Source organism: Nomascus leucogenys, chromosome 5 (assembly GCF_006542625.1).
Source record: "Nomascus leucogenys isolate Asia chromosome 5, Asia_NLE_v1, whole genome shotgun sequence".
NCBI lineage: Eukaryota > Metazoa > Chordata > Mammalia > Primates > Hylobatidae > Nomascus > Nomascus leucogenys.
Genome location: NC_044385.1, coordinates 28,427,210 through 28,571,388, shown reverse-complemented (window position 1 = coordinate 28,571,388; position 144,179 = coordinate 28,427,210).

Here is a 144,179-nt window from a genome sequence, read left to right as displayed (position 1 = left end):
CTCTACTACCTTGAACAGTGGTTTGTAATTCTCCTTGAAGAGGTCCTTCATATCCCTTGTTAGCTGTATTCCTAGGTATTTTATTCTCTTTGTAGCGACTGTGAGTGGGAGTTCATTTGTGATTTGGCTCTGTGCTTGCCTATTGTTGGTGTAAAGAAATGTTTGTGGTTTTTGCACATTGATTTTGTATCCTGAGACTTTGCTGAAGTTGCTTATCAGTTCAAGAAGTTTTTGGGCTGAGATGATGGGGTTTTCTAAACATAAAATCATGTCATCTGCAAACAGAGACAACTTGACTTCCTTTCTTCCTATGTGAATATCCTTTATTTCTTTCTCTTGCCTGATTGCCGTGGCAGAATTCCAGTACTCTGTTAAATAAGAGTGGTGAGAGAGGGCCTTGTCTTCTACTAGTTTTCAAAGGGAATGCTCCCAGCTTTTGCCCATTCAATATGATATTGGCTGTGGATTTGTCATAAATAACTTATTATTTTGAGATGTTCCATCAATACTTAGTTTATTGAGAGTTTTTAACATGAAGAGATGTTGAATTTTATCAAAGGCCTTTTGTGCATTTATTGAGATAATCATGTGGTTTTTGTCTTTGGTTCTGTTTATGTGATGGATTATGTTTATTGATTTGCATATGTTGGACCAGCCTTGCATCCCAGAGATGAAGCTAACTTGACTGTGGTGGATAAGTTTTTTGATGTGCCGCTGGATTCAGTTTGCCAGTATTGAGGATTTTTGCATCGGTGTTCATCAGGGATATTGATCTGAAGTGTTCTTTTTTGTGTGTGTCTCTTCCTGGTTTTGGTATCAGGATGATGCTGGTTTCATAAAATGAGTTAGGGAGGAGTTCTTCCTTTTCAATTTTTGGAATGGTACCAATTCCTCTTTGTATTTCTGATATAATTCAGCTTTGAATCTGTTTGGCCCTGAGCTTTTTCTGGTTGATAGGCTATTAATTACCACCTCAATTTCAGAGCTTGTTATTGGTCTATTCAGGAATTTAATTTCTTCCTAGTTTAGTCTTGGTAGGGTGTATGCATCCAGGAATTTATCCATTTCTTCTAGATTTTCTAGTTTATTTGCATAGAGGTGTTTATAGTATTCTTTGATGATAGTTTGTATTTCTGTGGGGTCAGTGGTCATATCCCCTTTGTCATTTTTTATTGTGTCTATTTGATTCTTCTCTCTCTTCTTCTTTATTAGTGTAGCTAGCAGTGTATCTATTTTGTCAATCTTTAAAAAAAAACCAGCTCCTGGATTCATTGATTTTTTGGTGGGTTTTTCGTGTCTCTATTGCCTTCATTTATTCTCTGATTTTACTTGTTTCTTGTCTTCTGCTAGCTTTTGGATTTGTTTGCTCTTGCCTCTCTAGCTCTTTTAATTGTGATGTTACATTCAAGAGCTTTCTAGCTTTCTGATGTGGGCATTTAGTGCTACAAATTTTCCTCTTAACACTGCTTTAGCTGTGTCCCAGAGATTCTGTTACATTGTCTCTTTGTTCTCGTTGGTTTCAAATAATTTCTCGATTTCTGCCTTAATTTCATGATTTACCCAGGAGTAATTCAAGAGCAGGTTGTTCAATTTCCATGAAGTTGTGTGGTTTTGAGTGAGTTCCTTAACCCTGAGTTCTGATTTGACTGCACTGTGGTCTGAGAGACTGTTTGTTATGATTTCAGTTTTTTGCATTTGCTGAGGAGTGTTTTAGTTCCAATTATGTGGTCCATTTTAGAATAAGTGCCATGTGGCACTGAGAAGAATGTAGATTCTGTTGCTTGGGGGTAGAGAGTTCTGTAGACATCTATTAGGTCCACTTGGTCCAGAGCTGAGTTCAAGTCCTGAATATCCTTGTTAATTTTCTCTCATTGATCTGTCTAATACTGACAGTGGGGTGTTAAAGTCTCCCACTATTACTGTGTGGGAGTCTAAGTCTCTTTGTAGGTCTCTAAGAACTTGCTTTATGAATCTGGGCGCTTCTTATTGGGTGCAGATATATTCAGAATAGTTAGCTCTTCTTGTTGAATTATTCCCTTTACCATTATGTAATACCCTTCTTTGTCTGTTTTGATCTTTGTTGGTTTAAAGTCTGTTTTGTCAGAGGCTAGGATTGCAACCCTTATTATTTTTGCTTTCCATTTGCTTGGTAAATTTTCCTCCATCCCTTTATTTTGAACCTGTGTATGTCTTTGCACCTAAGATGGGTCTCCTAAATACAGCCCATTGATAGTCTTTACTTCTTATCCGATTTGCCAGTCTGTGTATTTTAATTGGGGCATTTAGCCCATTTAGCCCATTTACATTTAAGGTTAGTATCGTTATGTGTGAATTTGATCATTTCATCATGATGCTATTTGGTTATTTTGCATACTAGTTAATGCAGTTTCTTCATAGTGTCATTGGTCTTTATGTTTTGGTGTATTTTTGCAGTGGCTGGTACCAGTTTTTCCTTTCCATATTTACTGCTTCTTTCAGGAGCTCTTGCAGGGCAGGCCTGGTGGTGATGAAATCTCTCAGCATTTGCTTGTCTGAAAGGATTTTATTTCTCCTTCACTTATGAAGCTTAGATTGGCTGGATATGAAATTCTGGGTTGAAAATTCTTTTCTTTACAAATGTTGAATATTGGCCTCCAATCTCTTCTGGCTTGTAGAGTTTCTGCTGAGAGGGCCGCTGTTAATCTGATAGGCTTCCCTTTGTAGGTCATCTAGCATTTCTCTCTGGCTGCCCTTAATAGTTTTTCCTTTATTTCAACCTTGGAGAATCTGATGATTATGTGTCTTGGGTTGATCCTCTCATGGAGTATCTTAATGGTGTTCTCTGTGTTTCCTGAATTTGCATGTTGGCCTGGCTGGCTTGGTTGGAGAATTTCTCTTGGATAATATCCTGAAGTGTCTTTTCCAGCTTGTTTCCATTCTCCCCATCTCCTTCTGGTACTCCAATCAATCGTAGGTTCGGTCTTTTTATGAAGTCCCTTATTTCTTGGAGGCTTTGATGATTCCTTTTCATTCTTTTTTCTCTATTCTCGTCTGCATGTCTTATTTCAGTAAGGTGGTCTTCGAACTCTGATATTCTTTCTTCCGCTTGGTCGGTTTGGCTGTCGATACTTGTGTATGCTTCATGAAGTTCTCATGCTGTGTTTTTCAGCTCCATCAGGTCATTTCTGCCAATAGGATGGCTCCTGTATAGTGTGTCTGACAACCCTTGCTGGAAGGTCTCACCCAGTTGGGTGGCACGTGGAGAAGCACCCATTTAATAAAGCACTTGGTGCCTTGGTGGAGAGAGTGTGCTTCGCTGGGGGAAACCCACTGGTCTGGGCTGTCTGGATTCCTCAGAGCTACCAAGAGGAGAGGTTAAGTCTGCTGGTCTGCAGAAACTGTGGCCACCCCTCCCCCTAGGAGCTCAGGTCCAGGGAGATCTGAATTCTGTCCTTGAGCCTCTGGCTGGGGCTATTAGAGCTTCTGCAGGGAAGTCCTGCCCATTGAGGAAGGATGGGTCAGGGTTAGACCTGAAGAGGCACTCTGGCTTCAGACTGCCACAGCCAGTGTGTTGGGCTGTGGGGACAAGACCTGGGACTAAGCCATCCAACATCCCTGGCTCCAGCAGGGGAAAAGCACAGCATGGAGCTATAGAAATGGTTTCCGCCCTTCCCCGCCCCAGGAGCTTAGCATGTTAGGCAGTTGCGAATCCCAGTGCTGGCTGCTTCCCCTCCCTGAAGAAACTCAAAAGGCTTAGACAGCAGACAGCTGCAGCCAGTGCTGGTCACCCCTTCCCCCAGGAGTTTGGTTGGCTTAAGCAGATTCCAGCTGAGAGGCTGTAAGAATGTACGTTCTGGGGTGGGGATGTTAGGTCCCAGTGGCATGGGTTCATAAGTGGGATCTTCCCATCTGTGAGTTGCACAGTTCCATGGAAAAAGTGCAGTTTCCCCGACTGAGTAGCACATTCATTCACCGCCTCCCTTGGCTAGGGGGAGGGAGTTCCCCTTTCTTGTGTGGGTCTCAAGTGGGTGGCCACACCACACTGCTCTTCCTTCTCTCCGTGGATCATGCCAGCCTTCTAGTCAATTTTGATGAGAAAATCTGGATACCTTGGTTGCCAGTGAAGGATTCACACGCTTATTATGTTTTTCTTCTATGGGAGCCTCTGAACAGCGCTGCTTCTATTTGGCCACCTTGACCCCATCCCCCCAACTTTTTATATCATGTATTTTTTAATGGTAGTGACAGAGACAGGAGACAGCCAAATGCTGCCTAGGTCACTGCACACAGGTGGTTTGCCTAAACATGCCCACAGTGAAAAATTCTGTCCCTAACACATGCACAGTAAGGGAAATAAATCAATGTGGAGTGGCGCAGAGTAAGGGCCCTCATGAACACTGGAAGAATGGGTGGAGTCACCAGGAATTCGTGCCTCATTCAGGGGCAGGAGCTGAGCCTCAACTCACCTGTGGTGCCCTGGTATTCAATCTGTGAGGTGAGAGCCTGTTGGCAGGACCCTTTCTTTTTTGCTGAGAGCTTTCTTTTAATAAAATCTGCTCTCCTCACATTTCAATGTGTCTGTGTGCCTAATTTTTCCTGGTCATGAGACAAGAACCCAGATTTTAGCTGAGCTAAGGAGCAAAAAATCCTGCATCAGTAGTATGGGCATTGCTATTAAGCAGTGATTGAATATTTAATGATGCACAGAATTATTGTTTATAATTTAAGAAGATATAATATTTTTATGGATATGTTTGAAAAGAAGCATTATTTTTTAGAGAAACATGCTGAGCTATTTACATATAAAATAATATGATGCTTAGATTTGCTTCAAAATAATCCAGGTGCAGGGAAGTAGGTAGGTTGTACTTGAAATAAGACCAAGAGTTAATAATTACTGAATCTGGGTGGTGGGCACGTGAGCTTTATTACTTATTGTCTCTATTTTTGTATATATTTGTCATTTTCAAATTAAAATATTAAAAATTTTAATCAACAAAGGCCTAATACCCAGATTCTATAAGGAACTTAAACAAATAAAAAAGCAAAAAATAAATAATTCCATCAAAAACTGGGCAAAGGACATGAACAGATATTTCTCAAAAAAAGACATACAAGCAGCCACCAAACATATGAACAAATACTCATTATCACAGATCATCAGAGAAATGCAAATCAAAACCATAATGAGATACCACCTCACATGAGTCAGAATGGCTTTTGCTAAACAGTAAAAAAAAAATAACAGATGCTGGCAAGGCTGCAGAGAAAAGGGAATATTTATACACTGTTATGGGAATGAAATTAGTCCAGCCACTGTGGAGAGCAGTTTGAAGATTTCTCAAAGAGCTAAGACTTGAACTACGATTCAACCCAGCAATCTGATTACTAGGTATATACCCAAAGGAAAATAAATTGTTCTACCAAAAGGATGCATGCACCTGTATGTTCATCATGTTCATCACAGCACTATTCACAATAGCAAAAACATGGAAACAACCCAGGTGTCCATCAACAATGGACTGGATAAAGAAAATGTGGTATATATATGCCATGGAATACTATGCAGTCATAAAATGAATGAGATTATGTCCTTTGCAGCAACATGGATGCATTTGGAGGCCATCATCCTAAATGAACTAAAGCAGAAACAGAAAACCAAATACTGCACATTCTCACTTATAAGTGGGAGATAAGCAATGGACATAAAGATGGGAACAATAGACAATAGAGGGGAGAGAGAAGGAGTGGGGCAAGGGCTGAAAAACTGCTTATGGGTACTAGGTTCACTACCTAGGTGGCGATTTCAATCAAACCTCAAACCTCATCATCACGTAATATACCTTTGTAACAAACTTGCATGTGTACCTCTTGATTCTAAAATAAAAATTGACCAAAAAATGTCAGTCAAATCAGACTTGAAAATGTAAAAATGAAAGATATGTTGCTACCTTCAATACCATAGAAGATGTTCTCCTTAGAAATTAATTGTTGGGAAGCCTAGCCTAATTTAAAAAAAATGCAAAAGCAAGTGCTTTTTTTTCTAGTGCTCTCCATCAAGGTTATTTAATTTTTTTCAGACTACAGGAGTATTGGAGTCTAATATAAGATTTTGGAAAACTATTTTCAATTTTAGAAACGTAGGAAAAACAAATTAGTCATTTCAGGGCATGGATGAAATTTAGCTTGAGCTTCTTAGCTAGGATTTATGTGAGAAAACCCAGAGGAACACGTAAGCACAAACTTCCAGCTCCCGTTTGCCTTGTGTGCTGATTAAGTCTTTATCACCATTACTCTGCCAGAGAGGATTGTGACTCTGCCATTAGAAGGTGTGGGCTTCAGTCCTGCCTCTAATCTTTTTAACCTTCATATGTAAGTGTAAAATGAGTAGATTATATCTATTTCCTAAGAAATTGTGAGGTTTAAATGAAAAAAAAGGATAAGTGCTACATATGGTGGCTAGAAATTAATAGATGCTCAATACGTGTTATATATGTTTTCATTTTCTACTCCCTTTCTAAAGGAATAATATCCACGGCAGATGGTCATTGTCACCATCGAGTGAAATAATACTGTGTTTAAAAGTGGTTATTAGTTGTTATTATGCTTGTGTTATCATTAGACCACAAGATAAGATACCATTCAGCAGACTGCTTATCTCACAGAGTTTTTGGGAAATATGGTTCATGGTTTGGTGGACTTCCAGAGACCCAAGTAAATTGACATCATCTCCAGAGCATGTTTACTTGGGTGAGATTGGTATTGATTTGTTGGAGCTCAGAGGCATGTTTACAAGAGTGAGTCTGTCCTTGATTGTCTGACTTTCAGAAGGGAGGTGCTGGCACTGGTTGGTTGGTTTGTGAAAGTGTGTTTTTCATAGAGGTGAGTTATTGATGGATTGAATATGGCAAAACATGGTTCTGATGACTATTTGTTACAAGGCAACAGAACAATGAAGTTCTCTTAAGTTTGTAAGAACTTTTAAATATTTACCTCCCACTTTTTGCATGCCTACTAATTTCTCTAGAATATATCTCATCTAGAAAAATAAATCTTGTACCCTCTGATGCTGAATACCAGGGCACAGCTCACAAGAGAATGGAAAGAAATAATCCCCTATTTATGGTTTCAGGATAAGCCAAGATGTTTTAATTCAATATGAAAGACTTGCCAAAATTTGTCCATTTTGTGAATTTTCATTTTGTTTCATCTACACTTATCAACTGATTGGTTAGACAGTTGAAATTTATTGGCAAATGTAGCAATGCAAATGCTTAGCAAATTTCACTGGCATTACTCTTGGTGAGAGAAATTGATGGTCCTAAGGAGAGGGTGTCACCAATTCAGCTATTTTCAAGTATGTTGAGAGAGTTATTGATGAACAGACATTTTCTCCTAACTGAATTTATTTTTTCCTATCAGTGTAAAGAGGTAACCAAAACGCTTTTGAATAATGATGATGTTCACTAAACTTGTGTTTGTTTTGCTTAATGACTTGTCCACTGTGTTATTTCCAAGCAAGTAGCAAGCTCTCAAGGATAAAATGCACACAGACTCACAAAACTCAATCAAAGCCACCAATCAGCTTGTGACTCCAGTCACAATTGCCTACTTCTGTCTACATCTTCTCCCATCAGCCATTATTCATGATCTGCTTAGCACAGCTCTCCTGAGGTTATTTCCTTTTTCAGAATAAATAGGTTAAGGCTTAAGCCTGGAATAAAGATGTTACCTCAGTCGTCAGTGGCTTTCTGTGGTCCATCTAATTCCAGTCTTCACCCTGGTCTTTCAGTCTCAGATAGGGTTGAGCCAAGATATCCAGGTACAACTGGGGCAGGCGATAATTGGCTCCTCTTAAAGTTGACATTCTTTAAATATTTGTAGCACATTAAAATAGTGAGGGCAGGAATGATGGAAATATCAGCAAGATTTTTTTTGTTTTGTTTGTTGGCTCTTTATTTTTATTCGAAAGGACTGCCAACTTGAGTTGGAGTAGAACCAAATTACATGTCACCAGGTAGAATAGAAGGCTTGTTAATACGCCTCCATTTAACCAACTTGTTATATAAACTGACACCATTTCTCCTCTGGAAAGCATAATGGCTCATGCCAACACTATGCTGAATGTTCACAGCCAGTCAACTACTTGCTAGTACACACCCCACTCCACACTTCCACTCCACTGCTCTCACTCAACAGTCAATATAGTGAACAAAGATAGAGAATTGTTCTGTAAAATACGAATTGAATGTTTCCAAAAGACTTGATAACATCTGGGGGCTAAAATATGTCTATCCAGTTGGTGTGAGTGAAACAAAGCTTGGAAAAGAAATTTTTAAAAATCCTAAAACATTTTTATACTCATGTTATTTTGTAATTGTCTTAAATTCTTGGTTCACTTTGAAAAATGTGAAACTCAAAATTATAGTCCCTACATTATGAATGTGGTGTGTGGTTTATATAGAAAGGATAATCAGGGTAACAGACCATAGTAGATCCGTATGCAAATGAAAGGCCTTGGTCCTACTTCAAAGATGGGTACATTCATGTTTTAGTGAAAATAAAATTTCAACTCATATATGTATAATTTTTACAAATTTGTCACTTTAGCTGATTTTTTTAAATTGAGAAATTTCAATTGCATCTGATAAAGAAGTTCTGTCTACACAGGAGTCACCTATGGAGGGGGCCACATTGTCATCCTGGGCTGATTAATATTCATATTCTTGTCTCCTGGTCTTTACTTTTTGTCCTGTATTTGGACCTCTGCTTTTACTGACACTTTCCTTTAATATATTCATTACCCATATTTATTGGTTCTAACACTTGATCTGCTTGGGTACATGGGCATATTGTAACCTCTACTTACTACCCCTGATTTCTCAGTTCATCTAATTGATGCCAGGAAATGCATCTCTGCTACTTCTGGTCTCTCTGCTGATTCTAGCATAAAATTATGGACCCATGTTTGAAAGCCCCATCTGAATAAGAATGTTCAGGAAGACACTTGTTGCCAGTGAGTAGCTACATACAATACATAGCAGCATTAATTGAACACTATATTTTTTCCCACCACTGTGCCCTCAGCATTGTAAATAGTCAATACAGGTTTGTACAATGAACTGTTAAGCACTTATTACATGTCAAGAATTTTATTGACCATATCTTATTTAATACATCAACTTTATGAAGCAGATGTTGTTATCCTCATTTGAAAGGAGATGAAGCTGAGGCAGAGAAGTTTAGTGGTTTGACAAATATCAGATAGCCAGAAAGTGAAGTAAACAATGAAGAGGATTTGAATCCATACCTTTATGACTACCAACACTGAACTTTTAACCTCCATGTAGGTTTTGCTTTATATTAGCTTTGTTAAGGCAAATGCTAAAAATGTTACAATTTAAATTAAAGAGGAAGACACAAGTTAGTTATTCACTCATTTATTCATTCATGCGTCCAACACATCTATTGAGCACTTATAATTTGCTAGGCACTAGTGCTTGGTAGGCAGACTGGAGTTGGGAGTATAGCCCCACACTACTGTCTGGGAGGCTCTGCCCTCCATGAGTCTCTCACACACTTGCTGGACCTGACATGCTTCTAAAGTTACAGAGATAAATACAAAGTTATTGCCTTCTTAGAGATTGCATTCTAGTAAGGAGAGTTAGAAATAAACAAATAAACATAAAATACATTAATATGACAAAAGGATAAGTTATTGAAGTACTGTGGTAGAGCTCTTTAATTCCTTTGAGGAACTAATAATTTGATTGAGGAGATAAAGCATGACTACGTTAAAAGCTAAACAGTTAAAAGTATCAAGCAACCTAAATGATAATAATAAGAATATAATAATAATAATATAAGAATTGAAACAAAGCACTGAAGATTAATTTCTATTAAGTATTGTAGAAAACAAATGATGGAAGTGTAGAAGAGGGGAAGATTTCTCTGGGCTGCAGTGTCCTGGGTAGGTTTTCTGGGGGAAGAGACTAAATGTAGATAGGGTTTGGCTGGATGGAGGGAGGAAAGTACTCTGGGACAATGAAAACAAGTTAATTGTCTCAACGAGACAATGGAAAGTTCATTTTCCTGCTGACAGTTGCTAAACGTGACAGATTTAAAGAGTGCAAGTTTGGCCCTCATGGCTCTTAACACTAAATCTGAAGTTCCATTCAATTTCATCAACCTGACCTCAGAAACATCAGCATGGTGCCTGGAAGCTTATGCATCAATTTCTGAGCCTCGACAGATGGATACGCTTTTTTAAAAAAAATGCAAACAAAACACTACATTTACCATGCCCTGTAGAGTATGAAAATCTAGCTGACATTCTCATTTACTCATCATCCGTCTCCTTTAATATGTCATCCATCATTTGCTCCTATTTCCCTTAAGAGCTTGTGAAAAGTTGGAGTGCAAATGGCCAAGCAGCCAAACGCCTTCCATTATGTCTCTGATGGGAATACAGGGGGGAAGTGAAGTTCCTCTGACAACAATGGCTGATGCAAGACAGAGTAGGAATTTGAGTCTGAACTAGTAAAACACTCCTCTGATGGGCAGGGCATTGAAATGATGGTTGAAGGTAGGGCATAGTTCTGTATCTACCCAGGGATAGGAGTATTTTGAAATAAGTTGTTGCCAAGTCACCATTCTAGAAAGGAGCCTCTTTGTCCATGCTGCTTGGAATTAGAGTAGATGAGCAGAAGGGTAGGGCCTGGACCTTTCACACATCCCCTGGAGTCCTAAAATGGTAAACTCAAAATGAATCCTGAGGGCCAAGGTGGCTGAAACATATGTGGGGAAGTGTGAGAATATGATTTCAGGCAATGAAAGGAAGTGGTAGATGGCTTTTTCCCCCTATATTGATGAAGAAGTTAAGGAAGGAACAATACCATATTATAAAAACTGAATCAACAATATGTCCTATTATTTAACTGTTATTTGACTGCAGCAATGCCAGTTAAAAAGTGTCAGAGACACTTTTAGAGTGAGGGGAGTTGAATTTAATTTCCAGGGCTCAATAATTACTCATGGGGTCTTGTAATTCAAAGACTCAATTGCTTTCTTACATGGGCTGTTTTTCCACTTGTGATTTTTTTTTTTTGGAGTCTTTTTTGGGAGGTGGGGAGGGGTGGTATGAGGTTGAGATAAAAATAAAATTCACAATTGTTTGTGACATATACCACTTCAATTATTTAGAAATATTTGAGTTCATCTAGTAAGAGGCAAGTTGTTCTAAAATTAAAAACTTTTCAGAATTGAAATGTATTATTATTCCAATCACCAAAGTAAACTTTAAATAAGCTCAATGAATTTATATTAAATTCTGAGTGCTTAATAAAAGTCACTATGCTATGTTCCATGGGGAATATGAATAGAGACATTATATACATCTTTTGAGAAGTGCCAATCTTACTAATCTCCAAAACAAAATCATAAAAAAGAAGTAAAAGACATCATTGTAATAAAACTTCAGTGGCTGTGTTTATACATACATATTGGTTCAAAAATCCTACCAATGTCAAATGCAGATGAATAAGGTTTTCTACAAAGGAGTCCACTTAGCCCTCTAAATCAGAGGAAAAATTAAAAAACTACAATTCTCATTTTGTCTTGATTTGTGCATGTTTCTACTCTCTCATAATATGATCAGCACAGTCAGATTCTCCTTCAGCACTGGAATAAGCTACTGATTCTTGCTGTGCCTCAGGAATCAGAGCTGGTTTGTGTTTAGCGGCTTTTTTCAGTTCTGTGCTTGGACTTAGGAAAGAGGAGCCCCTGGCCTGGGCCCTGTGTTTCAGACAGCCTTCCTGAATATCACACAAAAAAAGTAAATACATGTTTTAAAAACACATGACTACTTCCATCACTTGGAATCTAGAGCTCAGTACTAGAACTGTGTGATACGTAACCAAGGCGGGCTACATAATCTGGATGGCTCGGAGCAAAATAAAAATGTTCCTTTTACAAAAAGCAGACAAAATGCTATGAAATAAACATATGAAATGTTTTTCCTTCTTCCAGGGTCTCTCTCTCCTGTCATGTTGTTTTTTATCTGTTCTTTAATGCTGTTCTAAGTAAGGAAATTAAAAAATTACTAGCATGAATCTTATTCTTCTGCTTTATATTGTGCAACTCCAGTTTCAAATACAAACATTAGAGCATTTAACTTGCATGCAAACTCACTGAAATTACACCATCTACATTTTGTGGCTCAACCCCTGGAGCTAGCCAAATGAGGCAAACACAAGCCAGACCCAGAAAAAAATAGAAGAAGGAAGAGAGGATTCCCCCCAAGGGCATGGAGCCAGGTGAGGGAGTGGTTGGTAGGGAGATTGGAGTTGGGAGTACAGCCCCACACTACTGTCTGGGAGGCTCTGTCCTCCATGAGTCTCTCACACACTTGTTGGACCTAACAGCCACTAGGTATCCCGTTCGCCCAGCCCAGCCACTGAAGGCATGTGCAGAATCCAGGCCAGAGGCGGGATCTGAAGAAGTTGAGCTCTGCCTTTCTCTTTCCTACCCGCCCCACTCCGCAACTCAAGGCAGATTGGCAGCCCCACAAGCATTATTGAAACTTTGCACCTGAAGGTGCCGGTTACCTGGATCCAGGATGGGTAAGAGGCTTACTTTCAGGGAGACATGGTTTCTGTCTGGTTGTAGTCTATTGCAGGGGTGGCTACCTCTGGGCATGCAAGCATGACTGCACCCTCCCTTCCCAGGCCTCCACTCACACCCTTTCCAAGCCAAGTGTGGTCACAAGGCAGGGTTGAGGGAAAGCCGGGTTAGCCCAGAGTGTTAGGGGAGTGGGTGGCTTAGAATAGTCCTAGGGGTCTGGGCGCGGTGGCTCACGCTTGTAATCCCAGCACTTTGGGAGGCCGAGGCGGGTAGATCACGAGGTCAGGAGATCGAGACCAAGGTGAAACCCCGTCTCTACTAAAAATACAAAAAAATTAGCCGGGCGTGGTGGCGGGCGCCTGTAGTCCCAGCTACTCGGAGAGGCTGAGGCAGGAGAATGGCGTGAACCTGGGAGGCGGAGCTTGCAGTGAGCCAAGATTGCGCCACTGCACTCCAGCCTGGGCGACAGAACGAGACTCCCATCTCAAAAAAAAAAAAAAAAAAAAAAAAAAAAGTAAAAGAAAAAAAAGAAAGAAAACACAGACTCAAAGATAAAATTGTTATTTAGAACAATTTCAAAATGGCAACCACAGAACATTAAAGCCCAAGCTTAGGGTCCTTCTGAGTAGGTGCCCTGTGTGATTACATTGCAAGCCCATGGAGCCCACATCCGTAAATACCTGCACTTGCGATGTTTACCCTTCTGGGCCCAAGGACTCGCTTCTCCACCTCTCCCACCTTGTATCTTTGAAACAAAAGGCCACTGTGTGCAAATGCAGTGAACGCTCGAGGGTGCTGCTGCTGACATGGAAAAGACCATTGCTTCAGTGTGTGTGTGTGTGTGTGTGTGTGTGTGTGTGTGTGTGTGTGTGTGTATTGGGAGCTGGGGGTGGGGGTAGTAATGCCCAAGGCAATTATAGAAAGTTTGAATTGATCAGTTTGTCAAATCCTTACTCTCAGATAACATGAATGCAAGGGAATCTTGCATAATAAATACAATACATTTATATTTATAACTAATATAGTATAATACATTTTATTATAAAAATAATAAAGTATTATTTTCCAGTAGTGCCCCTGTTGTGGCTTTTTTGCTCCCGTAGTTCAGTGAGCCAGGGTAAGTGGCACCCTGAGGCAGCTTTTCTCCTGTTGTTTCACGAGTGGGAGGGAATGTTACAGGTTTTACTCCCACTGTCCGCAGTTCGGCAAGCAGGAGTATTACAGCTCTTTTGCTACTTCAGTTTGGTGAGTTCTGGGTTCTTGTCCTGCGACCAAAAGGAATAAGGTATGTGGACACTGGAGAGTGAGTAAGGCAGTGTAGAATTTTATTGAATGACAGAAAGAAAACTCTCAGCAACAAGAAGGGACTAGAAAGCAGGCAGCTGTCTGTGAGTCTGAGTCTGAGTCTGGGGTTTTTGTGGGCTTAGAATGGGGCCTGTGTGCTGATTAGTCCATGGGTGCTCTTGGAAAAAGCACCATTCAATTGGTTAAAAGGCATCATTAAGAAAGAACCAAAGGAGAAAGAGTGGTTAAGATAAGAATGGAAGTTCTCTGGTCGTAGACTGTATCTGGAACTGGCAACTCAGTTTTCAGGCTTCAGACTGTCCTTGGTTTGAAGGTCAGGTTTCACTAGGACCTGTTCTTGTTTGCCTAGGAATTTGTCTGTCTCCTGTCGCTATCCGCCCCCCACGTCCGTGTTCTTGCTTTTCTTGGTGGCTCAATTCATGGTTCTGAAGATTTTTAAGAATTAGCGTGGTATTTACAACAGTTGGACAGAGTAGTTGAGAGACATACTCACACTAGAAGACATTTTACTCTTAAATTTGTAAGATGCAGGTCTAGATATAATGTCTGTCAAATGTAGTATCAATTCTTCACGTAGGCAGCTAGATGAACATTGGATACTAGAATTGTGAGCAGTCTTTTTATTAGAAAAAACTAAAAAGAATTAAAATTTTAAACCATTTTACCTTAATTTAAATATTCTAATTTACATTTTAGGTAAACATGAATTATAATTTATATCTTGCCTCTTAATTATAATTCATTATATATGTGTATTATATAATGCTTCTTAATTATAATGCTTGTATTAATATTTTAGCAAAATAACAAAACATATATAAATAACTAATGCTTTTTTATTTACATTTTTATATACTTTATATGTATTTATATTTCACTTTGTGCTAGAACAATACTATATTAAAACAAATTGTGAAAATCCTGTTTATAACAATGTAGTGATTTTGCTAAAACAAAGGAAGGAAAATAAATATTTATGAGATATATACATAATAATTTATAAATTGTGTATGTCTTTATTACTCATCCAGGCATCACCAGCCCATAAACAGGACACCTCTACATGCATAATAATAATTAAATTCCACTGTCTTTGTTGTTTTGCCAACTTCAGTCATATGAAAACAAAGCCTTACCCATATTTAGTTTTTAACTTTTGTTAATAGTAAGGTATAATCGTCAAGGCTCAGAGGAGAGAAATTTTTACATAACTGTTTGTTAATTCAGGTTTATGGGCCTCCATGTCCAATTGTCAGGTGAAGGCCTATTGCTTTGTGAAAACTTTGTCTCTTGAACCACAAAAATTCCACTTATAGAAAAGGATTGGTCTTTGGGAATGAGAACAACTGAGGGAACTGTACATTCAAATGTCTCAGGCTTACTCTGGGGGCTGGACTTGTTAAGCTTGGAACAGTTAGCAAAATCACTTGCACTATCTAGATTGGCTTTTCTCTTTGACCAAGCCCATATAGTTGAATCTCATAAGTTAAGTGTAAGTATGATGCTACTCCACTGTAACACCATAGCTGAAATGAGTAAATGGCTCATAATTAATTAGTTATTTTATTTAGTTTGATATGTTATGGCAATGTTATCATTTTATGTGGTTTTAGTATTTTACCTCTGGCAGGATGCTGAAATAGATACTCAGACAGGACCTTCTGCTATAAAATAACTAATCATACCTTTTGATAAATTGTTAGAAAATAAGAAGACTTCAAGTGTCCTTTCAACTGTGAAGAACTGTAAAGAATCTTGGATTTTACCATTTCAAGTTAACAAGTCCTGTGCCGTAGTTTCAGGGATGCTAATAGAAGACTTGAGACACCTGGGTCAGAGATGATGCATATTATTACTCACAGCACAGCAGACATCATAAGCTTCATGTTGTTGTAAATTCTTCTTTGTTCCCTAGCCCTATGGGGTATAGAGCAGTCCAGGGGAAATCTGTGCTCACAGTGGGTTTATGTCACATCTGAGGAATGCCCAGATTGGAAAAGCCCAATCTTTTAAAACCGCTGCTATCAAACTTGTTCAACTTTTGCCCTAGAGGGAGAAATTATGGTTTTTATTCTGGATGTCTTCTTCTTATTATTTATTTATTTTTTTGAGACGGAGTGAAGGAAGTCAATGATAGCTTGATGGGAATAGTATTGAATCTATAATTACTTTGGGCAGTATGGCCATTTTCACAATATCGATTCTTCCTATCCATGTCACTCTCATCCAGACTGGAGTGCAGTAGCATGATCTCAGCTCATTGCAACCTCTGCTTCCTGGGTTCATGTGATTCTCATGCTTCAGCCTCCTAAAAAGCTGGGATTACAGGCACATGCCACCACACCTGGCTAATTTTTGTACTTTTAGTAGAGGTGGGGTTTTGCCATGTTGCTCAGGCTGGTCTCAAACTCCTGGCCTCAAGCGATCTGCCCTCCTTGGCCTTTCAAAGTGCTGGGATTACAGGCATAAGCGACCATGCCTGACCCTGGATAAATCTTCTAACTTCCCTAAAGGGAGTTATTATGTTTAGCTTCCAGGACTGTTTGCTATGCAAATATCCTAGAGAAAATAGTTCAGAACAAAAACTGCTAGTGCCTATATTCAGAAGGTGTGTAGAAACGTGAGAGACTCAGGGATAATTTTCTCCCAACACCCACCCAAAGTAACTTAATAAACAAACAGCAAATGCAAAGTGAGCTTATTCTGAGAGCAAATGTCGATGTCAGAATGTTGAACTTTGGACCAGTAGCATGGTCGGAGGGTTGAAACAAAGAACATTAGAAATTAATAGGATTCTAAAAGGAAGTTAACGTGGCCTCAGGTCAGTAATATCCACTGATTCCCAACACAAGCAAATAGTTATGAAGAGAAAAAGTAGTCTCAAAAAGAAATCATTCCATCATTAAGTGTTCCTGATTACCATATAATAAGACCAAATAAATATGAGCTCATAGTTCAGCACCACTAAACACATGAGGAAATAAGCCACTGTAAATGAGAATTACCAGAAACAATAAACAATACATTCAGACCTGAAGATTCCACAGGCAGAATCAAAAATAATTTTGTACATATTGCTTAAAGAAATAAAATTTGAATTTACAAAATAAACATGAAACAAAAGATTGCAAAAAGATTATCAGAAAAATCTGAAAGAGCACCAAATATAATTTTTAAGAAATGAAAAATATTGACACAGTTGAAAACTTCATGGATGGGTTAAGTAGCAAATTAGGCCAGCAGAATAGAAACATAAGTAAATTGGAGAATAGTTGTGAAAAAATATTATTCAGAATTATGGAGATGCACAGATGAAAGCATAAGAAATATTCAAGATATGAAAACTAGAATGAGAACATCTAACAGATCTAATTTGTCTCCGAAGGGGAGAACAGAGGAGAAACAATGACATAATTTTCCTGACTTGATTAAAGCATGAATTTTCAGACAAAATAACCCCAGTGTATAGCAAACAGTATAAGTAGAAAGAAAATTACGAATAGGGACATTGTGATGAAACTGCAGAGCATCAAAGATGAAAAGAATTTTTTTTTATTATTATTATACTTTAAGTTCTGGGATACATGTGCAGAATGTGCAGGTTTGTTACACAGGTATACATGTGCCGTGGTTGTTTGCTGCACCCATCAACCTGTCATCTACATTAGGTATTTCTCCTAATGCTTTGCTTCCCCTAGCCCCTCACCCCCCGACAGGCCCCAGTATGTGATGTTCCCCTCCCTGTGCCCATATGTTCTCATTGTTCAACTCCCACTTATGAGTGAGAACATGCAGTGTTTGGTTTTCTGTTCCTGTGTTAGCTTGCTGAGAATGATGGTTTCCAGCTTCATCCATATCCCTGCAAAAGATAAAACTCATTCTTTTTTATGGTTGCATAGTATTCCATGGTGTATATGTGCCACATTTTCTTCATCCAGTCTAACACTGATGGGCATTTGGGTTGGTTCCAAGTCTTTGCTATTGTGAATAGTGCTGCAATAAATATACATGTGCTTGTGTCTTTACAGTAGAATGATTTATAATCCTTTGGGTATATACCCAGTAATGGGATGGCTGGGTCAAATGGTATTTCTAGTTCTAGATCCTTGAGGAATCGCCACACTGTCTTCCACAATGGTTGAACTAATTTACACTCCCACCAACAGTGTAAAAGCATTCCTATTTCTCCACATCCTCTCCAGCATCTGTTGTTTCCTGACTTTTTAATGATCGCCATTCTAACTGGCATGAGATGGTATCTCATTGTGGTTTTGATTTGTATTTCTCTAATGACCAGTGATGATGAGCTTTTTTTCATATGTTTGTTGGCTGCATAAATGTCTTCTTTTGAGAAGTGTCTGTTGATATCCTTTGCCCACTTTTTGATGGGGTTGTTTCTTTCTTGTAAATTTGTTTAAGCTCATTGTAGATTCCTTTGTCAGATGGAGAGATTGCAAAAATTTTCTCCCATTCTGTAGGTTGCCTGTTCACTCTGATGATAGTTTCCTTTGCTGTGCAGAAGCTCCTTAGTTTACTTAGATCCCATTTGTCATTTTTGACTTTTGTTGCCATTGCTTTTGGTGGTTTAGACATGAAGTCCTTGCCCATGCCTATGTCCTGAATGGTATTGCCTAGGTTTTCTTCTAGGGTTTTTATGGTTTTAGGTCTTACATTTAAATCTTTAATCCATCTTGAGTTGATTTTTGTGTAAGGTGTAAGGAAGGGGTCCACTTTCAATTTTCTGCATATGGCTAGCCAGTTTTCCCAATACCATTTATTAAATAGGAATCCTTTCCCCATTGCTTGTTTTTGTCAGGTTTGTCAAAGATCAGATGGTTGTAGACGTGTGGTGTTATTTTGGAGGCCTCTGTTCTGTTCCCTTGGTCTATATATCTGCTTTGGTACCAGTACCATGCTATATTGGTTACTGTAGCCTTGTAGTATAGTTTGAAATCAGGTAGCATGATGCCTCCAGCTTTGTTCTTTTTGCTTAGGATTGTCTTGGCTATATGGGCTCTTTTTTGGTTCCATATGCAATTTAAAGTAGTTTTTTTTTTAATTCTGTGAAGGAAGTCAATGATAGCTTGATGGGAATAGTACTGAATCTATAAATTACTTTGGGCAGTATGGCCATTTTCACAATATTAATTCTTTGTATCCATGACCATGGAATGTTTTTCCATTTGTTTGTGTCCTCTCTTATTTCCTTCAGCAGTAGTTTATAGTTCTCTTTGAAAGAAGGCCTTCACATTCCTTGTAAGTTGTATTCCTAGGTATTTATTTTCTTTGTAGCAATTGCAAATGGGAGTTCTCTCATGATTTGGCTCTCTCTTTGTCTGTTATTGGTGTATAGGAATGCTTGTGATTTTTGCACATTGATTTTGTATCCTGAGACTTTGCTGAAGTTGCTTATCAGCTTAAGGAGATTTCAGGTTGAGACAATGGGGTTTTCTAAATATACAATCATGTCATCTGCAAGCAGGGACAATTTGACTTCCTCTTTTCCTAATTGAATACCCTTTATTTCTTTCTCTTGCCTGATTGCCCTGGCCAGAACTTCCAACACTATAGAAGTGGTGAGAAAGGGCATCCCTGTCTTGTGCCACTTTTCAAAGGGAATGCTTCCAGCTTTTGCCCATTCAGTATGATATTGGCTGTTGGTTTGTTATAAAAAGCTCTTATTATTTTGAGATATGTTTCATCAATACCTAGTTTATTGGGTGTTTTTTAGTATGAAAGGGTGTTGAATTTTATTGAAGGCCTTTTCTGCATCTATTGAGATAATCATGTGGTTTTTGTCAGTGGTTCTGTTTATGTAATGGATGACGTTTATCGATCTGCGTATGTTCAACCAGCCTTGGATCCCAGGAATGAAGCTGACTTCATCGTGGTGGATAAGCTTTTTGATGTGCTGCTGGTTTTGGTTTGCCAGTATTGTATTGAGAATTTTTGCATCAATGTTCATCAGGGATATTGGCCTGAAATTTTCTTTTTTTGTTGTTTCTCTGCCTGGTTTTGGTATCTTGATGATGCTGGCCTCATAAAATGAGTTAGGGAGGAGTCCCTCTTTTTCTCTTGTTTGCAATAGTTTCAAAGGAGTGGTACCAGCTCCTCTCTGTACCTCTGGTAGAATTCAGCTGTGAATCTGTCTTGTCCTGGGCTATTTTTGGTTGGTAGCCTATTAATTACAGCCTAAATTTCAGAACTTGTTATTGGTCTATTCAGGGATTCGACTTATTCCTGGTTTAGTCTTGGGAGGATTATGTGTCCAGAAATTTATCTGTTTCTTTTAGATTTTCTAGTTTATTCACGTAGAGGTGTTTACAGTATTCTCTGAAGGTAGTTTGTATTTATGTGGGATCAGTGGTGATCTCCCTTTTATCATTTTTTTATTGTGTCTATTTGATTCTTCTCTCTTTCCTTCTTTATTAGTCTAGCTAGTGGTGCATCTATTTTGTTAATCTTTTCAAAAACCAGCTCCTGGATTCATTTATTTTTTGCAGGGTTTTTTCATGTCTCTATCTCCTTCAGTTCTGCTCTAATCTTAGTTATGTCTTGTGTTCTGCTAGCTTTTGAATTTGTTTGCTCTTGCCTCTCTAGTTCTTTTAATTGTGATGTTAGGGTGTCAACTTTAGATCTTTCCTGCTTTGTCCTGTGGGCATTTAGTACTATACATTTCCCTCTAAACACTGCTCTAGCAGTGTCCCAGAGATTCTGGTACATTGTGTCTTTGTTCTTATTGGTTTCAAATAACTTATTTATTTCTGCCTTAATTTTCTTATTTACCCAGTAGTCATCCAGGAGCAGGTTGTTCAGTTTCCATGTGGTTGTGTGGTTTTGGGTGAGTTTCTTAATCCTCAGTTCTAATTTGTTTGCACTGTGATCTGAGAGACTGTTTGTTATGATGTTTGTTCTTTTGCATTTGCTGAGGAGTGTTTTACTTCCAATTATGTGATCAATTTTAGAATAAGTGCTATGTGGTGTTGAGAAGAATGTATATTCTGTTGGCTGGGTGTGGTGGCTCACGCCTGTAATCCTAGCACTTTGGGAGGCTGAGGCGGGCAGATCACAAGGTCAGGAGATCGAGACCATCCTGGCTAACACAGTGAAACCCCGTCTCTACTAAAAATACAAAAAAAAAATTAGCCGGGTGTGGTGGTGGACACCTGTGTTCCCAGCTACTTGGGAGGCTGAGGCAGGAGAATGGCATGAACCCGGGGGGCAGAGTTTTCAGTGAGCGGAGATTGTGCCACTGCACTCCAGCCTGGATGACAGAGCGAGACTCTGTCTCAAAAAAAAAAAAAAAAAAAAAAGAATGTGTATTCTGTTAATTTGGGGTAGAGAGTTCTGTAGATGTCTATTAGGTCCACTTAGTCCAGAGCTGAGTTCACGCCCTGAATATCATTGTTAATTTCCTGTCTCGTTGATCTGTCTAATATTGACAGTGGGGGCATTAAAATCTCCCACTATTATTGTGTGGTAGTCTAAGTCTCTAAGAACTTGCTTTACGAATCTGGATGATCCTGTATTGGGTGCATATATATTTAGGATAGTTAACTCTTCTTGTTGCATTTATCCCTTTACCATCGTGTAATGCCCTTCTTTGTGTTTTTTGATCTTTGTTGGTTTAAAATCTGTTTTATCAGAGACTAGGATTGCAGCCCTGCTTTTTTTTTTGCTTTCCATTTGATTGGTAAATCTTCCTTAATCTTTTTATTTTGAACTTATGTATGTCTTTGCATGTGAGATGGGTCTCCTGAATACAGCACACTGATGGGTCTATACTCTTCATCCAATTTGCCAGTCTGTGCCTTTTAACTGGGGCATTTAGCCCACTTACATTTAAGGTTAATATTGTTATGTGTGAATTTGAATCTGTCATTATGATGCTAGCTAGTTATTTGGCCCATTAGTTGATGCAGTTTCTTCATAGTGTCAATGGTCTTTAAGTTTTGGTTTGTTTTTGCAGTGGCTGGTACTGGTTTTTCCTTTCCATATTTACTGCTTCCTTCAGGAGCTCTTGTAAGGCAGGCCTGGTGGTGACAAAATCCCTCAGCATTTGCTTGTCTGTAAAGGATTTTAATTTTACTTCATTTATGAAGCTTAGTTTGGCTAGATATGAAATTCTGAGTTGAAATTCTTTTATTTAAGAATCTTGAATATTGGCCCCCACTCTCTTATGGCTTGTAAGGTTTCTGCAGAGAGATCTGCTGTTAGTCTGATAGGCTTCCCTTTGTGGGTAACCTGACATTACTCCCTGGCTGCCCTTAACATTTTTTCCTTTATTTCAACCTTGGTGAATCTAACGATTGTGTGTCTTGGGGTTGCTGTTCTTGAGGAGTATCTTTGTGGTGTTCTGTGTATTTTCTGAATTTGCATGTTGGCCTGCCTTGCTAGGTTGGGAAAGTTCTCCTGGATAATATCCTGAAGAGTGTTTTCCAGCTTGTTTCCATTCTCCCCATCTCCTTCTGGTACTCCAATCAAACATAGGTTTGGTCTTTTCTCATAGTCCCATATTTCTTGGAGGCTTTGTTTATTCCTTTTCATTATTTTTTTCTCTAATCTTGTCTTCATGCTTTATTTCATTAAGTTGATCTTCAGTCTCTGATATCCTTTCTTTCAGTTGATCGATTCGGCTATTGATACTTGTGTATGCTTCACAAAGTCCTCATGCTGTGTTTTTCAGCTCTATCAGGTCATTTATGTTCTTCTCTAAACTGGTTATTATAGTTAGCAGTTCCTCTAACCTATTGTCAATGTTCTTAGCCTCCTTGCATTGGGTTAGAACATAGAAACTCAGAGGAGTTTGTTATTATCCACCTTCTGAAGCCTACTTCTGTCAATTTGTCAAACTCATTCTCCCTCCAGTTTTGTTCCCTTGCTGGTGAGGAGTTGTGATCCTTTGGAGAAGAAGAGGTATTCTGGTTTTTGAAATTTTCAGCCTTTTTGCACTGGTTTTTCGTCATCTTCACCAATTTATCTATCTTTGGTTTTCGCTGTTGGTGACCTTTGGATGAGGTTTTTGCATGGTTGTCTTTTTTGTTGATGTTGACGCTATTGCTTTCTGTTTGTTAGTTTTCCTTCTAACAGTCAAGTCCCTCTTCTGCAGGTCTGCTGGAGTTTGCTGGGGGGTCCACTCTAGACCCTGTTTGCCTGGGTATCACCAGTGGAGTCTGCAGAACAGCAAAGATTGCTGCCTGCTCCTTCCTCTGGAAGCTTCATCCCAGAGGGGCACCTGCCAGATGCCAGCCAGAGCTCTCCTGAATAAGGTGTCTATTGACTCCTTGCTGGGAGGTGTCTCCCCATCAGGAGGCATGGGTGTCAGGGACCCACTTGAGGAGGCAGTCTGTCCCTTAGCAGAGCTCGAGTGCTGTGCTGGGAGATCCACTGCTCTCTTCAGAGCTGGCAGGCAGGAACATTTAAGTCTGCTGAAGCTGAGCCCACAGCTGCCCCTTCCCCCAGGTGCTCTGACTCAGGGAGATGGGAGTTTTATCTATAAGCCTCTGACCCAGGCTGCTGCCTTTCTTTCGGAGATATCCTGCCCAGAGAGGAGGAATCTTGAGAGGCAGTCTGGCTACAGCTGCTTTGTGGTGCTGTGGTGGGCTCTGCCCAGTCTAAACTTCCTGGCAGCTTTGTTTACACTGTGAGGGGAAAACCACCCACTCAAGCCTCAGTAATGGTGACACCGCTTCCCAAGCTCATGCATCCCAGGTTGACTTCAGATGGCTGTGCTGGCAGGGAGGATTTCAATCCAGTAGATCTTAGCTTGCGGAGCTCTGTGGGGGGTGGGATCCACTGAGCAAGACCACTTGGCTCCCTGGCTTCAGCCCCCTTTCCAGGGGAGTGAATGGTTCTGTCTTGCTGGCATTCCAGGTGCCACGGGGGTATGAAAAAAATCTCCTGCAGCTAGCTCAGTGTCTGCCCAAACAGCCGCCCACTATTGTGCTTGAAACCCAGGGCCTTTGTGGTATAGGCACCTGAGGGAACCTCCTGGTTTGTGTGTTGCAAAGACTATGGGAAAAACATAGTTTCTGGGCTGGATAGCATGGTCCCTCATGGCATAGTCCATCAAGGCTTCCCTTGGCTAGGGGAGGGAGTTCCCCGACCCTTGCACTTCCCAGGTGAGGCAACACCCCACCCTGCTTCTGCTCGCCCTCCATGGGCTACACCCATTGTCTAACCAGTACCAATGAGATGAACTATGTACCTCAGTTGGAAATGCAGAAATCACTCACCTTCTGTGTTGGTCTTGCTGGGAGCTGCAGACCGGAGTTGTTCCTATTTGGCCATCTTGCCTGGGAATTGATGAAAAGAAAATCTTAAAACAGGTAGAGAGGAAAGTCAGCTGCATACAAAGGGAACATAAGAGTCTCATAGGAGATGTCTGGGTAGCAATGACAGAATCAGGAATATTGTGAAAGAATATCTTCAAATGTGCTGGCACAAAATAACCTCTAACATAGATTTCATTTTTTTACCCAGCAAAACTATCTTTTAATAATGAACATTGGCCTAAACTGTCAGTTTCTTATTACCAGATGCACATCCTGATTTACGTTTTTTTTTTTTTTTGAGACAGAGTCTTGCTCTGTCGCCCAGGCTGGAGTGTGGTGGTGCTATCTCGGCTCACTGCAAGCTCTGCCTCCCAGGTTCACGCCATTCTCCTGCCTCAGCCTCCCAAGTAGTTGGGACTAAAGGCTCCTGCCACTGCGCCTGGCTAATTTTTTTGTATTTTTAGTAGAGATGGGGTTTCACTGTGTTAGCCAGGATGGTCTCGATCTCCTGACCTCGTGATCTGCCCGCCTCGGCCTCCCAAACAGCTGGGATTACAGGTGTGAGCCACTGCGCCGGGCCCTTGATTTATGTTTTTAATAGATCATGTTTATAACCTTATGTTTTAAATCTTCTATAAGATGATGAGTTTCTAAGACTAGGAACTATTGTTATGTTTTTATATCAATAATTAATATATTTATCATCAGAGTGGTTCAATGAAGAACATGATGAGTCATTGATGTACTAATTGGAACAACTCCTGGGATTCTTTGTAAGCATCAGGGACTGTGTGTCTACAGCTTAGGTAAATCATAGTAAGATGATGATTTGGGTTATTTTCATAGCACTGGAATTAAATGGGTGGTTTGAGGATATCTAGACATATTTGCTTCAGGGATGTTTGCATAGGAATCTTCAATGCTATAATGCAATCTGTTTCATGTTATTGAAATTTACCCATATATCTCACAATTTCAATAAAAATAAATTCTTTTATATAAAATGACTGTACCACTTATAAATGGCATGACCTTGAGCAATACTACCTACCTCCCAGAAGGTGAAAACTAAATAATATAACATAAATTATTTATTATGGTGTCTGGCTCATAGAAAGCACTCAATAAGTGAAATTGAATCCCTTGTTTTCTGGGGATTGTGGCTTAAGTTCCAATGTTGAAGACAGTGGGAGATGGGAACACTCACATTGTCAGAAGGTAAAAATAATGGGAGTTATTTATTTTCTCTCTATAAACTCTCATGGCTTATTAGGAATGATAGAACTGCTCTTGTCCCTCCCCATATGTCACCCCAACTTACTGACCTTCCTGGTTTCTCCAACCAATATGAGCAAAAGATGAAGAGTTAAGGAAGTCAACTCAGAGTGTCGTGATTCAACAAAGCAGAGCTAACCCACCAGCTGCAGGAAAACAAAATTATTTCATAGTGAGTTCACACAGTTCAACAAACCAGTTGCAGGTAATGTTCTTGTTAAAATGCAGGCCAAAAGAATGGAAATTCTCTGCTTTCCTATTAATCTTAATTCTATTCATCCTAATATCGGTCATGTTTCCCAATTTATAATGCAACATTTATACTCTAACATTAAGTAACAGTGTTTTCTGAGCATAGTTTGCAATTTTCAAATAGTTATATAGTGCTTTGTAGTTTAGAAATCACTTTAGCCTGTATAATCTTAGTGAATCTGCATAACATTTGATACATTGTGCTGGAGAGAAAAGTGACAGTTTTTCCTATTTTCCATGGAAGAAAGCAAGTTTCTAAGATGTTAAATGACTTGTTGAAGTCATGCAACTAGAACTAGGCTGGACCAGTATCCTCCATCTGACATTTAGCATATGCATTAAATATACTGCTATGCCATTGTACTCTTTAATACAATGGAGGTATAGCAGTCAATATGACATATAAAGCAGTATCTCTCTTGGAGTTTACATTCTAATAGGAGTTGTCTGATAAAAAATAAGTAGTTAAACAAGATCGTCTCGGTTAGTTGTAAGTTCAATGAAGGAAAAATATCAATGTACAGTGTAGAGAGTGACTAGTCAGTAGGGGTGGGAGGTCACTTGGGGCTCAGTGGTTAAGCAGTTACACTTAACCATGGACATTAATGAGAAAGTGCAAGCCATGCACAATATCTAGGAGAATTATATTTCAGGCAGCAGGTACAGCAAAGTATAACAGACTTGACATGAACTTTCACTTTGCAGGCAATGGAATGTGGCTGAGCTTTAGTAAATGAGAAGAAGAGTGTGAGGGAAGATTTAGGAGAGGTAAGCAATGACCAGATCCTGTAGTGCCTTAAAGACCATGGGAAGGAATTTGCATTTTTTTTTTTTTATTAGTAAGATGGGAAGCCACTGGAGGATTTTAAAAAGGAGTGATTTGCATTTTTAAAAGTCCTTCTTGCTGTTGTGTGTAAACTTGTCTCCTTGGAAGGGAACAAGCATGTGGGTCAAGAGAAATATTCCAGAAGATTTCTAGGCAAGGGGTAGCCCTGAGTTCAGGTGGTAGCAGTCAGACTTCCTGAGTGATTGGATGCAGGATGGAGAACTGTGGTGTTGGATTAGAAACCTACTGCACCCTTCATTACGACACATCAAACTTCAAAGGTTCCAAATGTGTCTCCCAGCTCTGGGAGGATCTTGGCAGCACAGCCCTGTCTTCCCTTCGCTCATGTACACCAGTCACTCTCAACCTTCCGTCAACTCTCAGAACCCACCAAGCTCATTCCTTTAAACCAAACACTCCACTTTTCCCTGTTCTCTCTGTTGTCTTCTCATCCTTCAGTTTCAAGGTACACATAACCCCTTCAGAGATCTTCCCTGACTTCCCTAGAGAATTATGTAGCCTCTTCTGCTCTCCTTTATCCCTGCCCATACTTCCCGTCAATTATCATAGGATGTAACTATTTATCTATTTGTTTGTCTGTCTCCACTAGAATGTGAGCTTCTTGACAAAGACTGTGTCTTCCTTGTTCATAGTTATGCTCCCAGGGTACTTAGTTATGTTCCCAGCTCATAGGGTACCCAATACACAGTAATAGCTACACTTTGAAGTATTAAACACATGACAAAGAGTATCCTAAGCACTTTACATACATTAATCTATTTAATCCTTCTAACAGTTATAGGAGGTGGAGTCTATTACAATTCACCTTTAATGGATGAGAAAGTTATAAAGAATTAAAGGCACTTGCCCAAGTTCTAAAACTAGTGAACAGATGAAATGAGGATGTACATCCAGGCAGCCTCTCTCCCAAGTCTGTGTTCTTGACCACTACCTTGTTCTGTCTTCAAAATCATAGATGAACCAATAATGATGGTACTTAATCCTCTGCTTAGCTCTAAATGATGCTTTTAAAGTTTTTTCACTTGACTAAAGTCTGTCATTATGGATGAATAATAACAAAACCTGAACAGTTTCTAGCTTCATCTATCCCTTATTTAAATGACTCAGTAAAGAAGATGCCACTTTCCAGCTTCTACCGGCTAAGGTTAGGTTTCTTTCATTCTTTTTTTTCCCTCCCAAATAATGGAGGAATGATTTTGCTTCTAATGCTTTTCACCCCCTAGTTTCTGTAGATCATGTGATGTTTTGCATTTTATTGAGTTCTGCTACTTCTAAGCTGCTAAATTCACTGCTAAACTCATCTCCTAAATTATTTGACTAGTTCTTGAGCAATTAAATAAGCAACCTTTAAATATATTTACAAGACAGTTTTCTCCATAGCTTGCTGCTTACAGACTGATTTACATGTACAGGCATTACTAGGTGGATCAAAGCCAGGATTTTCTCCTGTCTGTGGTCTCAGCACCCAGCACAGTTCTGAGCACATAGTGGGAACTCAATGCCTATTTGTTCAATGAATAATGAACACAGCATATGAAACATTTCAGATAATTTTGGTCATATGTCTATTTGGTGAAATCATACAAAATGCATTCAGCTGAGGGTCTGCTCAGGCTCTGGCTGGTAGAGAAACAGCAGCACTGAGCACTGGTGGCAGGTGGAGAATGAGGTCCCTAATTTGCTCATGCAGGTCCACCAATACCATGTTTCCTTCCTGACTCTCTGGTCACCCACCTTTGCTCATTCCGTGGCTGATCTCCCGCTCAGCCCCTCCAGCCTGAGTCATGGTATGACCTACTTTCCAGGCTCTGTGCCTTTCTCCTGGTTCCCAGACTCTGACAGGCATTCTCTTTCCTGGCACTGAGCTTCTGTGGACAGATATCTGGTAACAACCTCATCTTGGCATGCCCTGGATAAATTTCATCCTCCATCCCAACTCCACCCCCATGTCTCTCCCCTCCCCCAAATTACTAACTGCCATCCCTGATGGGTCTTGTCCCAGGTTGGAATGACGTATTTTAAATTCATCTTGTACTTAGAACTACTTTCGTTGCTTGAACTTCTTGCTTTTTTATACTTCTTTTGGTAACTTCATTTATCCCCCATTTAAAAAAATCTCTAGTTTCATCGAAAGTCTTGCCTGTTTCAAAATATATTCAGCCATTCTGAGGACAAACACCAATGTCTCTTTGCTCCTTGACAAGCACATCTTACCTGCAATACACTTTCTCTGTGCTAAGAGTTGTACACACTGCTAGGCATAAAACTGTGATAACTGGGTTGTCATCCCTGTATTCCAGTGAGACAATAGATGGTAACAAGTATAAACAATATACAGCAACGAATGTCCTCTAATTTTCACAATAGTCACATTCCAGAGGTGGTTCCTATTTATATTTTCATTTCTTTGTCCTGCCAACTCTCCAGTGTCTCTTTTCTTCAGACAATATTCCAAGAACAGTGGTATACAGTGTGGAAAAATTTGCCTTGTGTGTTTCCAGCATCAGAATAAAAGTCAATGGCATTTTCTACTGAGGAAAATCAGCTTTTAATTATCTTTGTTTGGATTTTTTGCTGTTTGTTTGTTCTGGATTTCCTGCTCCAAAACTCAACATCTCTAAATGCTATCAACTGCTTCAGCCTGGTTAATTTTTATTTCAACAGTGAAAATAAATTCTAATATTAAGCAGGTAGATTACTCTACAGAAAAATAAATTCCAGAGAAACACATGGAAAAGGGAGGAAAAATCTCAGACCCTTCACTTTTATAGTTGTGGTGGTAACAATGATGTGATGATGATAATGATGAGTTGGTCAAATGACATTTCAAGACAGATTCCACTCTTTATTTTTTTTAATAACATCCAGCTGAGTCTGGCACACTTTTGGAACTTTCTTTTGAATTAATTCAGAGATCATAATTTTCTCCTAAAGTCGAACAGTCATTTGGAATAAGGCCATTTCATAACATTGCAAGGTTGAAAGAAATCTTCGTTTATCTCATTCAAGCACCATCAATTGTTCTGGTGTCCTCTCTAACATTCCTGCCAAGAGGAGAGTTTGGCCACTGATGGAATACTTAGAGGAAGGTCTGTTCTCTGAAGCATTAGAAGGTCCTCTCTTTGATCACTAATCATCTTTCTTCTCATTCCTATTGCAATTGTACTTCTACTGTGGTTGGGTGGCTGTACGCTCCAAGGAGGTTGGGGGTAAGAATTCTAAGACAGACCACCCCTGTCCAGTTGCATAAAAGCACTTTGCTATGCTGGAATTAAACCAGCATGGACACCATTCATCTTAATAGGAATCTTTCTGAGTTTGAATCTTATCTATATGAGCCAGTGAGAACATCAATTGCCTCTTGTTGTAAGTTAACAACTTTGCATACTTTAGAAGCGATACACCTAAACAAAAAAGAATTCTCTTCCAGTAGTTTGTGGTAGAGCCAGTAGGAGCAGTAGTGCATACCATGTGCAGAAGGGATTTACTGGATTTCAGAACTGTTGCTTATTGTTTATTGCATTAGTCTGAGCCCCTCTACTGTCCCAGTACTAACCCTGACTAATGTTAACCATTAGGCAAGGTAGAACTTCTTTCCTTTCCTCAGCAATAACTCATGCTTAATAACTGCCTTGACAAATAACTGTTCTAGTGTACTGATCACTAAAAGGAATGGAAAACTTTCTCATATTTTCTTTTACACTCTCTTATTTCTCACATAATTAACTTTTTAAAAGCTGACCTCACCTGTATCAGGACGGTAGTCATTTTGGGAATAATATGTTGCATTTATAAAACATATCTTGATGTGAAATAAATCTTTCTTTCTCTCTTCCTATTTTATTTTTCACCAGCCAGAATTATAAAGAGGTAGGATTGAGCAGTAAGAACACTGATTAATGAACAGCCACTGAATACATCTTTGGAAGAATTGGGTCTGGGAACTCTTAGCAACTCACGGCAGCGTAATTCTGTTTGGTGGTCTTTGAGCAGGACCACAGAACCACAGGCTTTGCAGAACCTTAGACGATGTGAGTGATCAAAAGCCTCATGACTCATTCGGGGGTGAGCTGAGTGGGGTGAGCTGGCAGGAGAGAACTTTTAAAGAGAGGCTAAAATGTGGCTGAATGACTAGCTGACTGGGTGGTGCTAGGAAACTTGTTGCCTTTTGTATATTGACCTGAACAAAAAAATAGGGGTTTGCTTGGTAAAAAGGTCCTAGGCATTAAGTTTAGGTGCAGGATTGGATACATCTGTAAGACGTCTTACTGGGCCTGCAATTAGTAAGAATGATATTAACATACAGGAAGCAAATTCATCATTTATTCCACACCTTCTATGAGAGTCCAAACTTTAAAACTTGGGTCTGAATTTTTCAGCTGGGAAGACTTGAAATGATTCACTTATTCATTGATGTGAATTCTCCTTGGGGTGATAAAATGTGGCTACCGTGGAAATGACTTAATTTGGTCAGACCCATAAGTTTCTGAACCTTCCAAAAAGTGAATTCTATAGACACAAAATGGTCTATGAGTGTGTGCTTTGATTCCATATCACCATAATATGAGGAATTATGGTATAATTATACTTCAAATAATATCAGTCTGTAAGTGAAATGAAATCTATTAAAAAATGTTCCATTATAAGTGACAATTCACTGATAATCTTTCTAGAAGATCAAAAGCAGAATTCAGACATTTATATCTGTATGAATATATGTATCTATATAAATTCCATAAATATGTAAATTATGAGTGCATATATATAATTGTGTAGAATTTATATAAATTTTTGAAAAAAATTCTATATGTGTTTATGTAGATCAAGATCAAGATCACAGTCCAGATACGCTTTATTATTTTTTGACTGCTTGGGCTATAAGGGCTTAAGGAGAGGTAGGAAGAGAGGCTTTTCTATGAAAAAATTACTGTTCTCATGCCATTTTCAGTCTGGGTAGAATTCAAAAGTATTAGAGTTTTCACAAACAGCCTTCTTCTCAAAGGTTTTTTGGCCAAGTTTTGATACCCCAGAGGCTGAGGAAAATAGCTGGCCTTCTGAGCACATACCACACTGTCCAAACCTTTTTAGCCTGACCCGTCACAGGCAATGGCAGCAACAAAATAGGCAGCATCTTAAGCAAACAAGACAGCTAGACTTTAAGACAGGCAGCCTTAAATTTGCGTTCTTGTAAGAAATGGTCAATTCAAAAATGTTTTCTTTTAACAGAGTTAAAAATAGTTGAAACTGAAATAGCTCATCCTATGAGACACTTAAGAGTAAAATGTGTGTTTTACTTTTTTTTCTTTCTTTCCTGAAAAAATGTGTTGCATTAGATGAATCAGGCCACTGCAGCCAGGATGGAATGTTAACCATGCCACTGGATGGCAAATTGGAGGGGCACATGCCTTTCATCTTAATTATAGGCTGGATAGGGGAATGCACTATAGTCTCTGCTACATATAAGTAGGAGAAAACTTTCCCAGGGTATTTTTCTTCTGCATTTCTGACTCTTATTGGATTGGAAGCTAGTCCATGTGACCCAGCAGGGTCCACTTTCCTTAATAAGGTTAAAAATATGCCAGAAATGTTTTCTTTAGCACAGCCTATGAGTGCCACATATGAAGGTGACAGCACTCCCTTTCCTTTTGATTCTATTTCACCTTTTCTTGGATGAAGTCCCACTGTTATCCTACCATTCTTTTCCAATGTTACTCTTCTGATAGGCTCCATAAACTGGAGTGTCATCTGAGACGGAATAATTGTAGACATTCATTTTGTGTCACTGTAAAATACGGATTTTGTTCTTTTTTTATGACTCTAATGACTCACCTTCACTAAATCACAGCCCTTGAGATGCTTTTCCTGTAATGAGAATGCATTGACGCTGAGTCATCCATACTCTTAATCAGGGTCCCTTATGACCAGGAATTGCATTTAGAATTAGGAATAGTCTATGACTGCAACAGAGTCTATCTAATGGGCTTTTAAAAGGGTAATGAAGTGATCAAGAGTATCTACTTTAGTTAAGAAGAATTGGTGTTAAATTTGTGGATTGCCATTGGATCTTTGGTAGACTTTTTATTTTCAAATCTCTGCTTCATCTTGCAAGTTGGTTACATAAAGTTGTTGCAAGGATTAAATGCAATAATGCATCGGATGTATTTAACAGTGCTGAGGTTCTTTTAAGGAGAATGCCTTAACCTTATTTTCATTTCTAATCAATTGAACCAAGTAGCTTTAGAAAGATTACATAATTCCATGGGTAAAATTGCTCTCAGTATGATTAGAAATATTGTCCCAGTTCTCTCCTAATTTCTAGACACTACTATCATCCAAACCTTTGAGACCAGTGGTTCTCAAATAGGGATAAATTTTGCTCCCCCAGCAGACATTTGCCAACATCTAGAAACATTTTTTGCTGTAATTCCTTCAGGGCAGTGGATGTATCTGACACCTAGTGAGTACAGGCCACGGATGTTGCAAAACATTCTGTTATATAGAAGGCAGTCCCCGACAACAAAGCATTATCTGGACTAAAATGCAGATAGTGCAGAGGTTGAGAGACCCTGGTTTAGAATGAAAGCTTTAGGGACTATTGTTTGGTCTGAAAAGCTATCACAGAGGACATTCAAAGAAACAAACCTATTAAAATTTCCTCCATGCCTCATTTATTCTAGGAACAGTTTCTAGTGTCTACTGCATTTGGAACCCAGCATTGTTGGTGGTTCTGATATGCTCTGGACTTGTGAAGCCAATGTGCTTCTGAAGAGGTCATGAAGCCACGTAATGGGTAAAGGACAGACAGAGGAATTAGTTAAATCCTTCTGATGGTAAATGAATGCCTTAAATCCTAGAGATTAAATATAAATTAGAAACAGTTTAGATGATTTAATACCATTGCTATGACTAAAAGAGAATTTTCTGAACTAAATTCATCCCCATAAGAGGTTGACGTTTTCACCGATTGACGAGCTTTCAGTAGCTTGTGGTAAGTGTAGAAACTGGCCTGTCTACAGACTAGCTGCTGCTTTTTCAAATCCAGGGGATGCCCAATGCCAGGTTTGAAGAATGCCAGATTCAAGGCTTACAAAAATAATATTCACTAAAAAAGATAAAATGGCTTTTATTGAATTTAAAATTAAAACTTTCCTAGTAAATTCAGGAAATTTACTGAATTTCCCTGTTAATTCCGTAAAAGTATTTTGTTTTAACCACACATCTTTTAAATACCTAAAATTCACTTTTCTTTTAGGGAAGTATAATCTTCCTCTGTCAAATTGCAAAAATAACTGGTTTCAATATAGAGATCTACATTTACATGTAGTCACATTCATCAGCTAATAACAATTTGTAGTGTATGTTATTTCCCACATGTATGTAGTAAATGTTTTCAGGGTTATTCTACTACTTGTTCCCTTCCCCTACTCTGAATGTATCTGTCATAATTTGCTTTTGATGAATTTTTTTCTGATGTCCCCAGGATCAATAGGCCACTCAATTCACCACAACTACATAAGGCAGTTTCATAATCAGAAAAATAAATGAGTCCAGACCTCTGTCATTTGAAATCTATGTTTATGGTTCATGGCAAACCAAAAAGTTCTCAGCCACATATTATTCTATTCTTGGCAAAGAGAGATTATTTTGCTCATGTTGGCATGTTGCTTTGTTTAGATCCAAATTTTATTGGTACTAAAATTGTTGTGTTGTAATTGACTGATTGATTAAAACTAGAAAAAAATTAGGAAAGCTTAGTGTAAAATACATATAAAGCTACTTTTACTTTTTGTTATTTTAGCAGCTTTATTGAGGCATAATTTACATACTATACAATTCTCTTGTAAATGATCAATTCAGTGATATTTAATACATATACAAAGTTGGGTAAGCATCACTACAATCCAATTTTATAACTTTTCCATCATCCTCATGAAATCCCTGGTGCTCATTGCAGTCACTTCTTCCCACCACAAGTCCCAGGCAACCACTCCTCTACCTTCTGTCTCTATAGATTTGCATTTTCCAGTTCACAGAACTGGAATCATACACTATCATACACTATATAGTTTTTTAAATGTCTGGCTTCTTTCAATTAGTGTATTGATTTTGAGGCTCATCTATGTTGCTGCATGCTGCATGTATCATCACTCCATTCCTTTTTTATTAATGGAAAATATCCATTGTAATACCATATTTTACTTATCCACTCAAGAATGGATGGGCACTGGAGATGAAATTGTTTTGTAAAATGTCTGCAATGGCAGCATGTCCTCATGATATTAAATGCACTGCCCTTTATTGTAACTGATAAGTTAGCTGGAGAGCATGCACGATGGAGAGTGTGCACAAGAAAGGGCATTGTCAAGGGAATCTACAGATTATGGTTTTACTCCCAGATGTGGACTAGATAAGTTCACTTAGTCCTTCAAAGTGTCCAATGACTTATTTATAAAAATGAAAGAACTGAACTTCGTGGTCCCTTTTTAATGCTATAATTCTACAATTTGGTCAAAATAACACTTTATTCCAAGTAACTGACATTACTTAGAAAGGCCTATAATTAAAATTAGAGCCCAGGCAGCCACTTGATTAAATAGTGAAGTAAGCTGTTTCTTAGCAAAAATACCAAGAAGGAACCTGTGATCTGTGAAATCTATCATGCTCAGAGCTCTGTTTTGAGAAACTGTCACTGGGCTCCTTCCACATATGCTGATATTCTTATTGCCCCATGAGTTTACTGTCTTGATCACAGGTAATTAGATGATTGGGCCAAGAATGCACCTGATACAAAGGCAGCAATATATATTTTGGCCAGTAGCCCCCATATTCCATGAAATATATCTTCTATACTATAAAGTAAATGGCTGAGCCAATCCTTCTTGAGAAGTTTGGTAGGAGCAGAAGTCAGCAGGTGGTAGAGTCATGGAGAAACCAAGAGAATCATAGGTCAAAGGCAATAAATAGAAGAGATGAGGCATCAGAAACTACATGAAAACAGAAGCCATGAGGCAACAAAGGCCCAAGGTAACATTTAATTCAAGTAAGCAGAAACCCTGAGGTGCCAGCTAATGCTTAGTACAAAATGTCTGGCCACCAGTCACATATTCAGAAAAAAGCTACCCTAGACAGACACATATATTAACACAAATATCAATTTTTTTAGATTGGAAAGTCATCGTGGTTTTCTGTTCATAGTATTAATAAGAGTTAAAGACTAGGAGAAGACAATAATGAACTTTTCTTAAATGGGATGTATTGTAGACAAATGCTACTTATATACCATGAGCAAGTTTGATCCAGTGTCTCTGATGGTTTCTCTATACTATGCCTTGACTTTGGCTCTGGCCTCAAGGACAGTGAAGTTTGAATTGTGTTAGTTAAAATGTAGTATCATCTCTGGGTGGTAAGTAACAGAACTTCAATATCCCCTCTTGTTTCCCTTCCTTCTTCTTCTGCCCTTCTTCCTCCTCCACCTCCTCCTCTTCCTCTTTCTCCATGTTTGTGCCTTACATATGGCTTTTTAGAATAGGAATATCTGAAAGAGACTAGCCATTACTAACACCATTTGCATTCCTGCCAACAGCCTGGCATGGTGCCTCACACACAGTAGGTACTCAATGAATAATTTGTTCAGGTAGTGAGAATTTCTTTTTCAAATATATATAGTTCTTATTTCAAATATACATATTTCATAAAGTTAAGGCACTTGAAACAGTTAAGGTATTTTCTACATCTTAAAAAAAATGAACAAATGTATGTGGGCTAGACATATTAAACATTCTCTGGAATATCCTGGCTCTATTACCTAAAGTCATCGCTGGTTCATGCATTCATCAGAGGTCAGGGCTTGGAGAATGCTGCTTTGAAGCTTCTCTGAATAAGGGTGTAATTTCAAGTTACTAATAATTCAGAAACACTTGATCTCTTCCCTTATTCTTGCCCAGATTAGTCATTTTCTGGTAGTTTACCTTGAGCTTCTCCTATTTATACACACAGACTAGCTGGCATAGAAAATTGTGTGCATCTGTCTTTCATTTTGAAATATATGTCTATATGTATTTGTTCTTCCTTACTATTTTTTTCTCTCAATTTTTCATTTCTCTAGTCCTACTGTTTTTGCCTAAAATTAGGGAAGTTGCTTCCAGGGTGAGTTAGTTTTGTGTTTATCATGAACATGGGGTCTCTACATTTAACTGAATTATATAAAAGCAAAATAGCGAAAAGACCAACCGGATTGTTTCCCAAAAAATTGCCCAGAATAATTTCTACTTTTGTGAGCCTCATTTGTTTTCTAAATCCCCAAAGAGAGATTTGACTCAGCAAAAATGATCTCTGAGCCTTCTTCAGCAGCAGCAACAGCAGCTGAGCTGTGGATCTTGGCTCTAGGACTGGCCTAGTTATTCAGCAGATACTGTCCCAGCCAAGCCCTGGAACAGCTTTTAGCCACTGCCACAAATGCTGCCTACCAACTGTTGCCTAGGTGAGGAGAGCCTTGGCCACAAATCCTGGCACTCTCTTACCCCCAAATCTGACTGATTCATTTGTTCACACCACACCTTCAGAGTGGAAGGTATGATTGCTTGCTTTTCTCTCTTTCTCTCTTCTTTCTTTCTTTCTTTCTTTCTTTCTTTCTTTCTTTCTTTCTTTCTTTTCTTTTTCTTCTTTCTTCTTTCTTCTTTCTCCCTTTCCTTTCTTTTTTTTCTTCTTCTTTCCCTTCCTTCCTTCCTTCCTTCCTTCCTGCTTTCCTTCCTTCCTTCCTTCCCTCCATCCTTCCTTCCTTTCTTCTTACTTTTCTTGCTTTCTTGCTTTCCTTACTTTCTTATTTTCTTCCTTGTTGGCAAGTGATCAGCCAAAAATGGATTAAAGAAGGCATCTGCACTCATGGATCTCCAACAGACAAAACAAGAAAAGTGACTATTACTTATTTAAAATAGTTTTTGGGTTTTAAAACATTTCCATCACTTTTTTTTTTTTGAGAGCACCTTGTAGTTTGAGCAAGAGTTTGCTTTTTGTAGGTTTGATTTGAGGATTTGTCTTTCTTGATTCTATATAGTTGCAAGAAAGGCAATTGGCAAATGGCTAATAAATGGTGTGCTATTGCTATATATAAAAGTAGCACACCATGCTATAGGGGAACAGCCTCCCACCCTGTTCATATGTTGAAACTTAATCCCCAGTGTGACTGTATTTGGAGGTGGGGCCTTCAGGAGGTGATTAGGTCATGAGGGCAAAGTCCTAATGAATGAGATTAGTGCCCTTAAAAAAGATAACCTAGAAAGCTCCCTTGCCTCCAATGCCATGCGAGGACCCAGGGAGATGATGACCATCAATGAACCAAGAAGCAGATCCTCACCAGACACTGAATCTGCTGAAGCATTGATCTTGGACTTCCCAGCCTCCAGAACTGTGAGAAATAAATATCTCTTCTTTATAAGTCACCTAGTTTGTGATATTTTGTTATAGCAACCAGAGCTGACTAAGGCAGCCGCAAACCTCAGAAGTCATTAGTCAGAAGACATATGAATGAGGGGAAAATGACTAAAACTCATTTCACAGGCAAAGGGCTAATTATTTATTTATTTATTTATTTATTATTATTATTATTTTTTTGACACAGAGTCTTCCTCTTTTACCCAGACTGGAGTGCAGTGGTGTGATCTCAGCTCATTGCAGTCTCTGCCTCCTGATTTCAAGCGATTCTCATATGTCAGCCTCCCGAGTAGCTGGGATTACAGGTCCATGCCACCACTCCAGGCTAATTTTTGTATTTTTAGTAGATATGGGGTTTCACCATGTTGGCCAGGCTGGCCTTGAACTCCTGACCCCAAGTGATCCACTTGCCTTGGCCTCCCAAAGTGCTGAGATTACAGGCGTGAGCCATGTGCCCTACCTAATTTTTTTATATGTTAAATGTTCCAACAAATCAGCAAGAAAAAGATCAGCAACTCAGTGAAAAAATGGCAATATATATAAGTAAACACCACATAGAAATTGAGATGCCATTTTTACTTATCAGCATGGAAAGGACTCAAATGTTTGAGAACATGCTGTGCTGGCAAGATTGTGAGTGGATAGACACTTTCATACAGTGCTGGTAGACACAGAAACTAGTGCCCACTCTAAGAAGACAATCTGGCAAAATCTACCAAGATTATAAATGCACACACCACTTGACCTACAATTCTGCTTCTAAGAACTTACCCTATGCTTCTACTCACCCTTGTCTATAAAATGGCATGTGTATAAGGTCATACCTTGAGTCAGTGGTTATATAGCAAAAGATTTTAAATGACCCAAATGGAATACTATTCATCTGTTTTAAAAGAACAAGGAAGGTTTTTGTCTTGTACTCACATAAAGATCTCCAAGAAATATTGATTAGAAAAGTTAACACGTAGAATTATACGTACAATACATTATCATTTGTAGAAAAAGAAGGAAAAATTACTGTCTGATACAGAATATCAAAACAAGAAATACAGAATTTCTTATATTTGCGTAAAATATCTAGAGGCAGGATGCACACAAATTCCCATAAGAAGGGATTAAAATGCCTGAGGGCATTTAAAAAATATATGTTATGTCTCATTTAATAAAAAAGAGAATCAAAGAGGTTATTTGTAAAGAACATGTTCATAAAATAAGGATCAAATACAGAAGACTGGCAGGAGCAGCCTGAGGCTTCACTCCAAAGTACAGGGGGTGTGTGTGGCAGGTGGTCTATAGCATGTATCACTCGAAGCAATTGGTTGCATCATTATTCCCCTTACACATGCCTTTTCTTATATTTTACATTTCCTTTTCTTGCCGTTTTCCTCTTTCCACCTCTCATCAATTTTCTAAATACATTTCTGCTCCTAAATTTTGTCATCCTATAATTATGTCTTTATAATTCTAATGACTTATACATGCATAATTTAGCCTCCTTAGAGCTTAAACAGCATTAAATCGTATTTGTAAATTTCATTCAGATAGAAGACTGAGTGAGGTTTTAAACCCGGAGGACTTATTCTGAGAATCAGTAGAGACAACAGAATAGTTTTGATTTATGGCATGGACAAAAGATTTAATCAAGCTGCTTCCTTATTGCCCAAGGAAATTTCCTTATAAGTAAATGGGCTTAAGCCAGATATGCTGGCCAGGCTCAAGCAGATTGAGAAAACCTTCCAGTCCATGTCTTTCTTATTCTACTGCAGTTTTGTAGAACTTCCACTGAGTAATAAAAGAAGATTTATGATTGGTCAGTGAGTTCCAAGCCACTGTGACCAAGAAAACCCCAGCAACTAAGAACAACTTACCAGCAACATGACCTTGTTCAAAGTCTTTCAGGCCAGGCGTGGTGGCTCACGCCTGTAATTCCAGCACTTTGGGAGGCCGAGACAGATGGCAGATCATGAGGTCAGGAGATCGAGGCCATCCTGGCTAACATGGTGAAACCCTGTCTCTACTGAAAATACAAAAAAATAGCCGGGCATGGTGGCGGGCGCCTGTAGTCCCAGCTACTTGGGAGGCTGAGGCAGGAGAATGGTGTAAGCCTGGGAGGCAGAGCTTGCAGTGAGTCCAGATCACACCACTGCACTGTAGCCTAGGGGATAGAGCGAGACTCCGTCTTAAAAAAAAAAAAAAAAAAAAAACTTTCAGAATCCCAGTATCTTCATTTCTACAATGTGGATGTTTTTGAGACACCAAAGAAATTATAAATAAAGATAACAGCAATAACCAATGTGGTAGCCAGTCTCTGAGATGGACTCCTACTTCCTGTTACTTATACCCTGGTATTTATATCACACCTCCCTCATTGTACCAATGTTGGCCTGTGACCAACATAATATGGCAAGGGTGATGATAGGTTACTTTAGAGGTTAGGTTATAAAAGATCTGTCTTAGTTATGCTTTTTCTTTCTCTCTCTCTCTCCCTAGGGGAAGCCAGCTGCCATGTTGTGAGCAACCCTACGGAGAGACCCTCGTGGTGGGCACTGAGGCCTCTGCCAGCAATAAGCTGAGGAGCAGATCCTTTATCCCACTCAAGCCTTTGGATGACTTCAGCCTTTGCCAAAACCTTTGAGTGCAACCATGTGAGATAACCCAAGCCAGAAGCACTGGCTAAGCCACTCCTGGATCCCTGATCCTCAAAGATTCTGTGACATAATATATATATTTTTAATTTTAAGTACAACGCTTTGGGGGTGATTTGTTATGCTGCAATAGATAACTAACATGACCATATAACAATAGGAATAATAACCAACAAATCAGGTCCCTTTTCTTCATCAGGAGGACTTCATGGTATTGCTCAGGTCTAGACTTGGGTATGGTGATTCCAATGGAGTGACTTCATCCTTCTGACTCAGCATCTAACTTCTGATGCTACATTGTCCATTTACTGGAAACCTTGTTGCTTATTCCATGTTGCCTTCGTTAATTGCCACTACTGATGCCTAGTACATGAGTCTCAAGAGCAGCTATTCAGAAGGCAAAGGTCTCTGATAGAAACAGATATTCTGTTCTTCTTTTTTGCTGCTTATATTAAACCATTGCAACAGATTTGTTGCCTTGATTCTGATTGTAGATGTTTTGCACAAATTATATCCATTTTTAAGTGGCAACAATCACTCCTAGAATACATACACAGCATGATCAGACCCTCATCATTTACACCTCAGTCCTGAACCACTTGTTTTTTTTTATTTTTTATTTTATTTTATTTTTGAGACGAAGCTTGCTTTGTTGCCCAGGCTGGAGTGCAGTGGCGCAATCTCGGCTCACTGCAAGCTCCACCTCCTGGGTTCACACCATTCTCCTGCGTCAGCCTCCCGAGTAGCTGGGACTACAGGCGTGTGACACCATGCCCAGCTAATTTTTTGTATCTTTAGTAGAGATGGGGTTTCACCATGTTAGCCAGGATGGTCTCGATCTCCTGACCTCATGATCCACCCGCCTCGGCCTCCCAAAGTGCTGGGATTACAGGTGTGAGCCACCGCGCCTGGCTGAGCCACTTCTTCCATCAACCCGATTCCTTACCTTTTTGGCCGTTTTTTCTTACCACTGGGTCCTCGTCTTATCTCTGCTTCCCTAATTGTGGTTTTCTATTCTTCAGTAAATGTCCTACTCCATCTCACTTGGTTCTGAGATCTTTCTCTCCTGGTGCTGTCTCCATTGTAGAGAACTGGCCATATATTCCTTGACACTGTCAGTCAGACTCAGAGAAAGTCTAGCTCTGTTGTTTGCTCTCACCTTTAAGACATTGCCTCTGAGTATCTGGTTCTAAACAATGCCCTGTCTCTCTTTCTTGATTCTTCCAGATGTGCCACGTGGAGTTATTCAGCCATCATTAGTCTGGGCCGGGGTGGCTTCTGCACCTGTCTTCATCCTTAGATTTTTCAGCTTTATCTTGTTGTTTATATCTGAACCCCTTGTTGATGATGATGTCCATTTCTAAATGTAGACTGCAATAGTTCTCAATCATGACTATTATAAAAGAAAAGAGAATGCTTATATACTATTGGGGGGAATGTACATTAGTTCATCCACTGTGGAAAGCAGTTTGGAGATTTCTCTAAGAACTAAAAACAGAACTACCATTTGATCCAGCAATCCCTTTACTGGGTGTATATCCAAAGAAAATAAGTCATTCTATGAAAAAAGCACACGCACTTGTACATTCATTGTAGCACTATTCACCATAGCAAAGACATGAAATCAACCTATGTGTCCATTGATGGGACTGGATAAAAAACATGTGGTACATGTACACCATGGAATACTATGCAGCCATAAAAAAGAATGAAATCATGTCCTTTCCAGCACCATGAATTCAGCTACAGGCCATCATCCTAAGCAAATTAACTCAGGAACAGGAAACCAAATATTGCATCTTCTCACTTATAAGTGGGAGTTTAATATTTGGCACTCATGGACATGAAGATGAGAACAATAAACACTGGGGACTACTAAAAGGGATGGGAGGAGAGTGAGCATAGAAAAACTTGCTGTTGGGTACTATGCTCACTACCTGTGTGATGGGATCATTTGTATCTCAAACCTCCACCTCAAGCAATATAACCATATCACAAACTTTCATGTTTACCCTCTGAATCTAAAATAAAAGGTGAAATGGTTAAAAAAAAATCTCCTGGAAACATTGAAAAATAATCAGATGCCCAGATCCTGTTCCAGATCAGTCATAAATATTTATGAAAAGCTTCCAGTTGATTTTCCTGAGTATCTAGGGGATAGAACCAATTGCATTCAGTGAGGGCCAAGAAAATTCTAATGCTGTACCCACTAAACAAAAACCATCTGGGAGCCAGATTCACACTAGGGTGGCCAGTTTGTGACCTCTGACTAGAGGGTGTGTTGACGGTCTTGCTGGGAAGCCAGGGGCTTTGTTTGTGTACTCCCACAAGATCCTCCAGATGGGTAAAGGAAACAGTGAGCAGAGAATTCAGAAGCAATTAGCTAGTGCATACGCTTCCAGGGCAGCCTTGCTCCAAGAGGACATCTGATAACCTGCAGATAATTATAAGTTTATGGCGAACAAACTATTGCTGAAAGATGGCATCGTGCACAGCTGTTGTTTAGACAAACCCGCTGTAGAGTTTTGGACTTGGCACTAAGAATCCCTAACCATGGCTAAACAGAAAAATTCTGTTCGTGCAGATGGAAATTCAAGATAGAATGAGTGTCAAAGCTTTAAGAACAAAAGAAACAGAAGCTTGTCTGTTTTGAAAAGAATAAAAGTGCTGGTGAATAGTGATATAGTTCTTAATCTACACGTGTGAATGTCCGTATGCTACTGCAGTTGTTAACTCCAAATCCAACATTAAGAAAATGGATTTGATCTTTGCATTAGTGTGTAGAGCAAGATTCTCAAACTGAGTAAGTTACAATTTTAATTGCTTTCCAATCTATCTCCCTTAACATGTTTATACATAGTGTTTATAAGAGGTGCTAATAATATACATAGCAAGTGCTTTTTGATTTCTTTTTAACATTTTAACATAGCTGTTCAAGAAATTTTAATATAATCTCTGCTATGCTGATTAACTGATAGAAATGGTATTAATGACTTAAGATTTTAGTTCATTTTATTCATAAGCCAGATGCACAAGATTAAACTGTATCCATAGTCTTGAGGAATCTATAATCAAAGAAAATTCAATATTTAAAATAGGAAGTATTTAAAAAAATTTCTCAGTATTCCAGCCTCATTCTAATTGGTGATTCAACTTATTGGGCATAAGAGCAACTAGTGGGGTACATGGGGTCTGTCAGTCCTTGAGATATACACAGACCTTTTTGAATCCCGGCTTCATCACCCACACATTATGTGACTCCAGGCAATCACTCAACCTCTCCCACTGAGTGTCTAAAAATATCATAATACCTGCTTTCCCAGTTGATTTTTGTTATAATCTGAAACTGTAAATATAAAGCACATCATATACAAGATACTGAGTGCACACTCTGAGCAGATACTTGGTTAAGTGCAAGGCAAAGAATAAGAAGTATAGGGTACAGTCTCTGTCTTCTAGCAGCTGACAATATATTTGAGACAATATAGGCAAATAATTAAAAGGAAATTAATTAAAAATACAGGGTACTTGCATTAAGTATTTAAGTTCAGATGAGATATCTATCTTTTATAATTTGTGTATCTTGCATCTAATATGCCATAAAATTTCCCGTTATTAAACAGATCCTTTAACCCTCACCCTAACTCTAACCTCATGTGTAAAAAATATGTAGTTTAATTTCATCCTTAACATAATCATTAAGAGATATCACTTTATTGATAAGAAGTAAGTTAAAAATTTTATCATAACGGTGAGATATGCAATTCATCTATGTCATTAGTCAGAGGTTCAAATATGAATCTACTAAATGCTATGTGTAATACAGATGGGATTAATAATTCCATCTATATGTTAATAATATTAGCCTTGAGACAGGTAAACTGCAACTGTCAATCTGCTGGTATCTCAGGCCAAGTGGGTTGAGACCTAGAGCAAGTAAGCCCCAAAGTGTGCATGTAAGTCAGGTTTCCATAACTACCAGTGGTTTGGGAGGCAGGCTACTTTCCAAGGACTGATCTTCAGTACAAAGGTGGTCAAAATGCTGCCAGAGCAAAAGGTAGGTGTGAATCATCCGAAGTGCTAGTCAGAGTCATAAAATTAGGATAACCAAAATCAGAGCAGGGATTCTGGACATACAAATTCAGACAGAAAATAGGAGGTTTAATTTCTTTCGTTTTCTGTGAAGTTGCCCTAAAGTGAAAACTTCATTTTGCATTAATGACAGTCTAATATTAATGATGAGTAAATTTCATGACACTTTCACAAAGATAGACTTTCTCTTCATAAAATTATTAAACTTGGTTATAACATTAGTGAGTGTTCAGTCAGTGAGGTTATGGGTATATGTTTTCTATGCTGGATTTTTGAAGATCAACCTCCAAAGATAGATTTAAATCTGTGGTTAAAGGTAATGTCATAGACAAGTGACATGATTCACGGTCATCTAAATTTTTGTTATGTCCTCATGATACAAATTGCTTTCACCACTTTAATTAAAATGGTGTTCAATAAAATATTGGGAGCTCTATAAACCAAGCTTTTTGATGTAGTACAGAGCAAAAAAAAAAAAAAAAAGATAGGCTATGCTTTTCTTTCATTTTGCAGCCACAACAAGAATTCTGTATCTCAAAATTTGAAGAATCATCGATACTTGTGAGTACATGAATAGTATGGAACTCAGGACACACAGATTTTGTTCAAAGATACAATTTCTGAAAGCCTGGAGGTCTTTAAAGACAATAAAATAATCCCTTAAAATATTTTTCTTTAATTGTCCGAACAAAAATGTGTTGTGCCCTTAGAGGAGACACTTTTAATATCTGAAGAACGTATGAAACCCAGTGCCTTAGAACAAATTCGAATTCAGAGGGAAGGTAACTTTATTTGGAAGTTATAGTGTCCTGAAACTAACCGAACTTGTGGAAAACAAGCAGCCTTCTTTCCCTTGGAAGGCCTTTGGGAAAATATGTCTACAAGTGTCCCTGTGGAGTCAGTATTTCGGAGACAACATAGGAACCACATGTCCTTTTCCTTGCCTGTCCAGCGATGTCTAATGTGGGTGTTCATTGAGCCTGACAACCAGAGTGTCCTTAAAAGCAGCTGATCTCATTCTCTGTGGGCGCTGAGTTCCTCGTTCTCAAAGTCAGAAGTCATGTATGAGTCCAGAAGCTCCAGCCCTGCCCCATGACCCACCTCTCTGCCTGACAGTCTCCGTGAGAGAGCCAGAGCCCTCAGACTCCTGCTGCCATCAAGCAGCGGAACAGCCTCTTTTGTTATCAGACAGCTCCAAGAATGCGGATGCAGCAGTTAGCTCACTCTCTTAAGCCTCTTGTGGTTAACATGAATAGCATTCTTTCAATTGCTGCCGATATGAAATATCCTAAGTCTTCAAGTCAACAATTAAAAACTCAAGGTCATATTTTTACAGGAGATACTGAAAATATTTGCATTTGGGAGGTAAAACATTTTAAATTGGAGTGGTATGTGTATTTATTCTGCATCTAGATGTTGTAAAATGAAATAGAGGTTTGTCAGTTATTCAGGTTTTATTAGGCTAGAGAAAGTCAAGGCAGATGATATGCTCCCCAAATAAGATCGATCGATCTATCTGTCTGTCTATCTATCTATCTATCTATCTATCTATCTATCTATCTATCTATCATCTATCTATCAAGATATCTATATATCTATATATATAAAGATATCTATCTATCAATCTGTCTATCATCTATCTATCTATCTATCTATCTACCTATCTATATATAAAATTGCAGAGGCTGACTACTTAGAAAATAGTTATTTTTGGTTGTGTAAACTAAAATGAACTTATCTTCTTTATCCCTCAGTTTTCCTACACAGCATAATTTAGCTCATGAAGATGAGCATAATTTTTACTTCACGAAGTTAGAAAACCCCTCCCCCTCTAACTTTCAGTTTTTATATCTGTAAAATGAGGTAATACTACTACTTATATAGCCTGTCTCATCCTGTTTATCTGCAGGTATTATAGAAGCATAGCCAACATGTACTAGCATGCTCTCTCGATTTGTTTTCTCAGAAGTTTGTGTTTTCTCCTTTTTTTTTTTTTAATCTATGTCTCCACCCCAATTTTCCACCACTTCCCCAGAGTACTTTTTCCGTAGTCACTCTTGGTAAGAATCTAACAGTGTTACCTAGCCTCCTGCTTTCACTATTCCTTGGAATGATCCCTTTCCTCAAGCTAATTAAATGCCTCTGTACCTTTAAGGGTCAGTTTAAACATCACCAAGTCTAGGGTCCCTGAGAACCCCACCAGCCCCACCAGGTCTTACACTCCTACCATCTTCCATTAATTCCAAGGACCCTCCATGCATTCTGTGCATACCATTGCATGGCTCTTATGCTGAACTGTAATTTCTGATTTACATGCCTGACCTGACCATATTTATAATACTATATATATTTTAATACTGAAAGTTCTGGCAGAGTACTTACCTGACACATAGTAAGTGCTTATTAAATGCCCATTGAGTCAATCAATCAAATAAATAAAATAAGTGAAGTATTTTGTGCACCATTTGATTCTAAATACCTGCCTAATTTCATTTTTTTTCTAAAAATTATTGATACGTTAGAACACATGGGAGAAAGATCCACTCATCAGATACTTCTCAATACTGTTTGGAAGAGCTGACATGGAAGAATGCAGGAAACTTGTCTGCATACTGTGTCTGTGCACTGAACTCCCTATTTTGTGTAAAATATATAAGTAATAAATTTGAAAGTAACATGTTAATATTGCCAGATCTTCATGGGTTGATAAATGTGTTAAGGTGACCAACATTACGTTTGCCAAAGTAGATAAATTTATTCCTTTTAGGAAGCTGAACACTAGTCCAAGTTAGTTTAGCCACCAGGAAAGAGGTTCTGCCATGGAAGGCAGGGTGGGAAGAATGCCACCATGGACCAGCAGCAAAGTCTTGGATACAGAGGTCCTAGACTTAGAGAGGTAGGGAAACAATATGTCTTAGTGTGCCCGGGATTATCCTTGTTTATATAGGCTGTTTGAGTAGAATTATTTGTAGCACTCTGTTTCTCTCTTAAAGGCGTTCCAGGTTGGAAAGTAGTTAGAAGGTAAAAAGAGATGGATTTATCTGCTCATGAGTGCTCTCATCTTATTTCTTGTCCCTTGTCTACCAAGGAAGAACAACTCTGACACTACACTAACTAGACCATTTTGCATCAGTGGGTAGTTATTTCATTCTTAACTGGTCTAATATTACTTCTATCCTTTCTCTTTATAAAATAACTTGGAATAAACTATACCATTTCATAAATTAAATTATGTGAGTAAAATTAATGGTAATTTTACTGAAATCTAACCACGGGAATTTTTTGTCCTTATTTTTAGTCATTTTGTTCAAACAACTTAGAGCTGAAGTGGTAGCATGCAGACTTTTCCGAGAGATAAGTTCTTCCTGCTTGACCTTCCAAAATATTAAGTACCTGTAAATTTAGAGGAAAAGTGCAGCAGAATCTGGATAGGCACAAAAAGTAGCATAGAATAATTCCTTTTAGATGGCCATTCCTGTCTAAATTACAAGTTGAGTCTTCCCAGTTTAAAGAAACAACTAATTGTGGTTGGCCTCATACATGGTTTGGGCTGAGGTTGGGGAAAGGATAGCCGCAGTGGCTGTAAACTCAGCAGCTAAATTGAGCTCTTTGGGTTCAGTGCACGTGTACAAACGCTCCTGCGAAAATCCTCAAGTTGAAGACGCAGGGTTTTCCCCTTTCACGGGCAACAGTCTGCCATTGAACTGAGAACCCAAAGGCTTTGTCAGGCAGCTGGAGGATTTATCTGGTACACGGAAAGGAAACAGACAATGGCAGAAGCAGCTCAGATAAGTTTTGGAGAATTTCAAAAATGTGAGGGATCAGAATCAAAGTGTTCTGAGGAAGAAAGAAAAACCTGCTGCCCTTTTCTCTTTTCTTATTCAGACTATAAGCATGAATCTGAAATCCTCTAAGCCTGCATGACTAGCCCTTCCTTACTCCTAGTGGGACACATTTTCAGAAGCTCCTTTTCATCTTTTTTTTTTTTTTTGCATTTGACCACATGCATTTGCTAATGAGCATATACAGGTAGAGACCCGCAGCCTCAGAACACCTAAAAGTTTCCATTTATCTCAGTCATGTTTTTAATTATCACCACCTGTTTTCCATTTCCATATATATGGATGTAATCATAAGACCAATATTCTGTAACGTATTGGATGATTGCACAAACTGCTGTGTAGGCAGTCCAAATGGAGCTTTTCCCCGGATAGATGGTAAAGACAGATAGTTCTATGTAAGAGCTTGAAATGTTTGTTTGATGATGGATGAATGAAAGTACATATTGGGCTTAGCAAAGACTAGATAAGGGTGTTCATAGGAAAGTGTGGGATGTGCAAGGTTAGATGTATGAAAGAATACCTACACATCACACATACACATATGCACATCTACGCCTCTACACATATACCAATGGCTCCATGGGTGCTCACGAAACTACTTTCATAATTCACTTCTCAAGACCCTGTTTCCCACAATGTGCACAGGGAAGGCTGAGCCACCATTACTAAAGATTAACTCATCTTCAACAATAGCCTTTTTTTCAAAAGGAAAGCAAAACTATAAAGCAATGCTGCACAGAATAATTCAAACACCCTTATGTTTTCCTTCAGATTCCTCTTTTGTTCTCCACAGTGGCCATTTAAAATATACATGTTCCTCAAATTTATTTACCTATTATCTCCCCTTTCCAAAAGATAACCTGACTTCCCAATTTCCTACTTTCCAGGGAAGGTGGGTGAACTATGATGGGCTCTCCATCAATCTCTACCCACAAATCTCGGGGTTTAGTAGACCACTCCTATCATTTCTCTCTCTCTCTCTCTCTCTCCCATTGTAATGGAAGAGAAGTAACTTCTTTTAAAGACAAATATCTCACAGTTTGTTCTGGATCTCATTCTCTCTTGCCTTCTTACAGACACCTTCTTCCTTTTATTTCCTCATTCACTTTACAGAAGCTGTTTACTGTAAGGTCACCAACACCTTCTTTTTGGACATTTATCAGCCTATCATACTTGCTTTCTCCAAAATATTTGACACTGCTGATCATTTATTCTTATTCTTACTTGAAATTCCTTCTTCTGTTGACGTCCGTGATACTAGGATACCATGATCCATGTATGTCATGTATGTGCAAGCGTGTGTGTGTGTGTGTAGCCACTTCTCTTGTCAATCTTTTTGTCTATTTGGAGAATTCAGAAAAAAAATAAATTCTTTGATAAGTTAGAAAGTAATAAGTGTTAAGGGAAGAAGTAAAGCAGGGGAAAGAGATAGGAAATGCTGGAGTTGAGGAGACTCAAATTTTAAATAGGGTGGTCAGAAAAGACCTCACATTAAAAGAGAGAAAGAGAGCAAGCCATGAAGCTGTCTGTGGAAAGAGCTTTTCAGGCAGGGGGAGCACCTGATGCAAAAGTGCTGAGGAGGGAGACATTAGAAGTTTTCTAGTAAAGGAAGGACCTAGTCTGACTCATATTTCAACAGCATCACTCTAGCTGCTCTGTTAAGAATAGATAATAGTGGACAAGAGCAGAAGCTGGGATGCTAACTGGAAAACTACTATAATAATGTGTTGTAAGGGAAATAGTCATGTTTTAGGTGGGGTGGTAGCAGTAAAAAAAGTATTTGGAAGTGCTCAGATGCTGTATAGCTGGAGGTCAAACAAGTAGATGATGAAGTGGTGGTGGGGGGATGAGACAGACAGACAGAGAAAAAGAGACAAAGAGACAAAAAAGTATGCCATCAAGTGTTTGACCTGAGCAATTGAAAAGATTAAGCAAAATAAGGAAGACTGGGAATAGAACAGATTTGAGGGGAAAGATTTTAAACAACTTGAAAGGTCTGAAATTTTGCACCTAGCTAACAGATTGGCCTGGCAGAAGACAACGAACTTACGGCAATAGTGGTAGCCAAATCATGTCATATCATGTGCAGAGGAGTAAATAATTTATTATATTTTCTTTAAGAATTCCTGTAGGATTAAAAATACCAGATTGCACAATGTGCATATTCGGAGCCTGGAACTACTGCAGCTAATTTATTGCTGTAACTAATCAGTAACTACTAATTTAAGAGCAGCCAGCCTGAAGCAGAAGTAACACCTGGGGTGGGTGTAGAGACTACAGAATATGATGGAGGAAGTGGAGTAGAAGCTCGGAGCAAATTATTTCTAGAGTTTATATATGTCTGGAAGATTTTCTTTCTTCTTTTCTAGTAAAACTTCCATGAATAAATTTCCTTAATTATTTAACCCGGTTTGAGTTAGACTTTCTGTTGATTGCCTCCCAAAGCATTCTAACAGATAGCTATCTATCTATTGATTGATCAATTGATTGATGCCAGAAACGGGTACTCACCACATTTCAATGAAATGCAAGACCAGGCATTTCAATGTGGAATTTGCTGAGTAGAGGAGATAGGAAGGAGAGCAGTGAGGGCCCCTTTTATTCCAGAGTAGGAAGTTGGCAATCTTTGTTATGTGCAAGCAAGAAAGGTGTCTAGATTGCGGTTTTATGTGTTGTTGTTAAGACTTGATGAAGCTGTAGCTTTAGGCAACTTGATACGTCATTTCCTCCACCTGCAGAAAGATCCTGTAAAAAAGAGACAAGTCTAGGCTTAAGATGGCATGTCTGACAAAGTATGTGTTGAGTGTCTACTTTGCCAAGCAGTGTCCTCATCAGTGGACATACCCATCCACGGATCTTACATTCTAATTCATACAAATATGCTACTAGAAAAAAATTATCCAAAATAGGTAGTGACAAGTTGTTAAAGATAAATGAAGCAGAAAAAGGGGATAGAAAATGATGTGTGCTGCTATTATAGATAGGATGACTAGGACATCTGAGGGAAACTTTCTGGGCAGAGATTTCAGCAAGCACAAATTCCTCAATGCTGGAGTGTGCCCGGTATTTCAAAGAATAACAAACTAGATGTTCAGGATGGCAGAAGCACAGTGAGCATGGGGGTATAGGATCAGAGGAGATGCACGAGACCACATGGGAATTTAAATGAAGTTATGGACATTAGAATTTGTTTATATGGTGATGGGGCCCACAGGAGAGGTTCAAGCAGAGGAATGACATGATTTCATTGAAATCTAAAAAGATGGCTCTGGTTGATGATTGGCACATGATCATTTGAGAGGTGATAAGAGAGGAAATGCAAGACCAAGTTAGGAGACTACAAAGGTATCTACAGCAGAGATAGTGGTGGATCGATTGGACCATCTATGGGCTGGCAATGGATGGGGCAAGGAGTTTTCCAATGTAGGAAATGTTTATAAGGTAGAGCTGACAAACTGCCTTATGGATTAGGTGTGAAGTGTAAGAGAAAAGACGAGTTAAAGATATATATTGCTAGAGAGTTCACTAACCTAATATGGAATCTTGTAGGGATAGAAATGTCATATTCTCTACCTCAAGCCAAGATTGGCAACAATAGATGCAGGGAGTTGGGGAATTAAGCAGGAAATGAATGAGACCAGGCTTCTTCCAAGCTTCTCTTGCTAAGCGTATTTTTGTGAAACAAAGGAAACAGTCACACTGGGAAGACAAAGATAGGGGCATAGTATTTAGGGGTATCCTAAATACTATTAGGACCTCTGTCCATAAAGGTATTTTTTCAAGTATCTTCAAGGCACAGGCCAAGAATATGGTTGAAACCATTAAAGAAGGGGCTGTGAGGTAGGCTGAGTACAGAGATATACTCAAGGAAGACAAAAATGCCTAAATTCATGAAGCCCTGAACAGACAAGGGAGTTGGCTTTGATACTAGCCCATGGAATTGATCACAAGCACGTAGACCCAAAGCAAATAGACCAGCAGCCTACCAAATTTTTAAGTGAGCTGTACTGCCAAATACCCCTATGACTGACCAAAAAGAGCCTGTATTTCCCAAACCTTAAGATAATCCCAAGGATCCAGAAATCACATCAACAGGAAGTGGGCTGCTCAAGTGGTCAGCTCCAGAAATTGCATCCTTTCCAAAATTTATCTCCATGGGAGACAACAGACAAGGAAAATCCATTCATTACATAGAACCAGGGGCCTTCTTATTAGTCGACCAAGGAATGCCTTCCATTGCCAGGGCAGGTTGTCCTTGTTATTTATGGCCAGAAGATTATAATATGTGCCATGTATTAGTGATTTCTGTGTGCTTCTCACTGATCTGTTTTCCAAACGAAAATTTTGTTTCATTTATCCAGTTCTCTACTAACTTTTGTTAATGGATGTGTTGGGGATCTATTACATATTATCTTGGCCTGTGTTTCCCAGAAGGGAGAACCTGAGGCACAAGCATATGTGCTAGTACTTTATGAAGATGTGCAAACCACAGAAGCCAGATTGAGAGGCAAGGGAATTGCATCAGGTAAGAAGAGAGAGCCAGTAATAAGGTTACATTATTGGGTTGGCTGCTGCCAAGTGCTTGAGTGCTAAGCGCTTATCTCACAAGACCATCCTCTGTGGAGCCAGATAAAGTGTGTAGGTACATAGGTGAGGTGGAAGGGTGGAAGGAGACAGAAGGAAGAGTTTTTTATTAGCTCTTTTGTCCCAACACTTGAAAGTTTACCCTTTGGGGTTCTATACTTTTGTACCTCTGGGCTGCGTGTATATGGGCACCAAGTGAAGCTCTATGGTATCTGATACCCCAGGATCAACAGAGATGCCACAAGGCAGGAGATGATGTGAGGTGGTGCCACGTGCCACCTACATGAAGTTGGTTGAACCCCACTTACATATGGTATGGTGATAGTAGCAGAAAAGAAGAGGCAAGTGAGGCTGAGAGTATTCCAAGGAGTCTATAAGAAGGGTCTGGTGAGGAGACTGGCTGGGTCTGATGAAGGAGACTACCAATTATGTAGTAATAGGTAGTATAGGATTACATAGTAAACCCAGACTCCAAGTAATCCTAGATTACTAGACTCTTGGAGTCTAGGATTATTGTTATGTCTAGTTATGGATTCACTAGGTGAGAATTTGACTTGTCTGTGTTTTTGGAGGGGGTTCATGTAATTTATGTAATACATTTTTTGAAAGCATATGCACAGAAACATGATATAAATGAATGTGGTATAACCAAAGACTAGACTGTAGCTGTCTTCTCAACAATGATTACACCTGCACCCACCATTGTAATTTTTGTAGCCTTGACTCCCACTTCCTTTTTCAGGGGTGAGCAGAATTACAGTAGCCTGATCAATATTGTCTCAACCCCTTTGGGACCACAATGATTGGTTCATGAATGTTCAGGAATCCAAGGCCAACACAATTCAACCTCACAACAAATGGTCAAGACTTTTGTTATGAAGGAATTGTTCTGAACTGTATGTTTTGCAGAGGTGAGACCTGGAGCTGCTGTAGCCCTTTGTTAACCATAAAGGAAGCCAGTCTAAGGATGAAGCCAGCTAACAGAGAAGCACATAAATGAAGATATAGCAGAAAAACATGGTTAATGTCTGAAACACACTGTGCCTGAAAACTAGGCTACAGCTTACATGAAGCAATAATTATCTCTATTGTTAAAATAGTTAGTTTGAATTTTCCTTTTTTTTGTAACCAGAAATATTCTAGCTGATATATTCATTGGTGGGTCAAAGCTGAGGACAATTTTGCCTGGGTTATACATTTCTAAATAGTATATCTATGGAGTCATGATAGTAACTTAGGTTAACTGTAAGTGTGTGGTGGTGGACCTTTGCAAACCAGATTCAATCAGGGAGACTAGCATATAGGCTCTTAATATAGTTGCAAGGAAACACCACCAGAATATGCTCTAACTACATGTGGTATAACTAAGTCAGCAAAATTGTAACTATATAAAGAATGTGTTGTCAGAAGGGATAGGAGCAGCATGGGACCTAGAAATGGTAGTTTCCAAGGAAAAATGATTTTTAGCGTTTATCCAGTACTGACCACGGATATGAAATACTGGGCCATGAGCACTCTCATCCCCAGAATGGTATATCAGGACTTTCAAAGAGTCATAACTTTAATCCATTTCTCTTTGCTCAGATTCTATGCTTTTAAAACAGCTTTCAGGAAAATAAACTACAAACTTATTGGAAAGAAATATCTTTCAGTGCAGTTTTTTTTCTGGCAAAGCAGCTATAAAATTAAAGCTAAAACTTAGACAAATCAAAACAAAGACAGAATATCTTTTTAATTGTGTAGTTTCACATATACTAATTAGTTCCGATGAACTAGAGGAATGGTAATATTTTGGCATCAGTTCAAAAGCTAGTACTTCTAGACATTTATCATATCACTGTGAAATTTAAACTTCAACAATCTTAATAGTGTGTGATAAATGGACTCTGATTTGGTAATGAGTGTATCCATCATCATCATCATCATCATCTTAAATCTGGAAGAATAGTAATGTTGGTGATGAATAAGACATACACAGTTATCTTCTCCATTATATATGCCTATGATAAGTGCCTCAAATGTGTCTACATCACATTTCAATATACTGCATATATGTGCTTAATAAATATCTGTAAAACTTTTGGAGAGATGGCTTAACAGGTGAATGGTAAAAATAAATGAATTGTTAAACCTGGAATAAACCAAAGCAAAACAAGATCTTAACATGTAGAATTATAAAATTTACCAAATGCCTTTACATATATTATCACATTGAATCAGTGTAACTTGTATGGTCAGTATCATTATTCCCACATTATAGATGAAAGTGAAACTTGAGATTCACAGAAGCACACAGCTAGTGATTAAGCAGGTTAACCTTAGAATCAGACCACTGGCATTGAATCTTAATTTATTCACTTACTAATTGGACCAGTGCTACAGCTGTCTCACCTATAAATGGGTAATAATAATGATGTTGGGGGAGTTAAATGAAACAATTCATGTAAATGCATAGGGATATGGTAAACATTAAATAAATAAATGGTAGCTATTAGTGTTGTTTTGTCACAAGGTAATGTTCTAATCAAGAAAAACTAAGAGGAATATAATGAAAACTAAAATGGCATCTTATGGAAATACACTGGACCCAAAATAAAAAAGCCATGGGGGATCTTTTCCATCTATCTCTGTGGCCGCAAGTTCTTTAATTTTGTTTCTCTCTGTATGTCCATCCTATTGCTTTTCTCTGCAGAAGGAATCTCTCTCCCGACTCATCAGTAGCAAATGACCAAGGTGCCAGTCTCTTACCTCTGTATGTTCTTTTCTATAGAAACATACATGTATTCCTTTAATTTAAGTACTCATCATTGTCTGACTAAGATTTCTCAGTGCCTCTAAATTGAGCTCTTCAATTTGAGAATTCCATTGTTTTTCAGCATCCAATAGACTCTAGACTTAGACCAGTCAGAAGCAGCTGGATGATCCTAAGGTCCCAGCACAGGCACAGAGACCCAAACCTTGTCCAAGACTTTTCTTTCTCAGGGAAGGCAATGTGAGAGAGCTGGACAATACCTCAAAACATTACTTCAGCAAATTACTGGGTACTGAAAAACAAATGGTCTCCAGTGGCTCTCATTCTGGCCATCTTGATTTCCAAGTGACTCCTATCATTTGATTCCATTCTGCTTTCACATACTCCTATCCAGTTTCATAATATGCATTTCTAAAACTCCTTTTTCGATAGCATACAGACACAGTAAAAGATCACCAATTCCTGTAGTGGTTCAGACAAAACCTGTGCTTCTGATGGAGAGCTCAAAGCTTAGCTACTTGCATTTTTTATTCCCAAATTGGTGCTGAGTCAATCCTATCATCTTGCAGAGTTGGTTTTACCTTTCCTGGACTCATCTCCAGGCAAGCCTCTGCAGCAGCACAATCACCCTTCTTTGCTCACTATTGCTGTTGTTAGTACGATTATGCAAAAACCCAGTAGACAAAGCAATGGTGTTGGTCTATCATTATTCATTAAAATGTTGTTACTAGCACTGAATGACTTTCCTGCCTGTGAAAATTATTTTTCCTTTTTGCTTTCTGACATTCCTACAGTGTTGATGTGCTTCCACTGAGAAACATGAAGTAAAGACTTGGGTCTGTGATTATTATTATTCTAAAGTATTAAATAAATATAATTTCTGTCAGAAACTTCAGCAAAATAAATTCAGCACCCACATAGAGCTGCATATTTTAATTTCACTGGAAAAAGAAGACATTAGAGTCTATCTGTTAGACTGATTAATCTCCAAATACTGGGCCTATGTTATTCTCTGAATATTATGAAACTTCAGTTGTTGCTTTTCTTTGAATAGTAGAGTGTTATCCTTTTTTTTTTGAGATGGAGTCTTGCTCTGTCCCCCAGGCTGGAGTGAAGTGGCCAATCTCAGCTCACTGCAAGCTCCACCTCCCAGGTTCACGCCATTCTCCTGCCTCAGCCTCCCAAGTAGCTGGGACCACAGGCACCCGCCACCATGCCCGGCTAATTTTTGTATTTTTAGTGGAGATGGGATTTCACTGTGTTAGCCAGGATGGTCTCGATCTCCTGACCTCACGATCTGCCTGCCTCAGCCTCCCAAAGTGCTGGGACTACAGGCATGAGCCACCGCACCCGACCTAGAGTGTTATCCTTTTAGAGGAAGCAGTGCCATCTTCTTGAACCACTCTGACTGATTATTCTTTTATTCAAATGACTTGCATGAGTCTACATATGACTGGTTTGATGAATTTTATCTCTGTGTTGACCAACTGTTCCAATAAACTGCCTGAAATTTGTTGGTTGTTTTAGTGCTGTGTAGAGAAAAACAACGTGAAATCTTTCAGCACCCACTTCTGTGGGAGTGACTCATTCCCTTAACCATAAACACAAGGAGGTTTATTGAGATGGTGAGGAAATAAAAGAGCCTAAAGGGAGAAAATGAGAAAAAAAAAAGCTCTTAAAATTGTTTACTTTGTCCGACTAAAAATAGCCAAATAATCAAATCATATTTTTGCCCAAGTCATTCTATCCAAAGTCCCAAATTTAGAAAAAAATTGGACAAAGCTAATGTACATCATAGGGTCATGCTTGAGATAATTAAATATATGAGCAATTGGAAAGGAAAAGAGCTAAATGACATGCCAAACTTCTGGCTCCCGTTTTAATAACCCATTTATGATTTCCTTGACTTGTGATTTTATGTAGCCTCTAATCATAGCTTATCTCAGACATAAATTTCTATAAAATATTTGAAGTTGTTTAAATTTATTATCCGTTTTCACTCTTTTTGGGTCCTTTGAAACAATTCTTGGTAAGGTCACCTGTATGCACTGTGCTATTAAATCTGATGCACATTTTCGGTTTATCTTCCCTGGCTTCTGTAACTCCTCATGCTTTCATTTTTCCTCCTATTCTGGCTGTTCTTTCTTGTCATCCTATTTTAAGCAACAGGCCCTTATTGGATTTTTAAACATTGGTATTCCTCAAAGCCAAATCCAGGGTCTCTTCTTACTCTATGCTGTACTCTGTAGATGAATCTTTGACTTCAATTATTATGAATTTTCTCAAGTTTAGATCCCTCAACTGAGTCCTGATGTCTTAGTCAGTGTAGGCTGCTATAACAAATACCACAGACTGGGTGTCTTGAACAACAATCACTTATTTCTCGCAGTTATGGCTGCTGGGAAGCCTGAGATCAAGGTACCAGAAGATCCCGTGTCTGGTGAGAGCCTGCCTCCTGGCTTGTCAGTGGCTGCCTTCTCACTGTATCCTCACATGGGAGACAGAAAGACAGAGAGAGAGAAAAAAACCTCTATAGTATCTTTTCTTATAAGGGCATTAACCCCTTAATGGAGTCTCCCTCCTAACCTTATTATCTCCAAAAGTTCCATCTTCAAATACCATCACTTTGGGGATTAGGGCTTCAACACATGAATTTTGAGGGGATGCAAACATTCAGTGAAAAAAACCTAGCATATCTAATTTCCTACTCAAAATCTCCACTAGGAAGTCTCTCAACCCCTTTAAATTCAACCATCTAAACCTAACCTCCTAGTTAGGATTCAGGGTGGGTCGGGGCTTAAATGGGCCTCAACTCTTCTCTACCTATATCACCAGGTAATCCACATGTCCATACCTAATTAACTTCTGCATGTAGCAGGTTGGCAGACAGTGGGGGAGAGAATGGTTTCTGAGGTTCATAGAGTCTTGAAGAAGAGATCTGACACTTTCTTCTGTTTGGTTTCGACAGGAGCTGGGGCCTTTCATCAGAGAGCTCTGCAGTGAGGATCAGAGGCAATTGGTGTGAATTATGGTGAGATTTTGGACACAGAGGTCTTGGGAGGAAAGGTGACAATGGCTCACAGGGGTGTGGTATTTTCTCCGGCTCCTAAAGAACTGAGGAACATCTGAAAGGAAGGTGAAGTTCTTGCTGCCTGTGAGGTATGTGAGTATGAGTCTTTGGCTGAGAAGGCTGGACAGCAGACAGGATTTCACTCAGTCTCTCCACAGGTGTCAATGACTTGTATGATACCGTGGTACCTACCCATGGGAGGAGTGGTTATTGCCACCTCTGAGTCTAACCCTGTTAGTCTGAAAAAGGTTCTGTTTCTGAAGTGAAGTAATTTAAAGACCAGAGAGAGGGGGAACAATCAACATGAAAAACACAGCTGGACCAGAACTGCCAGAGAAAATAGAAAATGAACAAATAAAGGAGAATATTCAGGAAAAGTTCAAAGCAGATGTTCTGAAACAACAACCACAAAAATCCCAAACTCAGTGATTTTTAAACTCAAATAATATAGTCCATGAAGATGAGAATGATCACTACTGAGACTTAAATTAGTAGTCTGAAAAAATACACAGGGGTGGAAATATTGAGGGGAAAAAGTAAGAGAACTTGAAATTTGGTCTGGAGACCTAAATATGGAAATAATAAGAGTATCAGAAGGATAAAAAATGAACTTTAAAGTTTTATTGAATAACTCAACAGTTTAAGCTACATTTAATTTTTGTCTATAGTTTAATCAAATTACTATATTATATTTGTATATAAATAGAAAAATAAACCAGAGAACCAAATGGAAAGTCTAGTGATAGATCCCAGACTATATATGTGATTTTAACATGTGAGAAGGATGGCATTTTCAATACAATAGAAAAATTGTGCTTTATTTAAGAAATGGAGCTAGTATAACTGGCTTTTTCTATAATAAAATCATGCTGGACCCCTACTTTATACAAGAATAAGTCCAGATGGAGGAAATATTTAAATTTAAACAAATAGAACAATAAAGGATGTTAGGAGAAAATATAGGAGATGACTTGTTCAATTTAAGATATGGAAATAATTGAGACCATGACAGAAAACTCAGAAGTTATGAAAGAATTAGGGTAATATTTTGACTTTATAATATTAAAATCATGTAGAGCAAAATATATAAATAATGACAGATTTAGAAAAACAATACAACACAAATAAAGAAAAAAATTAATAGCTATAATGCATAGTCTCATAAACTGATTTTTTTTAAAAAACCAAAAGATATTAATAAGAATTTTATAGAAAAGAAAATCCAAGTGATCAACAAAATGGTTTTCAAGCTGTTTGGTAAACAGGGAAATAAAATTTAAAGAAACAATGAAAATATAACTTTTTACCAACCAGTCTAGCAAGAACTAAAAACAGTGATAAATGCTAGTGATGGTGAAGTCTTTCATGCAATGCTATTAGAAATACAAGTTGCTTCAGCCACATTGGAATATATGCCAATATTTACTAAAATTATAAGTAACATACATTTGAACCAGTATTAGCATTCTCACTTTAAAGATCTAGTGTAGTCCCACTTTTGAAGATGAAGTTCATGAACATAAAAAATCTCAGGAAGTAAGAATAGCTATATAAGGATGTTTGAAGTTTGAGGAGGTGGTGGCTAATCTGGAACTGTTAATCCACATGTGGCTTCTCCAGCCTAGCAGTTTCAGTGGGACCAGTCTTGTACACAGTGGCTCAGGGATGTGTGTGTGTGTGTGTGTGTGTGTGTGTGTGTGTGTGTCTGTGTGAGAGAGAGAGAGAGACAGACAGACAGAGAGACAGACAGAGAGAGAGAGAGAGATTCCAGAGACATAAAGTAAGGGCTTCCAGTCTCTGAAAGCCTGGCTTGAGAAACTGGCTCAGAATTACTTTTATATTCTATTTGTCAGAATAGTCACAGAGGTCACTGAGTATCTTAGTTATCTATTGCTGTCTAACACTATCATCACAAATTTAGCAGCTTAAGACAACAGAGAGTTATTATATCACAGGTTTTGTGGATCATGAGTCCAGGCATGGCTTGGCTAGGTCCTCTGCAAGCCTGCCACCCAAGTCTTGTCCAGGGCTGAGTTCTCATCTAAAGGTCAGACTAGGGAAGGAGTTGTTTGCAAGCTCATATGGTAGTTGGCAGAATTCAGGTTCTTGTGGGCTGCTGGACTGAGGAACTAGATTTCTTGCTGGCTGTTGACCAGAAGTCATCCTCAGTTGTCTGTCCTGTGAGCCTCCCCAACATGGCTGCTTACTTCATCAAAGATAGCAAAGGAAGGTGTCTGCTAGCAAGTCCAGTGTTGCAATCCTACATAATGGAATCATTTTTGCTGTGTTCTAATGGTTGGAAGAACATCACTGATCTGTCTTACTCTCAAGGGAAAGGTGTTACCCAGGGGTGTGAATGCCAAGAGGTGGGCATAGGAAGGCCATCATAAAGACTGCTCACTACATTCAGATTCAGGGGGAGGAGCCTAATTCTTAATGTCCATGGGAGGAGTGTCAAATAATCTGTGGCCTTCTTTAAGCTGCCACAGATATTTATAGCCCTGTATAATATGGCCTCCTTAGACTCTTAACTTTTTGTGTTTCTATGTCATCTTTTGTGAATTATTCTTCAGGCTATCCATGTTTCTATCTGTCCACTCAACCCTTTTTCTCTAGAGTCTTACTACTAATCAGTCCACTCATTCATTCCTTCAATATATATTTATTAAGTGGCGATTATTGAGGCTCTAGGGATAAATCAGTGAGTGAAATGAAGCCTTCTTTTTCATACAGCACACAATCCAAAGGTAAGAAACAGAAAATCAACAACTAAATGCTTAATAAACCAGGTGGTGATACAGTAAGTGAAGTGGAAAGCAACATAGGGAGGCTAAAGAATAGTTTATATGTGCTGCCCTGGTAGGAATATTAATAACACTCAATGTATTCTTGAAAGTTCTCAATGTGGACAATAAATTATACAATCACCTTAGCAATGGGTGGGGGAAGGAGTCACTATTTCCAATAGTTTGGATTCACAGGGCTCTATCACAAAGTAACATTCAAGACGTCACTGGATGAACTAAGGAGTGAGTTTTGCTTATGTCTGGGGGTGAGAGTTCCAGGTAAAGGGAACACCTGGAAAGGACTGGAGATAGGAGTGCACTGGTGTGTCTGAAGAATGACAAGAAGGCCAAAATAGCTGGGGGACAGTGAAGGAGGTTGACATTAAAAGATGAGGTTGAGGAGCCATTGTAGGAGGTGATGACATGATGCTTCCAAGGCCATTACACAGACTTTTATTCAGGGCGATATGGCAGCCTCTGGGACGTTTCGAGGAGGGGGATGATGTGGACTCACTCATGTTTTAACAGGCTCCTTCTGATTGCTGGGCAGAGAATAAGTCCTAGAGAGACAAGACAAGGGCAGGAGCAAGGAAGCCTCCCAGGAAGCTACTGAAATAATTAGGGAAATAAATGAAAGGAGGCTACTGAAATAACTAAAGAAAGGGACCAAAGCAGACTGTTGAAATGATGCGTCTTGGATCCCTGTTTGAAGCCAGCAAAAGCTAGCTAGATTCTGAAGGTAGAATTGAAAGGATGATGCAATTGATTGGATGTGGGATGGGAGCTAAAGAGAGGAGTCGAGATGTCTTCAAGGAAAGAAGTCTTTTCCTGGGAAAAAGGCTATGGGGAGAACAAGTTGGGAGGGAAATCAAGAGGTAATGTATAGATTATTAATTTTGGGTGTCTAATGGACTTTTCCAGTGCTTCTAGAAGAGAGATTCTGTGTCTTCACAGCCTCAAAATTTACCAAAATTTTTGTGGTCATTCTTTTAGATCTTCCCATCCCCTTATTCCTCTGGCTCAGCTATCATCTTCTAATGGGGGAAGGTGCGGAAGAAAAAGTCTACTCTCTCTGCTACTCCTTCGATGTGTTCTTCCTCTCCTCAGGAATTTCCCACATTATCTTTCCACAAATTATCTAATATCTCTTAAGACCATAAAATTTTAGGGGAAAAGTCCAGAAAGACTTTTGGTTAATTTGGCTAGCACCCTGCCTTTTATTCCCCTGGAGAAAATGAAGTACACCACTCAAAATATTCTCCAGCCACAGTAATATTCCACAGCACGTATTAAGAGTGTATTCCATTTCAGACCTGTGCATTATTTCATTCAACTATCTCTGTAACTCTTTGAATAAATTCTGGTAGTGGCACTTCCTATATTGTGATTTTTGGAAGTTTTCCTAAGTTTGCTAAGTCTCTACTCCCTTGATTGTTAAATGGAAGGTATCTTGATCCCCTCAGGGTTGCTGTGAGAATAAGTGATGTTGGGTCTAAAGTCCTCAGCAGAGAATCTGACATTAGATGCTTCTTACATAGCAGTTCTCTAGTTTATTTGTGGCAAACGTTGTGTTTCTTAAATGAAGTAGATAACATGTTTAATTAATAAAAAGGTGATTGTAGAAAATGAATTATCAACATTCTTTTTATTTAAATATAGTTTGAGAAACAAAAGATAGATAACGGTTCAAAAACCATATGTTAAGTGACTGTTAAATGCTATAGCCTGGAGAAGAAAGCACCCATCAGGCTGTAGTGTGGGAAGTACGGGAAGAGAAAGTGAAGGGCTTTTAGGCACAGGATATCGAGTAAACCAAGATGTGGAGAGGGGATTGTGGATGATTTGTTTAGGGAGCAATGGATAGACTGATTTGACCAGAGTGGCATTTTCAAAGAAGGGAGCATGGGACATGAGGTTTAGAAATAATAAAAGGGACCAGATAATTGATGGCATTTAATGCTGGATGAAGGCTTCAGATTTTCCTTAATGGGAAATAGAGTAGTTATTAAAGGCTCTTGAGTCAAGGATTGATAACTAATTATAGAACATATTTATGAAGTAACTATGAAGAGTTCAGAACTCTGCATTAATCACGCAAGGAGACATCAGAAAAGTTTCATTTGGCTATGATATTTCAGTTTGACTGGATGGAGACAAAGTGAAAATAGGGATCTCAGTCAGGAAACACACACAAGAGGTGAGGCTTGAGATGATAGGGCTGAGTGAGGAGGCCAGGAGTAGCAATTAGGAAGGAAAGAATAGCTGTCAGACATACTGAAAAGCACAAGCTGACAGCACTTGTAGGGTGAATGGATGTGGTGGAAGAGAAAGCAGAAGGGTGTCATGGACAATATCAAGGTATTTAGCTTCAGGGATTGATAGAATCATATTGTAGACAGAAAAGGGGAACTTAGGAAAAATTGGTGCAGACAGGGAGATAAACTTTCTGAGGTGATAGCTTTCTGCAGTAGATGATAATTAGGAAGAGGAGAAAGGGTTTTATTTTTATCTACACACAGAATGTTTTCAGTAAGATAAGAAAGCATGGTTTTATACATTAACAAAAAAATGTACATGTGCCATATTCACAAATTTGCTTATGTGTTAAGATTTGGATTTGTATTATCACTAAAATTTATGGTTTTAAAAGAACATTTTAATTTTCAGAGCACATTTTCACCCAAATAATGTAGCTAATCCTGCTAATCATAGACAATGATTAGTATGGTCTTGGAAATGCCACTGCAAAATTGATAGTCCCTCCTGCTCACCACAACCTCTACATTACAGATCTGCCTAGACAGATATACACTTGGTTTAAACATCAGACATTTAATTACAAAATAAAATTCCCTAGAAAGGGAACCTGAGAATCACGTGAGAGTTAGAGGGAATCTTAGTGATTATCAAGTGCTGGTCCATACCAGCAGCTTTGTTTTTTGTTTTTTCATATTGTTTTACTTGTTCATTTGTTTGTTTTTAGTCTAAATGGGTTCTAATCACAGAATTCTCTTCCCACACAGATCCCCATTCAACAAATTATGGTTTACCCTTCAGCGTAGTTTCTGCTCCCTTTATATGGCCTCTGTCTGTTTCTACTCTGCCAAACTGTAGTTTTTTATTAGCCTAAACTCCCCGGACTGCAATTGTCTCTCTGCACATACCTGGTAAACTGTTCAGCTATTACTTTTCCAATATAGAAATGGCCTTAACTTAGAGGGTTATGCCTCCTTTAAAGGGAAGGAAGAAAAGTAAGATAAAGGGAATAAAAACTTTATCCATTTCAGAGGCATTTTAATAGCCTTTAAAAAGTCTTTAGACTTTCTTTGATATATGTGTAGCATTTGGTTTTGTCCTTAGCTCTTAAATGCATTTAGAGAAAGGAGAATATATTCCTTGTTTGTGAAAAACCACAAAGAACAAAATATATTTGCATGCTGTTATCTTGACTCTTTAGTTTCCCCAAGAAGTTGGGGTATAAATAACCCCAAAATTTTAGTACTGGGGGTGGACTGAATTTGTTATAAGTGGCAACAGGTGGAAAGCATGCTCTAGCAATTAAACTGAGTATAACCATGTTCCTTAAATTTCCAATGAAAATTCCATATGCATATTTGATCATTTTAAATGTGGTGGAATTTTTGACTGGCTCAGAGATGACTTGAGAGAGGAGATAAATTATGTGTCTTATGACTTTTTAAAAGCAAATTAGTACTAGTTTGATTTGGAGTAAAGGATGGGATAAGAAAAATACTAAGTGTTTTTCAGCGTCATGGTCATATTACTCAGAAACGTCATGCAATGCGAATCTAAAAGCTTTACCAAAATGATTATTTCATTTTTAATGTGGGTTAGCTTGGGCTAAATGGCTTTTTTGTTGGATTCTGCCCTCCCCCTTTCCTTGGCTTCTAGGGCCAAATGTAAAAAGAAAACTAAATTCAGAATTAGGATATAAAAGGGAAAAAATGCAGATAAGTTCCTGGCATCAGCTGCCTCAGAAATGCAGGCCAGGGAGTGCTTTGCATTTTGTTCAGAAGATTTGGAAGTGAACCTAAATTTCAGAGATGCCTACCTCTGGGAACCAAAGCACCAGGCAAAGGAATCCGCCAGTGCTTAGAAAAGATGATGAGTGGAGCCAAAAACGTTTTTCCTGTGGTATGGTACAGGGTTGTTCAGTGTTGCCCACCCACACTGCCATCTCCCACACACACCATTGCAAACTTTCTCAGGACTTGAGCAGATTCAAAACCGGGCAGGGCCCTTTCCTTTGGCAGAGGCAAAAACATAAGCTGAGGTGCTTTCTGGCTTCTGGAAGCAGCACGGCTTGAGGATTCACAGCCGATGTAAGATTTAGAAGGGGCTCATCTTTTGAACGAGGGGTATACACTGTGTATGCTTTCTGCAACTGGGAGGGGTGATGGGTGAGGGTCAAGGGATAAGACAGTGAGCAAGAAGAGTTCCCTCTTGGTTGCTTGGTTTTGACCTGAATTTGCATGGGGACCTTGAGAAAAACTAACCTGTGGTGCCTCAGTTTCCTGGTGCATGATGTCACTGCTTCTCTGAAGGAAGCCTGCAGAATAAAGCCTGGGTTAAAATTCCGCCCCATTTGTTGTTTATTTTCTCTTCCTGTTTGTGCTTCTATCCTGCATCCCAGTGTGGCTTTAGGGATTTGGTTTTGGGAGGAAGACAAGGAACCACATTAAACAAAAAGATGGGGAAAGGTGTGTTGCCAAGTTTAGAACCCATTCAACCGTGCGGGTTTGGAGTTTTCCAACAACCTCCTGCCTCTTGAGCTTTCAGTTTGTTTATTCTTGGCAAAATGTAGCTTCCTGTTTTTAAGAAAACCAGCCTATAAAATGCTTGAAAAATCTTCTTGGACATCAAAACACCCTTCCCAAACAATATTTTGATGATTTAACATGTAAATGAGTCAAAACAATGTGAGCAACATTTCCTATAAAGTACGCATGGGTTTTAGAAATTAAGGGGGTAGTGCTTAGCTAAACATACTTCGGTTATAGAAGATCAAAAGCATTTGAAAACCAGTTTGAGATGTTTGCTAAGTCTAAAATGAGGCCAAAGCCAACCAATCTCAGCTGAAATGCAAGCAAACAATTTATTATTAAAATAGCTCACGGATGTGATTCCTCTTCCATCTCTGGGCTTGTGACTCTTGCAGCCAAAATAATCTCCGTGAAGTGATTGTAATAATGTTTATGAGCAGTCATGGGACCAGAGCTCTCAGCTCATCCATGGAAGTGAACAAATAACTTGAAAGACCAAGCACCTCAATGTCTTGGCTCACTTGTTTTTATGTTCAAGGTTATGTGATATTCTCTATCACTGCCAATTGAATGGTTTTTGTGTTTTGTTTTTTTGGTCAGATGAGAGCAACATATCTTCTACTCTCAGACTCCAATATTCAAGTCTCTACGTCTACTTCTGGATTCAGAAGTTGAGAAGGTTAACATCCTGCTGGGATGGATTGCTCCTCAGATATGTAATTTCTCCCAGTCAGGATTCTGTATGTGCATGGATGTATTAGGAAGTAAACAAATTCTATTTTATCCCCAACAAGACCTCCTACAGAGCAACCACGGTGACAGCCGTAGGTGTCAGTAGACTGATCCATAGATTTCATTAAACATCAACTATAAATATGTTATTATAATAGGCAAAACTCTGAATAAAAAAAATAGGAATAAGAGGCAGTCTTTGGGCCAGGTGTGGTGGCTCACGCCTGTAATCCCAGCACTTTGGGAGGCCGAGGCAGGCGGATCATGAGGTCAGGAGATCGAGACCTTCCTGGCTAACACGGTGAAACCCTGTCTCTACTAAAATACAAAAAATTAGCCGGGCATGGTGGCGGGCGCCTGTAGTCCCAGCTACTCAGGAGCCTGAGGCAGGAGAATGGCATGAACCTGGGAGGCGGAGCTTGCAGTGAGCCGAGATAGCGCCACTGCACTCCAGCCTGGGCGACAGAGCGAGACTCCATCTCAAAAAAAAAAAAAAAAAAAAGAGGCAGTCTTTGACCTTAAAGAGCTCTGAATCTCACAGAGGGACTTCTGTGACAGAAACAATATATGAGGTTCTGTGTGACAGCACCTCATGGAAGATATCTGTGAAAATGTAGACTTTTTTTCATATGAGAAAGAAATTCCTCTTTTGAAGATAATCATAATCTTTTTAGAATATGGCACTTAAGTTAGGAAGAATGGGTAGAGTTTATAGACCCATGAAGGTGGGAAGAGATAGAGGCATTCCGGTGGAATAGAACAATTACAGCCAAAGCCCTGAAGAAGTGAAGTACACAGAAAGTTTGTGAAAACGTCTGGAAAAGCTGGAAAAAGATCAGTATAATGTTTCCCAACTGTATTCTTTTGAATAACACGTGATCCTTGAGAAAAGTTATATAATAAATTAATTTAGGAAGTCTTGTGTGAAAAATACTAAAATTGTTTCTTACTTACAAGATTTTGTGGGAATATTTAACAGCTTCTCTCCAAGAGAAGGTATAAAGACACAATACTTGTTTACTTAGACCCTTTGACAAATACATGTAGCAAAAAGATAGTATTACTAATTTGGCACCTCAGAGAAATACAGTATAGGAGTTATTGTAATGGTTTAATAAGCTTTAATCAGTAAATCGACATTATTTGTATATGTCTGGCACGTACCCCATAAATTGTTTTTGTTATAGTTGTTGTTACTTGGACGAGGTATTTGACAAGGATTTTCACGATATCTTTATAGACAAAGTGAATACTTATTATCTGAATGACATAAAGAGTTAGGGGACTTTGTAACTGGTTGAATGATCAGTCTTGGGGAATTCTCATTAACAGAGGCTGCCAACCCAATGGCAAGTCTTTAATGTTGTGCCAAGGGCTTCAATCTTCCTCTTTAACCTGGTTAAAATATTTACTAATGACTTGAGTTAGCTTATAAAGGTGTGAAAATCAAATTGGCATGTCATGGGAAGTTGGGAAGGATTATTATACTAATTCACAAGATCTTAATAAGAACAAGAGTCTCTATGAATTGGCACGAGATAGTCTAAAATTATATAATAAGGAAAAATATACAGTCTTATGTTTGAACCTTAAAATCGACTGTACACATAGAAAATGGCAGAAAGGAGGCTTGCCAGAAATCAATTAGAGAAAGACTTGAGGATTTATAGGTGACTATAAGCTAAATATGTGATAACAAGGAAATATGGTTTACAGAAAATGTCACGTGATTTCAGATTGTATCAGTAGACACAGAGTATCCAGCTTTTGGGAGGTGGGAGCTCCACTTGTTCTGTGCAGGTCAGACCACACATGTAGATATTTTATCAAGTACTTGTAAGAGACGAAGACTAATCAGAACTGGCTGGAAGTCAATGCCAAGATAGTGAGTGGACTTTAAAAATGACCCACAAATTATAGGCATATTGGGAATTTTTAGTGAGGAGAAGCTTTAAGAGCAGGTATGGTAACTGCATTAAAATATTTGGACTTTTTCATTTGGAAGAGGAATTAGACTTGATTTCCATAATGACATATGGTAGAATTAGGGCCAAGAATTCCACAACAATCCTTTCATAAGTATTTTTTGAATGCCAACTCTGTGTCAGGCATCATGCTAGGCAAGGGAACACACTTGCCCTAAACAAGCCCACAATCTATTAGGAGATAGACACCCAGGCAGCCTTATCCAAGCATGATAGGTGGGCCCCTAATTGAGCAATGCACTATGGTGAAACAGGAATGAACAATTAAATTTGCCTGTCAGTGATTTTTTTGGACCAATGTTATACATCATAATGTAAACATTCAAACAATTCTGTAAGATTTATAAAAAATTTTTAAAAACCTAGCATTTTGCAGCTCTTGTTCTACAGTGTCTCTTTCTCCAGAACAGTCATTGTCACCTTTTTTAGGTGGTTATTGTACTATTCATTTCCATGTCTCTACATGGCACGGTTATATTGCTATTTCTTAATTTTCAAGTTTTAGGCTTTATCTATTGACTTTCCCTTATGGAAGATGACCATTTAGCTCCATTTTTTTTCCATACATATGTATCCTTTCCTTCTTCATCCTCCCAATATAATAATGTGGTGTTTTTGGTTAAAGCTAATATTCTGTTACTGTGGCTATGAAAACTGTGTTCCCAGCTGAGTCATATAAAATATGGTTACTTTTCCTTTCCTGTACATCTTTGTATTTTCCCTACAATTAATACATTTTTATCTTTAAATTTACTTTATTATATATGTACTTATCACTAATTCAACCCAAAACACTGTATTAATTATCTCAGTCTTTTCTTTAAAAATTCAGGATCATTAGATTGCCATTTAATTTCATCTTCCACATTTTCTCCCGAAGTCTTCTGAGCTACTCAAACTGATGGTTGTTCCGTGCCTGGGACATAGCTCTATCTTGGGGTCTCTGCACAGACAACCCGAGGATTCCGTTTGCCTTTCTCTGGTCTTCAGTCCCCTGGTGCCTGCATCTCACATCTTCTTTTAGTGACCCATCTTCTTCGAACGACCAGTAGTTTTCTGCAAGAGAAAAATGGAGAGATAATTTTGAGACATTGAAGATCTGACAATCTATTTTACTCTCATACTTAATTGATAGTTTGTCAGGGTTCGTACATCTAGATCAAAAATAACTTTCCTTCAGAATTTTGAAGGTGTTGCTTTATTGATTTCTTCTTTTCAGAGTTGCTGGGAAGTCCAGAGTCTTTCTGATTCCCGATCCTTCATGCGTGACCTAATTGTTTTTTCATCTTGGAAACTCTCAGGATCTTCTCTTTGTTGAAATTTCACAATGAGTTGCCTCAGTATGAGTCTATTTTTATTTATTTTTCTAGGCAGTTGGCAGGCTGTTTCAACGTATCTTTCCATTATGGAAACTTTTCTCGAATAATTTCACTGATGCTTTCCTTTTCTCATTTCCTTTTAGACCTCTTGCTTTTTGAATTTTGGACCACTTGTATGGGTCCTCTTATGTGGATATTTTTCTCTTCTATTTACAACTTCTTCCTTTCTCTTTTGCTTCTTTTTTTCAAACAAAATCTCTGGTTCTTATTACATGATTACATTAATTTTTATCTCCCCGATGATATTAATAAAAGCTTTTGGAGTTACTGAAGTTTTCTTCTGTCTGCAAATTTTTTTCTCAACCAAGTTGTTTTGTGTGATATGTGTGCACAAGGGGAAAAGGTTTCTTTTCTGTTCTATATATACCACTTATGAAGCTTTCCTCAAAGGTCTGGTAAATTTTGTACTTAAGGGCAGGACACTCTTAAGCTGATTTGATGTTCCAAGTGCATGAATGGGGACTGTAACTTGTCAATTTCACTGTAGAGTGATTTGGCTGGACAATTTTAATAGGAAATCTCTGCCGTCAATACCTTTATATCTTTCTTTTTGGCAAAGAAATATTTCCCATGGAAGATTTTTTTTCACTTCTTGCCTGGCTGCTAAGGTTCTGGGAGCAAAGTGGACACAGAGAGCTAGGGGTGTTTACTTTCATTATGCATAAAATGACTTTTTACATTAAGATACCCACACCATCAACTATGCCTGCTGCCGCTTAGCCCGGTGTTTCATACTTTTTAGACAATAAACTGGGGAAGGACAGCCTGGCATAGTGAGCTAGGGAATTGATGATCTCTCTATTTCTTAAAAAAATACTTTGAGTTAATCTTCTTTATCTACTCTCCTTTACTCTCACTTCTCAAGGTACCTGATAAAGCCAAATGTTGTGCGTTTGGGGGTCATGTGGCATAAATCTGGGCTGATTTTTAGTTTTCCCTACTGGTGACTTAGTAGTTCCATTCCTTGGGTATCTAAGTCATTTACCATGAATCCATCTACTTCCTAGCTCCTAAATTTGTTTCTTCTCTCTTGTTCTTCTTTTCCTTTAAGATTATATACATCTAGCTATACACTATTGATTTAGGGTCAGTTGTATGCATGTGATTAATCTACTTTCTTTCCCTGGAGGATCTGGGACACTTTCAGAGAAAGTAACATTTGTGAAGGACTTTGAATGATGTCAGATTTTTCAGTGAAACCAGTGAGGAAGAACAACACGAGCAGCAAAAGAGATGTCAGCACTTTTATGGAGAATTCAGGAAATGTTGACTATGGCTAAGACGTTGTTGGCAGCAGCAAGAACAATATAGTTTTTAGATTGGAAAAGTGGTGACCAGCAATTAATGAGATTTATGAAGTGTACATTTTTATACACTTTAAAACCCGTGTGTATCCCACAATAGACCAAGTTGTCTCAATGATGCATCCTTCTCTGTAACTGCTAAGCCCTTAAGTGGACAATGATAGACAAGGTTTCAAATTGCTTGGTCTATGAAAAATGCCAATATTTTTTAGCATATATATGTAATGTTTTTAAGCTACTTGATCTCAGGTAAAGTTTGAGGAATGAGGAGGAGGAGAAAGAAAGAAAAAAGTAGATAAATAAGAGACACAAAAAGAAAACCTTCATACTGATGACATCATGGCTGTGTTTTAAAACTGAGCCTTAAGTCTGTCAGAGTCATTTCTGTTCTATTTCAATAGGGAGAAATGTGCTGAGCTCTTGGGGTCATTGACTAACAGGTCTACCAGATGGATCCTGAGTTTGGCTGCAGGAGCAGAGCATTCCATCGCAGGGTTTAAGATGCAACAATGCATTATTAAACCTGTTTGTAACACAATGTGCAAGATGACATCATGTCCCTGGGTGTGTGCGACCTCAACAAAAATGTGTGCCCTGCTGTGTGGGAACAGTGAACCCCAGGATATAGAAAGTTAGGTAGAAATTATAGTACCTTATAAATAGCTGCTCATCCACCCATTATACTTTTCTCTCTCCTCTCAAATCCAAAGTGTTCTTTAAAAGAGGAAGAAAAATATTCTATGCAATTCTACATCAAAAAGTTGTAACCAAGAAATGATAAATAAGCATCTGAAATGAAAGAAAAATGGATGCAGCCTTAGGAGACTGATTTTTAGTCTGACAACTCAGTCATAGTCTGCCAGGAAATAAAAGCCATTGAATATTTAGAACGGTAGGACTTTAATGCAGGGAATTGGCTACACTGGTGATAGAAGAGCTAGGAAGTCTAATGGGACAAAGAAAGAACTCAGAAATTAGCAGTGGCAGGAAGACGCTACCACCTCTGAGCTGGACACATGAAGTGTGGGAAGCCTACTAGGCGAGTGGAAGAGATGCAGCTGCTGCCCAAAGATGTCATGAGAGTCAGGAAGAGAAGTGGCCTGGCCTTCCCTCCATTTCTTGTACCCTCCAAACTCCTACCAGTGCTTCTTTCTCAAAGGATGAGTCCAGGGAAAAGCCAGTGATTTAGGAGCCTGGGAAACTCTGCTCTGCAAAGCAAAGCAAAGCAAAGCAAAGCAGGGGAGGGTGAGAAATGGATTTGAAGACAAACAGGTCCAGAACCAGCACATCCAGACAGATCAATGCTGCCATAAAGGGGAGAGGATCAGTGTCCATGAAATCATCACTGATCTGAACACAGTGAAGAGATGATTATTCATCAGATCCGGAATTAGATGTGGAAGAATTAGGAGCAAACTTTAAAAGTGAACAGAATAGAGAGCAATCACCTCTATCATCATTATAGCCAGAACATTGGATTGGAGTCTTGCAATGGGCCCACCTAGTATGTCTCACTGTCTTTCAGTTATTATGCACTGATAAAATGAGTCATGGACAACATTAATGGAAAACATTATTTTGGCAGGAAAAACCAAAATTTGAATTTCATAGATGTCTTTGTTGTTGATGTTGTTATTGCTAATAATAATGATATCCAGTACTCATACATGTATTTATAACTCAATAATTCACTGCTAGCAATCATGCTGTTTTCATGGGTCAATCCTGTTCCCAGACATTCCTACTGTAAGATTGAAGTAATTTCTTTAAAAGTGATATTCAGCAGTTGACTGTTGAAGCAATGTTTTGTTATTAACTAACATGTAATTAGTTCATTAAAAAATACCTCAACTGAATAGCATGTAACTTAATACAATCTACCAAAGTGGAGAAATCCACAGTTTCTCACAAATGGCAGCAAAATTACAGTGCAGGGAAACTGGAAATGAGAAGATGCCAGCTGGCAGGACACTAAGTGTTTCAGATTACTGCGTGTTTATGACTTCTGTGTTCTAGAAAAAAAAATTAATTAGATTATGCTATTTGAGAATCTTGGAATGCCATGGCTCTGTGCCAGGCTTATCAGAACCACACATTTGAAGTTTAATTAAGCTGTTTTAAATTTCACCATTATTTCTGAGTTTTGAAAAAGCAATAAATGTAGGAACTAATAAATAACAGTAGAAGAATGCTGAGATTCCCTCAGATGGCAGCCTTCAGTATAAAATTATGGACTGTTTCAAAGTCTACTATACACTCGTGTTATTGAACATAAACATGATATGAAGCAGTACTCTTTGTTCAAGGGGTTTTGGAAAACAAATGGATGCAATATAGGGGCTGTAATTGTAGAAACTTCTTATGTTGTTTTGAAAATTCAAGTCATTGCTCAATAACATGTCTATATCTCAGGCTGAGGTCAAACTGGGGAAAGGCACATGAATTCCAGGATAGAGAGCAGGAAACGAGGGAGATTTGCTTCTTGTTCACTTTGATGAGAGAATCTTACTGTCTGAATTTTTAGCTGGCTAGTTTACACAGGAGAAAAATAGCTCAAGTCATAATAAAAGTGGGCTTAAATTTGTTTAATTATTTTTTTATTTTGTAATGGCAGTAAAATATACATTATGTAAAATTTACCATTCCAGCCATTTTTAAGTGCACAGTTCAGTGGCATTAAGTACTTTCATGTTATGCAACCATCAAGCACTATCCATCTCCAGAATTTGGCTTAGAGTTATTTTACTAATTGCTTTCCAAAACAAAAAAACCTTTAAAAATTTTCCTAGGAATAATTGGTCAAGGTCTGAAAATACGGAAGACACTACATCTGTGTCTATACATGTAGGAGCCAGTATGATCCTGCCTCATGGCCCTGCAATTGAAGTATCTAAGGGGTTTGACTGTATACTTAGAAAAAATGGGTTGTGACCAAATAACAGTTTTCAATCAGACTTACGGAAGGAGAATATTAACCCCTTTTGAGAAAACAAACAAATTTGGCAAAACAAACACTGATATGACTGCTTTGATTAAATAACTTTATTCATTCATTCAAAATACCTAGTGAGCCCTTATTTATTCTAGATATTGTTCTAGGCATTGGGGAATTTGTGGTGAACAAATATACTAAGTCATCACTTCCAAAGATCTTATATTCCAGTAGGAAAGACAGACAATGTACCAAAAAATATACCATAGATGGTGATAAATGCTATGACACAAAACAAATATGGATAAGAAAAATAAAAGCAAATTTCGTTCTTTCTTTCCTAATTCTTCCCATTTAAAATATTTTAGAGACAAAACCAGAATACCTTCTTAGAATGGAAACCCCATTATCAAACAAGACTCTGGTACATGAGGTGATAGGCTAAGGAGATGAGTCTGAGCAGGTCAGAGTATGAAAGCCTTGTGCTGCTTTGCTCTCCTCTCTCTGGTTCCTCAGCTTTTTCAGCATCTTGATTCTTTTTACTCTTCTTCCTTCATTTCATTGAAAAAGCAGGTAACTAAGGATATAGATCTACTCATTTCTCCAACAAATATGAATTAGAAATTTGCCTTTATGGATCACTGTGTCAGCTGCTGCAAGGAGTCAGGAATGCATAGGGCACAGATGATCTCAGAATGCACTGGCATTTATTAGGTTGGTGCAAAAGTCATTGCAGTTTTGCCATTAATTTTAATGCAAAAGCTGCAATTACTTTTGCATCAATCTATTAGATATGTAGTTGGAGAAGGAGGCAATCAATGCTATGTGTCACATGAACAGCAGAGGTGACACATGCTTTGAGGCTTTCAGGAGATACCAAGACAACTGCTATTAAGGAAATCTTAGAATAATTCATAGAAAAGATAACTGTAGAGATGGAGTTTGTTGGATGAGCAGCACAGAATTATGAAAGAAGAGAGGTTCTCAATAGGGAAAATGTGACCAATATGTCCACTGTGCAGAAAAGTGGAGGGGGAGAAAGACTGAACAAGGTTTGATCACAAGTGAGTACATTTGAGAGAGTATCTGTGTGTGTGTGCGTGTGTGTGTGTGAGTGGGGGGGAAACTGGCAGAAAATTAAAATTTAGGAAGTCAACTGTTTTATCTAAATAATACCACCTCACATACTTGGCTGACTTTACCATGGAATTAAGTTCATGTATTCATTCATTCAATAGATATTAATGGATTGCCTATTGGGCCGGTACTAGGGATACAATAGTGAACAAAACAGAAAAATTTCCAAGTTCTAAATTCATAGAGCAAGTTAGAAACTCCTGAGCAGGAGCTGATGCTCCAGTCCACAGGTAGAACTTCTTCTTCAGAGAGACCTCAGTGCTGTTCTTGAGGCCTTTCAACTGATTGGATCAGTTCCACCCAGAAAATCCAGGATAATTTCATTCACATAAAGTCAACTTGGGTGTAGATAACTACCAAATACCTTTACAGCATCACATCTACCAAATACCTTTATAGCATCACCTCGATTAGTGTTTGCCTGAATAACTGAGTACCATAGCCCGGCCAAGTTGACACCTAAAACTGACCGTCACAGATGACTCACCAATTTTTACCCAGTAACAAACTGATTGGCTTTGTGTAGACTATGACAACTCTTTCCTCTACCTTCTGTTTTTTTTAACTGGCTCTTTTGAATTATGCAGACAGCTTCGGACTTGGATTTCCTGTCTGGCAGGCTATAGTCAGGTTCCAAATGACAAAATATTAATTAGGAGGACTGCACATGGTCTTGTTTGCAAATTCATTAGCACTGGGAGCTTGGCTTTGGCAGTTGTTTGTCCTGATGCCATGGGGGTACATTTCAGTCCCCAAATAGCAGCCATCTGGATCTCATGTCCAACTTTGTGGCCGTTCTAATCTTCACCTCTTTAACATGAGAAAAGTGGTGCTGCTTGCACTGCTGCCCATAAATCAATATTAAAATACTCCTTTAAGAACAAAATAGTGCCTGTGTGACTTGGTGTGTGTCATGGGGAAATTCTAGGGAGGAGAAATAACCGCTATCCAGTTCATCCTATTGACCCCAGTGAACTCTGTTCAATAAATATTTGCAGAGTGACTGAATGCCAAAGCATGTCTTGAGTTTATGCAACTTGGTGACATTTCCACCGCTAAAACTGTTACTACAAACTTTATCTTGGAGAACTCATGATAGGTGGTGAAGTTGCTCCGAACCTAGGAAGCTGCTATTGGCCAAATTATGTGCTGTTGGAGAGAAACATTTCCTGTGTATTCAAAAAAAGTGGGGGCTCGGCATGACTAATATGGTAAGAATGTTCTCATCTTCTCCAGGAGAAGAATGGAGTCAGGTAGAGCTTTGCAACAATCCGTGGTCACAAACCTCAGTAGACACCCAGGTCATTAACTAACCACATGCATGTGGCACATGGAATGGAACATCCCAGAGCTCTGAAACCACAGGCATCTCTCTGCTGGATTAAAGGAAGTCATTTCACAGGCCCAGACAGAAAAGGGATGTGGTGATTTTTCAAACGATTCTGATTTATAGTCAATAAGGTGCAAGGTTATGATACACAGAGTAAATGAATCGTTTACACTCCTCCTCATCACTCCCTTCCAGAAGCCCTGGCTTCTGCTGGTTTCTAGGAAGATACCAAGAGTGTCACCTTTATGAGTACCATGCCTGGTCTTTGTATCTGTCATCCAGCCTCCCATCTGTGAAGTGATTCTTCAGGAACCCCTGACTTTGGTTACTAACCAAGCCAGGGTGTGATATTTTTTCCTGTTTAATTAACAAGAACAAAAAAAGGCTTGCCCATTTACTTTTGCCAGCTATCTGAAAGTTCAAAAGGTAAAGAACATTTCCCTCCACAAATAAGCCATGGAATGTATTTGGAAATTGAGTTTTCATCAGTAGTTGCTGTTTTGAGCCACTTATTCCACTGCTGAGGAAAGTGAAATGGGAGTTCTTTCCTGAAAGGGGGGGAAAAACCCCAGAAACTTTGTATTTAGAATTTCACATCTATGGTAGAGGCTCTAGGAATTTGAGGTCATCTTTCTGACATTGATTTAGGCTAGTACACCCTCAGATGGGAGGTACTTATCATACCCATTGGTACAATGAAAGTTCAAATTTATTCTGAAAGAAAATAATAAGATAAAGACATGGCCATTTTGAGACTTCTGATGATAGGCCATGATGGTACTTCATAAACCAACCTATCCTTAGCAAAAGACTCGTTTCATAAATTGCATTTTTAATTTATAATGATGCAAAGCTGAATGCCATATTTGCTGTGTAGGGCTGCCCATTACAGACCAGGCATCCTGTCCATAGAACTTGGTAGAAAACCCCCAAAGTATCCCCTTTCACGCTGATCCAAGAGTCCAGATGCCACATTTTCTGCCACTTTATGAAGGAAGTGACATTTGAATTGAACGCTGAACTGCAAGGAGGATTTAAATGACAGGGAAGGATGTAACTTAAGTGTCTGTCATCTGTCTGATCTCATCTCCCAACATTCTGAGGCTATTTTTCAAGTATTTAAGAAAATTGGCTTGAATCCCCATCTTGCATACAGTACAAGGTCTAGTACCCTTCCTCAGCATACCTCAGAGGTCTTTAAGGGTCTATGTGTCCTTTGATCACCATTACCTATAATGTCTCGCTTCCACTGACTTCTCAGTCTCTTCTGTGTCTCCTCTTCTCAAGCATTTTTTTTCCAGCCCTACATCGATGTGGTTCTCAGTTTCTCAAGATATCGCTGATAGAAAGCTGTTCAAAGTTCAGATTTTAAGACCACCAAGAAGAGTTGCAACATGGCACAGAAGTGGCAACATCTTAGATTTTATACCATATATTGACATGGTATCTCATGTCAAATTGTAATTCCCAGTGTTGAATGAAGGGCCTGGTGAGAAGTGACTGAATCATGGGGGTGGACTTCTCCCTTGCTGTTCTTGTGATAGAGTTCTCCGAGATCTGCTTCTTTAATAGTGTGTAGCACCTCCCCCTTACCTCTTCTCTGCTGCTGGCCATACAAAGATGTGCTTACTTCCCCTTAGCCTTCTGCCATGATTATAAGTTTCCCGTGGCCTCCCAGAAGCAGAAGCCTCTACAACCAGCAGAACCATGAGCCAATTAAACCTCTTTTCTTTATAAATTACTCAGTTTCAGGTATTTCCTTATATCGTGCGAGAATGGACTAATAAATATATTCCTCATCCAATTTCTCTGGTCTTCTCAGCCACAGGAGATATCTTACTAGCCTTTCTATTTAGGATGCCACTTGTCATTAATCTGGGGCCACAGCTGGAGTTAGAGAAAGCTGATGTAATAAACAATAAAACGTCTCCTGATGTTATGACTCAAAGAACTAAAAAACTTTCTTTTTCACATAGCAGTCTGAATTAAGTTTTCCAGGCTAGCCTTTGGTTCTGCTCCATATAATCATTCAGGGACCTGGCTGTTAGTGAGTTGTTGCTTTGCTGGTCTCTGGGTCTTGTATTGTTTACATGGCCAAGGCTGGCACACCCCAGTGGTTACATCCAGCATGAAAGGGGAAGATATTGCCTACTGTCTATGGCTCTGGCTCAGGAGCGGCACACCCTACTTTTGCTCACATTCCCTGGGTGAGAATTCAGTCATAAGACCAGACTAACCTCAAGGAGTCTGGGAAATGTAGTACCAACACAGGTGGCCACTTGTTTATCCCAATTTCCTTTACCAACAAGGAAGGTGAGAATAAATGTTGGTGAAGAACTAGGAGTTCCTGCTACAGCTTTCGCTTGTCTTTCAGAAACTTCTTCCTTTGGACTCAACTTTTTTTCTCTACTTCTCAGCAGCTAACTCCTAGATTTCTATCCCATTTTAAATGCAAAACAATTTGGTTTCTCATGTTTTTAATACTCTCCTCCCAGACCAGACTCAGTGGCCTCAATTTGCTTTTTTTTTTTTGACATGGAGTCTCTCTTTGTCACCCAGGCTGGAGTGCAGTGGCACAATCTCTGTTCACTGCAACCTCCACCTCCCAGGTTCAAGCGATCCTCCTGCCTCAGCCTCCCAAGTAGCTGAGATTACAGGTGTGTGCCACCACATCCTGCTAATTTTGTATTTCTCGTAGAGACGGTTTTGCCATTTTGGCCAGGCTGGTCTCGAACTCCTGACCTCAGGTGATCCACCTGCCTCAGCCTCCCAAAGTGCTGGGATTACAGGTGTGAGCCACCACGCCTGGCTAGTGGCCTCAACTTTTAACAGAACAGCCTGGTAAGCTCTTTTGCTATACAAAGAACCAACTACCACCGAGATAAGTATTCCCTGTTCCTATAAGGCAGTCATCTACCCATCATTTTGCTTGGTGTGTGCACATGAGTTCCCCACTCATGTACAAGCATGAAAGTAGTAATTATTCCTCTCTGCTGCATAAGGGACTGTACGCAATGGAGTGAAGGGAGTGAGCATTCCCTGAAATGGAAACATTGAAACAAAAAAGTGGAGAGAGGAAAGCATGGAGTAAATTCAGAAGTCAGAGATGGATCTGGTTGACCTGGCTCATAGGCTACGTGGAAAGGAATGGGGGCATTAAGAAGGATTCCTTCCAGTCAAAAGTAATAGAAACCTAGTGCAAATCAACAGAGGCTAAATAGGGTTATTATATGAGAGGTCATAGAGGCATTTCTAGTTCCAAGTTTGGCTAGATGTAGGGCCCCAGAAGATGTCAGATAGAGGCAAGTCTTTGTTTCTGTCTCTGAACTGTTTGCTCCGTCTTCCCAAATAGGATCTCTCCATAGGATCCTTGACCTCTCTAGGCCATATATTATCTGTAAAATTTTCAAGCTGTTTCCAGTGAGCCACCAAGGCAAAATAAAGGTGGATTCCAGTGCCAGATTATGCCATGCAGAATTTACAAAGTAAAGGACAGAGAGCCAGTTCTAACCACTCTTGGATTCTCCTGACAGGTGAAGGTTTTTAAAAGGATGGGGTTGTGGAGAAGTTGTGACTGTGAAGAAGGGAAGGATTTTTTTAAAGAGGTTGGGTGTGTGTGTGTGTGCATGTGTGTGTGTGTGGCAGTAACTCTTCTTCATGTTGTCACCTCTTCATATGAGATACTGCTTTCATTTCAAGCCCAGTGAGAATTCATCTCTGAGGGCTCTCTAAATTGAGAGACATAGACAACTGATATCCAAGTCACAGCTGACCAAGCTACAGACACCATGACAGCAGGGTAGAGGAGCTGCACTAAGATTGGCCGACCCTTTCAGAGTTTGTTGACATAAGAGATGTGTCAGTGTTCCTAATGGCCTAGAGGAAGGCCAGGTAAGAGAAGAGCCAGTGTGGGATCAATCTGGGTCTTTCCCAAGAAGGTCACAAAGAGGGGTGGGGGTAACTCCAACAGCAAGAAACTGGAGGTGAATGGCACATTCTTAGGGTCTGCAGAGGGACTCACAAGAAATTCATCAAAATGGGTCAGAGGAATGACAGAAAATAGCTTTCCAATATTGAGAATATTCAAAGGTACTTTGAAAGTACCTGCAAGAGGTACCCAGATAGCATGAAGCCAGCTTAGCTGAGAATCATTTTAAGTAGGGGTTTTTCTCACTTGTTAGCATCCCTTCTTCTCCACCCATAACTCTGATCTCAAAGGGATCAGAAACTACTTAACAAGCTTGGGGATTGAGCCGTTAGGAAAACAGAGAAATATGGTAGAGAAATGCAAAAAAAAAAGTCAACCATGTCATTCCTCCCCACCCCTATTCCCTACTGCCTCCCAGCCGGAAGCAGGCCTAAGTTGGGGAATAGGAGAATATTTTACTTTAAACCAAGTTTAAAGTTGTCATCAACATTTTGGACTCAGCATTGTAATTTCTAAACTGGACTGTATTGGTGACTTTGAGTAACTCTAGGACCAATGTATAATCTGAAAATTGGCCAACAAAAGGTTTTATCTAGGTCGGATAAAATTTTGAAGGGATAATGGAAAACAAAAATAATTTCATTTGATTACATTATAAGTACTGTTTACAACTCCCTAGATATCATGGCTTCAGAGGAAAAAGCACAGTCACTCTTCCAGAATCCATAACAGTTCCTGAAAAAGACTTCTTAAGTCAGCATCCCCTCCACACCCACCAAACCTGTGACAAGGAAGCCATATGGCTATTAACAGCCCCACCTGGATCACTTAGAGAAAGCAAGAGGCAGATTTCAAAAGAAGACGCTGACAGCACATAGATATCCACTACAACAGGAAGTGATGGCATGTGGATTCTGAAAGATTGTAAGATGAATCACTCCTAATGAAAGGACTCAATTAATGCAGAATCTCAAGTTCTCTTAGGTGGGCTGGCATACAGAATATGGGAACATTCTGTTGGGACTCAGATCTCGAAAGTTAGAAACCCAGCAAGGTGAACGAGTGACAGCAGGGGCTTCCCTGTGGGCTTTGTCATTCCCATGTCATCCATGGTGCCACTCATATGCCACTTGCTTCAGCCTGGTCATAGGGGCATACAACCCTCTCAGATATGCCTACTGGGCAGGGTGAAAGGCAAACACCACAGCCATCCCTGTGGATTGTCCTAAACCTTGTGACACTTCTATGAACCAGTTTAGTGGGTCTTCCAGTAGCCTGCAGACAGGTGTGAAGAGGCTAATACTTCCATATAGTATTGCAGAAAAAATTGAAAGTACTTAGTCCATACTTAAAAGGCATCTTATCTTATAAACATCTTGTGTTGTACATTCATTCACTTATTAAAAAATTAATATGTATATATTTATACTCTGACTATATGATCAGCATTGTGTTAGAATCTGGGAATATAAAAAGTATTTAGAAAAAAATGCCTATATATTTGTCTCCCTCATCAGAATTGAGTTCTTCTAGAGTGGATACCCTTCCTGCCTTATTCACAACTGTGTCTCCAATACCTAGAAAAATTTCTGGTATACAGCAGGTACTCAATTAATGTGGCTTGATTAGATAAATCAGGACAATCACTGTCTTCAAGAAGATTAAAGTCCAGTGGAGGAGAAAGATATGTAAGCGCAATGAAGTGTAGTAAGTTCTGTGACACAGGAAATCATAAAACTATATGTCAACAAACAGAGGGTGGGGGTGAGGGAGGAGTGAGTAAGGCTTCCAAAAGATGATGCAATGTGGGACATTAATGGATGAACGGAACATTGCCCAGTTGTGCCGTGGTTCTCCTCCCCTATTCTTCTCTTTGAGGATTCTAGATTTCATGTGTTCTCTTTTGATGGCTTGGGACAATGGGCAGAGAGTGAGCACTCTGGGCCTGCTGTGTCCTGGGTGTGGCTGTGTGGCTCTTTCTGTAGTTGTGCCAGGGGAATGACTTTACAGGATCTCAGCAACAAGCCCAGGGGACCGTAGCTTGTGGGATCTTGGCAGAACTGTCTCAGTGCTAAGGTCAGAATTGGGGAAAGATGTTGTAATTGCCTTAAAGGCACGTGGACTCAAAGGCAACGCGTATATTGAACACAGCTCCTTTCGCCGTCTGCACTTGCAGGGATGTGAATGGGAGCTTTTCCCATGTGTGGCCAAATTGATGGGGTTAAATATGATTAAGCCCAAACATGTAAACACGAAATTCCCAAGTTAATGGTGATGTAATATTCTGTTAGGGTTAGGCCAGATTATAGCTGATTGTGTTGCTTCATATTGGAACCTGGTCCAAAATGTTGATTCCTCTTATAAATCCTGTAGTCATCCCCAGGAATAGCATGATCCACCAAAAAAAAAAAAAAAAAAAAAGGCTTTCTACAGTTTCTAGAGAGTTTCAATGAGAAATTTCTTAGCAACACCTGGAAAAACCACAAACAACACAACTGGCCGTTGGGGAGCCCCAGGAAAATGCCACACATCTAGAGTAGGGAGCCTGCTGTGCCCTTCTCAGGCATCCTAAGAGCGCAGGCCTGGGTTGAACGTGCTGTACCCCACATCCTAACAGGGAAGAAAAGCATGAGGCCATTAAACAAAAAGGAAAAATAATACCACACTTCGTTGAAATGACATCCAACTGGGGCTAGGGCTCAATCTGCAATTCTTCATCCTTTCTGGTCTTCATTCAGCAGCCACTGACACCCCCACAGGATGGATTCTTTTTCCAGGGCAACAAATGCTCAATTCATCAGGGAACCAAAGCACAGCTCCTGTGCAATTTCTCCAGGATCCTTACAAACACTGAATATAAATGGAAACCAAAGACATACTATTTTCGGAAGTGAACATATTTTCACCCTAGTTTAGGATGTTGATCCTTATCACTCCCTTCCACATAGAGAGTGTCCCTTCTTTGCACCTTGCTCCTAGTGACTTCAAAGGAAGCCTGGAAGGAGCCCTGTAACATGGGTTACCCTGCTGTGTTCCAACCATAGTGTTTCTGACAGTACTTAAGTGCAAAAGCAAATGTTTCATCTAGGTAAGGACCTAAAATAACGAAGCTTGGCTTTTTAAAAGATTAAGTACAAGAACGGGAAATGCTGCAGGAAGTCATAACAGTAAGAGTTATCATGGTGTGTATATGCAACATCTGGATTCTAGGGATTATGCCAATAAGCACAGCAGTGTCGTTAAAGCCCTGGGCACAATTAAATCTCAACCCTGAGTGAATTAAAAAAAAAAAAACTGAACATAGTTCTTTAATTTTGAATCTGAGTCTGTTTTGTGAAGCTGTTAGAATTGAACAAAAGCTGGCAAATGATTCTATGTTAAAAGGTGAGATATTTTCTTGTTTAATTAAAAATATACGGTAGACTCTATATATTCAATTTAAATATGGCAGAGAGTTAAGAATGAAAATGCTTATTATTGCTTGCATTATTCCCAGACTCATCTTGGAAATTTCCATCCACATCATTTCTCCTCTGACCCTGTCCTTGGAGCTAACGTGTCTCCCAGATTCTTCAATGCTATCACCTGCCTGGCCTGCTGTTGATGATGTAATGGAAAAAAGGAGAAGTCTGCAAAATGAACCTCTAGTCACCCTCTCCCATCTGCTGATGGCCTGGTGACAGGTTAGTTGGCCTCCTTAACCTCAATTACTTCATGCAAATAATAATATTTTGCCTGTTTAAAAGCAGGAGGCTAGACAAGATAAAAGATGCATATCCATTCCATGTATAGTTTATTGACTTTATCTTAAATTAGTGCCCTGGATCAACCAAATCACTATGCTATGAACACAGAACTTATATACAATGAAAAAGATGTAAAAATATGGCTTGTCCAGGTGTGGTGGCTCACGCCTATAATCTTAGCACTTTGGGAGACCGAGGCAGGCAGATCACTTGAGGTCAGGAGTTTGAGACGAGCCTGGCCAACATGGCGAAACCCCATCCCTACTAAAAATGCAAAAAAATCAGCCAGGTGTGGTGGTGTGTGCCTGTAGTCCCAGCTACTCGGGAGGCTGAGGCAGGAGAATTGCTTGAACCCGGGAGGCAGGGGTTGCACTGAGCTGAGATCATACCACTGCACTCCATCCTGGGGGACAGAGTGAGACACTCTCTCTCTCTCTCTCTCTCTATATATATATATATATATGTATACACACACACACACACACACATACATATATACACACACACATATACATATATACGCATATACATATATATATAGCTTATGTAATTTTGCTTATACCTACTTGTTTTCATTTGAGCAACTTGATGTTTTCTCAGTTTATGATGAATTGTTTGTATCAGCAGATGATTCCTTGAGGTTTCATTGCCAGCTAGAAGATCCACAGCTCTATTATGTTTTTCAGAGGAATTTAAAATAACGTTGGAAACAGTCAGGTTGGTCACCAAAATGTCCCTTGAAGGCACCCTTTCCTTCTCATTTTTATAGCTCCACCTGACCTTAAGCCTTCAGCACTTCCTGCCTTATTACCATAGCTTTCTTATTGGTCTCCCTGTATTCCACACTATCTTCCTCCAATTCAATTATTTTTCTACCACTTATTTTTCTAAATGTAGATCTAATTATTTTCCTTCTTTGCTTAAAATCTGCTCATGCTCCTTCTTTTTGAGAAAGAGTCTCACTCTGTCTCCCAGGCTGGAGTGCAGTGGTGCCATCTTGTCTCACTGCAAGCTCCGCCTGCCGGGTTCACGCCATTCTCCTGCCTCAGCCTCCTGAGTAGCTGGGACTACAGGCAAATGATTCTATGTTAAAAGGTGAGATATTTTCTTGTTTAATTAAAAGCTGGCAAATGATTCTATATTAAAAGGTGAGATATTTTCTTGTTTAATTAAAAATATACGGTAGACTCTATATACTCAATTTAAATATGGCAGAGAGTTAAGAATGAAAATGCTTATTATTGCTCACATTATTCCCAGACTCATCTTGGAAATTTCCATCCACATCATTTCTCCTCTGACCCTGTCCTTGGAGCTAACATGTCTCCCAGATTCTTCAATGCTATCACCTGCCTGGCCTGCTGTTGATGATGTAATGGAAAAAAGGAGAAGTCTGCAAAATGAACCTCTAGTCACCCTCTCCCATCTGCTGATGGCCTGGTGACAGGTTAGTTGGCCTCCTTAACCTCAATTACTTCATGCAAATAATAATATTTTGCCTGTCTAAAAGCAGGAGGCTAGACAAGATAAAAGATGCATATCCATTCCATGTATAGTTTATTGACTTTATCTTAAATTAGTGCCCTGCTATTTTTTTTGTATTTTTTAGTAGAGATGGGGTTTCACTGTGTTAGCCAGGATGGTCTCGATCTCCTGTCCTCATGATCGACCCGCATCAGCCTCCCAAAGTGTTGGGATTACAGGCGTGAGCCACCTCACCCGGCTGGTCATGCTCCTTTTTATAGGCCTTTTGCAAAGTAGCTCTAACTTGAATTTTCATCTCATCTCCTGTCATTGCTCAACATCAGATGTCTGACTGGTGGCAAGGGACATTGGCCATCCCACTGTGTCTGGAATTGGTTGCTTCCGGTGGGTTCTTGGTCTCGCTGACTTCAAGAATGAAGCCACAGACCCTCGTGGTGAGTGTTACAGTTCTTAAAGATGGTGTGTCCAGAGTTTGTTCCTTCTGATGTTCGGACGTGTCCGGAGTTTCTTCCTTCTGGTGGGTTCGTGGTCTCACTGACTTCAGGAGTGAAGCCACAGACCTTCGCAGTGAGTGTTACAGCTCTTAAAGGTGGCACTTCTGGAGTTGTTCCTTCCTCCCGGTGGGTTCGTGGTCTTGCTGACTTCAGGAGTGAAGCTTCAGATCCTTGCAGTGAGTGTTATAGCTCATAAAGGCCGCACGGACCCAAAGAGTGAGCAGCAGCAAGATTTATTGCGAAGAGCGAAAGAACAAAGCTTCCACAACATGGAAGGGGACCTGAGCCGATTGTTGCTGCTGGCTCCAGTGGCCTGCTTTTGTTCCCTTATTTGGCCCCCCCCACATCCTGCCGATTGGTCCATTTTACAGAGTGCTGATTGGTGCATTTACAATCCTTTAGCTAGACACAGAGTGCTGACTGGTGCATTTACAATCCTCTAGCTAGAGAGAAAAGTTCTCCAAGACCCCACCCGACCCAGAAGTCCAGCCAGCTTCACCTCTCACCACCACATTCCTCATGTACCTTCTCACCTACAAGATAGCCCATGCTATTATTTCTCTGTAGGATTCTCTTTGGTTTTAGTTTTCTATTGCTGCAGAGTCTTAAAAAAACACTCAATGGCTAAGTGACTAAAACATCCATTTATTTTCTTATGTAGGCTAGAAGTCCAGGCCAGACAGAGCTGAGTGCCATGACTGGTATTCCATAAGGCTGAAGTCAAGGTGTCAGAGTCACCTGGAGCCTTGAATAGGGAAAGATCTGTTTCCAAGCAGTTTCAGATGCTCAGCAGAATTAGTGCCCTTACTGTAGCTGTAGGACCCAGGTTCCCATGATACTGCTAGCTATTGTCTGGGATCTGCACTCAGCTCTCAGAGGCTACTTTCAGGTCCTTGCCACATGGTCCCCACCATAGACCATCTCACACTTTCAATCTCTGTGACTTCAGGAAGGGCTCAGACCCTTTTAAATGTTCAACTGATTAGATAAGGCCCACCCAGATATCCACCTTTTTATTAACTCAACTGATTAGAGACCTTACTTAAATCTGCAAAATTTCTTTTGCCATAGATACAATGCAATCACAGGAGTAATATCTCATTACATCCACAGATTTCATGCACTGTCAATTGGAGGGAATTATACAAAGTCAAAGTCATTGCAGTCATCTTCAAATTCTGTCCACCACACTTTCCTTTTCTTCTCTGCTGGAAAAACTGCTATTCATCATGTAGGATCTAGCTTATATGAGTCTTCTATGTTAAGTAGTCCTGACATCCTCAGGCTGGGGTGCTGGCTCTGTGCTCACCATGGATCCCCATTCATCCCAACAGCATTATACTTACCATCTCCTATTAGACCTAAATATATGTAGTCGTTTGATTAAAATGTAAGGCAGGAATATTGAGAAACTCTCAGTTTTGTTTTGCATACTCCAGATCCCTTGTTTGTTGATACTGTGTTCTCTGCGTTAAAATGCCTGTCTAAATATTGTTTGTGCTACTTGAAAGGGAGTTATGCCATGCTACCAAGTAAGGAATATTTTCTCAAATAAAGGTGGAGGCTTAATGTCAAGTGAAGTGTGAATCTCCCTTACATTACACATTAAATAGCTCAGGCTTTTCATGACCAGTGTCATTGATACAAGGAACCCAGTGTAAGATTAGAACTGCTAATCATTCATTATGTATTCACATTTGCTTATAAAGGATAAGATCATATGAAAATATATCCTCGGGAAATTGGTTAGACAAATGCTGAAGAATAGGTGTAATTTTCTAAAATTTCAGTTTTAACAATTACTTTGCATATTTATCCAAATGAATAAAGCTGTTGGTGGCCTTAAACAGAAGAATGGCCTAGATATAATTATTTTCCCCTGTGAAAACTTTCTTTCATAAAAGAAATAGAAGGAATTCATCTTTAGTGTGCTTGATTTTTCCTCCTGAGAATCATTCCGGTCTCATTCAGCTTTCCAAGGACTAGTGAATCCAGACTTTTGTATCATTCTGTCCAGGTGCACACAATTGAGATGAAAGCCGTGTGAGATTATTGGATAGTACATAGACACCAATGTAAATTCAAGATTGGGAAGAAACAATTGTTTTTGCCTACTTATCAATGCAAAATATATTCTGCTTTGTCTGTTTTCTGGAAAGAAAACTGGAATTTGAGTAATTTTATACTATAGCTGAGTTTCAGGATTCCTCATTTTGAAAAGAATGAGCATGGGAAATTATCCAGAACCGCAGCTCTTTCCTGTGACTCTGAAAAAAAACAAACTGGAACTTCCCTCCCTGTATTCTTTCATGCAGGACAACACCATTCAACAACTACTGTGAGTTCAGAAATTCCCAGATAACAGCCAGATGACAGAAAAAATGACTCCTACCTTTTAACACGTTTGTGTAGAGATCTGGGTTCTAAACTCTGCCAATGGAATGCTGGAAACAGGGGCACCAGTTAGGATAATATTTAACAAAGCATTTTGAACTGGCACCAAGCTTCCATTAATGGAATTAAAAAAGATCTGCCAGCGTTCTGGGGAAGATGATTCCCACAGTTCCCCTCCAAAATGTTTTAAAATGTGCAGGGAAAAAAAGGGATGAATCAAGAATACCTCACAGACAATTTTTCTAAGCTGAGATGAATTATGTTAGCTTCCATTCCCCCACAATATATATGGATCCTGCCGTTGCCCTAATCAGCAGAGATGGTTTAAAAATTGATCTGAAAAATCAGCACTTGACCCTGTGACTCTGCTTTTTGTCGACACTTTCAATCACATCTGGTCTTTAACTGTAAGATTGTTGGCCTATTCCAGAGTCCATCGCTCTGACAGCTGCATGCATTTTGCACGGAGAATAACTCCTCTCCCAGAGATTTAGGAAACCAGGACGACACAGCTTTCATTGCTAGATCACTTAACCACAAAAAAGAATTCTAATAAATTTCCACAAAAAGGCCCTTTGGCCTGAGATATTGAAAAGGAAGAAGCACTGTGAGAGACTATTGGCAAGGGCATACACTTGGGTACAGGGAAACCTTGATTTAAATTCAAACTCTATCTTTCAGCCTCAGTTATACAAAGAAGTAAGACACTATGTCCTCTGGCAACAACAACAACAACAAAACAAATATATTGTAGAGATTAAAATGAAGCGCAATTGTCTTGAAAATACTTTTAAAAATAATTGTATAAGTTATATTATTTAACTTGGCAGCATCATACTGACCTTCTAGTCCAGAACAACTTGGTAGTTATAAAAAATATATATATTCATTAATTCTACAAGGATTTACTGAACATCTACAACGTGTCAAACTTATTTCTAAAAATATGTGATATGTTTTCTCCATATGATAATAAAGAAATAATTTTGTTGAATAAAGAATCAACCTTTTGATTTCAAACTATCGTTTTATAACATAAGCCATATACTAAATGGTCCTCTCTTCAAAATTTTACATTTATTGCACATCTACTGGGCTACCTCATTTAAACCACCTAAAGATCACATGAAGTAAGATACCATTTCATAACTCATATTCAGAGGGTTTAAACCATACGCCCAAAGTCCCATAGCTTGTTGAATAGATGAATCAGCCAAGATTCTACGTCTGACTGCATAGTGTATGTTTATATCACCCTATTATGTTAACTTCTTAAGGATGCTGATTATTTGAATAAGTCAAAAGCTTCAGCATTTTTCACAGGCTTTCAAAGAGATTGACCTCAATGCAACACAAAAACAATCCAGCATATTTAGGTAATTTGAAAAAAGTTATCTTACAAAAATGTTAAGACTTTCTATAACTTAGGTTAGAGGCTTTATGTAAATTCCTTGTGATGGCACCTAACTTTGTTTGTCCTATGACTCCGTCTATGTCTCCAGCTTCCTAAGAAGTTCCTGTCATCCATCCTCCTGGTCTCTGTGACACTGCACTCTGGCCACATCATGTGACTCATCATCCTCCACATACCCTGAGTTTTACCTGACTCCATGACCCTTCCCAGAGATCTTTTCAGCCACTCTTTGACTTCAGTAGTTGGAATTGGGGATTCCCTTCAATTGGCTCCCATGACCCTCTGTGTGTATCTTTATTGTTGTATGGATGGTATTTAAATTATAGATTCATATTAGGTTATGAATTCACTATAGCTTACTTATGTTTGTGATCCTAGTGTCTGGTATAGTGTTAGCATGTGACTTAATACATGATCATTAAATGAGTGGAACGTAATTTCTCTATGTAACATTCTCCATGTTACAAGAGAATGTACTTTCTCTTTTTGTTCTTTTATGTTCGTGAAAAATTAGAATGTTAGATGACTTTTTATTGTAGTTGAATATTTTCAAAGCAAGGCTCAGGGTGATTTTCTCAACATCTCTGGTAGCCACACATGGAAGTGACCAGTCATATATCCCTGAACACATGAAAACAGAAAAGCATGAGCATTTACACCACCCTCTCCACCACACATACATATTCTAGGGCAAAAGAACAAACACACAGTGCATTCATTCAGTCATTCATTCAACTAAAATTCGCCACTTAATTTCTAAGGCATTTCAATCACAAATAAAAGGATTAGTTTTCCTTAAAGACTTCATACTCTCAATTCTCATGATTACAGTTAGCAGCTCTGATCTCTGATATTTCTAAGATATTCTTATTTAAGTGTTATGGAGACTTCCCATTTCTGCCAAGATGTCAAAATAACATAGACTGTCTCTTCCTCTCCCAAATTCAACTCTGAATATAACACAAGTGTAAGAAGGGGGTGAGATTGACCAGTCTGAGAAAATAATGCAGCAACTTTGAGAAACCCCTGGAAAGAGAAGATAAATGAAATCTGATAGAGCTGGGAGCAGCAGTTCAGAGAAGATGAGGGTTACGTACAACAGGGGATGGGTTGGGAAAAAGCCTTTCTGTCTGCTCTTCTCTCACCACAACATTGCCCTGACAGGATCACTGCTCATTTCAACATTTCTGCAAAGCAAAAATTGAGCAGCTTCTTACCAGGTCTGCCAGGTTGAAAGGTGGCACTCCAGCGCATCTAGAGGTGCATGAAGTGGGAAGCAAAGAACTGCAGATGAGCTAGAAGATTTCTTTTTCTCTCCTCCCTTGTTGCACGAACTCAGTTATTACAATTGAGGAAAACAACTCTTAGATAAGAACAGGCTAAGGATGATGGAACAGGAAGTTTTACTGAGGGACAGGATTAACTGGTTAGGAGGGTGGTAAGTAGGCCTAGATTAAATACCAATATTCTCCATTGTAATGCATAAATATATATTTATATATTTTTTGAGATGGAAATATATACATATATACGGATATATGATATATATGTATATATGTGTATATATATGTGTGTATGTATATATATATATGTGTATATATATATATTGAGATGGAGTCTCACTCTGCTGCCCAGGCTAAAGTCCAATGGCATGATCTCTGCTCACTGCAACCTCTGCCTCCTGGGTTCAAGCGATTCTCCCGTCTCAGCCTCTTGAGTAGTTGGGATATATGTGTATGTGTATATATATATATATATATATATATATATAGAGAGAGAGAGAGAGAGAGAGAGAGAGAGATGGAGTCTCACTCTGCTGCCCAGGCTAAAGTCCAATGGCACAGTCTCGGCTCACTGCAACCTCTGCCTCCTGGGTTCAATCGATCCTCCTGTCTCATCCTCTTGAGTAGTTGGGATTACAGATGCCTGCTACCATGCCCAGCTAATTTTTGTATTTTTAGTAGAGATGACATTTCACCATGTTGGCCAGGCTAATCTCGAACTCCTGACCTCAAGTAATCTGCCCGCTTTGGCCTCCCAACGTGCTGGGATTACAGGTGTGAGCCACCACGCTCAGCCAAGCCACCACATCCAGCCTCCAAGGCATATTTTCCACACCCATTAAGTCTGTGTGATGTCAAAAGTTAGAACCTGGAGTTTAACTTCTCTCATTGGACACCCCATTAACCAATGTAATAATGCCTCCAGAGAAATACGAGTTTACAATGAATAACAAGAAATTTTATGAGTTACCTGCTATAAAAGAAAGGTAATACTTTGAACAATTTATAGTAGAGGATCAGAATAAAAGTATTAGACAGAAGACCAATTTAATCCAAACATAAGATGTATTTTCAAAGAGATATGAAACCACATAGCAATTTGAAATAAAGGCAAAAAGTTTTTTTAAGAAAAAGAACTATTTGAAAATCCTGGATAAGCAAAAACATAGTTGAAATAAAGAGTTTAATAGCTAAATTAAATAGCATATTAGAGATGTGGCTGAAGAAAAAAATTTGTATTCTAGAAAGCAGATTGAGAAATTTATCCATAATATATCAGGAAGAGGTACAGATTGACAAATTATAAAACCAAATTCAAGAGCTATGAAGAGTTGAAACAGTTATTATCATCTGTATAGTAGTCCAAACAAAGGAAAACTAGCAGAAAAAGAAATATTCTAAGAAGCTCCCAGAATAAAAGATTTAAGATTGAAAAGAAGGCAAAAAAGATGGATAAGGTAAAGCCAATAACTACATAATGAAACTTAACACCATTAAATACAAAATTAAAAAAAATTTAACTTACTGAATAAAAATGAGATTACAAAGGAACAAGATCAGATCAACATCGAACTTCTCTTACTGATGTATAGATTTTTCTTATAACTCTTGATGTAAGAAAATAATAAATTATATTTCAAAGTATTTAAAAAAGAATTCTAAAACTATGACAGGCATGAAATAAAGAGCTACTCAAACACCTATAAATTCCAGAGAGTTTACTGCAAAAAGATTCTCTTCGAAAATATTATAAAGAAAGTAATCTGACAAAAAGAAATAAATCTAGAATGACACCATAAGAAAAAGCACAAAAATATGTGTAAAATTAGTAAAATTTAATGCTGGCTACAATAATTTGAAACTAAAATGCAAGGTGAAGGGAATTGAGGGAATGTGATATATTATTCTAAGGTACTTATCTTCTTTAGGGGGAAGACAAAAATATTTATAAAATTAAGAAATAAGGAAATAAAATAATAGTAAGTAAGAATTTTAATATATTTGTAGTAACCACAAGAAGAATGAAACTAGGTTTAATAAAATATTCTGACCATGTAAAGAAATTTGTATTTCCAATGGAAGGCAGGAAAGAAGAAAACATAACATAAAATGTGTGGTAAAGAAAAAATACTAAAAATGCAGAAATAATATGATGTCTATTCTAATACATGTAAGTCAACGATAATAACTAATCCAAAGCTAAATTATAATACCTTGCAATTATAATATTGGATTACAGTATTTTGATTACAAAACATGTACTTAAAACAAAAAGGTATGAAAAGAACAGAAATAAAAGAAAAAGAAACTCTAGGCAAAAATGAATCAAAAGAAAACCAGATAATTTTAATATCAGAAAAAAATAGAATTTAACTTGAAAAAATAACAAAGGACAAGTATGAACTATAAATGCACATAAAGTCAAAATAATAAGAGGTCATAACTGTCAGGAATCAAATATGTGCCCCACAATGTAGCATCAATATATATATAAAGTAGCAGCTGATAGAATTATGAGAGATAGATAATGTAATGATTGTAGTTGGAGATTTAAATATAACCACCTTGTAATTAAATGGTTAGTAAATGAGTAAATATATTAAAAATTTGAATAGTATTAATAAGCTCATTAAGAGAGACAGATAAAAAATTACAAATGACAAATATTCTTTTAAATGTAACACCAACAAAATAGCCATGTACTAATCACAGATGAAACCAACAAATTCCAAGGTCCAACTTGATAAACACTATGTTACCTAAACATAATATATTAGATTTGCATTAAAATTAAAAACAATACAAAAGCTTAGAGGACTTCTGTCTAGAATGAATGTTGAATGTATTCCCAGGCCCACTAAATTAGCAGTAAAGACTGTACTATTGCAGATTGTGTGTATGTATGGAGCATGTGTATGTCTAATATCTAAACCTACCAGAACAAAAAAAGGACACAGAAGGCTACAGTAAACAGAACCCCGAAAACATTTAAATCACTGGCATTAGTTACCTCTGAAAGTCAATTGAAGGTAGGGCTATGTTTAAAAACAGGTAGATTTGCCAAGACCATCTATCCCTTTGTGCCGTAAAGTGATTGGTTCTCCTCAACCAAGAAGAGAAAGAGATTGAAGATCTGAAGAGGGAAAATAGATTCAGAGACATTAGCGCTAGCCTAGTAGAGAGAGAACATACCACTAATAAAAAAAAGGGAACTAGGCTGGGGCGCAGTGGCTCACGCCTGTAATCCCAGCACTTTGGGAGGCCCAGGCGGGCGGATCACAAGGTCAGGAAATCGAGACCATCCTGGCTAACACAGCAAAACCCCGTCTCCACTAAAAAACACACACCACACACACACACGCACACACACAAATTAGCCAGGCATGGTGGCGGGTGCCTGTGGTTCCAGCTACTTGGGAGGCTGAGGCAGGAGAATGGCGTGAACCCGGGAGGCGGAGCTTGCAGTGAGCCGAGATCGCGCCACTGCACTCCAGCCTGGGCACGAAGGCTACACTTAAAATGTTGAGAATTTCAAGCTTTTTTTTCCACTTAAATCTCAAAATTGGCAGCCAGGATTGTGTTCTTTAAGTAGAATCTTCACTGGTGAAAATGACTAGCCCAAGAGGAAACACTAATAGCACTTCATTGCGGGTTCTATAACAAAACATCCCAGAAATATCGACCTACATTAAGTACATGATCGACAAGCCTATCTGTGTTTCAATCAACTTTTTTATGGACATTTCAAAATATACCAGAAAGTTAACAACGAACAGATATTTGAAGATTTCTAAAATTAAATATAGAGGTTAAAAAACAACATAAAATGGCAATTTAGGGGGGCCTAAGATCATTCAGGGAGAGGAAGTCTTCACATAAACTATCAAATTGCTAAAGAGATGAAATATTGCTTTCATAAGACAGTGGGATGATATAACACACATAGAACACAACATAAACAACAAAACAAGAAGGGTCCATAGAAATTACAAACATTATAACAGAAATAAAATACTTAATAAAAGAATTGAAAGATAATTCTGAGGCTATTTTCCCTCCAAAACAAAACAAACAAAAAACGGAGCAAAAGACAAATAATTGGTTATAGATAAACCTCAAGATATTGATTTCCTAAATATATAGGGTAGCTGAACAAAGCCCAGAATAGTCAAAGTCCTGGTTTTTATCTCCTAGAGGACAGGGCTATGCAGAGAATGGTCAAAATAGAGCAGGGCCTAATGGCACTCCCCATATGAAAAGGTCGCGAAGAACTCTTGGATAACTGAACATAAATATAACAATAACCAGCTAAAGGAATTCAAAATGTTTAGCTGGGTGAAATGCGCAGCATAAGGCAAATTCTACTTCATAGAATTGTTTTATTTTCTGTATTATATGCGTGTGCAGAAAGAAAGAAATAGATTAATGCAGTGCCTGAACTATGCAGCTAACACATTCGTCCCCTAGCTGAGGCAAATAGTGTCTACTGATGGCTCACAGCTGATTTTCTTGTTGGAAATTGCCCTCAGCTTTAGGAAACTTCGCTGCCCAAGATTATGCCCTCTTCAAGTGGCCAGTGATCAATAATGGACTGGTATGGAAATACAAAGGCCTGACCCACTTTCATTTAGTTAGGAAAACAGTGAACTATTACTTCAGTTTCCTAACTCCCCATAGAATCAGCTGAGGCATCAATTGCCAGTGTATTGAAGGTCGGCTTCTTATGCCCAATCCTGTCTCATTTCTTTTCTTTGTTTCTTTTTTTTGAGATGGAGTTTCACTCTTGTGAAACTCCAGGCTGGAGTGCAATGGCGCGATCTCAGCTCATCAAAACCTCCACCTCCTGGGTTCCAGCGATTTCCTGCCTTAGCCTCCCGAGTAGCTGGGATTACAGGCATGCATCACCATGCCCGACTAATTTGGGATTTTTCGTAGAGACAGGGTTTCTCCATGTTGGTCAGGCTGGTCTTGAACTCCTGACCTCAGGTGATCTGCCTGCCTCAGCCTCCCAAAGTGCTGGAATTACAGGTGTGAGCCACCCTGCCCGGCTGTCTTATTTATTTTCTTATAGGTTTGTTTACCAAAGGCATTCCCCAATAAAAGTTATTCATGTGAATTTCTGTGTCAGAATCTCTTTCTTGAGAATCTAATCTAAGACAACATCTAACATGTATTTGGAAGGCATCTCAATCGTACTACTAATTAGAAAATACAAACTAAAAACAATGAGTAATCTATTTATACTCATCAATGGACAAAAATTAGATAGATAATACCAAGACAAGTTTAGAAGAGGATAATCTCTTCCTTTTAATTGAGGCTTTTAGACTATTTATATTTGATATTATTGGTAAGATTGTTTAAATCTATCATCTTGTTATTTGTTTCTATTTGTTCCATCTATTCTTTGTTCCCTCTGTCTTATGCTTTGAATGGATCTTTTACTTATGCATGATTTTGTAATATGATTCACTGGCCTTTGGAAAATATTGGTTCACTGAATTATGCAGAATTTCCAAATGTTGACACAAATTATTATATAAGATCAAAATAATCATGCTTGTTAATTTTACTGCCAATTTCAGAATAGTCTTTAAGTCATGGTGACTATCAAGTTTACAGTGGTGAATACAGGTTTCTCAAAATCTAACTTTTGCTTGACTGCTCAAATTTTATCAGACAACAAATAATGTCAGTTGTTCTCCTTGAAGTAACTGGTTCACTTTGTTTAATTTCAAGACGATATCATCCAAATACTCAGACCCGAATGATCATAATTTGTGAGTTGTACACAAAAATGTTCTATGAAAAAATGGTTAGTTCCACTTGAAGAATGGAATAGCACATGTGCTTTCCTTGAAGACTCCCACTGCACTTCAGTGTGCAGCAGCAGTTCTTCTGCACACTTCCCATTTTGTCACACAGAATACTAAAAAGACATGTGCACAAGTGTTGGACTTTAATATAATTAATAATTTTTACTGCTTCATCAAGGATGTTGTGAAATAAAATTGGATTTTCTAAAAAATGTAGTCCATGGGAGTAAAGAAGATAACTATTAGCATGATTTACTGCCACTGCCTTGATTTGTGTTAAGGTGCCAGATGTTTACCTACCCTTGATTTTTGCACCACCAGTGCAAATTTGAACTCAGTGAAGAAGGCAAATAACATCTTAATACTGTGGTTCCAAAACTGCACACCTAGGTCCTCTGGAGTGTCACAATAAACTCACAGGTTACCTCCAGATATTTTAACATTTCCAGGGAAACTCAGCAATACTCAACATCTACTGCACATTGTGCAAGTACTAGTTCAAGGTAGTTCAGTTTTAAGGTAGATTTCTCTATGTTGTTTATGATAAAATATCTTTGAAAGCTTGCTTTTCAGTGCTTTCTATGATAAAAAGCAACGTGGAATAGTAAATGAGAGTTTCAGTATTCCATCTGATTCCAAGGCTTGAGAAGTTGTGCCCAAGGATATACACATCCTATTAATAAATAGTTGTGGTTATTTAAGAATAAAGTAAAAATACACGATTTACTTGTATTATTATTTCAAATGGCTATTAAGCTTTTAGGACATAAATACTTGAGTTCTTTTGACCGAACTACATAATAAACAGACTGCTAAGAATTTCCTTTAGCCTAGAAATGCTGTGAGGAAAAAGTATTGAGACTAAGGGTGCCATGAACTGAGAAGTTTTGGGAACCTCTGTCTTTGTATTATCATGAAAAAAATAATTTGAGCTTGGAGGGTCCGTGAAAAGGTCTCAGGAACTCTCAGGGATCCACAGACTCCAGTTTGAGAACCAATGTATTAATTCAATCATATGCTTCTCAAAAGTCAAATAAAATTGTTAAAAGTTATACTAATTACCTGTCATCAAAAAATGGGCAATCTCTTTACCTCTCTTATTTTATTGCATGCCCGTCTGCTTGTTTAAATTCTGGCACAGGCTACTGTCCTAAGGTGCATTTATTCATTGAACTAACATGAATTGAATACATACCAAACACTAGGCCCATTCTTTGGTTTGGAAGTAGTTATGCACATAAGATCTTCCCTCTGTCTTCAAGGAGCTTACAGCCCTGTGGGAGTGAATGGCAAAAATACAGATTGCCAATAGTCTTTACGAAACATTACTATGATAGCAGTGAACAGAATGCTTTGGGAAAACATAGGTTTTCTAATGTAGCTTTGGTGGATTATGAAAGATTCTCCCAAGAGATAATAAGGTGACTATCTCAAAGAATTAAAGAAGGAGAGCAAGGAGAGAGAAAGAGAATACCTGTATGGCTGTATTGAATATGCGTTTGAGGCAAAGAATGGCATTAAGTTACAGAGGGAGGTAAGAATGTACCACTGCCAACCTGGAAAGTTAGGACTTTATTATTGAGAGGCTAATGACAAGTCATTGATGGATTTCAAGAAAAGAACTGATTGATAGATTTGTAAAAATCTCTCTCTGATAGCAATTAGAGAGAATGGTCTAGAAGGGGACAAACTTGTTAGGAGTTGGCTGCAAAATTATGGTGAGCAACAGTGAGCACCTGAGCTAGATTAAATGTAGGGGCAATGAAGAGAAGGTGTCAGGTTAGAGAGGCTCAGGATATGGCATTGATTTGGCTGCATGGTGGGTGGAATAGTCTGAGTGGGGAATGAATGACAAACAAAGGTCTATTTACTTTTTTTTAAAGTAGAGGGAGAAGGGCAGGTTTTCAGAGAGAAGGCCTTGAGTTCATTTCTAGTAACTTGAAGTGTCTATTGGATATCCAGCCGACAGGTACTTACACTGTTGTCGAGCTAACTTCATTTTGGTAACCATACATGGAAGCACGACCAGGCTTTATGCCATTCAATTCTTCAAAGAATTATTGCCTAAGGTAGGTTTATGATATGCCTCCCAACCATTTAGCAAAGAACAGGAAAAAAAAAAGGAAGAGTGCTCCTGTGGTTTATAGTAAGCTAGAGTTAATATTGATAACACAATCTAATGATGCTCATAATGCTTTCCCATGACACCTACATGGGCGATCTCTGACTGATTTTTAGCATAGCACCTAAGAAGGGAAGCTGATCATGTGGCTATTTATTTATTTTATTGAAATTGTACTTACTTATCACTTTGTACAATTTCGAACAGGTGAAAACTGACAGGCAACATGATTTTGCTTAGCTTGATAAGATAAATTTAAAGTCTGCATCTATTTACCCCCAGTTTAAAATATCAGTAAGTTCTGCGAAACAGTTAACTTCTCCAGCATCTGGAGCTCTGTTTCCTTTCCCAGAGGGAATTATATGCAGCCTATCACTTTTCCTTCTCATGTAGATCCCCCTCTCCCAGGCCCAGCTCTGTGTGTAACCAATGAGACTGAAGGCCACTTACTAAGCCAGGGCTACTCAAACAAGAAAGCCTAGACAACTGAGCTGCAGCCACTTGATCATTCAATGTGGGAGCTGAACAATCCCCTCACCCTTAGGCTGAAACCAAACAACCCAAAGTGAATCAAAGATATCCCATCACATTTGTCTTTGAAAATAGCCGGGGACTCTCTCGTTTGAATTGATCCTTGAGCCAAAGATCCAGGCCATTTGCAAATATCTTGGCAATAGGAACCTCAGCTGTCAGCAAGCAGAAGCAGTGAGTTAACACGAACGTATTTAGTGAGGTGGAGTTAAGGAAAATCCATTTTCCAAATCCTACATCAAGACATCTGACATTCTTGGTGGTACTTTAGACAGAATCTGGCTCTTTCCAGGATAATTTTCCCCAAAGAGTAAAACATTTCTGTGTTGGACTCCACTGATTAGAAATTCAGACCAGACAGTGACAGAAGTTTACTTTTGTTTTACCTAAGAAAAAAATATTTTGCTGTAAAAGAGTCATGTAGTAAAAAGACCACTGGACTTAGAAGACAGGAGTTTTGGTGCATGCTCTATCACCTGCTACTGTGACAGGATGTTTTATGAGCTATTATAAATTTTACTGATTGTATTTTATTGATTTTTTTGTTTTTTCGTCTTTAGTTTCCAAGCTGATATCTAGGGTCTTATTATTTCTTTGCATCTAGGAGATTTGCAGGACCAAAAGCAGGAGTTATATGAGGTCAACAGCTCCTTCTATCTTTTGTAAATTCCCAAAGTGATTGAATCAAGTCACAAATTTTACAAGGTTAAGATTTTGGCTTAATTGTTCTGCCTGTCTTTTTCCCTGGCACTTCCCACTAAACCAATGCTAAACACAGAAACCAAGCACATTGACTGAGGTGTGCCAGGGAAGGTTAAAAAAAAAAGAAAAAGAACTGTGAACATAGTAACAAATTCTGCTGGCACAGATGTAACTTCTTTATTAAAAAAAGGAAAAAACAAAAAAAGCAACTTAGTCTATAATATCTGTGTAGCATCGGAATTGACCATCAAGTTGAAGATTTTCTACCATCATAGAATGTCAGATTCAGTAGCAATTTTGAATACCATCTGCAACCTATTCATTTTACAAGTGAAGAAACAGATTTTTTTGATCCTAATGACCAGCAGCTACGCATATCTCAAATGCTGAGCTACAGCTTGTTGGTTGATGCAATCAAATTTAAAAATACAGGTATAACAGTTTGTTACAGGAGGAGATTAAATGTCTTGTCATTTGGGCTTTCCTTCCAGTTGAGTTTTTGGTAAATTATTAGCACGATGACACTGTCACAGTATCTTAATCTGCCCCCTCTCACAATACAAAAATGTGAAATTCAAGAATGCAGGTTCCCTTTGCTGACATTGTTATTATTCTTTGGCCTCAATCTAAATCAGCGGACTGCTCCACAAGACAAATTGAATTGATGCCTCTCGAGTTGAAGTGCCATCTGAATGATCATCCAAACAAGCCGGACATCTTTTTTTCTGTTGATCTCTAAAAATATATATTTATATCAGTCTAGGTTCAGAAAAGAAAACAAACTAACAAACAAAGAAACAGCCTTAGGTATTTTAAGCAGAAATAATTTGATATAGGGGATTCAGTTTGCAAAATTTTTATGATGATTATAAAATAGGCTCCAAGGTGAGCCTCCAGGAATGACTTCTAGAACACGGAAGAATTCTCCACAGGAAAATTGTTGCTTTTTTGATCCTTGAGAAAGTGGAGAGTCAAGAAGTCACCACCAGAACTACTGAATTTGTTTACCTAACAACACTAACTGTGAGCTAGGCATCAGGAAGTTATGGCTACCACCTCCACAACTAGTTCTTGCTAGTCATGAAACTGGTGACTGAATACTGGAACATTGACCATTAGCGACTACATAAATGGCCTCTTGAAAGACATGAAACTAGGATCTGGACACTGAAACCCTGCTGCAGATTACACCCACAACTCCGTGATCTTGCTTACTCACAGAAATCAACCAAAGCAGCAAGAAGATGGTATTGGCCTTACTTGTACATGGCAGATTCTATGTCACTGCAAATTTTTGGTGGAGCCTAGTCTATATCTACAGCTAACATCCCAGATACAAGGGGGTATGCATGATGTTACTTCTAGTTGTATACTTTTTGAAGTATAGAAAAACTGATAAAAAAAAAGGGGGACTGGCAATGGATGCTGAGTCCAATTTGCCACATCCACTGTAACATCTGAGGATGTTTACCTCAAGTGACATTAGAAATCTAAACTCATTATTTTTCTTTTCAAATACTGCTTTCCTCCTTTGTTCTATCTTAGTTAGTGGCACTAATGTACATCTAGTTTTCAAGTAAAAAACATAGAAGTTATCCTTGATTTCTCTTCTCTCCTTTTCCTGTGTCACCCAGTAGAACACAAAGATCTTTCTCTTACACCTCCTAAATCTTTCCACATGTGGCCTTTCTCTTTATTCTTATGGCCACTTTTGATTTCATACCCTCTTATTTTTCTCTGGCACTACTCCAGCAATTTATTTATTTATTATTACATTTTTTTAAAGACTGATTCCTGCTATGTTTCTCAGGCTGATCTTGAACTCCTGGGCCCAAGTAATCCTCCCGCCTCATCCCCCTGAGTAGTTGGAACTATAGATGTATGCCGTTGTGCCTGGCTATTCCAATAATCTCTTATTTTAATGTGCCTCTCAGCCCCGTGGATAATCCACTCTGCAGCCAGAGAAATCTCTCTGAATGCCAGTGTGATCATTTACATCTTTCCTGAAATAACTGCCATGTCCATGTTTCCAGCAAGGGACATGTCTCCCTTCCTCAACTGGTGCCTGAGTCCTTTTCCAGATTTATTCTCTGATGCTTATTCTTCCTTATGCTTTGCACTCAGTCTTTTCTGAAATAATTGTAGCCACATTGAACATGTCTGCCATCAATCTGTTCACCCATTTATTAAATATCTCATATTTATAAAATATCCAATATAGTCAGGGAAATGAAGACCAGTATTGCTTGGTAATGATCTACAAGGAGTTTACTGTTACAGTTTATAGTAAACAGAGGACTGCAGTATGGTGTAATAAGTAATTTCTCTATACAAGATTGTTGGATGGGGTAGTCAGAAGAAGTTTTCTCACATTGTGTCACCTAAGCTGAGTCTTGAGTGGTGAGTACTTGGTAACTCAATGAAGACAAAGGGAGGAAAGAATAAGGAAATAAACTCCAGATAGAGAAAGAATGGTACAGAAAGTTAGTGAGGCCAGAGACAGCAAGGATTTTTAGAGTTCAGATTGCTGATGAATATGGGGGAAGTGAGAAATTGTGTAAGTCACAGTTCTTCAGAAAAACAGAACCAATAGGATGTATACTAAAAAAATATTTATTTTAAGGAACTGGCTAATGTGATTATAGTGGCTGGAAAGTCCAAAAATCTGCAAGGCGGGCTGGCAGATGGAGACCCAGAGAAGAGTCAATGTTGCAGTTGAAGTCTAAAGGCCATCTCTTGGCAGAATTCCTTCTTGCTTGAGGGAAGTCAATCTTCTGTTCTAGTGATGAGTTTAACTGCTTGAATGGGACCCGCTCACATTATGGAGGGTAATCTGCTTTAGTCTGCCAATTTAAATGTAAATCTCATTCCAAAGCATTCCTCCCAGAAACGACCAGAATAATGTCTTACCAAGTGTGCTAAGCCAAATTGACATATAAAATTAACCACCACAGGGATAAAACTGAACTCAAGGTAAGAAAGGCCAGATCATGAATGCCACGCTTGGGAATTTGGACTTTGATTTTGAGGTCAGATGGGATCATCAAAGAGTTTTAAGCAAGGGGGTCACTTGGGCAGATCTACGACTACAAAAAATAGTTCTGCTAAGAGAGTAGAGGACGGAATGAAGTAATGATAAGGGTTACAGTGGTGGGGGACCTTCAGAAGAGGAGGGAGAGAAATCGGAAACTGAGAAATTAAACACAGGAGGCTCCTGAAGTAATCAGTGTAAGTAAGAAATCATGATGTTCATATACCTCTGCTGTATCAGCCTACTATGTGTTTCCACCCATTGTCCAGTTGGAAAAATCCTATTTAGCTATCAAAACTTACTTGTGGTAAACAGAATTCCAAAATGACCCCAAAAAGTCACACGCTTATATAATCCCCTCCCACTGAGTGCTGGTGATACCTGTGACTGTGAGAGGATATTACTCCTGTGATTAGATTATTTCATATGGCAAAATAGGGGGCTATACAGATATAATTAAAGTCTCTACTCAGCTGATTTTAAGTTAGTGGAAATGAAGATTTTCCGGGTCTGGCCTGACCTAATCTGGTGAGCCCTGAAATCAAGGTTGAAAAGTCAGAGATGGAAGCAGCAGCAGCAAACGTTTCACCCCTGGTCTTAAAGAAGCAAACTGCCATGTTTAGGAGAGGGCCATTTCACAAGAATTATGTGGCTAAAGGTCTCAATCCCATAATCACAAGAAACTGAATTCTCCCAACAAAGCCTCAGATGAGATTGCTGCCCTGGCCAACACCTCGATTATAGCTTTGTGAAGCCCTGAACAGAGGATCTAGCTAAGCCATGCCTGGATTTCTGAAATATCGAACTGTGAGATAATAAATGGGTATTGCTTTAGGCCATTGAGTCCAGGGCAATTGATTTTGCAGCAATAGAAGATCGACATACCTCCTTAAAATTTCTCTCTTCTGAGATCTTCTTTGATTTACTTTTCTCCCTGAATGGAATTAGTTACTCTTCCTTCTGTACAACTACTATGAAGAGTAAATATTTATATTGTTGCATTTATGTTGTATTATTATGTATTTGTTTACATTTATTTTCCACTAGACTCTCAGCTAAAATCGTCTCTCTATCTTAGAGCTCTACCACAGTGAATGAAGCACAGCAGGTGCTCCTCAAAGTAGGGAATTGAGTTGACCATAAAGATAATAAATATTTCCTAAATCACACCCAGGAAATTGAATCAAATCAAACAGTAGCTTTATCTTTGGGATTTTTGGCCACTCAAGCATTACAGGTAAGATCTAAACAAGGAACACATCATATTAATTATGATAGAGTTCTAGGAGCTTTTAGAAGTTTCTTAGAAAAACACAACTTTCTCGAATGAACTACATATCCTTCACAGAGTCAGGGACTGATTTGGTCACCACTAAAAATCCCTCTAATTGTGCCACAAGGCATAATTTCCCAAGAATAAAAATAACATAACAGAAAATAGCTGCTCGAGCTAGAAATGCAAGCTACCTCACATTTGGTAGCAGTTTATAGAGACACTTCCCCTTTTCGATGAGATTAGGTAGGTGGTGATAGGAATAGTGTCTGAGGAGAGTCTGGAAGAATGTGAGTAGTTGGATTTAATCCGAACAAAAGAGAATTGTTTGCATCCCACATTTGGACTAGAAAATGAGAGGTGTAAGTGCCGACTGCCAAAAGCCATCATCTGGGATCTGGACATGTTTCAAGCTCCTCCAGATATCATTCAAAGCTATTTTAGCTCTATGAAGACAGGTCAAGATGGATACATTCAATATGCTGATTCGCCCACTCAAACAAGAATGAAAAGTTGAAGGAGTCATCTTATTAACTCACACTAATTCTAATCATGGAAATAGTAGTGGTAATGATGCTTTCTGATACTGAGGTTAAAGGAGAATTGGACCATAAGTAAGTCAAATGCCAAAAAAAAAAAAAAAACTATTCGGATTTTATAATTCCCCTATTGCCCATCCTGCCTAATGAAACACAAAATATTAAAGGAGGAAAAAAAAAGTTCTGCATTATATTCAGTGACTAGATGTTTGAGCAAATGAAATTTAGACATTAAATTAGATGGTGAACTTCTCTAGAAGCTACAGGAGAGGAGCACCATGGTTTACAAGCCTCTCTCTGCATCCCTAGCACCAAGCACAATGCTTGGCAAATTGTAGGCAATCAATAAATATCTGATGACTGACTTTCCAGGAAAACACATACTAAAGCAGAAAATAATAGCAAAATCTTAACTAAATGAAATTACTAAAATCTACAGCTGGCAAAGCTCTTCTCCCTCCCTTTTTCAGGAGATTAATTGCTGTACTTAACATTTGTAAAGTATTTCTGACACATCAAAATGGCCAGAGGGGAATTCGTACCGAAAATCTAATTCGTTATTATTAATAAATTGCCTTGTGGTCCCAGCTATTCCCTAGGGATGCAGAGATGGGAAAGAAAGGGAAACTCACTTTTAATATTTTTCTCAATGTCTTAATTTGGGAAAACTCTGAGGTTTTTTTTTGGTGGTTCATTCTGAGGTCTGGGCAAAGGTTCAAGCCCATTCCTGAGTTATCTAAACTGATTCATCCTCCCCCATCCAAAGCCAACAATTGCAGAGGTTTGCAACAGTACTCTGCCCTAACTACTTAGTGCTGAGAGGCTGAGAGGTTTTTAATCTTTTTCTTGTTGGTCTCCTTATCTTCTGGTGCTTCTCTGTCTCATCCCCTTTTCCAAAGGCCCCCAACATAATCAGCATCTCCTACAGCTGATGACAGACACAAGGAGCAGATGAACTAAAAGGTTAATGGAAGGGGAATGGTAAGTCCAGCCTGACCTAAAGAAAGAAAAGGCCACTGGAAATTTAGCTGGGTTACAAGTGAGCAGAGATAGCTAAAAGAGACTTTAAAGAGCTTAGAACTGGAGTCAGAAAAAGGCATTCAAAAGGTCAGCTGGTCATTCTGTCAGCCCCAAGTAAAATTATTGTCTTGGAAAATTAAAAATATATATATTTTATATATTGAAATTTCCCAAAGAGCCAATACATTCATTCAATACATTCCAGTAGCTTGCCAACTTCTTCTCCTGGAAAATTCTTCCAAATTGTGATGATCATGTGTTAGTGTTTCCTTTCCAGCACTCATCCTCTCTTATGCTGACAAGATTGCCCATATTTGATTGTGGAGAATGATTTCTCTGCCATTGAGCACTACGTTGATGAGACTCTGAATCAGGATATGCAAGGCTGAGCAAGTGACCTACAGTGATACTACTGGGCTTTTCCTCTTAGGGCTTTGAAAACGGAGTGAAACAAAAATGAAATAAAAATGATTGGTGCTATCTCAACACAGTGGTGGTGTCCAGAGAACTTTAGCAATAGTTTTTGCTACATAGAATCTCAGAGTTGGACTATTTTTTTTTGTCCTGTTTGAGTTTGTTTATTTGGTGTTCTCTCCAGTAGATGGATGTCCTACTCCCTATCCTTCTGACAAATTCTGTTTTGCTTTTAACTTAGAGTTAGTCTCCATTGCTTGCCACAAAGAAACTATAGGAAACAAATACCCAGCTTATTCTTATGTGGTATTCTTTCAAGGAAATATGTGATGACTGATAACATAGGTTTATGATAAGTTCTCAGACAACAGGATGGAGCAGGCTAAAGAGTCTAGAACTAAACCATAGCATTCTAGTTCAAACTGCTTACTCCACAGTCCTGTACCATTACAAATTTTTCAAAGTGTAATGACTGCAGCAGTTAAAACTTCCCTGTAGATACACTTGTGGTTCTAGCTGGAAAAATGAATTCTATATAGACTGGTACTAAGTGTGATTCCAGTGCTAAGCCTGGCCTCTTTCAATGGTGGAAACAACAAGCTCACTTCTGAAAGAAGAAAAGGCTCAAAAATTTTCTTTGAGATACAAACAAGTTCCAGCTACAATGGACATGAATTATCATGCCTGGATCTCTAACTGCTTAGCTTTTGTCATCCCCTAGAGTCAGGGCCTGACATAATTGTGGAACTCCCTGAATTCTTAACAATTAGTATGAAGAAATTGGGGGCAACCATATTAAATATATCGGGCTCAGAGAGAGAGAACATCACAGCCTGTGGTATCCTAGAAAGGTTTTGTGGACAAGGTGGGATTTGCCTTGGACTTTGAATGATGAATAGCATTTGAAAAGAATGAAGTGGGAAGGGCTTTCAGGCATGAGAAATGAGATGAGCAAAGGCGTTCAGGTAGAAAAGCACAAGGCACATCTGGAGGACAGTGTTTAGGACAATAAATGTATGTTTCAGTTGGATGATGGAGAACCTTGAAAATCCAGCTAAGGGGTTTCGATTTTACCAACCAGGGTCTTGATGGAGTACAAAAGAAATGTGGTGAAATGATGGATAGAAAGGCCAGTCTAGGGTGGGATACAGGAGAGGAAAGCTTGGAGAAACTAAAGGTAAAGACAGTTGAGAACTATGGGTAAAGGTTTGGAGAAAAAATATTATAACCCCATGATACAATTTTTGATTGCCACTTGTTTTGTTACCACGTTCCTGGCATCAGTTAGTTTTCTAATGGCTCCCATTGCTTCTCTAAGGAGATTATGGGAACTTTTCAGTTAATTAAAGATCCTAATGGGTTAGGATCTAAATAATCAGTTTTGCTTGGCCTGTATTGAGTCACAGATAAATCCTGGGTGCCACAGTAAATGCCAAGCCAGCCCAATGCACCCATTCCTGCCATTTACATTTGGGCAATGAGGATTTATTTACCTTTTGCTATGCTTTATTGCTCATTTCTTCTGCCATTCAAAAATACATTCAGCAAAACTGCTAAATCTCTTTGGGTGCCAATTTAGCTTTTCTTGGCCAGGTATCAGAAATTTAGGCCAAATATTCTTACAAGTCTTTAGTGTACCATTGAAGAGGAAAATAAATTTTGTCATGCTTGTGATCCTCAATCAGTCAGTATTGACTACTAGGGCAGTGAGGTAAGAAGAATTCTAAGAGTCTGTCTGGGCTCAGTGGGAAAGAGTCATGACTGATTGATTAGGAGGAACATCCACAGGTGAGGAGATGCCACTCTGATCCAGAGACTCAGGTAGCAGGGCTACACTTACACTAGGTAAAGCATGATTTTCTTCACAATATAGTAGTAGGTCTCAGGAAAGCCCTAGTGTTTCCAAGGGTCCATTCACATAATCCCAAGAGATCTTAAAGTTGAACTAATTCATTTAAAGCATGAAGAACTTAACATTCTTTGCTGTGTGTGTGAGGGGCAGAGGATAAGATCCAAGGGTCTGAGGAGGAAAACAGAATCATTATCTTGGAGATTAAAATGAAAATGGAATTGCTTTGCAAATGGTTTTTTAATACGATGATCATGTTTTCTAAACCAACAAGTGGAGACACTATATAACAAGGAATTATTTGTAACTTAAAAAAATCAATTATATTAACATTTTATAAAACTATAGTTAATACATTTCATTTACTTATGAAAATAAATGATGTGAAGTTGAGACTGTCCCTGAAATTCAAAATATCTACTTAACAAATTTCAAAGTACTAGACATAGTATAGAGTACATAGTATTATTGCCATTTGACTTGGATTTGTAAGGCATATAAAGATTTTCCTTCCCATTGGTTGTTATTTTGATAGATACTCTGGTTTATACTTTAGAATTCTGATGTCATCACATAAAGCCTATAGTTTAAATGAAACTGCATGTGGCCAGATGTAAGTAGTCAATGATAAAAATCTGTTTAACTTTAAAAAACACCAATATTTTAAAGCTTATAAATCTTTATAAAGCAGACTGATTGGAATTGGAGACTCATATGATGAAAACTATAAATTTTTATATAAAGGATATTTTCTTCTTTGTAGGTTAAGTTACATTTCAATGATTATTTTCTTGATATAGGATTTTGGATGAAAAAGAGTGAAAAGGATATTATACACATTGAAATCAATCAGAAATTGGGTAAAAGGATCTTTACAAAAATAAAATAATCCTTTGTTAGTTTTGGTTCAAATTGTAAATATTTGATTAATAAAGGACATGTATCTATTCTAATAATTCAACCACAAGTCTCAGGTATGGTCATTGTAGTAATCTGATTCTTGAAGTCCACTCCATAAGTAATACTAAATTGGGAAATTTTCATCACAATCACATAGAATAAGAAAATATTTCATAAAATTTATTATCATCATCATCATGAAACATTTATTGATCATCTACAATGGTCAAGAATCTCTATTAACACTCAGATAAACAAGGGCCTGTATTCATAAGTGCCTAGTTTATAAAATGGCAAACATGTACTACTAAAATAAATTAGTTTGGAAATAATAGGAAGGGAAGCAGTGCCATAACCCTCAAACAAACATTAGCCCGATAGCAAATTAACTGAAATACTTCTTTTAAAATGCTGTATAATATTCAGTCATGTTAAAGGAAGTCCAAAATGTTCTTTTCTTTGATGCACTGGTTGGGTCACTTGGTTTTGTTATTTGACACCCCCTTGGCTTGGATTCCATGCTCTCCACCCTCTTTCCACTCCTCCCCTTGCCCAGCTGGTGTCTGGGTGTGGGGCTGAGGGGAGGCTATTGCACAACACCTCACAGCAAGAAAGGGACAGACTCTGGCAACGGGGACCCCAGAGATTCAAACCAGTTGCTTTAAAAGGCATCTCTCGATGTCCCCACCCTGGCCCTGACAAAATCACAGTGATCTTGGAAAAGTTACAAGATCAACTTGCCTATTTGTGCAGATGTATCCAATGTAGGCACCACAGCCTGTAGCAAAAAGAGAAACCATTAGGTGTTAAGACCAGCTCCTTCACTACAGTGTTCTGTGATGCATGTTATGAAACTCTTTCTGGTCTTTAACTCAAAAATGGACCCTCCCCCACCAAAAATAGAGCACAACTATTCCCATTTCTAGAGGACACTGTGAGAACACTCCAGGAATATGAAGTAGGTAAGAACACATTAGATATTGCCATTGTCATGAAGAAAAAAATGAAAAATAATAAAAGTTATAAATACTTCGTAGTGAGATATTTTGAATTCCAGGAAACATTTAAAACAGTTTTATAGGCTGAATGTGGTGCTAGAAATGTGGCCGTGTAAAATGAGAAACTCTGCTTATTCTTATTGAGGCACCTGATTAAATAATCATTAAATCTGTGTGTGCTTGGCAGATTTCAGATCACATTCTCATGCATCTCTCATTGGGTGCACAGAAGCCACATGTAGTGAGCCAGGCAGCCAGCATAACCGCCACCTTGTAAATGAAAACACTGAAGTTCAAAGAGTCTTGGTGGTGTGACACAGCCCAGGACTACCAGATTTAGAATTAAAGCATGAAAGGTGTGACCAGGGGAGTGACTTTGAGGATAGATTTTTACCCTAAGGAATATTTTTGAAGGTTCTTTCTGGCATTTCACCAAGATGAATCTGTAAGTAACCCCAAGTAAGGAGGCTCATTTCAGGATTGGTCATTGCTCCTTACAATGCTTCTTAAAAAGTCAGGATGACAAATATGTTTACAAACATGAACTTCATAAGGATATACACTTAAAAAGAACCAAAGAAATGGAAGTGTCAAAGATGTTAAGTGGGTTCTCCAGGGGAATTTAGGTAAGCTATGCCATGCTGCCAGTGAAGAAGGAACGTTCATTTGTTGACGGCACTCTTTCCTTTGCCGCATCTCCACTTCCAAATATTTTACTCTGAAATCATTTTCAAACATGCAGAGAAGCTGTGATAGGCTATGGATTTGTATCCCCATCCAAATCCCGTGTTGAACTGTAATCCCCAATGTTGGAGGAGAAGCCTGGGTGGAGGTGCTTTGATCATGGAAGTGGATTTCCCCCTTGCTGTTCTTGTGGTAGTGAGTGAGTTCGCACAAGATCTGATTGTTTAGAAGCATGTAGCACTTCCCTTTCACTCTTTTCCTCCTGCTCTGGCCATGTAGGACGTGCCTGCTTCCCCTTCTGCCGTGATTGAGTTTCCCAAGGACTCCCCAGCCATGTGCCATAATTGAAAGATTCCCGAGGCCTCCCCAGTCATGCTTCCTGTACAGCCTGCAGAACTGTGAGCCAATTAAACCTCTCTTTTCTATAAATTACCCAGTTTTAGGTATTTATTAATAGCAGTGCAAGAACTGACTAATAAAGGCTGAAAGAATATTATCCTGATAGTTCATATTCCACTACCCATTTGCTGAACTACTTCTAAGTTAATTGCAGACACGACATTTCACTCCTGAACATGTCTACTTGTATCTCCAAAAAAGAAGGTACTTTCCTATATAACCTTAATACTGTTTTTACATTTAAGAAAACTAACTGAGTCCAGGCACAGTGGCTCATGCCTGTAATCCCAACACTTTGGGAGGCTGAGGCGGGCGGATCATGAGGTCAGGAGATCGAGACCATCCTGGCCAACATGGTGAAACCCTGTCTCTACTAAAAATACAAAAATTAGCCAGGCGTGGTGGCACATGTCTGCAGTCCCGGCTACTCGGGAGGCTGAGGCAGGAGAATCACTTGAACCTGGGAGGTGGAGGTTGCAGTGAGCTGAGATCGCACCACTGCACACTCCAGCCTGGGCAACAGAGCAAGACTCCATCTCAAAAAATTAAAAAAAAAAAAGAAAATTAAGTGTATTTCCTTAATAGCATCCAATATTCAATCCATATTCAAAATTTCTAAATTGTCAACAAAATACTGTTTGTAGCTTCTTTTCTGAAACAATACAGCCAAACTTCACACATTGGATTTGATTATTTTGTTTCTTTAGCTATTTTATTCAAGAACAGTGCTCAACCATTTTTCCCCCTTAACTTTGACTTTTTAAAAACATACCATTTCAGTTTTCTTGTATAATGTCCCACATGTTAGATTTGTTTGTTTGTTTCCTTGTGGTGAGATTTAACTTATGACTATCCCGTATATTTCCATTGGAAATATCTAAACAAGGGTTTGTTTAGATTTTGGTTAAATTGTTTTGGCAAAAATATTCCACAGATGATGTTACATACTTCATATTGCACAATATCAAGGGATCCCACTATAACAATGCTAAATTTGGTCATATGATCAAAGTGCAACCATGGGATATTTCTATAGTAAAGTTATGTTTTTCCTTTGGATTGGCAAGTCGTGTGTAAGATGCCATTCAGCACCATAATAAGGCTTTATTTTCCACCAACTTTTAATCTAATGGTCTTAGTAGCCTTTCTTGATCCTAGTCTAATTTAATTATCTTGGAGGAATGGTACAATGGTGGTTTTCTATCTGTTTATAAGCTCACATTACTCTTTATAAAGAAGGACTTTCTTCTACCATGTGTAAATAAACATTGTTTATTTAGAAAAAAAAAACAGAGGGGAGGTGGAGCAAGATGGCCAAACACAACCCTCCATTGATTGTCCTCCCTACAGGAACTCCAAATTGAAAAACTATTCACATAAGAAAGCACCTTCATAAAAACCAAAAAGCAGGTGAATGATAACAATACCTAGCTTTAACATCATATCAAGAAAAGAGGCACTGAAGAGGAAAGGAAAGACAGTTTAGGATTGCCAGTACCTCCCCTCCCTGATTCCTGGCAGTGGCAGGGCCATATGATGTGAATAGAATATCTGCATATCTTGGGGAGAGAGAGTGCAGTGATTGTGGGACTTGGCATTGTAACTCACTGCTCTCCTGTCACAGCAGAAAGCAACATGGGGCAGAATTCAGCCCAGGTCCACAGAGGGAGCATTAAGACCAGCCCTAGACAAAGAGGAGTTGTCCAGGCCAGTGATCAAAACCTGAGTTCCAACTAACTCTGTCATTGTGGGCAGAGAAGAGGAGAGGGAAAAGTAAAGAGGATTTTATCTTGCGAATTGGATACCCGTAGCTCAGCTACAGGCAGATTCCTGAGGCCCCCCATTCCAAGCCCTAAGTCCCAGACATTTCTAGACATACTCTGGGCCAGAAGGAGACCTGCTGCCTTGAAAGGAAGGACACAGTCCTGGCAGGATTAATCACCTGCTGACTCAAGAGCACTTTGAATAAACATCAATAAACATCAACAGTTGCCAGGCAGCATTCACCATGAGCCTTGAGTGAGACCCAGTCTTCATTTCAGGTGTGACCCACCACATTCCCATCTGTGGTGGCTATGAGGAGGGTCTCCTTCTGCCTGAGTTAAAAAAAAAAAAAAAAAGATAGACGTGGTGGCTCACACCTGTAATCCCAACACTTTGGGAAGCCGAGGTGGGTGGATCACGAGGTCAGGAGATTGAGACCATCCTGGCTAACACAGTGAAACCCCGTCTCTACTAAAAATACAAAAAATTAGCCAGGCGTGGGTTGTGGTGGGCCCCTGTGGTCCCAGCTACTCAGGAGGCTGAGGCAGGAGAATGGCATGAACCTGGGAGGCGGAGCTTGCGGTGAGCTGAGATTGCACCACTGCACTCCAGCCTGGGTGACAGAGCAAGACTCTGTCTCGAAAAAAAAAAAAAAAAAAGGGAAAAGTAAAGTAAAGGAAATTTGTTTTGCAGTTTGGGTTCCACTTCTGCCACAGTGAGACAGAGCACCAAGTGAGCTCCTGGGGTAACCAGTTTCAGGCCTTGGCTCCTGGATAACATTTGTTAACCTGCTCTACATCAGAAGGGAGTCCACTTCCTTGAAGGGAGAGATTTAGGCCTGGCAGCATTCACCACAAGCTGACTGAAGAGTCCTTGGGACTTGAGTGAACATTGGTAGTAGTCACGCAGTACTTGCCATGGGTCCAAGGCAGTGGTAGCCATGGTAAGAGACTCCTCTGCTTAAGGAAAGGAGAAAGGAAAGTGGGAAGAACTTTGTCTTGTGGCTTGAGTGCCAGCTCAGCCGCAGTAAAATAGAGTTTCAAGTAGATTCCTAAGGTTCCAGACTCCAGGTCCTGGCCCTTGGACAGCATTTCCGGACCTATCCTGGACCTGTGGGGAGCTTGCTGCTCTAAAGGGAAAGACACAAGTCTGGATGTTTTCAGTACCTACTGATTGTAGAACTCTGGGGCCTTGAGGGAACATTGGTGGTAGCCAGGAAGTGGTTACCTTGGGCAAAACTCAGTGCTGTGCTGGCTTCAGGTTTGACCCAGCACAGTTCCATATGCTTGTGTCACCCCTCCCCCAGCTCTAGGCAGCTCAGCATGAAGGAAGAGAGACTCCATTTGTTTGGGGGAAAGTAAGAGAAGGAAACAAGAGTCTCTGCCTAGTAATCCAGAGAAATCTCTTGGATCTCACCAAAGACTAAGGAGGTACCTCTATGAGTCTGTAAGAGTCACAGCATTACTGCCCGTAGGGTGCCCCCTAAGGCAGATAGGGATACAGTGACCAAAGATGTAGATCACAACACACAATTTTCTTGAAAAGCCTTCCCAAGATAGACAGGTACAAATAAGCCCAGACTACAATGACTACAATAAATATCTAACTCTTCAATGCCCAGACATTGACAAACATCCACAAGCATCAGGGTCAACCAGGAAAACATGATCTCACCAAAGGAACTAAATAAGGCACCAGGAATCAACCTCAGAGTGACAGGGATATTAAACCTTTTAGACAGACAGTTCAAAATAGCTGTTTGGAGGAAGTTCAATGAAATTCAGAATAAGACAGAGAAGGAATTCAGAATCCTATCAGATAAATTTAACAAAAAGATTGAAAATTTAAAAAAAAAGAAGCAGAAATTCTGGAGCTGAAAAACTCAATAGACATATAAGGAATGCATCAGAGTCTCTAACAGCAGAATTGATGAAGCAGAATAAAGAATTAGTGAACTTGAAGGCAGCCTACTTGAAAATTTATACCCAGAGGAGACAAAAGAAAATAGAGTAAAAAAGAATGAAGCCTTCCTACAAGATCTAGAAAATAGCCTAAAAAGAGCCAATTGAAGACTTATTGGCCTTAATGAGGAGGCAGAAAGAGAGAGAGATCAGGGTAGAAAGTTCATTTAAAGATAACAGAGAAATTTCTAAACCTGGAGAAAGACATCAATATTCAAGTGCAAAAAGGTTATAGAACATCAAGCAGATTTAACCAAGGGAAGACTACCTCAAGGCATTTAATGATCGAACTACCAAAAGTCAAGGATAAAGAAAGGATTCTAAAAGCAGCAAGAGAAAAGAAACAAATCACATACAAAAGAGCTCCAATACACCTGGAAGCAGACTTCTCATTGGAAGCTTTACAGGCCAGGAGAGATTGGCAAGGCATATTTAAAGTGCTGAAGGGAAAAAAGCTTGTATTCTAGAAGAGTATATCCAGTGAAAATATACTTCAAACATGAAGGAGAAATAGACTTCCCAGACAAATAAAAACTGAGGGATTTTATCACAATCATATCTATGCTAAAGGCAGTTCTTCTATCTGAAAGAAAAGGATGTTAATGAGCAATAAGAAAATATCTGGAGGTACAAAACTCACTGTAGTAGTAAGCACAAAGTCAAACAGAGAATATTCTAACACTGTAATTGTGGTGTTTAAACTACTTGTGTCTTGAGTAGAAGGACTAAAAGATGAATCTATCAAAAATAATAACTATAACAACTCTTCAAGACAGAAACTGTATAAGATATAAAAATGAACAACAAAGAGTTAAAATGTGGGAGGATGAAGCTAAAGTGTAGAGTTTCTGTTAGTTTTTTCTGGCTTTTTTGTTTGTTTCTGCAATCAGAGTTAAGTTGTCCTCAGTTTAAAATAATGGGTTATAAGATATTATTTGCAAGCCTCCTATTAACCTCAAATCAAAAAAACTACAACAGATACACAAAAAAAGAAAGATATTAAAATATACCACCAGAGAAAAATCACCTTCACAAAAAAAGGCAGGAAGGAAGAATGAGAAGACTACAAAACAACTTACAAACCAATAAGAAAATGGCAGGAGTAATTCTTACTTATAACATTGAATGTAAATGGACTAAATTCTTCAATCAAAAGACATAGAGATGCTGAATACATTTTTAAAAAGACCCAGTGATAAGTTACCTACAAGAAACACACTTCATCTATAAAAACACACATAGAGGCTGGGTGTGGCAGCTCACACCTGTAATCCTAGCACTTTGGGAGGCTGAGGCAGGTGGATCTCCTGAGGTCGGGAGTTCAAGACCTGGCTGGCAAACATGGCAAAACCCTGTCTCTACTAAAAATACAAAAAAAAAAAAAAATAGCTGGGTGATTATGGGCACATGTAATCCCAGCTACTTAGGAAGCTGAGGCAGGAGAATTGCTTGAATACAGGAGGCGGAGGTTGCAGTGAGTCAAGATCACAGCACCACACTCCAGCCTGCGTGTCAGAGCAAGACTCATCTCAAACAACAAAAACAAAACCAAAACCTCCTAAGAAAACAACAACAATAACAAAGAAAACATGCATAGACTGAAAATAAAGGGATAGAAAAAGATATTTAATGCAAATAGAAACCAAAAAGAGAAAAAGTAGCTATATTTATATTAGACAAGATAGATTTCAAGACAAAACTATAAAAAAGAGACAAAGAAGTTCATTTATATAATGATACAGGAGTCAATTCAGTTAGAGGACATAGCAATTGTAAATATATATGCACCCAATACTGGTCCTCTCAGATATATAAAGCAACTTGTATTAGAACTAAAGAGATAGACCCCAATACAATAATAGGTGGAGATTTCAACGTCCTGCTTTCACATTGGATTGATCATTCAGACAGAAAATCAACAAAGAAACATTCAACTTAATCGGCACTACAGACCAAATGGACCTAATAGATATTTACAGAACATTTTATTCAATGGCTGCAGAATACACATTCTTCTCCTCAGCCCATGGACCATTTTCAAGGACAGACAATATGTTAGGTCACAAAACAAGTATAAGCAAATTTAAAAAAATTAAAATCATATCAAGTATCTTCTCTGACTACAATGGAACAAAATTAGAAATCAATAATAAGAGAATGTTTGGAAACCATACAAACACATGAAATTTAAACATGTCTCTGAATGATAAGTAGGTCAATGAAGAAATTAAGAAGAAAATTTAATAATTCCTTGAAACGAATGAAAATACCAAACAAAACATACCAAAACCTATGGGATAAAGTGAAACAGTACTAAGATGAAAGTTTATAGCAATAAGTACCTACATCAAAAAGTAGAAAAACTTCAAATAAACAACCCAACTATGCATCTTAAAGAATTAGGAAAACAAGAGTAAGCGAAACCAAAAATAAAAGGGTTTAGTAAAAGAAAAGATATAATAAAGACCAGAGTAGAAATAAATGAGATTGAGACAAGAAACCCACAAAAAATTAACAAAATAAAAAGTTGGTTTTTTGAAAAGATAAAATTGACAAACATTTAGACAGACTAGCTAATAAAAAATGAGAGAATACCCAAATAAATAAAATCAGAGACTAAAAAGGAGACATTAAAACTAATATCGCAGGCTGGGTGCAGTGGCTCACGCCTGTAATCCCAGCACTTTGGGAGGCCGAGGTGGGTGGATCACGAGGTCAGGAGATCAAGACCATCCTGGCTAACATGGTGAAACCCCGTCTCTACTAAAACTACAAAAAATTAGCCAGGCGTGGTGGTGGGCGCCTGTAGTCTTAGCTACTTGGGAGGCTGAGGCAGGAGAATGGCGTGAACCTGGGAGGTGGAGCTTGCAGTGAGCCAAGATCGCACCACTGCACTCCAGCCTCGGTGACAGAGTGAGACTGTATCTCAAAAAAAAAAAAAAAAAAAAAAAAAAAAGCTAATATCACAGAAATGTAAAGGATCATTAGAGACTACTATGAGCAACCATATGCCAATAAATTGGAGAACCTAGAAAAAATAGATGAATTCCTAGACACATGCAAGCTACCAATATTGAACCATGAAGAAATACAAAACCTGAATAAACCAATAACAAGTAATGAGACTGAAGCTGTAATAAAAAGTATCCCAGCAAAAAAAAGCCCAGGACCCAATGGTTCACTGCTGAATTTTGCAAACATTTAAAGGAGAGCTAATACCAATCCTACTCAAACTATTCCAAAAAATAGAGGAAGAAAGAATACTTCCAAACTCATTCTAGAAGCCAGTATTACCCTCATGCTAAATCCAGAAAAAGACACATCAAAAAAAGAAAACTATAGCCCAATCTCTGTGGTGAACATTGATGCAAAAATCCTCAACAAAATACTAACAAGCTGAATTTTGAAACTCACTAAAAAGATCATTCATCATGACCAAGTGGGATTTATCACTGGAATGCAAACATGGTTCAACATATGCAAATCAATGTGATGCATCATATCAACGGAATGAAGGACAAAAACCATATAATCATTTCCATTGATGCTGAAAAAGCATTAGATAAAATTCAATATCCCTAGATGACAAAAATCTTCAGAAAACTGGGCATAGAAGGATCATATTTCAACACAATAAAAGCCATCTACGGTAGACCCACAGCCAGTATCATACTGAATGAAGAAAAACTGAAAGCCTTTCCTCTAAGATGTTGAACATGACAAATACGCCCACTTTCACAACTGTTATTTAACATAATACTGGAATTCCTAGGAAGAGCAATCAGATAAGAGAAAGAAAGAAAGGGCCTCCAAACTAGGAAGCAAGAAGTAAAATTATCCTGTTTGCAGATGATAGATTTTTATACTTGAAAACACCTAAAGACTCCACCAAAAAACTATGAGAACTGATAAATTCAGTCAACCTGCAGGATACAAAATATAAAAATTAGTAGGGTTTCTATATGCTAACATCAAACAATCTGAAGAAGAAATCAAGAAAGTAATCCCATTTACAGTAACTACAAACAAAATTAAATACCTAGGAATAAACTTAAACAAAGAAGTGAAAGGCTTCTACAATGAAAACTGTGAGAAATTGCTGCAAGAAATTGAAGAAGACACAAAAAACGGAAAGAACTCCATGCTCATGTGTAGCAGGACCGGTCACAGACAAAACCTCTCGGACACTGGTTTTAGGAAGGAAGAGGCTTTAATCAGCTGGGAGCATCAGTAGACTCACGTCTCAATATCCGAGCTCCCCGAAGTAAAGATTCCTGTCTCTTTTAAGGGCTTACAAATATAAGGGGTCCACGTGAAAGGGTCGTGACACACTGTGCAAGCAGGGGCTACATGACCGAGGGCTACGTGCATCAGTGTAGGGGGCTAGCAGAACAGAACAGAAAGTTTTACAATGCTTCTTCATCCAATGTCTGGAATCTATAAATAGCACAAGCAGTTAGGTCAGGAGTTGACCTTCAATTACCAGGCCTGATTCTTGGTGCCAAGCCATCTGGCTATTGCTCTCACTTCTACTTCTTCTTAACTTTTTGCTTCGTTTTTGAAACAGGAGACAATGGGAGAGATGGTCTCCTTCCTTAATGGATTGGAAGAATTGGTATTGTTAACCATATCAGTCAAAGAAATCTGCCAATTCAATGCAATGTCTGTCAAATGATATTCTTCACAGAAATTGAAAAAATAATCCCAAAATTTATATGGAACCCCCAAAGACCCAGAATAGCTAAAGCAATCCTAGTCTGAAAGAACAAAACTGGAGAAATCACATTGCCTTATTTCAAATTATACTATAGAGCAATAGTAACCAAAACAGCATGGTACTGGCATAAAAACAGACACATAGACTAATGGAACAAAATAGAGAACCCAGAAATAAGTTGATACAACTAAAGTGAAATAATTTTTGACAAGGTTGTCAAGAACACATATTTGGGAAAAGACAGTCTCTTTAATAAATAATGCTGGGAAAACTGAATATCCATAGGCAGAAGAATGAAACTAGACCTCTATCTCTCATCCTATAAAAAATGAAATCAAAATGAATTAAAGGCTTAAATATAAGATGTCAAGCTATGAAACTTCTAAAAGAAAACATTGGGGAAACTATTCAGCACATTAATCTGGGCAAATATTTCTTGAGTAATACCCCAAAAGTACAGCCAATCAAAGCAAAAATGGACAAATGGGGTCACATCAAGTTAAAAAGCTTCTGCACAGTAAAGGAAACAATTAACAAAGTGAAGAGACAACTGGCAGAATGGGAAAAACTCTTGAAAACTATCCATCTTACAAGAGATTAAAAACCAGAATATATAAGGTGCTCAAACAACTCTATAGCAAAAAATCTAATAACCTGATTAAAAAACGGGCAAAAGATCTGAATAGACATTTCTGAAAAGAAGACATACGAATGGCAAACAGGCATATGAAAAGATGCTCAACATCATTGATCATCAGAGAAATGCAAATCAAAACTACAATGAGCTATCATCTCACTCTGGTTAAAATGGATTTATCCAAAAGACAGGAAATAACAAATGCTGGTGAGAATGTGGAGAAAAGGGAACCCTCACACACTGTTATGGGATGTAACTAGTACAGCCACCATGGATATCAGTGTGAAGGTTACTCTGAAAACTAAAAATTAAACTACCAGAACTACAATCCAGCCATCCCACTGCTAGGTATATACCCAAAATAAAGGAAATTAGTTTATCAAAGAGATCTCTGCACTCTCATGTTTATAGCAGCACTATTCTCAATAGCCAAGACTTGGAAGCAACCTAAGTTTCCATCAACAGACAAATGGATAAAGAAAATGTGGTATTTATACACAATGGAGTACTGTTCAGCCATAAAAAGAATGAGATCCTATCATTTGCAACAACATAGATGGAACTGGAGGACAATTCTGTTAAGTGAAATAAATCAGGCACAGAAAGACAAATTTTGCATGTTGTCACTTGTTTGTGGGAGCTAAAAATTAAAATAGTCGAACTAATGGAGATGGAGAGTAGAAAGATGGTTACCAGAGGCTGTGCTGTGATGGGGGATGGGGATGTGAAATGAGGATGGTTAATGGGTACAAAAATATAGTTAGATGGAATAAATAAGATCTAGTATTTGATGGCACAACAGGATGATTACAGTCAACAATAATATATTGCACATTTTAAAGTAACTAAAAGGGTATAATTGGAATGTTTGTAACACAAAGAAAGGATGAACGCTTGAGGTATTGGAATATGCCATTTACCCTGATGTGATTATTACACATTGTATGCCTGTATCAAAATATTTTATGTGCCCCACAAATGTACACACCTACTATGTACCCATAAAGATTAAAGATTGAAAGAAAAAGGAGAATAAATGCTTAATTCTTTCCCTTTATCACTTTTAACGGGAAATGACAAAGCAATGTAATAATAAAATGTTAAAAGTTGAAAAATATCCTTTTAAAGCATTTAGGAACCCTGAGATTCTTTTTATAACTCGCAATTAGGTTAAACTAGCAATATCACTGTGCACATAATCTATTCTATTGCAGATTTATAAACGCCAGACAGAGGACAATTATTAAGTATAATCTACTTGCTTTATAGTCCATTTGGATCTTTATCAACTACAATCTACTTACTTTAGAGTCCATTTTGATCTAGATGATCAAACAGCTTATCTTCTACTCAGGAGAAAGCAGGGGTGAAATATAAGATTATGCTCACAAAGGAGAGAATAAGACTGTTTTGACATTGTGGTGGAATTTGACCAAAAGTCATTGATAGGAAATTTCTTCTCTATCAAGTGGTGAGAATGTTTACTTCAAAACTAGGTATTGGGAAAGGGACAGGAGAAGCATCACGCTGATATAAGAAGAAATGAAGTGACTTGGGGTCTTTTTATTGTTTCCCTGCACTCAGCCCTCACCATCTCCTTTTTCACTAGTAAGCCATTTGAGTCATGAAAACAACAGCATTGAAGTACCAGAAGAACAAACTACAGGTTTAGTTTTCCTTGTTTTTCATGTATTTATTTTACCATAGGACATAAAAGGCATTTATTTCAATGAGACTGTAATACCCCAGTGAATAATTTTCCATGCCAGGACAAAGTCATCAAAAGTTCTGAGATGCCTTAGAAAATAACCAGGGTTTTTCTTGCCTTTCTCTGCTCATCCCACTCCCCATTGTCTCCTTATCCTGAAGAATTGTAGCATCAAGAGCTAATAAACCTATTGAACACTCTGTCTTCTCTTGTGAGGTGCCAGGCATTGATTTTGTTCAAAACGCCATAGGTGGTGGCTACTTGCTCCACACTCTATGCCAATCACTGGAATGACAGACAGCATGGGAAGAAGAAAGAGAACCAGAGAAACTACAGTGCAGGGAGAGAAGGAGGAGGTGGGGGCCAGTTCTTTACCTATAATAGTCTGCTCCATGACAAAAAGGCAGCCAGAACTGTGGTTTTCCAACTGACAGTGAAAAAGAAACATCCATACTGTAGAGAGAGTGCTGTAACATTCTATCCCTCCTTGTCTCAATTATTTTACTTTTGTTCCCCAAAGAAATGGTCAGTTGAAAATACCAAACTATGTTGGGCCAAAGGATTAACTTAAATGTAGCTTCCATGCATGTGGGAATAAGGTAAGAAGGGGGCAGTCCAGCAGAAGCTGAAAGCGGGAAGTCTGATCAAGGAAAGACCACCTCAAAGTTTCACTGTGGCAACCCAACCCTGGAGAACAGGCAGAAAATGAATGCCAGCACAAATGTTAATGTAACAGGATAAGTGGGGGGAGGTTGCCCTTGGCAAGAGAACTAAGCATGTTCATTTTTATAATATAAGAGAGAGAACGAGAAGGAGATTGTGTGCTAGCTCACCAGGTGCACTTTGCAAGCTTTCCCATTTCCCATTTCATTAGTTCTTCTAATATTATTGCAAGAGGCTTCAAAGCTATATATAAAGAGGTTTGCCATCCTGCTGGACTCATTTTGACTTCTGTTTGTATTTCATGGTTTGCCTATTAAAAAAATATTTTTGCCAGAGGAAAATAAGAAGCATTTCAGAAATGAGCAAGCTTCTATTTACAGAGGTCAGATGCAAAAGTAAAGTTCCAGTAATGTTTTTTAGAACCTGTGTGTCATGGGTTTACACAACTCATGGTCAAGTGAAATGTTTGTAGCATCTATATGATGCCTTAGTTTTTATATACTGTTGTTTCATAAATTAAATAAAAATGCCATGGCAGAAAGTTTAGAAGTAGGTCATGACTTCTTTTCATGTAAACGCAGTGGAATACATTTTTAATTTTAATTCAATTTTAATTTTTTGTCTTTTTCTAAAGAATGTGATTTGTCTCCAGTATTTTCTCACACCTGTACCTTCCCACCTCACCCCACTGACCTGCAACCCCTTCACTCTTAACTACCCCATGTCAGGCAATTAAGTATTCTGCTTTCATTTCTTTAGGAAAGACATGATGCAGAACAAATGCAGAAAGAAAGACCATCTGTGGCTTTTGAGCTTCAAAACAAAAATTTCAAACCCATGGCAAAAAGTATAGTTTGAAAGCCCTTAAAGTTTGGGTTTGAGGAATTTCTAAAATATTTGCTCAAAGGAAACAGGTATACAATGATCAGATTTTTAAAATCAGCCATGTTTTTGGCTCTTAGCATGAGAAGAACAAAGAAGGAAGCAGAGGTTTGATAAGGAGTTGGAAGTTGGGGTGGGTCCCTGAGAGGTAGCCTTGTGTCCTGCCCTTTCTTCTTCTCCAGCAGTCCCCAGCCTTGAGGAAGTGAAAATAGAGGTGTGACTCTGTTTCATTTTCAGGTAAAATCCCAAAAGACAACAAATATCCTCCTTGTCCACAATGGCTCAGGAAGAGTAAATATCTATGGTGGGTCTAGCCAGGGAGGACTTATGATCTAGACAGCATGATTTAGTTTCCTTAAAAAGACTGTGGCCTAAGACAGTGGCAAATGTTGTCTACATGCCCCACATGAGTGCAGAATCAACTACGACGGGCAAGTCAATGACCCAGCAGAGACCACTGTAGACTCATGACTGGAGGTAGATGAAGCCTGATTATATCAGCAACCCATGAAAACTGATGATATGTAGGGATGCTGTGTATTTCAACAAGAATTCCACAGTTATCTATGAGATTTCAAAATCAACTGGATGGCAAAAAAACATCCTCATGCTTTCTAAAGAAAAACCAATCTCAAGCTTTCTAAAATTTTTAGAGCTGTAAAAAAGATGGTATATTTGATTAAACATGTGTGTCTCCCTTCCCCAACTCTCCCTCACTCCCACACCCAGGTTGGAATGAGGAGCAAATGAAAAGGTAAACACAATTGGAAATATCCATCCATTCCATCTCGACCCTTATCTACCTTTTTTCACTTTCAAGACAAGTGGCTTTTGTGGCAAGCAATTGTACAATTGATATTTACATTTACATGTGAGTACCCAGTCCAGTACTTACTCCTAAAGAGGCTTCACTGCTTCTAAACAAAGACAGAAGGACTCATATCTAGGTTTCCAGGTTTAATAGAGGTAAGCCAGCAGAAGGCAATGAAAACATTTTTTTCTTAAAGAAGAAAATTGCCTAAGAGGACAGTTGATGGGTCAATTAGAAGCAGTCCTTTGAATTTGGGAGAATACATAGTTAGTCTTCTAGTGAAGGCAGCTGGTAGTTTATTTTTGTGGTAGACTTTAATTGAAAATTGAAGATTTTTTTTTTTAATTTCACAAAGCATTAAATTGGTTAGGGCTTGTCAGTCTATACAGCTGGGACCTGCACTATCAGTCATTGAACACAAAGGAAAACTTGTTTAATATTAACCTCAGAAATGTATAATTTGGAATGTAAACCTACTGCCAAAGGAGGGGGAAAAAACCCTAGTGCATTCCAAGGAGAAATAGAAAGTTGTTTCTTTAAAAAAAAAAAAAAAAAAAAAAAAAAAACTTGTGTATCAGATTACTTGGGACACTACTTCATTTTAATAGTATGGAGAACAGGTTGTAAATTTATAATAATGTTGTATATTATTTAAACTCTCTCTGAGTATAAAGTAAGTTTATTATGTGAGTAATGAAATGTTATGTTCTAATTGCATCATGAACCAGGAATACAGACATGGGATTAAATTGTAGGAAGAGAGTTTTATGATAAACTTAAGACAGTTTGTAAAACCCTGGAAGGTGTTTCAATAGAGGTCATGAGAATTGCCAAGAAGGTAAATCCTTGAGATGGTAACAAAAATATTAAAATTAAACTGATACTGAGAAAATGTTAAATAGAAAACTGTTTAGGATTATTGGGAAATAATTATTACGGAAGAAGAGAAATTGAACAAATAACACAAGGCTCTAAGACTTCAGAATTTCCCTGATAGAAGATCTAGTCTCTGATGTTCTGGCCAGCCTTAATGGAAAGAAGCCAATGACATGGTGAACCTGTGAAGTCCTTCCTGTCTTCAGCATCTGGTTATAAGATAACACCAAATATTCTGAAAATATGTGCGATGTTTGGCTATGTTTTCATCAATGAAACTTGTTGACCTTTCCACTAAATAAATACCAAATAACTTTAAAATAATTGAGATCCTAATGTTTTTTACTCACTATCATAAGACCTTTCAAATCTTAACTCTAAAACTTCCTTTCCTTTTATTGTAGAAAATTATGATAGAGCAAAAACTTTAAGAGCTGATATCCAAAAGCAAGATGACTTGAGAGAGTGAAATGTTTGTCCAACAAAAATTTACGTTGTCTTTCTTTTGGGGGGTGGTGTGTAGTATGTTCCTCCAGGTATGTGCTTAGGAATAAGAAAGCTGAAAAGAGTTGGAGTTTACCACCAGACAGAGGGTCAAATCCTGAGTTTCTGACCCCTGTATCAGAATAATTTCAGGTGCTTTTTAAAAGTTCATATTCCTGGGCTTCAACCCAGACCTCCAGTGAAAATTTCTAGGGGTTCAAGACTCAATAATCTACATTTTAAATAAGATCAACAGATGATTTTTTATGCCCTAAATTTATGAGTGAAAAGTCTTATAAAAATTATGTTGGGAAACTTTTTGTTCAGGTTCAGATTACATTTTAAATAAAACATGTAGATGTTCAAATTCTCTTGAATGTTTCAAATCAAATTAAAAATACTGGAAAGAGGGTGGATCATAGGTATCGGCACACATGCAGAGCTGTCTTCAAACTATGTTCATTGTGTGAGAATTTTATAATTTATCTCCTAATCTCTGTCATGGTTTTGCACACATCCAATTTAACCGCCTTTTTTTTTTTTTTTTTTTTAATGACTCACCTTCATGGAGTCTTACCTGCATATTCTATTTAAATTTCAAAAATGTATAATCTTAATGTGTACTTATATTTTATCAATTTGTATAATGTTTAATTAAAGTACATAAATACTTTAAAAGACAACTGGCATAACAAAATTTGGGGCAAACACAATGGACTCTAGACAACTAAACTGGTGGTAGTGGAAATATTTGAGAAATTAGCCTTCTGGAGCTAGGCATTCAGTTTACCAGTGAGTGTAGTTGATAGAGGAAATTCTGATCATTTAGTAAAAGTGATCCTACTATATTATTGTTCCCTTTTAATATAGGAGCTTACCATGACACTGACAGTAAGCAATTAGGACACATATTCTCTCAGTGACAGAGACAGCAATCAAAACCAAGTCATCCTGAGAGCAAGGTTCTCTCCTTTTTCCTACACTTGGACCTCCTTAACATGAATTCCTCCCCAAGAGTAGCTCTATTAGTAGTTGGAGGAAGACATCTATTTGTGATTGGAGGAATCTTGCAATCCTCCCATCCAAGAAGTGCCTCCTCCTGCAGCATGTTACAAGGTCTGGAAGGTCTACCTTCATTCTTTTGTCTAGCTCTGTGACTGACAGTCCAAAATAAAATGCAAAATACATTAGCTGAGAGGATTTGCATATTAAATCTTCTTCAAACATAAAATGCTTAGCCAATTAGCTAGGGTAATGCAGATTTCTAAATAAAACCAAACCAAAACTAACAAAAAAACCTACCAGCACATTTTGGCACATTTTGGTTACACCTGGCAGACTGGCAGCATAGAGGCAATGTGAGAGAGATAGAGCCCCAAGGAGAGAGGTAAGAAAGGGAGGTAAAGAAGCAAAATCACTTTTCCCATTTTATGCTGAAAGTAGGACCTGATTTTTTCCAACCTCAACAATACTGAATGTCTAAGAATCCAAAACTTCTGCCCTTTATTGACCAAATAAAGAATTTTCTGGCATTCTTTTGCATAAAAACTACATTGACTATAGAATAATCCTTTTGAACTGACTTAAAACCTCCATCATCCTCTGACCCTGTTCTCTCCAGCCTCATCTTTCTCAGAATTCTCACCATTTCAGACTACAACAGGTTCTTTCAGGACTTTGCATAGAGTTGCAAATGACTCCTCTCAGAAAACCCCTGTTTTCTTGTGGAACCTGGCCAAATTGTCACTTCAACTACTGAATCTACCTGTATACTTCTAGACAGAATTTTTCTCTCTCTTGTGATCTCAGTATCACCTTGTGTATACTTCTACTGCTGACTCATTGCACTTTATTTAGTTTATCTGTTACTCATCTGTCTCCCTAACAGGGCTGGGATGTCTATCTCATCTTTATATTTCCAAAGCTACTTAGAAGAGTTGCTTATAAGTGAGTGAATTAACAGATGAAAGCTCTACGCCATCGGCATTTAATCATGGGCCTTTAATGAAAATGGAGTTAGGGAGTATTGACCCATATCATAGATTTATAGCGAATAGGGTGATAACATCACAGCCTCACCTGTTGGTGGCTCACCATGACAGCCACTGAGACTGAAATAGCCCTTATAGGTGGTCATTCTAGGATGCTATTTCCCTTTTTAGGTTTGGGGTCTTGAAGCAGTTACTTTTGTCCCATTGGCAAATATATTTCCTGCTGCAATTCAGACTGCCACTGATGCATTTCAAGAAACTTAAGCTTGTACCATAAGGTCCTTCATCTAAAATATTTGTGAGAATTTTTCTACGTATCATTTTTGGGCTGCAATGCTTTAAACCCTGCAGAGCATGGCTGTTCTGTTCTCTGTCTCCTGCATTGCTTGCATCTTATTTAAGGGCATCAACAATTCTTCGGCACTGCAAATCAAACAGTGTGCACTAGTAAATCAAAAACTATGCTGGACAATGTAGCCCTTTTCTAGGTTCATGCCTGAGAACAATTGTAAGCTTTTTGTCAGAATTTCAAATGCTGCCAAAGTATTTTTTAAGACAAGTTATTCAACACGCAACAAAACAAGTTTCTGTACTTTTTTTCTAGACTATGTGGGATAATTTTCTATATAGCCAAGAAGGTACAAGGGAGACAGTCATTAAATCCACCCCTACTTATTAACCTTCTCTTTTATCAACAGGATTATAAACTCATAAGAGTTATCAGTATTTCCAATTACATTTGTTGGGGCTGGAGCAAGGAGAGCCAAAATCAAATAAAGCTAGGTTTAAATCTAAGACTTTCTTCAAGATTAGGTTATTGTTTACTAGAATTTTCTAGCCAATGTCTAAAAGAGTCAAATTCAAATTAATAAGCAAAAATCTTTCTGAGGCTGCCATGTAGGAGCCCACTGAGGTTAAGAGATAATGTTGTTTCTTTGCCTCTAAAATCTGTTTTACATTTTTCATGTGACATTTTTCTAGTCATTGGAGAAATGATCACCACGACTAGGAGAGATTTTTGTACCCACAGGAGAGTCAGCATAGCTTATAGGAAGGCAGAATAAGTTCATATCCCTGCACTATATTGATTCAGGCACAGGAACAAGAAAAGACCCAATCTCTCTCGCAGCCATGCCAAGGAACTCATACCAATCAATGTCTTGAAAAAGCCAAGGCTCATATGAAGTACTGGTATTTATTTCCATCCCACTGGCCTAAAACCAAACAAATAGTTGTATTTCAAGGGGCCTACAAAGTAACTTGTTTTAACTTCCACCTCAGAGCTGTTAATTTCTAGTTAATGAAAGTCAAAGGTTCTTCTGGAATTTTTTTTCTTTTGGGTGTCGAGAACTTAAACTTGGGATGTTGTATGGTATTATAACAGCTTTTACTCAAAATTTAGCACCAGACTGAATGACATCTAAATTACGAGCTTTTGCTTCATGCAAGGCACCCTTTAAACACTTTGCATATGCTAACTCACTGAAGCTTCAGAATGAACGCAGTGAAACCCAATGAAACCCCATTCTACAGATGAGGTCAAATAGCTTAAGTAAATTGCCTGAAGTTACACAGTGAATAAGTGGCAAAAATAGGCTCCAGGACCTGGGCTAATAATTATGCTAATAATAATTCACAGTGGCATTATTTATAAGATTTATGACTTTCTAGCCCTCCAACAATACGAGAACATAAACTATATCTCATCTATACAATTGAAAGCCACATAGCCACATATTCATGTAGGAAAAGTTTTCTCATTATTATGGAAAAATAAAGGCAAGTTTTAGAGCCCTATAATAGCATGTAATTTTTATCAGAAAGATAAATAAAGTTATGAAATATGTATTTAAATGAACATATAAATGTTTAGCTAATTTATAAATATATAAAATCTAGAAGAACATATATGAAAAAGTTAACAGTGGTTCTTTGTGAGTGGTAGGAGAACGGGTATCTTTTCCCTTTTTGTTTAAATTTATTTTCCCATTTTACTACAATAATCATATTGTAGTAAATCAGATTGTTTGATTTAAAAAGTTATATAAAGTAAAAATTAAAAGGGGACCTCTAAAAATAAGTGGTTTTGTATAAAAAAAAGGAGTTCTTTTGTGATAAGGCAGCAAAAAACTTGGACTTTATGTTGTGAAATGGCAAACTAGCAACGAAGAAGGAAAATACTCTATGTGCCCATGGGAAACCCTACAGAAAGGCCCGGGAGTTGGGTGATATCCCCAGCTACAGCTGAATTTCACAGACTTACTGGGCCCTGGTATCACATCTATGCATTCATTTTTCCTAGACATCATATCTCATAAGAGATGGAAACAATCGTTCTAAATTTAACTGCTTGGAAAACAGGAAGAAACTTAGACAAGCCCATTGTATAAAGGAACCGTAATCTATGAAAGGCACAAAAGCCCATTTTCTTATGAAATGCCCACAATGGAAGTTTTTCAAGGCACAAAAAGTATCCTTGTCACTGACCCTTTACAATACTCTGAAAACAGTTTTTAATTTTCTAAACTCTAAAATAATAGAACCATTGCTTTTTGACTTGGATACTTAAGTTGGGGGCCAGTAGCTAAGAAACATGGGAGAGATGTGTTTGTAGTGTATGAAGGGTTGTGATTGCTTTGCTGCAGTTGTGGTTTGGTATTTGACTTTGTAGCTTAGGGTCAAAAGCAATGCTCAATTGAGAAAAGAGCAATGAGTAAAGGGTCTAGACTGAGTCTGACTTTGACCCAGTTCCCTTTATAGATCCCTTGTTTAGAAATGTATGTTACCTTAGATTTCCAGGCATGACATCGTCCTGGCCACCCTTTCTTTTTCCCTTGTTTCTCCTTTTTGCCCCATCTCTCACATGTCAGCATGTCCCAAGACCCTCTCTTCAGCCATCTAATTCTGTATCTCACCTTACAGAGAACTCACCTCCTCTTCTGCCTTCACACCTGCATAAGTAATTGTCAAATTGATGCGATTAGTCCTGGGAAAATCAGGGAAGGCTTTATAAAGGAGGCAGGCTTTTTGAGAGGTGATGAATTTCAGTTGGGAAACCGTGTGCAGGGGGAAAAGGCTCTCGGATAAGGGAAACCATACTAACTAAAGCACAGAGAGGCAGAGAAGTTCTGGGTCTGTGAGGGAGACTGCTAGTTTGAGAGGAAACTTGTTCATTGATCCTTGGAAACACTAATAAACAATACTTTCATTTTTCTGTCACACCTCCATGTTTCTTTTCTTGCTTCTATGTCTGCAAGTACCTTCCAGGACAAATGAAGCTTCCTGGTCCATTTGTGCTTCATTTACACACTGGTTATTTTTCTCACTTCTCAGTGTCTGAGGCCATCAAGGGAAAAATCCCAGTCTTTCACTGCCAACTATTCAGACAAGAGCTGAGTTCTTCTCCTTCTTAACCCTTATTAGGCATCAGAGTTTATTCTGATGCTCAGTGTTTAGAGTTGTTTGCTCATGTAATGTGTCTTTTTTATGGTTTGGTCTTTTACTCACAATTTTAAATACCTGGAGCTAGCAGGACTCTAGTGAGACAGTATTTATGGCCTTACATTGTACTTACTTAGCTTATTTTAGTCCGTACTTGAACCGGCAGGACTCATACATATATCTCCTATTGTACTGTTTTGGAATGTAATAGTCAAAGACCAAGTCCATTTAATTTGTTTGATATAGTGTTCTTTACAATGACCAAATCAGTTTAATTTGCTTGGAACAATATTCTACGCAGCATTATGCAGAAATGGATACTTCATAGATGCCTTTTGAAAAATATGATATTGATGATCCAATCTTCATAAAGAACCTTTAGCTTCATGAAAAAGAAATCTTCTAAATAGATTAAATGAATGCAAATATACTTTTATTTAGAACTCTTACTCTCAATCATTTAAGAAGTAGTTTTACGAAAAAGGAAAGTGTCTCGAATGAAGACATTCACTGAAAAAGTTTTAAATTTCCAATCAAAATTACTTTTAAAAGCTAATACAGGCTGGGCACGGCGGCTCACGCCTGTAATTCCAGCACTTTGGGAGGCTGAGGCTGGCAAATCACAACGTCAGGAGTTCGAGACCAGCCTGGCCAACATGGCGAAACCCTGTCTCTACTAAAATACAAAAATTAGCCGGGTGTGGTGGTGCACTCCTGTAATCCCAGCTACTTAGAAGGCTGAGGTAGGAGAATCGCTTAAACCCAGGAGGCGGAGGTTGCAGTGAGCTAACATACGTGCCACTGCACTCCAGCCTGGGTGACAAAGCAAGACTCCATCCAAAAAAAAAAAAAAAAATCTAATATATGTTGAGGTCTTCTTAAATGCCAGACATTTAATAATACCCTTATGATGTAAGTATTATTATTACCATTTAACAGATGACAAAACTGGGGCTATAACGTTACTGTAACATGAACAAGGTCATAGAGCTGGTAAATGTTCAACAATATTTACGTAAATTATGTTACATCAACACAGGGGAACTATTTAAAATCATTAAAACGACCATAATACTGACTAAAGAAACATTAAAAAGTTCTTTAAAGTCTAATGAAAAATTCAACTATAGCATTATGTATACCTAGTGTTTATTGGCATTTGACATTTTAAAATTATAGACACAAATTTTGATAGTCTAGGAAGGAGAAAGAAAATAAAATGGTTATATTATTAAATGATGGGTTTAGTGTTGTTTCATTCTTTTAGTCCAAGTTATTATTAATGTAATTTTATGTGATTTTAAAAAATACTTAAAAATAGAATGAATGTGAACGTCAGCATATTCTCTGGAAGGATACCTCATGTTTTTTTTTTTTTTTTTTTTTTTTTTTTGAGACCCAGCCTTGCTCTGTCGCCCAGGCTGGAGTGCAGTGGTGCAATCTTGGCTCACTGCAAGCTCCGCCTCCTGGGTTCATGCCATTCTCCTGCCTAGCCTCCCGAGTAGCTGGGACTACAGGTGCCTGCCACCACACCCGGATAATTTTTTGTATTTTTTTAACAGAGTCAGGGTTTCACCATGTTAGCTAGGATGGTCTTGATATCCTGACCTTGTGATCCGCCTGTCTCGGCCTCCCAAAGGGCTGGAATTACAGGCGTGAGCCACAATACCTCATGTTTTTGCAAGGATTCTTGAGAAAGATATTATAGAATTCCATATCTATCTCTTCTTTATTGCCATGTATATATTATCTACTTTTGTAGATAACTATTCCCTCTTGGAAATGGAAAAATGATTGAGATGGCAGAGCTTTGATCCCAAATTTATATATTTTCTTCTCTGGTGTCTCTGAAAACTGCTTTGATTACACAGTCTAAAAGATATAAGAAATTGGGATATTACCTAAGGAACTGGGTTGAGTTGGATTGCCAATGTAGATTTTTGTATGAGTTGGACAGAAATAATGATTTTATCAGCTTCCTCAGTTTGCTCTGCAGATGTCTTGCTTCTTGTTGAAATGAGAAGGGAGAAACAACTTAGCTGCTGCAGCTTCCTTGTATGCCTGTTGACAAGTATTGTGCAATATATTTGACGTTTTTTGGGGTAGACATAATTATGGCTTTAGTTGCTCACCCTACCCCACCCCCAACACAAAGGGAAAAAGTACGTAAAGAGAAAACTACAAACAAACAACAATAGGGAAACAGATTTTATATGACCACCAAAATAAAATATTAATTTATTTGTATCACAATGAGGCATAATCCAAAATAGCAGAAAAGCAACCTCCATGAATTGAAATAGGCAAAGACTCTTAAAAGAATAACAGCCATTTATGGAAGCATTTAAAGTAATTGAAGAGAACTGGAGTGCAAAAACAAACTCTATACCCATGGCTCCAAATCCCTGGTTCCACAAAAGAGGCAAGGACATTTGTTTCTGCACACATCTGGATCTATAATGCCTGCCCCTCCACCCACTGACCGACACTCACAAAAGCTACAGGGATAACCTATCATCGAAGAGGAGGCTTTCCTACTTGTATGTAGTATGAAATCATAAATCCTACATTATTTAGATGAGCAGTGAAAATGGAAACCTTTAAAGTTTGTACTTTCCACAGGAAGTCTCAATCCTCCCTGAACAGATGATTTTGATTTCAGAGTACACAGTGGGCCTTTAACTTCTTCAGCTTCAGGGGGATGTTAAATTCCAAGACTCCTTCACTATCCTAAAGAAACAGCAATAAAACATGTTTCAGGATTCAATTCCTTCAGTTTCAGATGCTGAGATGGATGAACTAGTTTGGGGGAAATGAGACATGACCCAACCCTTCACCTAAACAAAAATGACTCCACATTGAACTTTTTAGAAAGTTCAATACTATGTAATAGAAACTTTCTTAAAAAGAAATACTGATTTTACATTGTACACTATCCAATTCCCATTGTGCCTAGAGGTAGAAGACCTGAATTGAAATGGAAAGAAGGGATGGATTCCTTTCCTCCTACCAGTACAGGGAAACAGCCAGGAACACCAACAAGGAGACAGGGGGCATGTTCTCCTTGCAACCAGTCACTCTGGAAAGTTTATGCAGCTATTTATAAGCACTCATTTGGTTAAAGATGAATCTTCATGGCAGTTTTTAAGCCATTTATCTCAATGGATTCAAAGATATGTTCTGAATTAAGCTAACTTAATATCAATTCATCTTATAATTTCTTTTAATCTGTAAGATAATTCTTCAAGCCATTGGAATTGGCCATATATGAATTAGAATTGATGACATAGGACCATATAAGAAATTCTTTTATCAAAATAAATGAATGAAAATGTATGTAAGTTATACTTCCAAACTTTTTCAAATAGTGAGTGATTAGTTTATTTTTTATCATCTCTGCAGTCTGATCTGTGAGCAACAGACTGAGCTATAAGACAACTGACCTGGATTTGAGGTAATGCTATGGGTATTATGGGTATAAAAGAAAGGAAATGTTACTTGCTCTTATGAGGAGTGAACCTATATATTCAACTATTCAACACTTCATTGAGACAAAGACCACAGAACTGCCAGTTACTTAGGAGGTCATGCCACAGAGTAGAAAGCACAGTCGGACAGCTAAACTGGAAGTCAATTCCTGGCTATGTTTATGTGAAGCTGGACAAGCTACTTAACTTTTAAACTAACTCTCCTTTCTTAATTCATAAAAGCAGCAGAAACCTACTTCATTCCTTTGTAAAATGCCTACATGTAATAGGTACCATAAAATGGAGTATGCTATCTCTACCCAGTTCTGATAGGCTAAGCTATTCAGACATTGACAGAAACAAGAAACCATTACCACACAGTAAGTAGTGTACATTTTAAAAGGGCTACTTAAGCTTCATTCAAGAAAGGTCTTAATTCTCTAATTGTTTTTAAATACCTATTTTGTATATTCTTTGGCAGCAAATAATTTAAACTGTGCTCAGGAATGGCGGAGAGAAGAAGAAAAATGGAGCCAGGGAATGGAAGGGAGATACTCTTTAGGAATTAGTGGCTTCACTGTGGATTACAGTAGGAGGGAGGAGAGCATAACTGACTGCCTGTTAAAGGAGGCAGCAGAGGAAAACCAGGAAGGCCAGGGAGGTATCCTTTGGTAAGCATCAAGACATGGGGAGGTATTATAGCTCTTTAGTCGTCTTAGTAGTAACTATCTCATTACAGTGTGGGGAGAAGGTGAGTGACTCATTTTAAGTAAAAGAAGATAGTGCTTGATGTAGGGAGGATCACAGAGACAAAGATGTAATAGTAAGTATTTCACTCAAAGAAACCATATTTTAAAAATCCCCAGCAAAGCCTTCCTTTCTTCCTGTTTAGAAAGTCGTTGAATGAGCTGACAGTGGTTCTGTAGAAAGGGGTATCACGGAGGGAACAAAGGTATTGCTAAACTCAAACTATAAACTCTATACTTCAAAAAAATATGCAAAATTAAAGTGTCTATTCATGGTCTGGAACAAATCAGATACCTTCAGCAATTATTACACTTGATCTGATTATAAAGTTGACAAAAAGTGCACTTTAATGCAGCTCTCTTGTGATCACAATACCACAATGCTGTTCAATAAATTATTATCTACACTTTTCTAAAAGCTTGAAATACTTCAGATGTTTTTAAATAAAAAATAAGAAAAGGAATTGTAAACATTATAGACACACATGGTCTTACAAGTTCAGATAATCCCACTGGGGCAGTGTTTAAGTAATTGATTTTGAGTAACTTTGGCCTCAAAGTGAAGCTGTACTGCTTTCCCAAGTAACCTGGGGACTGTATGGGAATGCAGATGGTGTGACGGAAAATTTTAAAGACTTCACCTAAAATGCTCTATTCTTTTATTTCACCTTGTTGACTTGAACAAAATAAATCTACATGTCTGTAATTCCAAGAAGCATCTGTTTCTTGTGGATACACAAGGTCTAAAAATGTATAACATATGTTTAAGTTGTACCAAGAAATATGACCACAGTAAACTCAAGTAAACCTCAAACATATCTACCTCAAATGGTTTGTGCCTGCATGTTTGCATGTAACATGCCTAGGCAAGATCAAGTTTGCACCAGATATTATTAGTAGCATCATTTTTACTCGACTGGATTCTTGTTGTATTGTCATCTTTAGTTTTCTCAAGAGATTTAGGAGGGAGGAACTCACAGTCTGCACTTAATCAATGCTCTTTTCCTAACACGACTCCAACTCCAACCAAGATTTTCACTGTCTTACGTAGGTTTTTTTGTGTGCTACTTTACTGACAATTTATAGCAACTTGTTTACTGAAATTCATCTGTTCTTTTCCCTTGCAAGTAACCTCTTGGTTCACCCATTTCTACACCTCATAAGTGATGAGTAATATTCACCACTGGCTGCATCGTCAAAAAGTCATAATCAAAACCATGTTATTACAATGTGAGTTTTCTGTGTTAGTGAAATTTCCCAGCTTTATATAACACACTGGATGTAATTTTTACATAACCTCGCGCTGGTATGGCTCATAGTTACTCTGCATGACCATAGTCATTTGCTTTTACACTACAGCTATATTTTACCTTTCCAGGAAGAAAACATATTCCTTTTCAATCCCTGTATTATGAAAACCTCTCTGCTTTATTTTTTCAGAGGGAGTTCTTATCTCCCCAAACTATTGAATGCTACGGGCAGAGAAAGCATTCTAAATGCATTCTAGTAAAATCTTCCCTGATGTCAGATAAGATACTGGTTTGCAATTCAATTGAAATATATTTCCATGCTGTAGATATCAGGTTACTATTTAAATCTTTAACAGTAGCCACCCTTCATAATTTGGAACCAAAGAAAAAGCATTGTTTATTTAATTTGTTTTGGAATTATTTAGCAATTCCTGAAGCAGATTTTTAGGAATTCTTTTTTCTTTAGTATTGATCCTTTACCTACTTAATGAAAATTCTTGTTTGAGAGAGCTTCCAATAAGAGGCAGGCCTGCATTTTTTTTTGTCTTCTCTCTACTTTCCACCCCTAAATGATTCTGGTTCTATACAGAACTGAAATTTTCCCCAAACATGAGGACAGTTGACTTCACTTGTGCCACTTTATGGAATGAAGAAAATGCTTAGCGGAAAATTAGTCTATTGCTGTTATAAGAAACTACCACAAATTCAGCATTTTAAACCAATATAAACATTATTTCATAAATCTATAGGTCAAAAGTCTGGGTGGCCTTGGCTGGGCACAGCCTCACAAGGTCAGAATCAAAGTGTTAGCCAAGCAAACACTTATTAGGAGGTTGGGAGAAGAATCCTTCTCCAAGATCAATCAGGTTTTTGGCAGAATTCAGTTTCATGCGATTGAAAGACTGAGGTCCCTATTTCCTTGCTGATTGTCACCCAGGAATCAATCTGGAAAACCACTATGTTCCTTGGCTTATGGTCCCCTTCTTCCATCTTTAAAGCCAGAAATGCAATAGAGACGTCATACTTTAAATCCCTAGGTCTCCCCCAGTCCCCATCTCTTCTACCTCTTCTGCTGCTGCATCTTGCTGACTACAGCAGGACAAATTTCTGTTTCTTGAGGGCTTATGTAACCGCTTAGGCCCACCTGGATAATCCAAGATAATTACCCTATTTTAAGATCCATACCTTAACCACACTGGCAAAGTCCCTTTGGCCATGGGAGGTAATATACTCATTTCCGGGATTAGGGAGTGGAAGCTTTAAGGGGAGTGTTATTCTGCTGAACTGAGCAGAAGGGGTTTTTCTTTTTCTGTTAGTAATGTGGGCATCAGGAAGACTTGAGAAAAATGGAATGTTTTCTTCTGCTACAAATTTAATTACCCAGAAAAAAATACCAGCTAGGTAAACTGGTGACTCTGAAGGTCCTGAGGAAATTCTCATGATGATGTTTTAAGAGATAGGAGTTCAGTTAGTTAGCATGTGCATTCCTGAAATCTAAATAACTTGATAGTGCTTTTTGTTAATAGTACTTTTTGTAAAATACTACATTAAGACCTGTCAGGCTTACTTTTCCAAGGCTTAAGAGGGATTTCAACCAATAGACGTGTCTGAGGCCTTAGTAAGTGACTTGTATTCTTTGTTTAAGGGTATAGTTATAATATTTTACAAAAAGTGATTTTTTTGGTGTCACTTTTGGTACTGGAAGTGGGTGTTAGGTTGAAGTCTAAGAAAATATAAACTGGATTTGAAGATTATGGAAAGGAAACTCATATATACTGATCAGTTCTGCCCTCAACTCTTATAAGTTTCAAAATATGTGAGTGTGGCCTAGGTGAAGAATACAACTGAATCAATGCGTGCTGACCCTCATGTGGATTGGTTTTATGTGGAGATGACACTCAACAAGCTGAGGGCCAGGAATTTGCCAGTTTTGAGGAGTTTTCTCAAACTGTGACCTTCCAGGCTTCATCTTCCCCTTGTCCTCCTCCCTAAGGCAAAAGCTCTGCATAGAATGGACTAATGTTCGGGACCTAGGTTTTGACATTTTCATTGTTCATACTTATATAACTTCCCTTTACCTGCTCCTACACTGAAAGCTAGGGACTTCCATTTATGCTCACGTTGAGATTCCCCTGGGCTTGGCCCACTGCAAATACCATTAGGAAATGGGACTAATGATTACATAGAACCTGCTATATGTCATGCATTGTTAACATACATTATGGAACTTCATTTAGGTTTTAAAACAATCCTATGAAGCAATAAGAAAGGTATTTTTAATTTCCTCAAAATGAAATTGAGATACAGAGAGGATCAATGTCTTATTCAAAGTCACATAAATATCAAATGGAATTGGGGTGGTGTATTAGAGTGAACTGCAAACTTTAGGTAAAGAAGCCATTAAGGACGTTCCTCCTCTCATTCATAACTGATAAGTGAACTGATTACAGCAGATCTTTTCTTACTTAGCTCCTTCAACATGGACCTCTAAGGCACTTCTAAGGTTTTAAGCTTCTTTTTCTGTCCCAATGAATTTGAAGATATGATTTCAATTGAGTTATTTTCCTGGACACCTTTGGAACACTAGGGGTTAATTCACTTTTACTTTATTTGCAAATCTTCCCTTAAGACACTGAGCATGGACATGGGCACCCCTCCCCCACAACACCCCTCCTCTTTCCCCCAGAGAGAGGCCCAGCACCAGAGATTAACTGGGAGCTAAATGCAGACTGGTAGCCAAACGAGAGTGATAAGCATCCTGATTTTGATGGAACACTTAAAAATCATTTTAACTTTTCCAGACCTAATCCAGTTAAAGGATGTGGGGGTGGGAGGACTTCTTGTGGGTTATACAAATAACTTCACTCCAGTAACTCCTCTTAACCTAAGATTGAAGGGGTTGTGCAAATGAGGGAGAGGGGGCCCCAACTCTATCATGTGGCCTGCCTCTACTCTTCAACTGGGTGTTTTTTATTTGTTTGTTTTGGTGGTTACACAACCTGGCTTATTACTGTCAGTCTATTAAAAAATACTCCATTTTTCACAGAAGAGCTATGTGACTGCAGGGCGTCCTGGTTTACTGCACAATCTTTGGCTGCATAGTTAGGGCGCCATCTTACATTTGTCTTTCTGTTTATGTGGGGGCCATGATAAGAAGTGAGGCTGACAAACTCCAGGTCGTTTCTGCAGATGAGGATCCTGAACAGGAAGCACTTTTTAGAGGCCTCCATGACAAGAATTTTCTCAGAAATCTATATTGATTGCATAGTTTTAAGAAGTATTATTGGCTTTTGTTGCAGTGGGGATTGTGGGAATGGACTTTAGCTAATGATGTCCGAAAGTGCAAGGCAGCTCTGAAAATGAGAGATTGAAGAAGGTGAGAGACCCAAGCCCCTTTTTTTGCTTATTATCAGAGCTCCACCCATTACTAGCAGTTTGAGGAAAACTGTGAAATTCTTCACACAAAGGCAAAACCCAAGCATGATTATGGTAAAAGCAATACTAACAGTGCTTGGTATTCCCAAACTTTCACTGTGCCCATCATCAGCATGGGAATTTCTGAGATAATAGGTAAAGCAGAGAGAAGGCTAGAAATGAATTCAGCTCCTGCACATTAGTGTATAGCCAAGAGGTTTGTGAGAATATGGAAGTGCTCCTGTTACAGCTAGTACATAGTTTCTATAGTGGGCCCTCTAAGTGCCGTCTCTAAGCATCCTGACCCTCCCACCACTGTTGTTTTAGCCTGTACTGTTGTTAACTACTTTCGATATTGTCCCTGAAGAAGAAGGAAAGCCCTTCGGATTTCCTTGGGTGTTCACAGGGGTTTGGGAAGCAGAGTGTAAACTTAATTCATCTAAACAAAGGAAAATGCCTGGATCTGGGCTATGATGAGGAACACATATATAAAATGGAAATAATATAAAGCTCATAGGGTAGTTTTAAGGATGTTGTTTTTTTTTTCTGTTCAAAATGTACCAATCATCAGAGAGTTGGGGTGTGCAACACCTAGGTACCCCAGCACTGCATAGGACAAGCCGTGGTATCAAAAGGGATTTACAGGACAGCCCTATCATCCTTCTTCCTATGTCTTAATGTTTTGCCCATTTTAAACCAATTTCACTTGGTTCAGATTACTCCATTACTCCCATCTTCCTCTTGGTGCTTATGTGTTTAGATCCACAAAGCCCTAACCCATTGCTCTACTTGATTATATATTCTTTTTAGTGTTTCTTAAATCTTTCCTGTGCTTGAGCTTTTTCACCTTTTATGTTGGAAACTCCTTAGGATTGGGAGCATGAGGCTTCCTGAGGACTCCACCTGCCCTTGGCCATCAGGGTTGGTGACTGACAGAGTGGCCCATGCATTCTGCCTAGCCTGGACACAGTTCACCATTCTCTCCGCAGAGAGCATTGGGCAGAGGAGTAATATTGATCAGAGATGGCTGTTATGGAATTACAAAAGCCAGGGCTCTGTCACTTCATTTAATCTCATATTATACTTGTGATGAAAGATACTGTTATTTCCACTTCATAGATGAGAAAACTGAGCCCTGAGAGGCTACATCAGTCATCCCAGGACAGATGGCAGTTTCTCTTATCTCCCATTGTGATGCTCATTTGACTTTTCTCTCACCATCCCTCTAAGACCTTGTTCTCAGACTGTCTAGATGGCAGCTTGTTACTGGAGTTAAAGCTGTAATGGATGAAATTGCAACCAGTTGTTGGGACAGCACATAATCCATCATAATGTGATATTGACCACTTTGTTACCTAGATTTTTCATTACACTTATCCTCGAGAAGGGTAATACTTAAAGCACAGAGATCATATGTCTAATGACACCCAGTGTGGGTGGTTCAGATATGGAAAGAGTTAAGGGTCTACCAGGAAACCCTCAGATCATGCTACATGTTATCAAATTATGGATTTGTGTAAAAGTAGAATCTGATTGTGTCATGTGAGTAAGATTTTTGTTGCTGATTTTTCAACTCTCCAATGGACTGTCTTGCATGTACCAGGCTCAGATGGGACAAGGAACAGAGGATGCTGAGAGGCAAGGGAGGTGGACAAGGAAGAGCTATGCAATGCCCAACTCCGAAGCCATGTGGTCTGATGGAGAAGACAATCTGTGTCCAAATCTTAGCCAGGTCATCCTTTAGAAGTTGGATCTTGACAGAATCACTTCAAGCGTCTGAGCCTCAGGTCTACTCATCTGTAAAATGAGAATAATAACAGCCACCAACTCCCTGGATTATGTTGAGGATTCGATTAGGTAGTGTTTATGGAGCATGGCACGTGTTCTCTACATATTGGGTGGTTCCCTCTTACTCAACATTCCTTTATTAGTATTTAAAGGCAAAAATGGACTGACCAAATACTATGTAGGAAACAAATGAGAACCAAACTCAAGGGATGGGTATCATTTTCTTAAACATACACAGACACACACACAGACTACGTGACAGGATGGGAAGTTAAGAATCCAGATGAGATTTTATCCAAGGATAACAAGCCCAGTGTGAGTTTGGATGCCAAAAAAAAAAAAATGGTGACAATGCTACACTCTTTATTTTGGAGAGTCATGATAGCTAATGAGTCACCACTATGGTTATAGCTTTGCTTTGGGTTATGAAGATCTGCAGATATATCCAAGGGATCGAATTTTCCCTAGTAATGTTGAAAAAAGATGCACAGATAAACTTGTTTCTCTATCACAGGCTGCAGCCTTCTCTGTTCAGCAAAGAAGAAATGGTAATGTTTGAGTTCAAAGCTGGCCTGCCCTCCAGACCTGGAAAGTGCCCTCCATTATAGAACTCTGCTTGAGGTAATAATTTACATAAAACGAAAGAAAACTAAAACTTAGCTAAAAACAGCTGCCCAAGTCCATCCCCCACCTCTGCTGCCATAAAGCTGATATAGCAACTGGGATTAAAATGTAACCTGAACCCAGAGAATTTTTGTAAATAAGATGAAAGCTGCCATTTAAAGTTTCTCAATGGCACCAACTGGATTAGACTCTTGAGATAGGAATCTTTTGACATTCCCTGGGAACTGTATCTGCTTACTGGAAGGCACAGTTGATGCATGCAAAGTCAATTAAAAAGCTAAATACATAAAAGACAGTGGCTCCACACGATTCATGCTATGCATTTCCCAAACAACCCTGGCTTTGTTTACTAGGGTTTTATGCAGAGTGGCAATGTGGGTAGTGATTTGAGACTGAAATCTGAAAGTCAAAAAATAAAAATAACCAAACTAATTCCTGACTCTAGAGGATCAGAGAAATTCTATACCTGCCATAGATATTTCTATAAATAATAATTTAATCTGACATAGGACTTTAAAAAAATAAAGCTCTTTATATTGACATTTGAGTATATGTATGTGTGACTCGTGTGTGTGTGTGTGATGCCAAAATCTTAGG